The sequence below is a fragment of the Enhydra lutris genome, unplaced genomic scaffold (assembly GCF_002288905.1).
Source record: "Enhydra lutris kenyoni isolate GAN:26980312 unplaced genomic scaffold, ASM228890v2 scaffoldscaffold85, whole genome shotgun sequence".
NCBI classification, from domain to species: domain Eukaryota; kingdom Metazoa; phylum Chordata; class Mammalia; order Carnivora; family Mustelidae; genus Enhydra; species Enhydra lutris.
In genome coordinates, this window is record NW_019154169.1 from 7,614,214 (window position 1) to 7,751,472 (window position 137,259).

Below are 137,259 nucleotides of genomic sequence, written 5' to 3' on the forward strand. Positions count from 1 at the left end.
ATTATTATTTTTAAAAACTGGTTGAAAATTGAGTCTCTAATTTGTTCACTCTTTCATTTAACGAGTATTTATTGGGCACTACTCTGTGCCAGGCCCTGTTCTAGGCACTGGGAATTCAGCCGTGACCAAGGGTCGCAAAAATCCCATCAACGGGAGGCTGACTTTTTTTTTTTTAAAGATTTTTTATTTATTTATTTGTCAGAGAGAGAGAGGAGGCTGACTTTTGACTTCGATCCTCTCCCAGCACGGGTGATACGGTTCAGAGGCTGGGAGCACACAGGTGCTCAGGAGACGGATGGCCTGGGTCCAAATCCTGACTCCTCCCTTTCCGAGCTCTGTGGCCTTGGGCAAGGTCTCTTCGCTCTGAGACTGGCCCTGTGGATCATGCAATCTTGACTGTGTAAGGCTGTGTCATTGTTGGTTTGCGAACTGGCCTCCCTGTACACAGAGAACAAGAAGAGACCAAAAAAAGAGGCAGACCGCTGGTTTAATAAGCAAGGAACGCGCTCACAAGGCTTGTCTTGGGCACTGCAAGATGAGGTAGGTCTCCCCACCCACCCACCAGCATCTTAAAGATTATATAGAGCCAGATGGTCTCAACAACACCTTACTCGGGCAAGGCTCTGTCCTTGGGACAGCTCCCACTGTGGGCATGGTGGGCAGAAGGACATTCCACAGTCAGGGGAGGGAGGGAGGCCTCTGATTGCCTGAGTCCAGCTTGTGGGTCAGCCGGCGGTCATGTCTTCTGGATGACCTCCCCCAGTACTCCACCCCTCATGGCCAGCTCTTACGATTGGACACCCCCCCCCCCCTGCACAATGCACCCTGAGTGGCCAGCACGGAGTTCCACTAGCATGGAGGTGGCTCGTTGGGAAGCTTTTTGGAGGAAGGTGGATACGGGCATGTGGAAGAGAAAACCCGGATGAAGACGATGATTCCTAACATAACTAACAGTTTTTCCATCAAGAGTTCCATGATTCTGACCACTGGTTTGTTAAGTCCCCTCGGCTGGGGGGGAGGGGCGCATTGCTGAAAGTGTTCACTTGTGTCCCCATATGATTAAATAGAGACAATGCCTTAGCTGCCTCATCAGGCAGGAGCACACAACCTTGTGTTTGGATAATGACACATGTGTCTCCTTGCAAAGTAGTGATAATATCCAAAGCCATTCTATTTGGGGGGACCGCTCTCCTCATCTATTTTGTGGTGTAAAGACAGGCTTTGTTGCCTATCATTTAAGGCTTGCTGGGTGACCTGAGTAAGGGTTTTGGTATAGACCCTAATGTCCCCCCCGGCCAACAGGGGAACAAAGCTATAGCCAAACGATGGGGCCCATGGCAAGACTGTGTCCACTTGGCCTTGAGGAGAGGGAGGCTGGCAGTTTCAGGAACTTGACCTGGCTGAATGGACCCTCCATGCTGACCAGTGGAGGTGGCACTGTCGGGTGGGAGGAGATGGACTGGGGGCTGGGGGCTGGACATGCCGGACCAGGACTCCCGCCTTCTCCCCTCTCTCAGTGAACGTTGCGTGTTCCATTCCCGGTATGATGGATTTCGACAAGTCCAGCTTGCTGCAGGACAGCGGGACCCAGTGGAGATGGAGTAGTTGCCCCTCGTTCAGGGGTGCAAAGTAACGCCCCCATCACGGTGTGATGAGTCACCGCAGATGCCAACAGATAATGCCTATCTCAGGTGCGTTGGGGCTTAGGGTTCTCAGTAGCAAAGCACGTTGATCTGCAGTGAGAGTTGGGACATGACTTCCATGCCCTTCTGGTGTTGGGCGTCTCCGAGGGGGTGTTCAGACTGGCATATGGCACAACAAGTCCTCCCAGGTGATCATTCACAGGTAGGGGCTGCCTGGGTGGCTCAGTTGGTTACACATCCAACTCTTGATTCCACGTTCTTAGGGTCCTGGGATCAAGCCCTCCATCGGGCTCCGTGCTGGGCATGGAGCCTGCTTGAGATTCTTTCTCTCCCTCTTCCTCTGCCCTTCCCCCCAGCTCATGCTCTCTCTCTCTCTCTCTCTTTCAAATAAAAATAAATAAATCTTTTTAAAAAAGGCAAATGTATTAAAGCCTGGGAGAGTATTTTAGTCCACCCAGCCAGGGTGGTTTTATCTGTTAGTAATCTAATAGGCTGTTGGACTGCCCCATATTGAATTTTCTATGGGTTCCTCTCCCTTGCAGATGTTCTAGCAAATGCTATACAGAGTCCTGCTGCAGAGACAAGACTTCCTGTGCTACCATTCTGTTATCACAGGCCTATTTTCCTGATGTGGTGGAGGATGGGAACAGATCTCTGGCTATCATCCCATGACATATTTTGGGGCTATGCAGGGAGCTTTGGGGAGGTGCTAGAAAGGTCCAGTGTTGCCCCTCCCATTATGAAGACAAACTGAGCATAGTTACCAGAAACCTGCACTGGCTGGGACGCCTGGGTGGCTCTGGCAGACGAACATCTCAGCTCAAGTCTTGATCTCAGGGTTGTGAGTTCATGTTCTGTGTTCTGTGTGGAACCTACCTAATAAAACAAACAACAACAAAAAAAACCCTGTGCTTGGGCACCTGGGTGGCTCAGTCAGTTAAGTGTCTGCCTTCGGCTTGGGTCATGATCCCAGGGTCCTGGAAGGGGTCCCCGCATTGGGCTCCCTGCTCAGCAGGAAGCCTGCTTCTCCGTCTCCTACTCCCCCTACTTGAGTACCCACTCTAGCTGTCTCTCTGTCAAATAGATAAATAAAATCTTTTAAAAAAAAAACAACCAAACTGTACTTGGCAGAGTCTTTCCAAAGAATGTCCTCGAAAACAAGTATTTTTGCATGAACACTTCTGCAAAAGCATCAGAGCAGAACAGAAACTGTAAATGAGAAAAGACTTTAAACTAGCCATTGTTAAAGATCTGATCACAGTTATAATGCAATTGACAAGGAAATTTGGTTATTTCTATGACATATACATTTTATTTTATTATTATTTTTTTAAAGATTTTATTTATTTGACAGATCACAAGTAGGCAGAGAGGCAGGCAGAGAGAGAGGGGGAAGCAGGCTCCCTGCCGAGCAGAGAGCCCAATGTGGGGTTCAATCCCAGGACCCTGAGATCATGACCCGCGCTGAAGGCAGAGGCTTAACCCACTGAGTCACTCAGGCACCCCTATACATTTTATTTTATTTTTTAAAAGATTTTATTTATTAGAGAGAGAGAGAGAGCGCATAAGCAGAGGGGAGAGAGAAAGAATTAGACTCCCCGTTGAGCAGGGAGCCCAATGTGGGCTCGATCCCAGGACCCTGAGATCATGACCTGAGCTGAAGGCAGATGCATAACCGACCAAGCCACCGAGGCGCCCCTGTGACATACATTTTAAAATCGACTGACAACACCATACCAGAACATACCAGATTTTTAGAAATTCCATACAAATATAAAGAAAGTTTAACATCACTTCCTATCTTCACTGTTTCCCATGTAATTTATTTTTATTTTTTAAAAGATTTAAAAAATCTTTTGAGAGAGAAAGCATGCCAGAGAGGGGAGGGAGGGGTCTCTGCTGAGCACGGAGCCTGATGCAGGGCTCGATCCCAGGACCGAGATCATGACCTGAGCCAAAATCAAGAGTCAGACACTTAACTGACCGTACCACCCAGGTGCCCCTAAAGATTTTATTTTTAAGTGACCTCTACACCAAGTTCAACCCCAAGATCAAGAGTCACATGCTTGATGGACAGAGCCAGCCAGGTCCCTCTCCCATGTAATTTAGAACATAAAATAAACTCAATTAGTTTAATATCTTTCTTCTATAAGGACAGAGAACACATCTTTCGATATTTTCTCTGGAAAGTCCCATAGTTTGAGGTTAACAAGCCTTGATTTAGATATGACTTGGGGGAAGTTTGTCAAAAATAACAAACTTGATTAACTAGGATCATAGGTCACTGCGAAAGAATCCTTAATCATTTAACCGAAAGGAAAATGAAAGACTTCGCAGGCAAAAATAGTTGCGGAGTTGTCAAAATACTTAGCTCACTTAATAGAGAAGAATCAGTTTTCTTTTTTTTTTTTAAGATTTTATTTATTTATTTGACAGAGAGAGATCACAAGTAGGCAGAGAGGCAGGCAGAGAGAGGGGGAAGCAGGCTCCCCGCTGAGCAGAGAGCCCGATGCCTCCAAGATCATGACCTGAGCCGGAAGCAGAGGCTTAACCCACTGAGCCACCCAGGTGCCCCAGTTTGATTACTTTCTTAAGTAATTAAGAAAGTGATTACTTTCTTAAGTAATCAAATACCTGATAAAGACAACAGGGAGCACAGGAGTTTATTTTGATAAAACAGAATCTATTTTCTAGGCAGATTACCTACGTCAAGAAGAGCCTTTCATAATCTCATCAAGAGCAGACCAACAGTCCAGGAAAACTGTCCTTTTAGCAGATGAAAGAAAATGACACTTTACTTTTCCGTAAGTACAGTATTGATCCTAAAGCTTATTTTTCTTTAAGCCAATTAAATAGAACCCTTTTACAAATTAATTTTGGCAATACTCCCCAGAGGTGGGAAAATATCACATGTACATAACATCCGTCTGCAGATGTGCATAAACATACAGACAGATGCAGAAACCCCAAAGCTTTTATTCCAAAGCTTTAGCCCTTGACGAGTCATCTTCTTTTTTTTTTTTTTTTTTTAAGATTTTATTTATTTATTTGACAGAGAGAGATCACAAGTAGGCAGAGAGGCAGGCAGAGAGAGAGGGGGAAGCAGGCTCCCCGCTGAGCAGAGAGCCCGATGCGGGGCTCGATCCCAGGACCCTGAGATCATGACCCGAGCTGAAGGCAGAGGCTTAACCCACTGAGCCACCCAGGTGCCCCGACGAGTCATCTTCTGGAGGCTGTGGACTAGATTTTTGGCCAGGGAGCTTCTATAGCAGTCTCTGTTTTATTTTATTTTATTTTTTAAGATTTTTTTAAGGCTTTATTTATTTATTTGAGAGAGAGAGAGAGCACAAGCAGGGGTAGCAGCAGAGGGAGAGGGAGGAGGAGGCTGCCACTGAGCAAGGAGCCCGATGCAGGGCTGATCCCAGGACACTGGGATCCTGACCTGAGCTAAAGGCAGTTGCTTAACTGGCCGAGCCACCTAGGCGCCCCTAAGATTTTATTTTTGAGTAATCTCTATACCCAAGGTGGGGCCTGAACCTATAACCACAAGATCAAGAGTCCCATGCCCCACTGGGCAAACCAGCCAGGTGGCCCAGCAGTCTGTATTTTGAAAAGCCTCCTCCCGCCTCCTTTTGGCCCTCAGTCTCTGGGCAGTGTTCATATTTCAAAGGCATGTTCAGATTTACATCTTCAAGGGACAGAGAGATGCGAGTTTTCCCCTCAGAGTTTTGGGACATATTTCTCCATTATCAGCAGTCCAGAACGATCTCTATATAAATTTTTCCTTTGCAGTAAGGCTCTGATAGCATGGGGCACGTGGTCCATCTCATTGTCAGGCACCAGGAGATCCTTGTCACTTTCCCAGGGACCGTACCTCTTAGTGTCCTAATCAGGCTTTGTACATGTGCTCAGCTCTTCATCTGGGACACTTTGCACCCTCCTAGCTTTGCAAAACGGCCTGCTAAGGTCTGCAACTTATTATTTTGCTCTCCCACAGTGCTGTGAGCCCTGAAGCTAGCAGAGTATGGAGAGCCACATGTCCTTTTCCTGAATTCAGCTCTTCTTCCCAGTCTCTAGCGCAAGCTTCAGGCTCTGGGGGCCAAACTGCAGGCAGTAGAGGCCAGCCCCCCTCGGTAGGCTCGCGCTTCCCTGCCTGCCACAGTGTGCAATGGCCAGCATTTTGGGGGGCGTCCCCCGTTCTCGTGCAGTGGTCCACAAGCATCTAACACATGGGGCCACTCCTCCCCGCACAGACATCGATGGCCAACCGGAGAGTTTCCCTGCAGACATCCCTTTCCCAGGGCCCATTTCTTTAGGCTCCTGGCTTGATTTGGTAATTGTTGGTTTGCAAACTGGCCCCATAACACAGAGGACAAGGAAGACCAAAGAAAGAGGCAGATCGCTCCAGATGGGTGGGTGGTTGGTTTAACAAGCAAGGGAAGGTACTTCCGAGGGTTGTCTTAGGCGCCGCAAGATGAGTAGGTCTCCCATCCACCTACCAGAATCTTAAAGTTTATGTAAAGGCCAGATGGTCTCAACGACACCTTGCTCGGGCAAGGCTATGTGCCTGGGATAGCTCCCACTGTGGGGGCAGTGGGCAGAAGGATATTCCATGGTCAGGGGAAGGAGTGAGGCGCCTCTGATTGCCTGAGTCCCGCTTGTGGGTCAGCTGGTGGTCACATCCTTTTGATGACCTCCTAAAAACAGGCTAGGAAGCCACGAAGCATTAGCTATTAGGATGTTGGGAGAGCTGGATAATATGTAGGCAAAACATACAGTGTTCCTCAATGGGTGTGATGTGGTGGCTCATTATTGATGTGGGAAACAAGGCAAAAGAAAAAAAAATTAAATTTCCGTACTACACACAGCCCACTGACAAGTCCTTGAAACAGGCAGAGTGACCTTCCTCTAGGATCCCAGCTGCCTTGATGCTAATACTTAGTTAAGGGCAAAAGGCAATCTTGGTTTAACGTTATCCCAACCCCCCAGGATGCTATAAGTCTCCACCGCCCCCCGCCCCCACCAATCCCGGTCTCTTTTAATCTCCTTTAACATATACAAATTCCTTTGGAAACTTCCTTTATCTCTACCTCTCAAGATACATGTTCGCAATCACACAATCATCCTCCAAGCCTCTGACCCATTGATATACATCTGAAGAGTCTCATGACTGAGTTTTTATTAAACAGTAATAAAGAATCTTTTCCTAGCAATAGCCGGCCCCCTCAGGGTCCTGGAAACCTTGTTTCCAAACTATCTTGGAGGTTTGTGCTAACCCCAACCCCCTCCCAACTTGAAAATATATAGCGGGCCACTCCTCAGGACCCCAAGTGCAGCTCTTTCTGCCCACATGTCCTGTCCCCTTGCTTTTATAAAACCATCTTTTTGTACCAAAGACTTCTCAAGAATTCTTGCCTCCTCAATGTTCCTGGTACCTGCAGGGCACATGCCCACCGCAGGGCCTTTGCACGGCTTTTCTCTGCCTGGAACATCCTCCCCAGATGCGTGCCTCTGACTCTCGTGCCTGTGACTCTTGCTTCTGACAAGGTTTTGCTCAGGTGTCACCCTCACTGCGACTTCTCCAAAAGTATAACCTCTCTTCCTGTTTTATTTTTAATCTGATACTATATATATATATATATAGTATCATATCATATATATATATATCATATCATATATATATATGATATATATATATATCAGTGATTTTTAGCAGCAACTTGTTAAAAACACAAATTCTAAAAATAAACCCTTGCATATGAGGTCAAATGTTTTTTTTAAGTTCATTTATTTATTTGAGATAGAGAGAGAGAGGGAGGGAGCATTAGCGGGGGGGCAGAGGGAGAGGGAGAATGAATCCCAAGCAGACTCCACACTGAGTGGGGAGCTCCAAGTGGGGCTTGATCTCAAGATCCTGAGATCATGACCCAGGCCGACAACCAACAGTTGGTCCCTTCACGGATGGCGCCACCCAGGTCAAATGATTTTTGACAAGGGTGCCCAGCTCATTCAATGGGAAAAGACAGTCTTTTAAGCTGATGGTGCTGGGAAAACTGGGATGGATATCTGCATGCAAAAGAGTCAAGTAGGACCGTTACACAATACCATATACAGAAACGAACCTAAAATGAATCAAAGACCTAACTGTAAGAAGTCAAACTCTAAGACCCTTAGAAGAAAACAGAGGGGAGAAGCTGCATGACACAGGATTTGGCAGTGATTTCTTGGATATGATACCAAAAGGACAGGCAACAAAAGAAAAACTAAATTAGACTACATCAAAATGAAAAATGTGGGATGCCTGGCTGACTCAGTCAGAAGAGCGGGCGACTCTTGATCTCAGGGTTGTGAGTTTGAGCCCCATGTTGGCTATAGAGATTACTTAAAATCTTAAAAATAACATAACACTAGGACACCTGGGTGGCTCAGCCGGTGACGTGGCCGCCTTCTGCTCAGGTCATGATCCCAGGGTCCTGGGATCGAGTCCCACATCGGGCTCTCTGCTCAGCGGGGAGCCTGCTTTTCCTTCTGCCTGCCACTCCCCCTGCTTGTGCTCCTTCTCTCTCTGATTTAAAAATAAATAAATAACATATTTTTAAAATAACATAACATAAATAAATCAAATCAAATTAAATTAAATTTCCTTCTGGCCACCGTGTGGGCATGGACTGGAGGGCATCCCCTGGACTGGAAGCTGGGAGGCAGTGGAGGCCGGGCTGGACCAGGATAGGGCCATGGAATGGGAGGATGGTGGAGGGGCATGGGAGGGGCAAGGGAGGTGACCAGGATGGGACTCAGGGCTCTAGCCTAGGGACTGGGGAGGACCATGATGGCCCCCTGTAATGGGTACTAGGAGGAGGAGCAGGTGTGGGGGAGATGCTGTGGCCAGTTTGGGACACCATGGGAGTGGGACCGCAAGAGGAGGCATCCAGCACAAAGCTCCGAGCTCCCCCGAGCTCCAGAGGGAACAAAATACTGGGTGTGACCCCATAGTCCTCAACCAGCGATAGCCCAAATGCCCATCTTTGGCATTTCACTTTCCTATACCTTGCCACGTATCCATGCATCACCCATGTACTTAGCTACTGGATAGTTTTCTTGAAATCTACTCAGATTTTTTTTTTTAATTCAACACCTCTATTTAGACAGGAAATGTTAGGGGTGCCTGGGTGGCTCAGTAAGTGTCTGCCTTCGGCTCAGGTCATAGTCCCAGGGTCCTGGGATCAAGCCCCACATTGGGCTCCTTGCTCAATGGGGAGGCTGCTTCTCCCTCTGCCTGCTCTGCCCCCCTGCCACCCAGTTCATGTGCCTGCATGCTTGCTCTCTCTCTCTCTCTCTCAAATAAATAAATAAATAATCTTGAAAAAAAAACAGGAAATGTCATTCCACTCTAGGAGGTGGAAAAGCAGTATCACCAGCTATAAATAGAATATAGCAGTAGGAATAAATCCAATGACTCAGCAAGAACCAAGGAGAGGTGCTACAAGCATTGGGTGAAAGGCTATTGGGGACAGGTCCTTCGCAGGGTCCCAGGGTCCCACCCACAGATGACATAACTCAGAGAGGCAGAGATCTGGCAGTCACTTCCCACCACCAGCAGAATTGTGACCCTCCCTTCCAAATTCATATGTTGAAGTCCTAACCCAAAGTTCCCCAGAATGCAACTGTGTTTGGAGCAAGAGCCTTTAAAGAGGTGATTAATTTAGAGGCGCCTGGGGGGCTCAGTCAGTTAAGTGTCTGTCTTTGGGTTCAGGTCATGATCCCAGGGTCTTGGGATCGAGCCTAGAGTCTGGCTCCCTGCTTGATGGGGGGGTCTGCTTCTCTCCCCCCAACCCCCGCCACTTCTCTATGTGGCTCTCTCTCATTCACATAAATAAATAAAATCTTTTTGTAAAAGGTGATTAAGTTATTAATTTAAAATGAAGTCGTATGGGTAGCCCAGGGCGATATGAATGGCGTGCTTATAGGAAGAGATTGGGAACTAATGTAACCGGGCCAAAGGGAAGGCCAGGTGAAGACAAAAGGAGAAAATGGCCATCATCAAGCCAAGGAGAGAAGCATCAGAGGAGACCAAACCTGCCAAGGCCTTGATCTTGGACTTCCAGCCTCCAGCACTGTGAGAAACCGCATTTCTGCGCTTTAACCGCCCCATCTGTGCTTTTTTATTACGGCGCGTTGATCCGACCAATACAGTTCTTCACTCCACCAGTAGTTAGCCCTGCCCATCAGGGGGCCCCCTAGGGGATGTCCTGAGAAGGACGCAGCCTACTTCCAGGGTGTACTGGAAGCAGGGCTGGAATCTAATAATGAGGAAATCCAGAAACTGGGACTGCCCGCAAGACCTACCCAAGAAGAGAACAAAGCATGGTGAAGCCGCTTAGCCGACTGAGCCACCCAGGCGCCCCGAGGACATACTGCTTTAGTGAAATAAGCCAGTTAACTGAGAGACTGTACGATTCCACTTAAATGAGACATCTAAGAATCATGAAAACCATGCTAACAGAAGGGAGAATGGTGGTTACCAGGGGCGGGGGAAGGGGAAATGGGAGTTGTGATTGATGGGCATAGTTTCAGATTTACAAGACGAAGACTTTCAGAAATCTGTTACACAACCATGTGTATATATTAACACTATCATAGCAGTGTAAATACAGTTAACACTAATATAACACTAACACCAAAAAATAGTGAATACAGTTAACACTATTATAACTCTAATTAACACCTAAAAATAGTTAAGAGGGTAAATTTGGTATTATATGATTTTTACTACAATTATAAAAAATACATATCTACATAAATGCATAATAAATCAGGGCACCTGGGTGGCTCAGTCAGTTAAGCATTCACGTTTGGCTCAGGTCACAGTCCTGGCATTCTGGGATCAAACCCCTCATCGGGCTCCTTGATCAGTGGGGAGTCTGCTTCTCCCTCTGACTGCTTGGGCTCTGTCTGTCTGTCTAATAAGTAAATAAAATCTTTTAAAAAATACATAATAAGTAAACACAATGAAATTCTTGGTGCCCTGCTTGCTCTGAAGGTTCTTGAAAAGGGAGATGATGGTCCCCTCTGTCTCCTGGGATTCAGCTCCCTCACTTAGTTCTGTATGAACCTAAGACCAGAGGCCACATCCTGTCGTTCCCCCATCCCTGCTTGCTGACTCACTGCCCGCTGCAGCCATTTTGAGCTTTTTGGTTTTTAAAAACAATCGCCAAAAAACCCTTTCCTGGCACATTTTTTGGATGACGTCTAAAATTACAGAATTTTGGTCGTTATGAAATGCAAAATGTCAATTGTAATGGCAATCTGTCTCTCTCTCTGTGAAGTGGAGTGAGGGGATTTTTCTACTTTTCTAGTTAATTCCTGCATCAGTAGATGCATATCCCTTGTTGCGGGAGTGAGACTGGGCTGGGTATTAATTCTACTCCATTTTTCTCTTTTTCATATTAAGTGCTGAATAACTGTTGAATTTCCTGTGGTTGCTGTGACAAATGACTACGGACTCAGTGGCTTAAGATGACAGAAATGTCTTCTACTGTTCTGGAGGCTAGAAGTCTGAAATCAGTATCACTGGGGTGAAATCAAGGTGTGGATGCCCCCCACCCCTGCCTTCTGGAGGTGCTAGGAGAGCATCCTGTCTGGGCTTCTCCCAGCATCTGGTAGCTGACCACTCTTTCTTTCTTTCTTTCTTTCTTTCTTTCTTTCTTTCAAGATTTATTTACTTTTCCTTGAGTGAGAGAGGGCGAGAGCATGAGGACATGAGTGGGAGGGGCAGAGGGAGACAGAGCTAGAATCTTAAGCAGGCTCCCCACTGACCTCAGAGCCTGATGCAGGTCTCCATCTCACGTCCCTGAGATCACGACCTGAGCCAAAACCAAAACCCTGATGCTTAACTGACCGCTGCCCAGGTGCCACCCTGATGGCTTTCCTTGCCTTGTGATCACCAACTCTCCAACCTTCCAGGCCGGCATCTTCAAATCTCTATCTGCTTGTCTTTCCATCACCTTCTCCTGTTAGTGTCAAATCTCCCTCTGCTTTCCTTCTCTAGGGACACGTGTATTGCATTTAGAGCCCTCCCCCAGATCATCCAGAACAGTCTCCCCATTTTAAGATCCTTCATTTAAAAACCGGGCCAAAGACCCTTTTCCAAATAAGGTAATGTTCATGGATTCCAGAGATTAGGACAGGAATAGCTTTTGGGCAGCTATCTTCAGCCTTCCACAGAAACTCTGTCACTGAATCATTAAGCCAGTATTTACTGAACACCTGCTGGGTGCCAGGGATTTGTCTAGGCACTGAAAATAGAGCTGTGCCCAAGACAGAAGCCGCTACCTCCTGGAGCTGACATTCCAAGGCCACCCTCCAAAATGGTAGCTCCAAGCCCTGTGTGGTGGCTACTGAGAACTTGCAATGGGACTGGTCCCAGCTGAGATGTGCTGTAATATAAAACACACACTGGATTTTGAATATTGTGCACATACGCAAAAAAACGTTACACAGCACAATAATTTTTGGATTTTTTAAAGGATTTCTTCTTAATTTTTCCGTAATCTCTACACCCAATGTGGGGCTCAATTCACAACCCTGAGATTAAGAGTCACATGCTCCACCGACTGAGCTGGCCAGGTGCTCCTAATTTTCAGATGTTGATTACAGGTTGAAGTGATAATCTTTGGGACATATTGGGTTCAATCAGGTAGGCTGTTAAAATTAATTTCACTTGCTTCTTTTTAGTTTCTTGTAATGGAGTTATTGGAATACTTATAATTACGTATATAGCTTGCATTGTATCTTTTTTTTTAAGATTTTATTTATTTATTTGACAGACAGAGATCACAAGTAGGCAGAGAAGGGGGGGGGGAAGAAGGCTCCCTGCTGAGCAGAGAGCCCGATTCAGGGCTTGATCCTAGGACCCTGGGATCATGACCTGAGCCGAAGGCAGAGGCTTTAACCCACTGAGCCACCCAGGCACCCCTTGCATTGTATTTCTGTTGGGTGACCTAAGGGGAGGGAGCCTACGGACAGTTGCCACAATAAATAAGTACATATTATGGTATGTTAAGAAGTGATTATTTTATTTTATTTTTAGAAAAAATTTTTAGATGTTTTTGTTTATTTATTAGACAGAGATCACAAGTAGGCAGAGAGAGGCAGGCAGAGAGAGAGAGGAAGCAGGCTCCCCGCTGAGCAGAGAGCCCAATGTGGGGCTCGATCCCAGGACCCTGAGATCACCACCTCAGCCGAAAGCAGAGGCTTAACCCACTGAGTCACCCAGGCGCCCTGGAAGTGATAATTTCTATGGAAAATAAAGTTCAGGGTAAGAGAGTGTATTTGCTTCCTGTTGCTTCTGTTAACAAATTACCACAAACTTACCAGGTCAAAAAACCCACAAATTTATTATTTTGCAGTTCTAAAGGTCAGGAGTTCAAAATAGCTCTTCCCGCCTAAAATCAAAGGCCGAGTCTTCGGTAGGTTCCAGGGGAAAATCCACTTGTCTGTTTCAGCTTCTAGAGGGTGCCTGCTTTGGTTCCCAGCCATATCACTCCACCCTCTGCTTACAAAATCCCGTCTCTTTCTCCGACTCTGCCCCTCCAGCCTCCCTCTTGCAAGGACTCAGAGAGATTATACTGGGGCCCCAGAATGATCCAGAATAATCTCCCCATGTCAAGATCCTTGATTTAGTCACATGGGTAAAGTCGCTTTGACCATGTTTACAGATTCTGGGGATTAGGAAGGAGCCATCTTGGGCAGGGGGAAGGGGCAAACCAGAGGGGGTTCTGTTCCTGGGAACCCTTCCTTCTCCCTGCACCTAAGCCAACAGGGGTTAGAAGTTGGTGCCATCCTGGGGCCCCTGGAATCTTGCCTGAGGAGCAGGAGGGTTTGAGACCCCTCGCCATCATTGGTCTCTGGGCACAGGGTCTCTTGCCCAAGGTTCCTCAAAGGGCAGGCTGACCTGTGGGGAGGGGCAGGAGGCTAGGTGAGAAAGGCAATGGGTACAGCGCTCCTCTTCACCCGCAGTCGGGAGGGACGATCACCTGGGCTCTGGCGTGGTCTTGCCTGTCCTGTCTGTGCAGTGTCCGCCGGCTGTGCCACTGGCGCAGGGAGGCACGAGCCTCAGAGCTGAGCCCCTGGGGTGCGCGGCCCGCATCCGGCTGGTAGTGAGCGATGTGGTACAGCGCCCCAAACCACGTGGTCAGGTAGTACCCGGCTAGGGACAGGACGGGGCGGTCAGTGCAGCTCTCTGGCAACCCTGGTCCCCCCAGGTCTCCCTGCGGCTTGTCCACCTTGTCCGACGCCGCAGGACGAGGCTGTTGGGCCCCTAGGGCGCCCCCTGTTAGTTCCCGGCGTTTCTGGGGTGGGGACTCACCTTCTCCCCGTAGCTCCTCCGGATCCAGCAGCTCCATTAGAAACTCCACGTCCAGCTGCGTCTCCCCAATGTGCGGACTCCAGATCAGTTCTTCCGTCAGTGCGGGCAGGAAGGCGTCGGCCCCCAGGGGCTCTGGCGGAGCGGGAGGACAGGCTTTGAAGCGGATCCCCGGGACATGGGTGCTGGCTGCCCTTCCACCTTGTTAGGCATGCAAACGCCTCCTACCCGATCACCAGGCCTCTAACCAGATCACCAGACGTCTCCCGCTAGAGCGTGCCACCCTCTCCCCTCGACGTGCACACAGGCACCTCCCACCCGGCAAGCTACCGCACATCCAGGTGAACGCAGGTGAACCTCCTTTACCTTGGTTCTCGCCCTGAGCCAGGCCTGCGTAAACGTCAGTGCACACCGCCAGCAGCAGCGCCACCTTGCGGCGTGGAGCGCAGGCAGCGTGGAGGTGCTCCAGGCGCGCGTGGATGCGGCTGCGCAGGGCTGGGGCCGGGGGCCCCTCAAGCCCCGCCCCCTGGCATCCCGGAGGCCCCGCCCCCACCCGCAGGGCTATTTGTCGCTGCCTCAGTCGCCGCAGTTCCTGGGCTCGGAGTTTGCGGAGTCGCGCCCACAGGGCAGGCTTCAACGGCGCCAGCACCGCCCGGCACAAGGCCGCCTCCACCGCAGCGCCTGCGAGGGGTTGGGGTGGGTGAGCGAAGGGCTGAAGGGCTGACCCCCGCCCCGAGGCCTGAGTACCACCCCGCTCTGGCCTCTGACCCCCCACAAGTGTAGACACGGGTGAGAGAACACATGTGGAAGAGGGAGCCTGGGTGTGAACACGCTCATGGAAGAGGGAGTGCGGGTGTCACACATGCGAGAGACGGAGCAGTGGTGAATGGAACAGGAGTTACTCTATGTAGGAAAAGGCATGTGAGTGGCTAGGCAAACAGGTGCACGGAGATGGAGAGAAAGAAGTTGGGTGTGGACACACAGGTAGCGCCAAGGGATGGCACACGAGAACCCGAGTGGGGTCAGGGAATGGCCATAAATTCCCTTCCAGCCCTCCTTATTACCAAGATCATCGTCCTTCTGGGGGACCGCAGGCCCCCTGCTCCCAAAAACAGCCCTGACATCGGGGTCCTTTGATAAGTGGTCCTGGAGGTCAGTAAGGAGGTGGCGCACATCCTGAAGCAGCTCTGTGGCAGGGTCCCCAGGCCTGAGGGGGCCCCTGGCATTTGAGGTGAGGCGCGCCCGAAGGCTCTGGAACTGCCTGCCCACGTAGTTGCCCCGGGCCCTGGCCAGAGCTTGAATGTGATGGGTGAGCACATCCTCGGGGCCATTCTCTTCATCTTTGTAGTCATCCGCATTTTCATCCTTGTCCTCGTCCTCCTTCTCTTTCTCCTCCACCACGCTGGCCAGGGCTGGCCCAGGATGGTGTACTTCCGGGCTGAGTGGGCCTTCCACCCAGGAGACCCGGTGAGGAGCAGGGTTCCTGGGGGCTGGATGTGAGGAGAGAGTTGGGCCCCACAGAACAGCAGCAGCAGCTCCCTTGTCCCTCAGGGGCCCAGGGCCCTGTCCAGCCCAGCTCACCGGAACTGTGTCTTTCTGCAGTTTCTGGAGGTGTCTCTGGGGGGATCTGCTCCTTCCCCCACCCTCCGTGAGTCTCCAGGTAGAGCTTGTTCACCATGGAGAGCACCCTTTCCGGGACATTGAGGTGGACACTGCCAGTCTGTGGGGGACCTGGGGACCAGCATAACTGAGGTGTCCCAGATGTCCAAGAACCCAGCCCTGCTTCCTTCAGGGCACTGGGAGACTTAATTTCCAGGCTCATTACTGGCTTGGTCCCTGGCCCCTTGTCAGTCAGGCCCAGGAGTCAAATCTCCCATAGCTCCCTCACCTCCATTTTATTCTCCCACAAACCCAGTAGTCTGGTTCCTGAAGGGCCATCCTGCTGGACCAAGGAGCCTGGAAAGTGGCTTCCCCCTCCCTTAGGGAGCCATCCCTCACCTGTGTGTTGGTCTCCAGGCCTTAGAGTGGGAGGGGGCAAGAGCAGTGTTCTGGGCAAAACATCCCTGAGAAAAGGTAAGAGGGAGCTGCAGTGTGGATGGGATGTCTTAGGGATGGAACCCCCTTAGCCCTTCTTATGGGGAACCTGTACCTGCTGGCTGATAGGAAGGCCAGGAGATGGGGCAGGTCTGGCATGCAGAGGTTAGAATATTCCAGAGACACACCTGGGGGGAGGGGGCAACAAGGGGCAAGGAAGAAAAAAGTTAAGGATGGCAGCCTCATTTTCCCTGGGACTCTCTCTTCCTCAGTCCTGTAATCTCCCCCAAAATCTTCAAAACAGGGAAATTTCTACCCTTTGGAGTTCCCGTCTTTTCCTGTGACTTTATGTTTGCATCCCACTTATGGCACCAAATAGCATTTGGGAGATATTTTGGAAGCAAAGCTGATTAAATTTACTGTGGGCTGGAATCTAGGGGTAGGCTCCTCACCGCCAGGAAGCTTCTGGATCTGGTAGGTGTGGATTTCTCCTGGTGAAGCTCCTGTCCTCAACACCAGGACCTGACTGGGGTCATGTCCTGTGACCAGGAAGCTCTGGGGTGGGGTGGGGGGAATGGAGGCAAAGGTCATCTTTTTTTTTTTTTTAAGTTTCATTTAAGTAATCTCTACTCCCAGTGTGGGACTCGAACTCACAATCCTGAGATCAAGAGTTGCCCGTTCTTCCCACTGAGCCAACCAGCCCCCCCCCCCAGGCAAAGGTCATCTTGAAAGGGATTTGTGCAAATATCTGTTACTTTTGCCTACCCAGTGTCCATTTCCCTTATTTTAGATTCCATACCCCAAATTTCTTTCAAAGAAACCCTCTCCCTCCCTTCGTCCCTGTGGGTTGGACTAACTCCCTCCAAGCCCTAGGGATGGTCCTGTGACCTGACCTAGCCAATAGGATGACAGTACTTTCTCATCACTGTGATTGCTTCAGAGATGGGAATGTGAGTCAAGGCTAGTCAAGGGAAATCTTCCACAAGATTTTTGCTGAGCTCTTTGGAAGGGAACCTCTTTTTACACTGGGATGGCTAAACCTGTGGGATGTGGCCACGAGCTGGGGACAGTCATCTCTGGCACCACAAGGACAGAGCCTCCCTGTGAAGGAAGCTGTGTAGACCAGCTAGTTGCCTTATCCAAGTCCATCCCTATCCCTTGTAGAATTATAGCCTTGTTCTGGCATAATCTGCCCAGCCAGAGAAGGTGGATGATGATGTAGGCAGTGTTTCTCACTTCTGGGTTTATAACTCCCGTGTGAGTTTAAAAAAAATATTTCCACATGGGCCCCATCCATGTATTTTGAATCTATTGTAAAGACTTTTGGTTTTCCTGGTGCAATTGGTATTTCCTTTGTTTTCTTCCTCCTGCCTGGAGCGCATACATGTATTTGGACCTGGGGCGGGCAGCCACCTGGCAACAGTGAGGGGCATCCAAGAGAATGGCAGAGAATCTGGCCTTGATGTTTCTAGGGCTGCTGGACAGAGCCTGTGGCCGCCTTTCTGGATATGTCAGAAAGATAAAAGCCTATTTGCCTAAGCTACTGTAGAATAAGTGTTTGTTCTTTGGGCTTTCCCCACAGTTGAAGCAAAGCCCAGAAATGGGATGGGGAGAGATTTATAAGTTGTCTAATGCTCAGGTCCAGACATTCCTGAAATTCCCTTCACTTCTGGGTTTTTTGGTCCCTGGAATCAGTAAGTAGTCTTTTCAGTTTTTCTGGTTTGTGGTGTTTGTTGCCAGGAATCAGCAGAGTCCTGACTGGTTTGTGGTGACCCGGGGAGGGTCAGAGAAGGTCCCTGGCTGTGAGTACTCACCCCCAGAGGCCACAGCTCAAGAAGGGCTTCTGCATCCTGGATATCCAGCTCTGGGATCTGCCACACCCCCCACGTCCTCCAGAGGCGAAGGAGTGGCTCTGGGGTCCCAGGGACCCCTATGGGGGTCTCACCTGCTCCATTCACCTGTGATGGAACCCATCTGGGACATGCAGAGTCCAGGAGACAAAGGATTAGAGGTGGGCAGTGGGACACTGAGGTGGGGGTCAAAGGTGCAGGAAGGGGCAGCCAAGGGATGAGATGGCATTCAGGGTCTTCTGGGGGGTGGTGGGCATTGGATGGAAGGGGTTTCTGAAGCTAGGGCAGGAGTTGGAGACCCCAACCCCAGCAGCCCTCACCTCTCCCCGTTGATGGGGACTGCAGAGGCCTCGTCTTCCAGCTGGGCCATCCTCAGGATGCAGGAGGCCAGCAAGCCATGGCCTGGCCTCTGGCAGGGAGGAAGATAAGGCTCAAGGTGGCTCCAATCCAGGGGTAATCGTCAACAGACTTACAACCAATATGGCAGAAACCCTGACCAATCAGAATGGACCCAAGGCCCCTTGCTATGGCGGGTGTTAATTCTTTAGTCTCAGGAGGGTGGGCGAGATCTGGGGATCCCAGGAGGGAAGCCAGTGGGTCTTGGCAGGGAGGGGGGAAAGAAAAGGACCCAGATGGACAGCTATTTACCGAGAGATGCAGAAATATTTCAGCTTTTGACAACCAGTGCTGCCATAATACAGACGGGGACCAGTTGGATACCAGCCCTTGCCAGAACCCAGCACCGGAACGGATGCTCAGCCCACAGAAGGAGTTGTCAATGTGACCTATCTTATGCAACATCCTCTCTTCCTCCCTTCCCAGACCACAGGGGGGGACCTCAAATATTCCCTCCTCAACGTTTCACACGGGACATTTTCAAACATCCAGAAAACCAGAATTTGACGGGTAACATTGTATATCCGCTACCAAGATGTTACTGCTAGCATTTTCTTTTTTGCTTTATAACGCATCTGTCCCTCTGTCCGTTGGACCTCAACTCTTCAACTAGTACACAGTCCTAGCTAGCATGAGTTCTCTCTCAAGGTGGGCCTTTTTGAGTATTTTCCCTGCCAGCAATGCCAGGAGTAGGACCCCTGGGTCCATTCATCTGTGCACCAAACGACAGATTCTTAATAAGGAGAGGCCCTGACTGGGTGTCCTGTGGAAAGAACGGGCACCTGCCTTCGCGGGGTGATATAGGAGATGGGTAACCAACAGCTGAACAGATCAATCAGCCCGCTGCCTAGAAACCCAGGGTTTTAGGAAGGGTGGGGACGGTGAGCAGGTGCCCTGCCCAGAGCATGCAGGGGGGGGGGGGGCAGGGGGGGGGACGCTTGCCTGGGCGCCCGGTGGATGCGGGGGGGGGGGGGGGGGGGGCAGCAGCCTGGTACCAAAGGGAGGCAGTGGGGGTGACAATACCAGCCGCTAGGTCCCTGGGGACCCCTACCTGTTCTCTGAAGGGAGGCCGGGAGGAGCAGGAAGTGAAAGTGTTCCTCATAGAGAGAGGAAGCTGGGCGGGCCGGGGGGGGGGGGGGGGGGGGGGGGAGAGGCGGGGCTGGGGGGTATTTGAAATCGACCTTCCTCTCTTTCGGGGGGCTCAGGATTTAGGTGACTGGGCTTTGGAGGAAGGAACTCTGGCAGTCTGGGAGTCTGGGGGTAAGAGCTGTGGGGCTCTCCTGCAGCCCCCAGAGTCCCCTGTCAACACCCTTGGCTTTCTCTCCTAAGAGCTTGGTGTTCTGGTTTCCTGGACCCCCTCCCTCCAGCTGCTTCCCTGTGTGCCCACAGAAAGGAACAGGGAGGCTGGACAGTTGATTGTTAGTTGTTTTTGTTTTTAATTTGTCTCCAATGAGCAACATTGTCAGCCCCTCCCGGCAGGGGAAGAGGGTCCCAGAGGGAACGGGTCCAGCACCCACTTTGGGAGTGGGAGGCCCAGACTTGGGAGGCCTTCAGGCTCAGCTCCCCACAGAGGGTGTTAGGTTTGGAGGGTCCACACTCCACCAGGGTACGTTAGACTTGGCCAACCTGGGCACAGGCCCCTAGGAGCGGCAGAGGACATGGAGAGCCCTGGGGAGGCCTGGGGCCCCTGTCAGGAACAGTTAGAAGTTTAGAGGCAGTCCTGGCCCTGGGAGCAGTTAGAGATTAGCGGAGGTTGATCCCCGTCCCCGCAGGTGGTTAGAGACTCCGGGCTGTTACAGCCGGGCTGCCCAGGCCTCAGCTCCTGGGTGCTGTTAGAGGTTTGCCAGGGTCAGGGGGCGGGACCTCAGTTTTGAGAGGGGGTGGTTAAGAGACTAGGGCAATGTTCTGAGCTCCCCAGACAAGAGCTGCAAGTTAGAGGGGGCCAGGGCTGGAGGGGCTCTGCGAGAGTTCTGCCCAGGAGTTCTGCCCAGGAACCACAGCTGTCACTGGGGCCGCTCTCCCTCTGCGGTCCTGGCCTCCTCCTTGGCGGGAGGTGGAGACTTCCTGGGAGAAGCTGAAGTGTTGGGGTTGGGGCTGGGGCTCCCCGATCCTGCCTGGGAGTCAATGCTGGCATGCTCCTTCCGGACGAGGTCCTCCAGCTCCTTCTGCAGGGGGCAAAGTTCACAGAGGTCAGAGGTCACCATGCATCATGGAGTCAGAGGATCTGAGGGTCAGGGGTCTAGGGGTGGGGCTCCAGGTGGGATGGGGTGGCCCAGACTCCTTACCTTCCATCCGAGGAGGTCGGCAAGAGCCAGGCAGCCCTGGTCACAGTCACCCAGCCAGGCTACGTCTCTGTGGGTGGGAGAGTCAGAGCTCCTGGGCTTGTCCCCGGCCCCTGCCTGCCCTTCCCAGTCAGTGTGCCTTCCCGCCTTCCCTCCCACCTCGGCTGAGACCCTCGCAGGCCCAGGACTCACCTGTAGGCCTTCTTGGAGTCGAAGTCCATGCCTCCTCCGAGGCCCATCATCATCCCCAGGAAAGGGTCAGTCTGGGGGGGGGGGGGGGGGGGGCGGGGACAGCTCAGAACACAGACCCTGGACCAGGTGGCCTGGCTCTGTTCCCTGCTCTGTGACTTTACTCAAGTGACCTGGCCTCCCTGAACCTCAGTTTCCTTATCTGTAGAGTGGGGGGCTATCACCAAACTGTTCCTAACAGGGTACTATCAGTGGGTGAATACTTAGAAAGTGCTTTGGGGCGCCTGCCGTCTCAGTCAGTAGAGCACGTGACTCTTTAATCTCAGGGTTGCGAGTTCAAGCCCCATGCTGGGCGTGAAGCCTACTTAAAATAATAAAATAAATAAATAAAACAAAGTGCTTGGAACAGTGCCTGGCCCATGGCATGTTTGGCCTGTTCGAGGAACCATCCCTCCCCAGGGATGAGGGGGTGAGGCCACCTCAGGAAAAGAGCCGAAAGCAGGAGTGGGCGCCTCCCGATGCTGGACTGCGGGCCCTGGGTCCAGCTTGCCCCGACTCTTCCCTTGCGCGAGGCACAGCATTCCGATCCTGGCTTAAGTCGCTTCGAGTTGGGGTTCTGTCCCTTGCTCAGAAGGGTCCCAAGTGACCCAGATGTCTGTAGAACCAGAGTCCAGGTGACCTGGAATCTGGATTCTAGAACTCTTGGTTCTGAGCTGGGGGTCCCAGTGAAAGGCAATGTGGGACCCCTGTGAGGAGGAGGAGGAGGGAAAATCAGAGGGGGGATCAAATAAAAGCCAACTCACCTGCCCAGTCTTCTCCTTGTTGATGAGCAGGCGTGGGGTGGAGAGGGGTGCCCTGAGGGATGGCGAGCTCGACGGTGAGGACCTGTGCTGGCTCTCCCGGTCCCCAGCCCCCGCCCCCGCCCCGTCCCAACCTACTTGCTGATGAGGGACGCGAAGGGCTGCACTTGTAGGGACGTGCCCATGATGAGGAGGAGATCCACCTTCAGGAAGTCCTGTGAGGGGGGCGTGGCCAGTGAGGGCTCCAGGGGCTCGGTGGGGGCTGGGCTGCTTCCCCCCAACACCCCATCTGCAGCTAATTGGGGAGGCCATCTGCCCCCACGTGGGGGAGCCCGGGGCCACTTACTGACTGCATGCAGGAGAAGAACCTCGCTGGGAGGTTCTCGCCGAAGAACACGATGTCTGAGGCAGGGGGACAGACAGACACAGAGACAGAAAGAGAAGGTGAAATGGAGGTGGTAGAGGCAAGGTCAGAGAGAGAGAGAGAGACAGGGCAGGAGCAGAGGCAGGCCTGAGGGCTGGGAGCAGTGGAGCAGTGGGGACAGATTTGGGGCACTGGTCAGGGAGGGAGGGTAGCCTTCTTGGGAAGGGGCTCGTGGAGGGGTGGGAGTCCCAGCCCAAATCTCTCTGGGTTGGGCCCCTGGCCCCGAGGCTCACCAGGCTTCACCACGTTGTGACATTTCTCACACTTGGGAGTCACCTCGGAGAAGATCTTCTCTGGGCATGGGGAAGGGGAAGGGAGAGAAGAAGATAAGTGACTCTGGGCTGGGGCCTGGGGCTGCGGCCAGCCTTCGTTGTCCACAAACACGCCTCAGTCACCGGGGAGCCTCCTGGGGTGTTTGCCCTGCTCGCCCTTCTTGGAAAGCTGTCCTCCCTCTCCCCCCGACCTCCCCAGGATTCCAGGGGTGGCTTCGAGCACAAGGCTACGGCTATTGACTTAAAGAATAAACAAAAGAACAGGTGAATGAGTAAGCGTTTGCCCTTTGCAGGGATAACTGGATCTCGGCAACCCCTGACCTGGGCAGGAAAGTTCTCCCAGTGGGTCTTGCAGGATGACTCTATTTTATTGTGGGGGAGAGGCCTGGTAAGTCCCAGGCCGGGTGTTAGAGAGAGGGAAGACTCTGCAGATGATCCTGGGATACATTCGCAGGCCTAGCTGCTTCCCATTCTTGGGTTCTGGGACAGACACCTACACACACACACACACACACACACACACACACACACACACACCCCTGGCCTTATGACAATCACACTCCTTATTGCTTATTGATTAAGGAATCTTGAAAAGCATTCTGTTTCTGGCAACCAACCCACAGAATATGAGCTCATTTTTTCAACTCTTCATTCATTCCTTCAGCAGACACGTACAGAGCCCCGTTGTGCCATCTGTAATGTCCTTAAAAACCTGACGGCATTGACAGTGGTGGAGAGTGTATGGTGGCTGCACGCGCTGTCACTGGGAGGGGCACACAATGGGGTGGTGTTCGTGGTCCGTTCCCCCCAGCTGTGCGCCCTTGAGCTATTCTGGAAGCCTCTCCCAGCCGCGGTCAGCTGGCATCTGAGCAGAAAGGCCACCCCCCACCCCCCGGGGGCCCCACCGCAAACGCCGCAGCTGTCCCTGTCTCACACGGACACCGGACACCAGACACCGGACACCGGAGGCTTTGTGAGATCGGCACAAAGAATGTCAGGAATGGCCTGCCGGGGTGAAACACGGGGCTTCCGAGCAGCACAGTGGATGTCAGACAAGCCTCTCATTGGCCTCTGAGAAAAAACTGGCTGACTTTTCTTTTCCCCCCTTTTCTGGACTCTCTGCCCTTCCGTGAACCGAGACACTGACTCTAACAAGCCCTGTTGTCTGCACCCCTAGGGACGGCCCCCAGCCTTCGTCCCCGAACCAGGCCCGTGTCCAGTTTCACATTCCATGGACTCTGACTCATGGGCCTTTGGACTCCGTGGCTGTCACGCAGTCCTGTCCAATCTGGTGGTCCCAGCCATGTGTGGCTTTTAACATTGAAATTACTAAAAATGGTGTAAAATTACAAATTCGGGTCCTTGGTACCGTTGGGCACATCTGTCAGTGCCCGAGAGCCATACGCGGTCGTGGCCGCCATACTGGACAGCACACATCTGGATTCGAAGGTCGTTGGGTTTGCCCTTGCGGGCCCCCTTGTGTAAGGTAAGGTCAGAGCCCCTCACAGGATTAAGAGCTGGGGCCTTACGACCTCACAGAACAGACTGTGGGATGCTCTGGTGGCCTCTATGTCAACACACGTCTCTGTGTGTGGCTGGACGGGGTGTGGGACCTGGTTCCATTATACCCTGGCTGGGAGGTGGTGTCAGAGCAGTGAAACCTGCCCGCTGCCTCAGGTCTCCAGGGGGCTGCCGTCAGCAGCTAAAAAGAGCCGCAGAGTGGGACGGAACGGGTGCCCACCACCTGGAGGCCCCAGGGAGCAGACACGGGGCACCCACAAGGCCTGCCCTCGTGGATGACCATGGATGACCTCGGGCGCCTCACCCTTCATCCAGCTAAGCGAGTACTCCCGCCGGCAGAGGGGGCTGATGCAGTGCGAGGTGTAGAAGGTGCCGTGGGCCTCCACCAGGTCCTCGGGCTCCAGCCCCGCCACTCGCTCCAGGGTGTCTATGTTCTGGCGGGGAGACACAGAAGGCTCAGGAGTGAGGCAACCTCCCTCCCCCGGGACAGAAGGCAGAGCAGGGCCCTGCGAAGAGAAGCAAAGGGGAGAGAGGGACAAGGGAGGGAGGGAGAAGCAAGGGGGCCGGGTGTGCCTATAAACCCCTCCGCTCACTCTCAGGGGGGCCGACGAAGTGGAAAAGTCACAGATGGTTAAAGGTGGGGCCCAAAGTCATACGTCTGTGAGCCCAGGCCCACTGCCACTGTCAGCCCAGATGGAGTGTTTCTGCATAGTTGGGCCACTTTGTTTCCATTTCTCAGAAAATTTGTTTTTGTTAGGACCACATGACGTTAGAGCCACCTGCCAGAAATTTTGTTGGCACTGATGGGGAAGCCTATAATGTCTCTGTTGGAAATAAGAGCGCCCTCAGATGTGGCATCCTTGTGCAGTAACCAACCTGCACAGCTGTCTGTGGCACCCCTGGCTGAGCTGTAACAGAAATAAGTGAATCGGGAGGGTTTATTTGGTTTCAATCACTGTTTTCGTAATCAGCAGTTGGGTGTCTTACTGTGGTCTGTTTTCACAGACGGCACATTCACTGGCATTCTTTTAAGACACGGATAGATTCCTCATTAAACCAGCAGGACTATTCTTCCCTTCCACATTGACATATGTGCTCTCTCATTTTTCTTAAAGCACGCAGCCCCTTGGGAGCAGCTTTTGTTTGCCTGTGAGGCATGCTGCAGAGACAGGTGCTGATGGAGCTGACGGAGCCCGCAGCACACGGCCAGACGCCACCCCGAGATGGCGGGTCATGTGCAGCCCACAGCTGATCTGGCACAGCCTCCCTGAGACTCCATGCACAACCAAAAGGGTTCTCTTTCAGGGGCAGATGGCCCCAAGCACTTGTCTCCGCTCCCTGCCAGCAATCAGCTTGTTCCCCAAACATACAGACAAGAGCCACTGTTCCCAGACTCTCTCTGGAGCTCTTCCTCTCCCCCCAACCCCGCATTAGTTTTGCCTTTGTTACTTGACTCAGTCTATGGCCCCGCTCACATGTGAGGAAGCAGTGTGCATGCAAATAATTAAATAGAGTGTAAAAAAAAAAAACCTACTGAGCCGCCTCTGTTGTTCTGAGGCCACTTCTGATTTAAAAAACCTCGAATGGGAAAAGAATGAGGCTGTCCTGCATGTCCCGATATGGAAATGATCCCTTCAAGAGATTAAAAGGCACAGGAGAACAAAGGTGGTGGGAAAGCTATATATGAAGGTGTGTATTTGTTTGCCGGTGTATACACTATTTTGAAAGGCGATACACAGGATGCCTGAGTGGCTCATTGGTTAAGCGTCTGCCTTCGGCTCAGGTCATGATCCTGGGGTCCTGGGATCAAGCCCCACATCTGGCTCCCTGCTTCGTGGGTCTGCTTGTCCCTCTCCCTCTGCCCCTCCTCCCTGCTTGTGCTCTCTGTCTGTCAAAAAAAGAAATAAAATTTTTAAAACAAAAATAAAGGTGATAGGAGAAGCCAGCAATAGCATGGGCTTCTAGGGAGGGAAGCTGGGGGCTGGGGAGCATGGCCCCAGGATGTTCTCTCCTAGAGGACAGGCCGTGATGAATGCAGGGTGGTACAGGCTGAGTGACATGTTGCCTGGGTGTGTGGCAGCAAGTGGGGCAAGGTGAGGGTGGGCACTGGCCGGCTCCGGCCCAGTGCTCACTGCCCTCCTACCCCCCGACTGGGGTGGGGGGTAGGAGGGCAGGCAGTTCTTCTCAAGCTGCAGGAGGAGCCTGAAGCCCGATTGTAAACGGAAATCTCTTGCTTTTTAAACCTTGGCTCCCTTTTTGTTTCAAAACACAGTGTCTCCCTGATGGACACAAAGGCAACAGCAGCTTTGAAAAAGTATGAAGTTGGGGGTGCCTGGCTGGCTCACTCCCTAGAGCGTGCGATTCTTGATCTCGAGGTTGGGAGTTCGAGTCCCACTTTGGGTGGAGAGGTTACTTAAAATCAAGAAAAGAAAAGGAAAAAAAAAGAAGAAAGAGAGGAAGGAAGGCAGGCAGGCAAGAAGGGAAGGAGGGAGGTCAGGAAGCTGCTATGTGGGTGTGGATATGGAAGGGTCTTCCACACAGGGAGTTAAGTGGAAGAAAGTCAAGTACAAGCCCCACGTGTAGGCTAAATGCCATGAATATATTTAGAAGCCGCTTTGCTGTGGAGATCGCAGGGGCTTGAGCGAACAGGGCAATTATTCGCGTGTTTGGACAGAGACTTGCATCTGGGGATAAAAACAGTTCTTGACACGGCCCCAGAAGTGCAACACCATCAAAATCCAGAAAGAGGTGAAGACAGGGTGTTCCAGAAAACTGGGTCAGTGACTCAAAAAGTGACTGAGGTTGACAGAGAAGGTGACAAGTTTGGAGAAAACAAAACAAAATGGGCTCTTGAAACATGAGAGGGGAATGCTTCCCCCCCCCCCCGCCCCACGGTTGTCTGTTTTCTGTAATCAGCCGTTTTGCTGATGCGTGTGCAGTTAAAGCTGCACAGTCACTGTTGCCAGGAGGGGACACTCGCTTCCCAGAAGAGTGACCCGTCTGCTTCCACCGTCAGGGCAGTCTCCTCCTTGGTCTCTGTGCCCCCTCCTCACCACTCCCAGTAGGTCCCTGACATGCAGCCAGGGGGACCCCTGGGTCAGGTCACGTTCCACCCTGCTCAGAGCCCTCCTGTGGCTCCCTCTCACTCAGCCCTTCCTGCGGCCCCAAGATCCCACATGGTGAGTCCCTGTCCCCGCGCCCCCCTATTCTCTCCTGCTGTCCTCTCTGTTCACTCGAGCCAAATACAGTCTCACCTCAGGACCTCTGCCCTGGCTGTTCCTTTTGCCTGGAACACACTCTCCCCCTAGATGATACCGTGGCTCCCTCTGTCCTCTCTTGGAGGTCTTTGTCTAAACGCACACCTCTCATTGAGAACTTCCCTGATACCTGTTGACAACAGCACTCCCCCACAACACTTCTAATTCCCTCTCCTGCTTAATCATGACCCCCTAGCTCTGCTTCCTACCCATCATGTCCACTGTCTCTCTCTCCCCACAGCAGACTGTCAGCTCTAGGAGGGCAGGGATGTCGCCACCAGCAGGGCCTGGCACAGGGTCTACACTGGGTAAACACTTGTGACAGAAGATGACGGTAGCAGGGCTACGGTGTGGATTTCATGGAATCAAGCACAGGGGAGCCCTTGGCTTGGAGAAAGCTGTGTTTATCATGTCTGAGCCACGTCCTGTGGATAAAATGGCCTCTGGGAAGAAAGGTCAGGTTTATCCTCAGCAGGAGCTCCTCCTGGAAAGAAGAGGCTGTCCTTTCGCAGGCCACCACCGCCAGTCCTAGGCAGTGGACTCCTGCCCCCATTTGAGAAATCAGGACTTAGAAAGAAATTCATCCTCCCCCTGGTGGCGGCTTCCCAGGCTGGCAGGCTCCAAATTGCCAGGCGCAGGAAGAAAATGTTAGAACGCCCAGTTACAGTCAAGTATTCTCTCTTTTTTAATTTTGGGTTCTAAGGTATCATTTAAAAAACATTTATTTCTTTTAGAGAGAGAGAGAGAGAGAGCGAGTGCAAGCACACAGGGAGGAGAAGGGCGGAGGCAGAGGGAGAGAAAGAATTTCAAGCAGACTTCCCTCTGAGCATGGAGCCTGATGTGGGGCTCGATCTCACCACCCTGAGACCATGACCTGAGTAGAAATCAAGAGTCAGGCACTCAACTGACTGGGCCCCCCCAGGCGCGCCCTGAGGGATCATTAACAGCACGATGTCGCTGTTACTGACGCCTTGTAATTTCAATTTCATGTATTCACCCGCATTCAAAAAAAACACATTGCTAAAACAAAGGTAGGGGCACCGACTGCTTTTACAGTGAGGGGTATGAGATGCTGAAAACGTCTTGCCGGCTAGTCCAGAAACCCATGATGTGAGCTGTCCTTGCCAGAGAGCCCCAGGGCAAGGCCCTCGGCTCAGCTCCTGACATGTATGAGCCATGGCCCGTGGCACACGCGAGCCCTTTGCATAATATCAAAAAGATGCCCCTTCCTTGAGACTCTCCGTCTGCCTGCTGGGAAACGGGCGTGGTGTACTGATTTTGTCAGAGCCAGTTACCCCATGGCCATCTGCTAAAAGCCCTAACCAACCCGGAAATCTGCTGTGCGAGTGTAGCCCCTCAGACATGCGGCCCTAAAGGGCCAAACTGTTCTGGCCACTGCTTTACAGAAGGGGAAACTGAGGCTGAGGGGAGGTGCAGGGGCTCCCTGCAGGTCATGCAGCAAGAACACAGCAGCCCGGGCTCTCGGGCCCTGAGGTGCCAGGACGCACGAGGTCAGCCCCTCCCCCAACCCCCGGGGACCGCGGCCGCCTACCTGCGTGTAGCAGCGCAGCAGCAGCCCCTTCTCCTTCAGCAGGCGGATGAAGTAGTGGCAGACGGTCGGCTGGAGGGGGGGCAGGCGGAACAGCGCCCATCGTGACAGAGCCCATTTGCTGCACGTTGCCTCATGCCAGGAACTGTTCCAGACACTCTGGCTTTTTTACCTCATGGACTCATCACACTGGCCTCGGGAGCATCACTGGCCCCATTTCACAGATGGGAAAACTGAGGCTCAAGGTCACAAGAGCAGGAAATGAGCGACCAGGACATGGACCCACGTGGCCCGGAGCCCATGTCCTTTATGATCATGGGACATTTGTCTGAAGGGCCCCAGAAGAAGCCTTTCCCATGCCTGCTGCCCCCCAAGCTTTCCTGAGTGCCCGGCAAGAAAGAGCTCACCTTGAACTGCCCAGGATAGAGTTCCTTGGCAAGAGCAAAGAAAGGCTCTGGGTGTTTCTGTGGGAGAGAGAACCAGAGGGCAGGTGGGCACCCAGATGCCCCTGGTGAGTTGAGAGCTGGAGTCAGGCGATCCCACCCCCTCCCCATTACAGACCTTCCTGCCTGGGGAGCACATACCTTAAAGTAGCCAATCTCAAAGATGGCCTCCGGGTAAGGAAGATGGTACTTCTCCAGGTTGGCGTAGAGGCCGGTGGATGGGGAGCGGAAGTCAGGGATGCCGGCGGCTGTGGGCCGGGGGGTGGGGTGTAGAGCAATGGGTCAGGGACCTCCATCTATACCCTATCAATCCCTCCCCATCAAAGGCCCAGACACGGCTCCCTCCAGTCCCTGGAACGGGGTCCCCCAACATGGGAGTGGCTATGAGCGGGGAGGGGAGGCACTTACATGTGGAGATCCCAGCTCCTACCAAACAGATGACCCTGCGACCTGGAGGAGAGGAGTTTCTGCATCACGTGACAGTATGCTCGGCCCCAAAATAACAGCACCCATCACAGCCCCCGATGTCGTTTCCTCAGTGCCAGCATTTCAGATGCATGAATGGTCTTCCCAATCATCTCAGGGGGAAGGGGAAGTCAACACCCCCACTTTACAGATGAGAAAACCAAGGCTCAGACAGGGGAAGGATCATGCAGTCAACTGGTGGCTGAGCCAGCATGGGGACGAGGAATCGACAGTTTCAAATTATACCAACTTGGACAGATTTGAGAAAAGGCCACTTGGAGAGAAGTTTCCCCTCCTAGACCTATATAAAAACACATGAGCTCTTAGTGAGAAGGCTGGGCAGTGGTGGTGGGGGTCCCCTCCGGAAGAGCTACAGGTCATTGGGAAAAATCTCTGTCTTCGCCTCACCTTTTGGACACAATCTTGAATGACCATCTATTTCTAGCGTGTTCCTTCAGCATATTCCTTTCCTCTATAATCAAACACACACAAGCCACTGGAAGTCTGATCATTTTCTGGTGAAGACCAAAGATTTGCCCCTCTTGGCTCTCACCCAGTGAAAGCCGGTAGATAAGAGGGCTTCGGATCCTAGCTCTCCTGCTCACCAGCTGGGGCTGGCGGATGGGGGCGTGGGGGGTGTCTTAGTTCAGCTCTCCCCTCTGGGTTCCAGCTTCCTGCTCTGTTGAAGGGCATAATTACAGTACTGGCTTCATGGGGCTGTCGAGAGAATGAATTCATTCGTGTAAATCTTAGATCAGCGCCCGGCACAGAACAAACACTACGTATGTGTCTGCTATTATTTTCTGAGGCAATTGTACCTCTTGAGACCCAGGGTTTGTACGTGTATAAGCACTTTGTTCCTCTGCTTTTCTCCTGGCTTTCAGAAAAAAGGATGGGAAGGTGTGGCAGGAGTCGAATCACTTTGCAAACATTCGGGGCTGTGCAGAAATAGCTCTGTTGTCTTATCAGTGCCTGCTGGGCAGCTTGGCCACGCGGGACCCGGGCATCTGCCCATCAGCTGATGGTCAGCCACAGGTGTGAAGCCCCTGAACTGGGGACCTCTGGGGCATCCCGTGCGAAGGAGGACAGCAAGGGGGATGAAGCCCTCGGCTTTGTCTTGGGGTTGCCATTGGGCTAGGCCCAGCTGGAGCTAGCTGGGGCCACACAGGAGGCAGCGTGTGCTCTGGATTCGTGGGAGCCTGGGGTGGAGTCCTGACTGCCTCCTGCCAGCTGTGTGACCCTGCATGGAGTCCCAACCTCTCTGTGCCTCGGCTTCCTCCTCTGTCCACATCACTCCTGTGATAATCTCATAGGTACAGTGTGAAGGTTGAAGGAGAGGACATCTAGCCTAGCCCAGCACCTGGCAAATGGTGAGGGCTCAGTTAGCTGTCGTTCTTCGCTGTGCCCCTCACAGGCAGCCTCGTGAGCCAACTGTCCTAAAACCCAAGCGTGGGAGGACGGAAAGAACCAGAGCTTTGCGGCCATTGCCTGTGCTCTCTTTGGGGAGGAGATGTCTGCAGACAGCTGCCCGGCCTGGCCTGGGAGAGGGGGAGGCTCAGGGCAGCAAGCCTGGACGCCTGAGCAGGGAGCCGGCAGCAGCTGGAGGACAGGGAAACGGGAGAAGACGTCCTCAACAAAAGGCTGTTCAGGACCCTCAAAGGGTCGATTGTTCTACTTGAGGACTGCCGAGGGCCCGGTTTCTCAGACTCTGGTGACCTCAACTTTCAGCAAGAAATAGAAATAACATGGTGACCTAGTAGAGAGGCACCTACACAGCACCCCGAAACACACTTCCGGTAATAGTTGTCCCAGGGCACGTGGCTCTTGCTCTCCTCCCGGACCTCTCCAGACATTTCCCTCTCTGTTCCTGGGTTGCACCCGCTAGGCACGTTCTGGGGTAATTATTATTGGTAGCGTCTTTAGTCTGTCAAACAGGCCTGGCCAATCAGCAATGGAGGTGTGACCCACGTCTGGCCAATCAGGGACAGATAAGGTGATTGGTTTGCGGTAGAGTGTGACCCAACCTGGCCCAATTGGGGCGCGCGCGATCTCTGCCCCTTCGCTTGAACCCCTGGAAGGAGATACTAGGCTGGTGGAACTGACATGCGGTACGGCCAGGAGCCTCCTCCACCTCCACGCAGAAAACCCGCGCCAGAGGGGGTTAAGATCTTTGACAACACGGAAGCTTCTGAATCCAGCCATGCTTAATGCTGGATTTTAGTTACAGGGTCAATGCTCTCTTTTTGGCCTAAGCCAGTAGGAGTTGGGTTTCTTGTTACTTGGAAGCAAAAGTTGTGATGGTTCAAGTGGTGGCAGCTGAGAAGTCACGTGGGGCCAGGAGCAGGGCAGGTGGCGAAAGGCAGGGCGGGGACTTACAGCGCTCACTCTGCATGTAGCGGGTCACCCCTTCCAGGGTCAGGTCGTCCAGCAAACGCTCCTTTTGGGTGCCCAGGCCCAGTGTCTGGGAGAAGAAGTTCCGCAGGAAGTCCACTGGCCAAAAAGCAAAGAGAGAACAGCAGGGTGGGTGTTCAGCCCGGGAGCCCCGGGGCCCTCAGTGCCCCCGTCCGCCCTGGGATTCCCCCACCCTCCCACAGCCAGGGTCCTCTAGGTGCTGGCATTGCACCCAACAGACACACTTAGAAAGTCACCCTCAGTGGAGGTGAGGGGTAGCAAATACATCCCTGCCCTAAATTGCTCCCCCAGAACCCCACTCCCAGGGAAGATACTCACTCTCTGCTTCGCCGCCAGCAGCTCCTTCCTCAGAGTCTGAATCTGAGTCCTGGAAGGGGTTGGGGTGGGATGGCCAGGCCCCAGAAGTGGGGTTAGCGAGGGAAGAGAGGGGAGGATGGCACCCGGGTTTGGGGGGAAAGGCTCTGGCTGGAAGTGGGCCCAAGGAAGAGAGGGGTGGTCGGGGGACAGTGTGCAGGCTCTGGGATGGGCTGCATGGGTTGGACACCTGGTCCCACTGCTCCTGAGGCGCTCATATTCTTTGCTGTTTTGAGTTTGATGGCCCTCAACTTGGAAATGGAGCTCAGAGGACATGGCACTGCCTCAGAGGGCTCTCTGACATGAAGCATTAACCTATGGGAGGTGCTCCGAGGAGCACCCAGTGGGATAAGTGTCAGAAGTGCCTGGTGTCCCCGTGTCCTTGCCTTGCATCCCCACCTGTCCCCTGTAGTATGGGCCTGCCGCCCTCCTCATCAAAGTCACTTCTGTGAATAACGCCAGTGGAAATGCCTCAGTCCTCACCCTGGGGCCCTCAGCCCTCCTTCCTGAAGCCCCGGGCTCCACCTTTCCAACCCCTCCGTGTCATTATCTACTCTTCCCCTCGGCCAGGCTCCCAGATTGCAGATCTGAGACTCTGTGCTGCGCTCCCCCTCCCACTTCTTCTGTCCACTTTTCCTGGGCTAGCTGCCTCATCTGTGCCAATGGTCTTGGGCTAGGCATTGATAATGCCACCTCCTAGCCCCAGATCTGGGGTTCCTGCAGCCTCCTGGATACTCCGCTGAAGTGACCCCTGGCCTCCCTCTCCCACCACATCTCAATCTTGGTCGTAGCATCTCTCCTAAACCTGTCCTTCCTCGTAGGTCTTATCTCAGTGTGGCTTCTGTCCCCCAGTCTTTGTCTCCCTCACCTGACCTCCTGCCCTAATGTGTCTCCTCCACAGAGCTCTAACTGGTCCAGCCAGTCCTCCCTCTGGGGGCCCTGTCCTGGCCTCCTCCCTAAGCTCCCAGCCTCAGCCTCCACCCCAATGGATGTTACCACCCTCCGGGTGACTGCCTGGCTTTGTCAGCCCACCCTGCCCTCTGCTCCAAGCACCCTTCTCACTGGCTTCTCCAGTCTATAACCGTCGGATCACCACTGGGTATGGAGTCCGCCATGATGTCAGCTCCAAGATGGCGGAGAGTTTTCGTGTTTACCAGTGGACGCCCCATGCCGGAAACAGGGCCTGGCCCCGGCAGGAGCTCCAGAACCATCCACCACTGAATGAATGGATACTCGCTGTGCACTACACCAGGGCTGGGCCCTGCAGTGGACCTCACAAAAACACAATTCTGACCAATGCAGTCTACTGCTTAAGACTCCTCCCCCAAATTATTCTCTGCTCTGGTTTCAAGCCTTTTGGAATAGGAACCACCCTTCCAATCATATTTAAATATTTTTAATTGCTCTTCCATAGGCTTTGTAAAAACTTTGACCATGAGACCATGTGTGACTTGAGGCACTTGCCTCTAGTTCCCTCACCCACCCCAGTCACGATAACCACCATTCACAGTACAGTGGTAAGGACTCTAGAATTTTTCTCTGCATATAAAACTCATTCATTTTCCAGAAATGGGCCCGTGCCACAGTACAACGCTGCACCTTGCCTCTTCCGCAGAACAATATACTATAGATCTACCTCCTCCTTTAAAAAAGCTACATAGTGTTATATTGTAAGGCTGTAGTGTTACATTGTAAGGATGAGCCATAGTTCATTTAACCGGCCTACTGACAGCCACTTGGGCTGTTTCCAGTGTTGCCCTATCACAGACAATGCTGCAATTTACACCCTCAAATCTCTCTTTCTGGGACTGAGGATCCCTTTTAAACATTAAACCTTTCTCTGTGACAGTGGCTGACCTTCGGAGCCAGGCGAGGGAGAAACCCCAGCCCGAAAGGGAGCTTTCAGACCCTCAGGGTGGCCCTGCTGTGCACCTGTCAGGGGCCTTCCTCTCAGCTTCCACGCTGCCCTACATCTGAATGGCGATCTCGCGTCTCGGGGGGGGGTTGGCATCCTTTCAGATTGCAGACAGTGAGGCTCTGTGGAAGGACCTGAGGCCCCTGCCCAGCATGTGGGAGCAACTTGGCTATAGCGGGATCTGGTGGGGCCTTCAGGTCTCTGTGAGGCGGCCTGGCTGCCTCTTCCTGAAGTTTCTGGAAGGCAACCTGCAGAGTGCCCTGGGTTGCAAAGCAGTCCCTGCTCTTCTAGCAGGGGCACGGGAGGTGAGGAAGATAGAGGACAAGTTACCTAAAAGCTCTGCCTTAGATTCCTCATCTGTAAAATGGCCCCAGTAGACCTTGCCCCCTGCAAGGGATTCTGGGAAGATGAAATGAAATGTACACAGAGACCCGAGCAGAGGAGCTGGCTGGAATAAGTACTCAATAAATGCTAACCTCAGCTACAATTAGCTAACCACCCCCAGCCACCAGGCTACTGACCACACCATACCCTTTGTGCCCTCCAGTCTTCACACAACCTGTACACTCTGCATGGAACACCATTCGTCACACTGCGTAAGACAATTCTAAGTCATTCTTCACTTACTGTGAGTTGTCTGCACCACAGTCTGACTCCTAGGTCAGCCTGTGGATTTGCTCAGGGAACAGATTGGCGGGAGCGTCTGTGACCCCACAGAGTTTACTCTGCCTTGAGCTACTTTCGTAATCACCCTGGAGGGTCATTTCTAGTCACTTGTCCGTGAGATCTGCGCATTCAGGGACCAAATCGGATGCCCCTCTCTTCCATGCCCAGCATCAATGAGGTTCAGAAAGGATACGGGGAGGGAGCAAGGAAAGAGAAGAGTTTGGGAAGGCAGGCCTGAAGTTGAAGCTGCACACCCTTCCCCGACAGTCCCCAGAATCCACCATTCCCCAGGAGACCGAACCAGGAGTTGGGGCAAGGGACTGGGGCAGTGAGCTTAGGGCCCTGGGGTGACTGTCTCCCCTCTGCCACCCCCCCCACCCCGTGTGAGGTGTGGGAACAAGTCCATCTCTCTCCTTCCCTCCACCCTTCCCCAAATCTCACCTGAGCCTCCTGCACCTTCCCTGCCTGGGTCTCCAGAGGGTCAGAGGCTGGGGGAGGAGGGGGAGCAGATGTGGTTACAGTGGGGGGCATGGTTAAGTGGGAATGAAGGTCTTCAAAGCAGAGGGGCAGGGAGCAAGAAGGCCCATCAAGCTAATTACACTGGGTTGGGAGGGAGGGAAGGCATGGGGGAAAGCAGACCGCGTTAGAGTAAACAGTGCTGTCAGAAGTGGTCAGTGAGGGACAAGGAGGCTGGGACTGGAAGGTTTAAGAGAGGCAGGAGAAAGCAAAGCATACGGGACATGGAGAAAGACTTAGAAGTGAGGAAGGAAATAGTGTTTGTGTGTATGTGTGCAGGGAGGGTTAGGTTTACTAACAGAGGGAAAGTTTAAAAAGGAATAGAGGAGATAAGAAAATACTCTGAGTAGAGACAAGTTTGGGAGAGGAGGCGCAGTGGGGATGGCATGTTCAGGAGGGGCACAGGAACTAGAGGGAAGAGATAGGAGGGGGGCACCAAGGTTCCCTAGCATCATACAGTTCCCCCTAACAACCAGGTACCCTTAGCAACCGGGTCCAAGGCAATCTAAGTCCTTAGCAACGAGGGTCCTCAGCAACCAAGGTGCGAGAAACACGCGATCATTAGGAACTTGGGGGACGTGGCAAACGGACACTTAAAAGCTCGCGCCCAGAAACCCACCAACCAAGCAAGATGGATCACTTAGCAACGACACCCCCCCCCAACCTTGCCCCGAATCCCACTCCCCTCCATGCGGCCCCAGTCTTCAGCCCCACCATGCCCGTCCTCGGGCCCCGGGGCCTGCAGCCCTCAGCCAGGCCCCGGCGCGGCCCGGCCCTACCCTCCCACCGGGGCCCCCGACTCACGATCCGGCTCGGCCATGGGCGCGGGGCGGGGGCCCTCGGGGCTGTCACCGACTGCTCTGTCCCGTGACGGCACCGGAAACAGGAGGGGCAGAGACAGGGCAAAGAACTACAACTCCCAGAAATCATCGAGGAGGCGTACAGGCTTTCGAAGCGACTGGCGCAGGCCGCTCTTAGGTTAGGAAGACAAGCGAGGGCCGGACTACGAGTCCCAGAGTGCTCCGCGCAGGCAGCCATGTTGGTAAAGGGCGGCCGGAAAATGTGTGAATGGGTAGAGAGCTGCAGTCCATCTGAATACTCTGATTTGTCACAGTGTGGTAAGCGGGCGGGGCATGTACTCTTTGGCTCACTTTGATTGGGTGAGTCAAGGGGGAGTGTTGGGGGAATTCCCCGTAGGGCGGAAGCGCCGGGGCTCCAGGCAGAGCCTAGCTACAGGCCGGCGGCCGCTGGGGCCCCTGAGGCTTGGGGGGCCATGGCCGGGGTCGCGTGCTTGGGGAAAGCTCCGGAGGCCGACGAATGGTGCGACAGCGGCCTGGGCTCTCTGGGCCCGGACGCATCAGCACCCGGAGGTTCGGGGTTGGGCGCCGAGCTGGGCCCGGGTCTGTCGTGGGCGCCCCTCGTCTTCGGCTACGTCACTGAGGATGGGGACACGTGAGTGAAACTTGGGCTGCCAAACCGGGCTCTAGGATCCGACGTCTGATTCCCTATTAGTCTCTGATCCCAGCTTCCTAACCTTTCACTTCTAAATCTAACTTCTTATGCTCGGCTTTCTGATCTCTAACCCCCAATCCTAACCTTTAGTAAAACCAATTTCCTATCCAACTTTGCCCCTAAACCTTTAATTTCTCTGACCTTCCTTTCTTGAACTGTTTCGGAGAGCTCCCTATCCGTTGATCCCAAAACTCGATTTGATCTCCTTGGCCCTAGTCCTGAGACTTTTGTTAGAGCTGTGGTTCAGACAGGCCCCTCTTGACCTCCTACCTCCCAATAGGATCTTTGATCCTTAGCTCCTGGTTTATGCACCTTGAACTTAGATTTCCAAAATTAATACTTGGCCTTGACTCTAAGATTCTACCCTCTGAGCACTGATCGTCAGATCTTACATTCAAAGAGAAAATGTAAGCTCCAGGATAGCAGGGACTAATAGCTGTTTGATACTTATTGAACACTACCACCTGTCTTAGGTGCTGTGATAAAGCAGTGAAGAAAACAGACAAAAACTTACACCCTTGTAGAGTTTACATTCTAGAGTGGGTATAAAGACAGAAGGACAGAGAGACTGCCAGACGGGAAGGAATGGAGGGTAGGAAAAAAAGAAGAGACAAGGAATGCGAGAAAGGGGCAGAGAAGGAAAGAAAGAAGACACAGACACAAAGTGAGAGGGTAGATAAAGGAAAAGAAGAAACAAAGAAAAATGAAAAACATCATATAAGAAAGGCAGAAAAATGGTGTGTCTGAAGGTAGTAAGTTCTTTGGGGGAAGGAATAAAGCACCAAAACGGGACCCGCAGATTAGCTGGGGGGAGTGGATTAGCTCTCTGGGTAGAAGGAACAAGACATGTAAAGGCCGATGAGGGATTGCACTGGGGTTTTTTGTGTATTACGTTTACTGTTCTATCCACAGTGACTAAACAGTGTTTGACCTATAAGATGCACTCAGGAAATATTGATCTTTTCAAAGACCCCATTTAGGTTTCATTAATTTTCTTTAATTTTTTTTGCTTTCTATTTCATTGATCTCTGTTCGGATTTTCATTATTGCCCTCGTCTGCTTACTTTGGGTTTAATTTATTCTTTTTTTTAGTTTCCTAAGGTGGCAGCTGAGATCATTTTGAGACTTTCTTTTCTAATATAGATGTTTCATGCTATAAATTTCTCATAGTAGTGCTTTAGCCAGTCTCTCACAAATTCTGATGTGCTGTGTTTTCATGTTCATTTAATTCAAGATCCTTTGTAATTTCTCTTTTGATTTCTTCTTTGGCCAGTGGATTATTTAGAAATATGTTATTTAGGGGCACCTGGGTGGCGCAGTTGACTGAGTGTCAGACTCTTAGTTTTGGCTCAGGTTGTGATCTCGGGGTCCTGGGATGAGCCCCCCACCCGCCCGCCACTGGGCTCTGTGCTCAGTGTGGAGTCTGCCTGGGATTCTCTCTCCCTCTGCTTTTACCCCTCCTGTTTGTGCTCTCTTTCTCTACAAAATAAATAATCTTTTTTTTTAAGATTTATTTATTTATTTGGAGGGCTATAGGGGCAGAGAAGAGGGAGCGAGAAGCACCCAAGCAGGCTCTGCATGGAGCATGACATGGGACTCGATCCCATGACCCTGAGATCATGACCCAAGCTGAAACCAAGAGTTGGTTGCCTGACCAGCTGTGCCACCCAGATGCCCCTAAATCAATCTTAAAACAAAACAAGACAAAAAAAAAAAAAAAAAAAGAGGGGCATCTTGGTGGCTCAGTGGGTCAAGTCTCTGCCTTCAGCTCAGGTCATGATCTCAGGGTCCTGGAATCGAGCCCCACATCGGGCTCTGCTCAGCGGGGAGCCTGCTTCTCCCTCTCTCTGCCTGCCTCTCTGCCTACTTGTGATCTCTGTCTGTCAAATACATAAATAAAATCTTTAAAAAAAAGAGAGAGAGAAATATGTTATTTAGCTTCCAGATACTTAGAAAGTCCTCCAAATGTCTTTCTTTTATTGATTTTTAATTTAATTCCATTGTAGACCGAGAACATACTTGGTATGACTTGAATCCTCTTAAATTTATTGTGAATTGTTCTACAGTGCGAACATTATGTGTGCACTTGAAAAGAATGGATATTCCGCTGTTGTGGGCTGTAGTGTTCTCAAATGTCCATTAGAGGTCCTATTGGTGTATAGCTTTGCTGTGGTTTTATATATCCTTGCCGATGATTTCTGTCTTCTTGTTCTATTAGTTATTGAAGGGGGGCATTGAAATCTCCAGCAGTCATTGTGGATTTGTCTGTTTCGCTGTTGTTCCATCAGGTTTTGCTTTGTGTAATTTGATGCTCTGTTATTAGGGCATATGTGTTCTCTTGCTTAATTGACCTTTCTATCATTATGATAGAGATACCAGGCATCTCTATACCTGGTAATATTCCTTGCTTTAAAATCTAGTCTGATATTAAAATACTCCTGCCTTCTTTTGACTGACTGGTATTAGCATGGTATATCTTTTCCCGCCCTTTAATTTATTTGTTTATTTTAGTTTTTTAAAAAGATTTTATTTGTTTATTTGACAGAGAGAGATCACAAGTAGAGAGAGAGGCAGGTGGGGGGCGGGTGGGAAGCAGGCTCCGCACCTAGCAGAGAGCCCGATGCGGGGCTCGATCCCAGGACCCGAGATCATGACCTGAGCTGAAGGTAGAGGCCCAACCCACTGAGCCACCCAGGCGCCCCCCTACCCTTTTATTTTTAACCCGTCTGTTAATACTTATATTTAAAGGGTGTTACTTATAGGGAGCATATATAGTTGGGTTTTGCTTTTTTATTCAGTCTAACAATTTCTGCCTTTTTTTAAAAAAAGATTTTATTTATTTATTTGACACAGATCACAAGTAGGCAGAGGCAGGCAGAGAGAGAGGGGAAGGGAAGCAGGCTCCCTGCTGAGCAGAGAGTCTGATGTGGGGCTCAATCCCAGTACCCTGGGATCATGACCTGAGCTGAAGGCAGAGGCTTTAATCCACAAAACCACCCAGGCGCCCCCAATTTCTGCCTTTTAATTGGAATGTTTAGACCACTTACATTTAATTTAATTATTGATACAGTTATGCCTAAGTTTATCATCTTACTGCTAATTTTCTACTTAATACCTCTTCTTTGTTTACCTTTTCTTCTTTTTCTGCCTTCTTTTGGAACCTGTAAGTTTTGTCACGTTGTATTCTTTCATTAGCTCATTTTCGCTTTATTTATTTAAAGATTTTGTTTATTTTTATTTTATTTATTTTAGCGGGGTAGGGAAAGGAGGGAGAGAATCTCAAGCAGACTCCCCACTGAGGGTAGGGTCCCATGCAGGGTGTGATCTTACAACCCTGAGATGATGACTTGAGCCAAAATCAAGAGTCTGACACTTAACTGACTGAGCCACCCAGGCGCCCCTTACAATACTGTTTTTACATTAATCTCTGCACCCATCATGGGGCTCTAACTCACAACCCCGAGCTCAAGAGTCACACGACAGAGCCAGCCAGGAGTCCCTGGCTTTATTAGCTTTAACTCTTTGTTCTGTTGTTTAAATGGTTGGCAAACTGGCTTCCAGGCAAAAATCTAGCCAGCCATCTGCTTTTGTATGGCTGTAAGCTATGGACGGTTTTTACATTTTTAAATGGCTGGGAATAAAGCAAAGAATATTTGCAGCAGCTGAAAGTGACATGAAATTCACCTTTCAGACTCCACAAATGGTTTTGCATACAGCCCTGCTCATTCATGTACACACTGCCAGTGGCTGCTTTTGCATCACAGTGGCAGAGCTGAGTAGGTAAAAGAGACTGTAGGATCCACAAAGCCTAACATCTTTATCTGGTGCTTTACAGAAAAAGTTTGCTGACCTCTGCTTTGTGGCATATACTGTACGGCTTCAACTTATTATGTTCTGCCTAGAAGTGACACTGTGTCACCTCGCATAGGGTAAAAGCTAAAAGAAACTTAGAAGAGTGTATTTCCATTTGTCCTGCCCTGGCCTTTATGTTATTGTCCTACATTTTACTTACGTGTGTGTGATAAACTCCACTGTACATTGTTAGTAGTTTTGTTTAAACACTCAAGTATTTTTTTCAAATTACCTTCTAAAGTCACTTACATTAAAAAAAAAAAAAGAGACTTACATAATGAGGAAAAAACCTTCCATATTTACCCAAAAAGTTACTATTTTCATGTTCATTTTTCTTTTGTGTAGGCCCTTATTGCTGTGTCATGTCATTTTCCTTTTGCTCGCAGATTTCCTTTGACCTTTCTTTGGTGATGTGGGTCTGCTGGCAATAAGTTCCTTCGGCTTTTGTATACCTGAAAACACCATTATTTATCTTTTTAAAAGATATTTTTGCTGGGTTAAAGAATTCTAGGTCGGGGCGCCTGGGTGGCTCAGTCAGGTAAGCATCTGCCTTTGGCTCAGGTCACGATCCCCAGGGTCCTGGGATCAAGCCCCGTGTTAGGCTCCCTGCTCAGCAAGGAGTCTGCTTCTCCCTCTCCTTCTATCCCTATCCCTACTCCTGTTCTCTCTCTCACTCAACTCTCTTTCTCTCAAGTAAATAAAATCTTAAAAAAAAAAAAAATCTAGGTTGAGGAGCGCCTGCATGGCTTAGTCAGTGAAACACCCAACTGTGGATCTCAGCTCAGGTCCTGATCTCAGGGTCATGAGTTCAAGCCCCAAGTTGGGGTCCACACGGGGTATGGAGTCTACTTAAAAAAATCAGAATCCGGGGCGCCTGGATGGCTCAGTGGGTTAAAGCCTCTGCCTTTGGCTCGGGTCATGATCTCAGGGTCCTGGGATTGAGCCCCGCATGGGGATCTCTGCTCAGCAGGGACCCTGCTTCCCTTCCTCTCTCTCTGCCTACTTGTGATCTCTGTCAAATAAATAAATAAAATCTTAAAAAAAAATCAGAATCCTAGGTTGACTGCGTTTGAATACTTGAAAGAGGTTGCTCCAGTGTGTTCCCTTGCCTCATTTCTTATAGGACATCTGCTATCATCCTTATTTTTATTTTTCTGATTTGAAGTATCTCTTTCTCTGGCTGCTTTTGAGATTTTTGTCTTTTTTTTTTTTTTTTTTAGATTTTATTTTAGAAAGAGAGTGAACGAGCAAGTGCTGGGTGGGGAGGGGTGCAGAGGGAGAGGGAGAGACAGGGAGTCTCAAGCAGACTCCATGCTGAGTGAGGAGCCTGATGAGGGACTCAATTTTACGATCCTGAGATTGTGACCTGAGCTGAAACCAAGAGTTGGGCGCTTAACCAACTGAGCCGCCCAGGTGCCCCTGAGATTTTTGTCTTCATCATTGGTTTTGAACAGGATTTTTATGTTGGGCCTTGGCATAGTTTTGTTTTTTTTTAAGATTTTATTTTTTAATTTATTTGTCAGAGAGGGAGAGAACAAGCAGGCAGAGCTGCAGGCAGAGGCAGAGGGAGAAGCAGGTTCCCTGCTGAACAAGGAGCCCGATGTGGGACTCGATCCCAGTACCCTGGGATCATGACCTGAGCTGAAGGCAGACGCTTAACAGACTGAGCCACTCAGGTGTCCCATTGGCGTAGTTTTTTTTAAATATTTCTCATTCTTGGATATATGAGTTTATAGTTTTCATCAAATTTGGCAAATTTCCCAGACGTTATTTCTTCAAATGTTTTTTTCTATCCCCCACCTCCATTTAAGGACTTAAGTTTCAAATATTATCAGGCTGCTTGAAGTTGTCCCATAGCTCACTGATGTTCTTTTCATTTTAAAATTGTCCTTTCGGGGGCGCCTGGCTGGCTTAGCCGGTGGAGCAAAGGAGCACAAGTAGGGGGGCAGAAGGAGAGGCAGAGAGGATCTCAAGCAGACGCTGCACTGAGTGTGGAGCCCGACGTGGGGCTTGATCTCAACGACCCCTGAGATCATGACCTGAGCCGAAACCAATCAAGCCGAAACCATGATGCTTGACCAACTGTGCCATCCAGGTGCCCCAGGGTACTTCACCTCTGTCCTCTGCTCCCCGTCTTTGTCTTCAGGGCACTGCACTTGGCGGTGATTCATCAGCACGAGCCCTTCCTGGATTTCCTCCTAGGCTTCGCAGCTGGCACCGAGTACCTAGACCTGCAGAATGACCTGGGCCAGGTGAGCCACCCAGGGCCAGTACAGGGCTTGGGGCTGGGCTCTCAGTGCAACCCCTAACCCCTGCCCTCTGCCCCTGCAGACAGCCCTTCACCTGGCAGCCATCCTGGGGGAGGCGTCCACAGTGGAGAAGTTGTACGCGGCGGGTGCCGGGTTGCACGTGGCAGAGCGTGGGGGACACACAGCACTGCACCTGGCCTGCCGCATGAGGGCACATGCCTGTGCTCGCGTGCTTCTCCAGCCCCGTCCCCGGTGCGCCAGGGGAGCCCCCAACACCTACCTCGCTCATGGCCCTGACCGCACCTCTGATGCCAACCGCCCACCTGTCACCTTGTACCCCGAACCCGACTCGGAGAAGGAAGATGAAGAGAGTGAGGAGGATTGGAAGCTGCAGTTGGAGGCTGAGAACTATGAGGGTGAGGGTTCCCAGTCACTGGGCAGGGCCTGGGCTCCTGAGCAGAGTGAGAGTGCTGGGCACTGGGCTTGGTTCTCCTGACTCAAGACCCAGCCCCTTGGGAAATAATACTGAGGCTTCAGGGACCCAGGCAGGGGGAAAGGCTCCCCCTGAGGCTCCAGATTACTGACAGTCAGTCTTATGGGATTCAGGATCTGGACCACGTGGAGGCCCAAGACCACTTAGGATTCAGACCCATCACCCATAGGCCTAGAACTACTAAGATCCTATTGTTGGGCCCAGGTTCCCCAGCTGGAAGGCACAGCTCACTCCAGACCTCTCCCCCTGCCACCAAAACCATAGGTCCTAGTCTATGCAGGATGAGGGAACTCAAGGCCCAGGTTCCCAGAGATTTATACTGGGTTCCGGGACAGCCCTCAGCCAGGCCTCCTGGGAAAAAAGAGCCCATCTTCCTGGGGTCCAGGTCCTTTGTAAAATAAAGACCAGAGACTCAGTGTCCCAGTCCCAAGATCCAGGCTAACTGTCCAAAGCCCCCAGGCTCTTCACCTATAAGTCCCAGACATTCCAAAGCCAGGCACTGGCGTCGCCAGCAAGTTCTAGACCACCAAGACTTAGGCAGTGGGGGGTGCCCTTGCCTCTTTGACTTACCCAGGAATTCAGGAGCTGGACCCCAAACTCAGGCCAAGAAGCCCTCCCCTAGGACCTTGGCATTTGGGGCCCGGGCCCACCCCCATTGTCTGACACCTGTCACTCTGTCCCCAGGCCGTACCCCGCTTCACGTGGCTGTCATCCACAAAGATGCCGAGATGGTTCGGCTGCTCCGGGAGGCTGGAGCAGACCTCAACAAACCGGTGAGCTGCCCTAGGGAGAAGGAGTGGCAGGGCAGATTGTCCCCCAGAGCAGGCCAGGGCCCCTCTGACCTCTCTGCTGCTCCTCACAGGAGCCCACTTGTGGCCGGAGCCCCCTACACTTGGCAGTGGAGGCCCAAGCCGCCGATGTGCTGGAGCTCCTCCTGAGCGCAGGTGCCGACCCCGCTACCCGCATGTACGGCGGCCGTACCCCACTGGGCAGCGCCATGCTCCGGCCCAACCCCATCCTCGCCCGCCTTCTCCGTGCACATGGAGCCCCTGAGCCCGAGGATGAGGACGACAGGCCTGGCCCCTGCAGCAGCAGTAGCGACAGTGACAGCGGGGACGAGGGCGTGAGTCAGGAGGAAAGACTGGGTGGCCCAGCTGGGAGGTCAGGGTAAACGGGCAGGTGGGAAGCAGGGAGAAGGCAGCATAGTGAGACTGACCTCAGGCCGCTGCGGTCAGAGAACTCAGGCAGCGGTACCAGGGCTGTCAGCAGTCCGGGGAGCCCTGGACAGGGCTGGCGGGGAGCAGGCGGGGAGTGGTGCTTGAGAAACCTAAGGCAAAGCCAGAATGAGAACTCAGGCAGAGTTAGAGAAAAGACGTCGGTCGGAGTGACCCGTAATGGCAGTGGTTGGCAGCAGTGGCTGACAGCATAGGGAGTGACTGTGCGGAGGAAGAGTTGGAGAACTCAGGCGGCGGGAACCTGACCTCAGGCAGCAGTGATCCCAACACTGGTGACAGAGGGGAAAGACCTGAGCCAGCAGTGAGGAGGTTGTTTTGGGGAATCCAGGCAGCAGAGACACTACCCCGGTGGGGGGAGGGAAGGGCGGGGGACAAGCCTGGGGCTGGGGGGCGAGGAGTCTGGGTAGAGGCAGAGGGAGGGGCCCGAGGAGGGGCAGCCCCAGGGGCTGCGGCTGCCGAAGGTCCAGCAAAGCAGCAGAGCTGGAGCCTGAGCAGCGGGCAGGCTGTGGGAGAACATGGGTGACCTTGAACATGGTGGGTGGCAAACCAGGAGCAGGGGATTTGAATGGGGGGGAACTTGGGCTTTTCCAGGCAAGACCCAGTTGCCAGGGTGGGTGGGAGAAACGGACAGTTGGCAGGGTGATAGCCGCCTGAGCCCGTGCCTGCCCCCCCTCTGCCCCCAGGATGAATACGACGACATCGTGGTCCACAGTGGCCAGAGCCCAAACCGGCTACCTCCCACCCCAGCCTCAAAACCTCTCCCTGATGACCCTGTCTGACCTCATTGTTTATAGAGTTTCCAGTTTAATAAACTTCTCCCTGATGACCCCATCTGACCTCATTGTTAATAGAGTTTCCAGTTTAATAAAATCCCGCTTCTGATAACTAGAGACTAGACTGACGGTCGCCTTCCCAGTCTTTCAGTTTATTCCTTGGTCCCTGTCTGTCCTGGTCCCTGTCTGTCCTGGGTCCCTATCTGTCCAAAATCAAGCACCACACAAACCTCAGTGGTTTTCTTTGTGCTTTATTCACACGGAGGGGTCGGAGGGGGTGACACGGGGGGCCGGGTGTGTCCTGAGTCAGTGAGCCCAGCTCCTCTGCCCAGCTCAGGTTCAGGCCCTGGGCCCGGTCGCACAGCCCACCCTTCCCCCATGCCTGCAGGCCGGGGGACGGAGTGGGCTGTGAGGTGAGCTTTGGGGGTCCATGGTCCTAGGCCATAGGGGGTGTCAGGAGTCATCCCTCCCTCCTGATCTCCTCCCCCAGAATCTCGGTTGCCTTCTTCAGCTCCTTTCTCACGTGCTCCAGCCGCTCCATGTCATGCTCCTGGGGGGGTGGTCAGAAAGGGGTTGATCAGCAGCCACCTTCAAGGGCGGGCCACCCCAAGAGTCACCGGTGAATGTGGCCTGTGCCAGTTTGCACAACAGCAGCCAGCAGGGGTCACCCTAGTCCCCATGGACCTCGATGGGGGCCAGAGGGGGATGGCTGACGTGACCGGCTGCGCGGTCCATGTTGACTGCCTCGCCCACGGTAGCAGAGAGGACCAGGAAAGGTGCCAGGCTTGGAGGCCAGGACCCCTTTTTGAGGTGCCGGCCGTTGTGGCTACTGCCACCAGTCGTGGGGACAGCCTACTTTCCGTGACTCAGCAGTGGCATCCATTCCCGGTCCACTGGACCAAGCATGACAGCCTCTTTCCACGCGGCCACACTGCTCACCACAGACCACAGTGCTGACCGACTCAGTTCGCCGTACGTGGCCATCTCAGTCACTGTCATCTCAGCCCTCTTGACCACCTTGGTCCGACCTTGATCTTGCCTGGCTGTTACTGCCTTTCCTGCTCTCAGTCGCCATCACTAGGCTCCATTTGTGGTGGATATTGGCTATTTATGGCTCAATGCTGGTACATGTTTGGTCAGAATCCCACCCCACTGGCCCATCGCCTTCTCCACTCACCTCCCTCTCCGAAGCCTCTTCCTTCTCCTCCTGCGTGGGCTCAGCTTCTGGCTGGTGGGGGTGGTGGCGGTGCGGCGAGTCCTCGTGTCCCTCTCCTCCACCCCCCTCGGCTCCCCGCCACAGGCCGCCGCCCTCGCCTAGCACCTGCAGGCCCTTCTCCTCCGCCTCGAACTGTGCTGTCTCCTCGTCACTGGCCTGCTCTGCCACTCGCTTCTGGGGGCCCCCTCTGCCCTCTAGGTGATGCCTCCACAGGCCTTCACCTTCGAAGGATTCCATGGGCCCCCTCTTCTTCCTTTTCTCCTCCTCCTCTGCCTCCTCCTCCTCCTCCTCCTCCTCCTCCTCGTTCTCCTCGTCCTGGCGGAGTCGGCTGTGGAGCTGCTCGTGGATGGTCTGTTCCCGCACCTTAGACTTGTGGTCCCTCTCTGCCTCCTCTTCCTCTTCCCTCACTTCCTGGCTGGACCTCGTCTTCCCAGCCTCTTGCTTCTTGAAATCCCCAAGCAGTAGGTCTTTCTCTTTGGCAGACACACAGCCATAAGGCTCTGTCTGACACATTTCTGGCAGAAAGAGAGAGGACGCTCTCTGTGCTGCAAATCGGGAAACTGAGACCTGGAGTTCTGGGGTGAACCCAAGGTCCCACAGGGGGGCTGCCCAAAACTGGGAGAGGAGGGTCAAGTCCGGGGTACATTCTGTGCCGCCATCCCACACCTCTGCAGGGAACCCCACGGGTGGAGCCGGAGGCCAGGTGGACACTGCGCAGTGGTATGCCAACCTGGGCAAGGGGGCCTGGAGGAGACACCCCGTCCTCCAGGAAGCCCTGACCAAAACCCAGGGTGGGGTGGGGGCTCCCAGGAGGAACTGGGGCCTGCTTACCTTTGTGGAGGAGAGCTGTGCAGGGGCTTCTCTGGGCCTGGCCCAGCGCCAGCACTTCCGTGACCACCTCAGCCAGACAGCGAGTCAGCTGGTGAAGGGACAGAGGGGAGATTGAGGGCAGGGCGGATGGGGGAATGAGAACAGTTGGGGGTGTGGAGAGGAGATGATCATGCAGGCTGGTCAGAGGGCCAGGGTGTGGGGAAGATGAGGCAGGGCAAGGGGTCCACACTCCTCACCTCTTCCTTGGAGGATCTTGGCGCCAAGGGAGCAGCGGTGGCTGTAGAGGAAGGAGATGGGTGCTGGGCTCGGACAGCCCCCACCCCATGCTGTCCTTGGTGCTGATTCCAGGTTCAAGTGCATCCTGTTACTCACTCGTCCCCTCCCCCAGCCTACCTACCCGGTGCACCATCCCCACCTGGATAGCTCAGCCAGCAAAGTCTCTAGTCCAACCCCATTGGGTGCACCATTCCGGCCCCTGGTCCCTCAAGTCCCTGGTCCCTGAGCTGGCCGAGAAAGTCCCGTCTAGTTTCTGGCACTCACCTGCCCCCAGCAGCAGCGCCAACAGCAGGGGCAACGGCAGCAACAGCAGCACAGAGGTGGGCCCGCGGTGCTGCATGCTGGGGCGTCCTGACCAGAGTGCTCAGCGGCTGCACTGGACGGTGCGGCAGCTGCTTATAACCCGTGTCCCTGGCCCCGCAGGGGAGGAAGTGACATCACCACTGCCCCTTCCCTGCCTGCGGCCAGGTGACAGCTGTGGGGCGGCCACCTGCCCGAGATCCTCAATTATTCATGGAGACCCACGTCCTGCACCTGGTCCCCTCCAGCTAATGGCCCCTGAGCACCTGCACGGAGGGAGGGTGCGTCCCCCAGACAAACAGTCTGTTGAGCTTAACACTGTTCTGGGAGGCCCATCAGGGTTCGAATCCAGTGGCAGCCACTTGCAGATAGACCTCAGGCAACAACTTTTCCTTGGGCATTTCCTGCATCTCGAAATTTGGGTCTCCTAAACCTATTTCCCCAAAGATTGTGGCTGGGCTCTGCCTGAATCCCAGCTCCACCACTACCGGCTGTGCAGACCCAGGGAAAACTGCTGAGGGTTTTGCCGACTCTAGTGTCGGTTCCATCCTTTGTGAAATGGGGCCAGTGACTCCACAGGGAAGGCATGGCGGTAGGTGAGGAGTGCACATGGTCATTTAGACAGTGCCAGGCACTGGGAGCGACACAGGTCCCAGCCCTTTCCATCCGGGAATTTTTACTGAGCACCTACTCTATGCCCAGCCATCTTATAGAGCCTGGGGCTCCAGTAGGGGACACGCTGGCAAACTTCCCTGTGCTCTTGGCGCAGACCTTTGAGAAGGGACACACGCAACACTCACATAGGCATCAGAAAGGAGGAAATGACCGCAGACTCCCGCATCACAAGAGTGCTAGGGGCTTTTACTCTGGCTGGTCAGAGAGATCCTCTTGGAAAAGGATTATTTGGGTGAAGGCCGGAGTGATAAAATGGAGGCAGCCATGCCAGCTGGAGGGAAAGGGTAGCCAGGGAAGGGACCGGCGAGGGCAAAGGTCTGAGTCAAGACTGAGTCTGCAGAGTTCGAACAGGCAGACCTAGAGCATGACAAGAGGTCGGTTGAGGAGGAAGGCAGAGGGCAGATAATCACTTTGTGGATCCCGGGGACCGCTCTATCCTTTCCCTAAGTGAGAGGGAGTGACAGGAGGGTTCCAAGCAAGGGAGGGATGTGACCGGATAAGGGGGTCCACAGCGTCACTCTGGCTTCGTGTGGGGCCCAGGCAGCAGCAGGCAGTGAAGAGGCTGGTCAGTCACGGTGGACAGGACAGGGACGGAGCAGGAAGGAGAAAGTAAGGGCCTCTGGAGGCTTCTGGAGATATTCTGAAGGAGTGGCTGGGGTCTGCTGAAGGAAGGACTGACGGCGTGAGAGTTGAGGGTCACTGGACGGGCTGTGGCTAGAGGAGCTGGGAAGATGGTACCGTGTACTGCGAAGGGCAGAGTGAGTTCTGCCTTCGCTGAGGCTGTGCCGTCTCCTGGACCCCTCCCTGCTGCGAGAGGTGGAGATGAGGGCCAGGTGTCCCTTGTCCTAGAGCAAGGGGAGAGGACTCAGCATCCTCTTGGTTCCGGCAGTGGCCGCAGGTTGCCCTCCATGTGCTCGGGAGGTTGCTGGCCATTCCCGGCCATGGTCCCTCCAGCCACAACCCCGTGAAGGGTTCGCACCTCTGCCCAGCTGCCCGGCACCCCCGGTAAGGCGACCAGGGTCTAAACCCTTGCTCACAGATCCACAAAGGCCTTGGTTCTGACCATTTATTGGGGACTTCTGCTAAGTACTGACAGAGGGAAGGAAAAAAGGTTGGAGGCTTCTTCTCCTCCCCCCCATCCCTACAACCTTCAAGTCCCCAGATGCCCTGCTTTCTGGTGCAGGTTGGGACCATCAGTGGCGACGGGGTCACTGGCTGATTCTGGGGAAGTAGGGGAGTAAGGAAGGGGCCCAGGCACAGAGCTGACACAGAGAATGCAGATGTCAGGATGTGCTCAGGAAAATAGGTCCCAGGCTTTCAGAGTCCCCTGAGCTCCAGGAAGCAGCCACAGCCCTGCGGATGGATGAGGGTGACTCCTCAGCTCGAAACAGGCCGGCTCAGGCGCCTGGGCTTCTGGGGCTGGTTGGGGCCGATGTACTGGAGAGGCACATGGGTGGGGGCCGTGATCCGCTCGGTGCCAAGGTAGGGCTGGAGGGCAGGGGGCACAAGGACCGAGCCATCCTGGGGACAGAGCGGGCCACAGGTTGCTGCCATGGCCCCAGGCCTCCACCCTCTGCCTCCCCCAGCGCGATCCTTCCAGCCCTCACCTCCTGCTGATTGCTCTCCAGGAGGGCGATGAGGAGGCGGGGGACCGCACAGGCCGTGGCGTTCACCTGGGAGAGAGGCATGCCCGCGTCCACCTGACGGCCTCTGCTGGCCCGGGAGAGGCTGAGGTGGCACGTCCCTAGGAGGGCGGAGGCTCTGGGGAGGGCGGGGGGGGGTGCGGGTGCTCACCGTGTGGGCGAACTGCAGCTCCCCGGCCTCCTCCTGGAACATGATGTGAAGCCGGCGGCTCTGGAAGTCCGTGCAGTTGGACGCACTGGAGACCTGGGCGAGGGCGCAGGGTGGGCTGAGGGGACCAGCTGGAAGTGGAGGGGTCCTGTCCCCCCCCATCCCCACTGCACTGGAGGCTCACCTCACCAAAGCGGCCGCGGCCTGGCATCCAGGCCTCGATATCGAACTTGCGGTAGGCGGGAAGGCCCAATTCCTGGGTGGGCATGTCTAGGACGCTGCGGTAGAAGAGAAAGAAGGTCATGGTGAAGGTCAGCAGGTGAGAGGTAGAGGCACAAGGAGGTGGCAGCAGCTGTGGCAGTGGGCGTGGCGGAAGAGAAGTGGATGGAGAGGAGGGCGGGGAGGAGAAAGCAAGGGCTACTGGGATTGTAGTGGGTCCCCAGGCCAAAAGGCCACATCCCCGGGCCTCTCTGGAAGCCTGTGATGGCCGGGGTGGGGGTGGTGTGGGGCTGCCTGTAGGTCCTGCCTGAAAGGGAAGGGCTGTGCCCCCATCTCCACTCTGCCTGGGGTGCTGAGGAGCCGCATGGAGGGGCTGCAGGTGGGGCAGCACCCAGGATGGGAGCCACAAGAGAGAAGGGGTCTGGGCCCCCACACTGGGGTGCCCCATGCTGCTCAGGCCGCTGGCCCTGTCCCGTGGTCCTACACAGGATTTTACAGATGGACAGACCCTGTACATATTCCAGACATGGGGAAAAGGGGCAAGGGGAGGGGTGAGGTGAGGCTGTTCATGATTAGGGAGCACCTAGCCAGCCCGTCCCTCCTCCCGTGCCCCCACCCCACCCCGCACCGGAAGTGCAGGCCCAGCTCCATCAGGATCTCCATCTGCAGGGACAGGAACTCCTCCAGCAGCCGCGAGCTCTGCTCCAGCCCAGGGCCTGTCACCCCAAACATCTCCACCTGGGGCAGTGCAGCAGGCACAGGAGTCAGGAGGCCCGGGGTCCCTGGAGTGGCCCTCCTCCCTGGTCCTGGCCACACTGACCTTGGTGAAGTGGTGTACTCGATACAGTCCCCGTGGCTCCTTCCCTGTGTCTGTCTCGGCCCGGTAGCAGGTACTAGAACAAACCATCCTGGGGGGGAGCAGGGGAGGTGGAGTCAGGGAGGGGAGAGGGAATGTCACAGGTGGGGACAAGATCTAAAGGAACTGAGTATCACCTGATGGGCAGGTCCCTGAAGGCCACGGAGTGGTCCATGAAGTAGCCTGGGAGGAAAGGGGAACATGATGGGTCAGCCAGGGGCAACTGCTCATCCACAGGAAACCTCTGTGAGACTGAGAAAAGGGGTCCCCTCTGGTGGACACAACCTCATGGCGGGGCACATGGCTGGATCCTCACTGCACTGTTGTACAGTCAACAACCTACACAACTGTACATGTTGAGCCTGGGGTCACTGAGACATCCTCAGCAGAGAGCCGTCACCCCTAGGGTGCTCCTTGGTGTCTCCCTACAATCCCTGTTGCTCTGAGGATGCTGCATGTAACCTCACCCCTGTTGTTGCCTCCCAGCAGGTGCTTACCAGCCAGTCCCACCTCTGCTGTCCCAGCCAGGTTGAGGTCTTCAAAGCGGGAGGGGTCAATGTTGTAAATCTGGGATGGGTTGGCATTTGGTGTCATCCCACAGCCTTCCTGGGGAAGAGGCCAAGCCACAGAGGTCAGAGGACAGAGGACCTCCAGCTCCATTTTGTAGTCACAACCGCTGCTCCTCCCCAGGAAGCTTCTGGAATTGCCCTGGTCTCCCTGTTCTGGCCTGACATCCTCAACCCAGTCCCAGGGCGGCCTCTGTGGGGGAGATGGGCCCAGAACAGGGCACACAGCTGAGCATGGGGAGCACTCACAAACACAGCTCCTCGGAGAAGGTCTGGCACCGTCATGGGAGTGAAGCCCTGTGAAGAGGAAAGGGGTGGGGTGAGGGGCACAGCCAGGACCCCCACCCGGGCCCAAGCTCAGACTAGAAGAAGTGGCACTGCAGAGTGGGCCAATGGCTCCCGCCTGTCCTTCCAAAGCCCAGCCCACCTCCAAGGAAACTGAGGAAGGTCTGAGCGGTGGGCTTGGCGCTGGCTCCGGAACCCTGGTGTCCCTGTCACTGGGCCCTCTCTGCTGGGGCTTCACAGTTTCCTCGCTCAGTTCAGCCCACACAGGGTAGCGGGAGGTGTAGTGACAGCTTTCTGTGGCTCTCCAGTGCCCCTGGGAAATGTCCAAGTCCCTCACCGCCGCCCACACCCCATGCCTCCAGCCCCTGCCAACCCCTCCCAGTTCAGCAACACCACATTTCCCCGACACTCCCTTTATGCTACAGGCAGGCGGTGAGGTGGTGGACACAGGCTCTAGGGCCAGCCCCAGGCAGCAGCCCCGAGATCCTGGGCTAGTTACGCCCTCTCCAAGCCTTAATTTCTCCATCTCTGAAGTGGGGATAACAATGGCATCTACCTCCTACCCCTGCTCTAAGAACTAAATGTGTTAATTTTATGTAAAGCTCTGTAAACAGCAGCTAGAGCAAAGGTGACCCCCCCTGCCCCACCTCCCCACCTTGAGCCTCTCCGTCAGCGTCCACATCACCCCCTCCAGGCAGCCCTCCCATCCCAGCCCATACCCGCTGGATAAGCTTGTTGAGTGTGAAGTTGACCAGGCTGTGCTGCAGGAGGGCTCCAGCCCCTCGGAGGTAGTAGGAGCGGTGGCCGGATACGTGGGACAGGCGCCTGAGACAGATGGGCAGACAGGCGGGTGCATGTGGGCTGGGGCTGGTGGGGGACGAGGGCAGTTCTTCTGCACCCCCAGGGCAGAGGCCAGCTGCCAGGCGGGGGAATGGGCATCAAACATTCATGCGAAGTGAGGCCCCGGACACAGTGTTAAGCAGCTGCTGGGGCGTGGAGGGTGGGCTGGAGGGGCCGGCGGGCGGGACTCACTTCTGACGGATGATGTCGAGTTTCTCTGCGATTTCCAGGTGGCCCCGGGGTTGGAAGGAGAAAGCTGGATCAGGATGAAAAGCAGGGGGGTAAGGGTTGTGGGGAGAGACATGGAACAGGGACAGAGAGAGGATTAGAGAGACGCAGGAATGAGCAGCAGAAAGACAGGCAGGGAGAGAAAGGGAACCGGGTGGCGGCAGAGACAGGACTAGCAAAGGGCGAGAGAGATGGAGAAACACAGGAAGCAGAGGTGGAAAAGGAGAGAGAGGGCAAAGGGAAGAAAACATTAGGAAGAAGCAAGGAAGAGGGAGGGGGGCAGAGAGCCAGAGCCAGACGGGAGTTGGGGAGGAAAACCCAAGGGAATCAGGGGCCAATGCGGGGCAGGGACAGACTGCCATGGACACAGAGACAGGATGGGAGGCCGGAGGAGGGGCACACAGGACCTCTACAGGCCCCAGCTGCATCCCAGACCCTGCAGGCCCCACCCTAGACTGGGGTTCCCAGAGCCGGTGGGGTGCCCCACCTGGCTTGTCTCCGACCACGTGGAGCACTCGGGCCTGGCTCTCGTCCCCGACGGGCTGCAGAGACACAGCAGGAGTCACAGGGGAGGTGGTCTCAAGGGCCCCCGGGCCCCCTGAGCACCCAGCACAGTGCTCACCACGTCTGGGTGGGTCCGGTTGGGCAGCCTCAGTGCCCGCAGGAAGAAATCCTCCTCAAGCTGGGTCTCCTTGGGGTATAGGACCATGAGCAGCTTGCGGATCTCCCGGCCACGTGCCCGCAGGCTCTGATACTGGGGGTCCTGGGGACAGGGGCAGGTGGGGTTGGCCCAGAAAAGGGCAGGGGTCCCTCGAACCAGTCTGACCTTGAGCCTTGCTGGCAGAACCTCTGTGGAGGATACTCACTGTCCCTTTGGCCCGACATCCTGAATTTCCTTTTGGGAAATTCCCTCCCTTCACCTCACCACCATGTGGCCTGTCCAGAGGGTCATGACTCAGGCCTGGCCTTCCAGAACATTCCACGGCCTTGGCCACAGTGACTGGCTCAAAGACAGGCACATGACCCAAACCCCAGGACTATGGGTGTAGCTCTCAGGGAAGTGGTCCTCTTTGTGCCCCACCCTGGCTCCCCTTTCTCTAAGGGGAAAAGGTTGGTCTGGGAATGAGAGGGAAGCAGAGCCAAATATGGAGCCAGGACCCGGAGCCGGTCTTTCGTCTTGTGAATCAGCACATTCACTTGGATCAATAGTCCTGTGTGTTGTCTCCGGTCACATGGCAGTAATCAGGACTCACGCAGCCCCTGCCCACTCCCACCAGGGACGGACATCACTCCCGTGTACTACCTGCTGCACTTGACCATTGTCCTGGTTTACCTGGTAGAAGAGAGATGGAGAGGGTGATTTAGGTTCCTTAAGTTGGGGCTGGGAAAGGGAAAAATGGAGGGGCGAAAGGTCAAACAGGGCTGGGGGTGTGGGGTGGGGGTGGGGAAGGGGTTCTGAATTCCTTGCTTTGCGGGTGCCTGGCCGGACAGACCTTCCTCCACTCTGTGCCTCAATTTCTCTCTCAGTAAAGCCAGGAGGAAGCAAGATAACGGACAGTAATCACACCTGCACCTTCCACTGAGAGCTACCTCAGGCCTGTCTCCGCAGAGGGCTCTCACACCGTCCTGTTTCTCCATAACCTACTCCGTGATGTGGGCCTCACTGTGCTCCCCATTTCGTAAATGACAAAACTGTGACTTGGACAGGTAAAGTCTGTGGACTTGTGACCTTCTATGATCCGGAGCAGCGGAGGGGAAGCAGGCAGACCCGGGTCTGAACGTGGGGTGCCTCCCAGCTGCGTGTCCTTGGGCATATCCCGTCCCTTCTCCAAGCCTCAGTATTCCCATCTGGGAAATGGGCTCACAGGAGCTCCCCAGCAGGGCTGGCGCATGGCTTCCCTGAAAAGATGGGTTAGCACTCGCTGAATATTAACTGTGATCACTTCTGTCATCTGCACTGGCTGCCCGCCTGGGACACACGTAGCCTGGGGCCTAGCACTTCCGTACTGGGGTCATGGAGAAATGCAGCTAGTCTTGTGACTGGCCTTCGACTGGAGGGGTGGAAAGCAGCCTGCGGGCCTGGGTGTGAATCCTGCCTCCCCCACTTTCTGGCTATGACGCTGAGGTACATTTTTAACCTCCTGGGGCCCCGGTAAGTTGGGTTTGGACTGTTCCTGTCTCATGTGTTGTGAGGGCTGCACCCAGAAGGGTGTCTGGCCCACACTGGCAGCTACGTAAATGTCTGCTGTTGACTTCGTGGTCACCTTCCCGCCCCCTGCGGCAGGTGCTATCAGCTGTCTAACCCACGACTGTTTGCTCTCCCTCCTCCCTTCCCGCAGACACCTGACTCAGTTCCCCCTCCCTGGGCGGCCTGTGGTTGCGGGAATGCGGGCTGAGCCCGGGGGCTCCTTTTCCGGGAGCCCTACTCCCACTGCAGTAATTCCGTCCCTCCTGCTGATGACAGGTGTGGGTGTGGGGGTGTCTGGGCTCAGAAGGCATGAGGGGACTCTGCTGGGGGCTTCAGGAAAGGTCTCTCTGCTCTGGAGAAAGGGCAGGCGAGCCCCAGAAGTCCTGTTTTCTGCCTCGGACAGAGTTATGCAAAGAGATGCGGGTGGTACACCAGCCGTTGGGGACTGTGAGAGTGCGAACAGGTCGGATCAAGACGGTGAAGCTCCACCCACACAGGACCCGATGCTCACCAGAAGGGCCCGGACTGCCTCAGCCACAGCCCCCTTCTCCTCCTCCAGACTCCGGATCTGCTCCCGAAGCTGCCTCAGCTCCTGCCAGGTGGCGATCTGGGGGTGGACACAGGAGGGGACGGCATGAAGTAGCCACCGTCTCCTGCCCCCTCTCGCTGGAGCCTCGGCCTCTGGCCACCTGGACCCCAGCAGCCAGTGTCCCCTCTATCCCTCCCGCACTAGACCTCCCTGACGTGAAGTCCATGGCTGCCCAGAATGAAGAGGCATCTCCCAGCCTCCCTCACAGCTCCGTGTGCTCCTGTGTCCAAGTTCAACCAGTGGACAGGAGGAGAAGTGGCAGTGGGACTCTGGGTCGTCTCCTTAGAGATAAGCCCCCATGTCGGACTTTCTGTCTCTCACTCCCCTTGGCCTGGATGACGGACTCTGAGGAGAGTCAAACTGGACAACATCCTCAGGGATGCGGAGCGAGAAGGTGAGGGGACCCAGGTGCCAAGGGGCAGGGACCCTGCCAGTGCTCACCTCGGAGTCTTGCAGAAGAGAGAGACAGCCACTGTCCTATGGGGCTGCTGCGCCAAGCCTGTCCCCCAAAACGGCAGGCTCAGCTCTCCTTCATGGGGACCCCTACTGCTGTGCGGTCCCTCTGTGAGCCCACGTTCCCGGGCAAACCCCCTCACCTCCCAGGCTGCAGTTCTCCCTTTGGCTAAATGGCACAAAGGACACCATCCTCCCTCTCGGGGGCTGAAAGCAGGAAGCGGAGGGCAAGCCACAAGGTGGCTCCCCCTGGATGTCTCCTGGACACTTCATGCTCACTCTGTGCAAGAGTGACTCGAGGACAAGCATCTCTCCCCCCAGATCTGCTCTTCCTCCTCAGGCACAGCCCCACAAACTCCCATCCCGCAACCCAGAGCCCTGAGCCCCCTACTGGATGCTACCCGGACCCTTCTGCCCCAGGAACATCCGTCAGGTCTGTCCTCCTCCCATTCCCCAACTCCTGCCCCCATCCAGAGCCTGTCCTCTCCTGCAAGGACCCCTGTGCCAGCCTCCCAGCCTGCAGGCTATCCTCCTCCAGCCAGAGTTCTGACACAAACCCTCTCCCACCCGAGAGCACCCACAGCTCCCCAGGGCTCCTAGGAACAATTCACATGCCTTGTTACTGCCCAGAAAGCCACATGCCATATTCCTCTTCACACTTCATGCCCTAAAGACGTGTTTTTCAAGCTTTGGGATGTGATCCATTAGCAGCTTATAAATAATTTAGGATCTTTAAACAAGCTCTTTAAAAGATAGGGATGGGGACACCTGTGTGGCTCAGTCCATTAAATGTCTGACTTTGAATCAGGTCATGTTCTCGGGGTCCTGGGATCCAGCCCTGTTCAGGCTCTGTGCTCACTGAGGAGTCTGCTTCTCCCTCCCCCTCTGCCCCTCCCGCAGTTTGTGCTCTCTCTCTCTCTAATGAAGAAATAAAATATTTATATAAAAGGCTATGGTAAACTATGCATAAAATTTGCCATTTTAACTATTTTAAAGTGTACAGTTCAGTGGCATTAAGTACCTTCACATGGTCGTGCAGCCTTCCCCACCATCCATCGCCAGAATTTTATCTTTCCAAATGGAAACTGTACACCCATTAAACAGTCTCTTCCCATTCCCAGCTCCTGGCAACCACCCTTCTATTTTCTGTCTTTATGAATCTAACTACTCTAGGCACCTTGTATGAATGGAATCATACAGTTCTTTTTTTTTTTTTTTAAATATTTTATTTATTTATTTGACAGAGAGAGATCACAAGTAGGCAGAGAGAGAGAGGCAGAGAGAAAGAGAGGGGGAAGCAGGCTCCCTGCTGAGCAGAGAGCCCGACACGGGACTTGATCCCAGGACCCTAAGACCATGACCTGAGCCAAAGGCAAAGGCTTAACCCACTGAGCCAGGTGCCCCCAGTTCTGTCTTTTTGTGATAGCCTCATGTCACTTGGCATAAGGTCCTCAAGGTTCATTCAGGTTGTAGGCTGCATCACAATTTCCTTCCCTTTTCAAGGCTGAATTGTATCCCACTGTCCATATATACCACATTTTGTTTATCTATTCACCCATCCACGGGCACTCAGGTTCCTTCCATCTTTTGGCTACTGTAAGTAATGCTGCTATGGCCTGATCATATGGTAATTCCATGTTTAATTTTTTTGAGGAACCACTACCCTTCTTTTTTTTTTTTCCTTTTAAAGATTTTATTTATTTATTTATTTGACAGAGAGAGAGAGAGAGAGAGAGAGTGAGAGAGGGAACAGAAGCAGGGGAAGTTGGAGAGGGAGAAACAGGCCTCCCACTGAGCAGGGAGCCTGATGTGGGGCTCAATCCCACAACGCTGGGATCACGAACTGAACCAAAGGCAAAGGCTTAAGGCCTGAGCCACCCAGTTGCCCCACAGCAAGAGAGGGAACAGAAGCAGGGGGAGAGGGAGAGGAAGAAGCAGGCTTCCCAGCCAGCAGGGAGCCTGATGCAGGGCTCGATCCCAGGACCCTGAGATCATGACCTGAGCCGAAGGCAGATGCTTAAGGACTGAGCCACCCAGGCACCCAACCACCACCCTTCTTAATTTTCCTGAGCCTTAGTTTTTCCTCTGATGAAATGGGGACACCCACCTCACACCGCGGTTGTGAAACTGAAACGAGGCATGTATGCACACAGCACTTAGAACAGACCATCCTCAGCATCCAACAAGGTCTAGCAATATGGTGACTCTGGTTCTCGGTCCCTAGCATGTAGTAGTATATTATTTATCAACTTATTCTCAACACCTGCGACATAGTAGATGCTCCTTAAATAACCGTTCAATAGAACCATTCATTCATTCGAGAACCCTATTTAACTGCCTGCTACTTGTCGGGCAGCGGCAGGACTCGATCTCTTACTCTCCAAAGCCAAACCCCTCCACCCTCGTCTGACTCACCTCCCTGTCCCCTAGTTTCTTCCCCCTCCCCCCATTTTCTTTTGTCATCTTAAGCCTGGCATGAGGTTGGAGTAAGTTCCTAAGCGCAGAGGAGGTACTCACCACGCTTTATGGAACGCATAATGGGTGTGTAGATAGCAGGGCCCTAGCACTCCGTGGATAACTGGCACACGTATGCCTGCCAAGCACACGTCGGCTAATAACTGGGGAAGGAACTAAAATTCCCGTAATAGGTCGCCCCCTGCTGGAGGTATCTTGCAAGCCCAGTTGGGCTCCGCAGCCAATGGCCCACGCAAGCGCACTCACGATCGCCGGCAGGTCTTCTGGCCGTAGCTCCCCCTTGCGGAGCTGCAGGGCGCGCGCAGCCTCTTCCGGGCATGCGCACAGCGACTCCATGTCCAGCTGAGGGAGTGCACTGTAACCCTCGCGCGCGTGCTCGTACAGAAGATTCCGGTCTCGTCTCTCCGTGGCAAAAGTTCTCCTAGGGTTATGGCTGCAGACGCAGCCTCTCCGGGGCCGAAGACCCCAACCAGCCACCAAAGACCCCAAACGCCGCACCATGGACACAGCCATCTTGGACCGGGGACAAGGAGTTACGCACCCTTCGTCCCGCCCACTCCGCGTTTAGACCAATTGCAAAGCAGCCGCGCCTCTCGTGCCTCAAACACAGTCCGACTAGAAAAATTGACCGAGATTGACTGTGTCTTTGACCAATCGTTGTTTGTGTCCCGCCCCTTCAGTGCAAGAGAGGCAGATCCAGCCAATCCCTGCCGGGATGACCTCCGGAAGTGGCTTGAAGCCGGTTCAGCGTGTCTGCGGACCCTGCTAGGGTCGGTGAAGTTGATATGAAATCCTCGGGTTCCCGAAATCTCCCTGGCCCTGTCCTCAGTTTCTTTTCTCCTCCTGTATGTCGGGGGTGGGGGAGGGAGGTTGCTAGGTGCCCGAGAGCCTACTCAGAGCGAAACTAAATTTACGGGGAGAATTTCTGTCCGCAGCATGGATTGTAGTCAAACTATCAGAGGAAATTCCTTGGACTTAATCCGCAGGCTCTGAGGACGGGATGGGGAGAATTGGGGCCCTTCCCCGACTCCGGCCATTTTCCCCTTTTCCTTCCTGATTCTCTCATCCCCTAACACAGGGACCCTTCAGGCGGCGGGATGTTCTGGTCCGGCCTTCTCCGTGGCCTCAGCACGTCCCTAAATTATGGTAAGTTGGGGACTTGAGCTGCAGAGACGCCGCTGTACGAGGGTTATTCCCTATGGGACTTGTGTTCCTCTGCCGCAGCCCTGGGGGGAATCGGGGTTTTAAGTTTGGGAGGCACGGATGCACGGTGGGTTTTAGCGGAGCTCGGGCTGCAAGGGCAAGAGGTGGGAAGTCGTTGCCTTGGGGGCGACTATGCATCGTCAGGTGGGTACCGGGAGTTTGGTTCAGTTTCTGATTTCTTCAGCAAATACTTAATAATCTCCCGTGGGTGAGACATCCAAGCAAAGGGTTGGTCTTAGTGTGCGCCAGACAAGGAGAGGGATGCTTTATTTGTTCTTATGGGCTCTGCAGACATAGGCTTCTCATGGCCAGATCCTTTGCGAAGTATCTCAGTCACTCACTCTGCAGATTTTATTAAGCACTTTCTGGTTGCCACTCACTAAGGATCCCGTGACAGGCTTGCGCTCTGCCAGGGAATTCTGGGCTAGCTTGACACGCATCTCTCACTGTAACCTCTCGTACACCATACTCAAGGCGGAGGTGTGACTCTGGTGCCTGTGATGTGGTGAGGACCCTGAGGCACTGAGGCAGAGTCTTGCTCAAGGGCATACCACTAGGAAGAGGCTTCTAGCAACATCTCACCCCTTTGAGGATTCTGTGTAACTTGACATGTAAGGTAACACGAAAATGGATAATAGAGCCAGGCCCCCCCGGATAGGGAGGGAGTGTAAAGTTTGGGTGTAAAAGGGCATCTGTGCTAGTGACAGGAAAGGGATGAACCTAGAGTCTTGAATTGGAAGCTCCAAGAGGGTATGTCCAGGGCCATCTCTGTCACCGTCGTGCCTCCATTATTGGGGCCAAGATGGTAGGTATTCGGTAAATGTTTGCTCAAGAGAAGCTGGTTATGGTGGCATCTTCTTAACATCCTATCCGTGAGCAAATCTGTCAGTCTGCCTTGGAAATATATTCCCTCCCTGAACTGTCCTTCTTACTCCACTGCAGCCACACTGGTCCCCTTTCTGTTGGGTGTGTCTGGGGACACCAGCTGGAGCATGATGAGCAAGGGGGCAAGTAGGGAGAGGAGGTCAGGGAAGTGATGGGGCAGAGCACCTGGGGCCTCCTGGGCCACGGAAAGGACTTTGGCTTTTCCGAGTCAGATGGCACCGTAGGAGAGAGGGCTCTGAGCAGGGAAGGGGGGTACTGATCTGACCCCCGTGTCCACAGGGTCCCTCTGGCTGGATGTGGGGACCAGACTATAGGAGGGAGAAGGAGGGCTCAGTAGACGAGGCTGGACAGGACCAAAGGGATGCAGTGGAGCAGGGAGGAGAGGGTCCGTAACAGTTTGGGGGACGTCATCTGCTCATGGGGGTTAGAGGAGGGACACCTCCCCCGAACACCCCATTGGGTTGCTGTAGGGATGACGCGAGTTCACATAGGTACAGGGCATAGACCAGTCCATGACGTGGTGTGAATCTGTTCGCTTTTATTGTTTGCAAACAGCCCTAAAGTCAGTGCCTTCCTTGCAGAATAAAAGGAGCTAATTCACATTAAATGTTTAAAACAGAACCTGACACGTAGGTGTTATTACTCTTATTTGTGACTACCCCCAGACGGAAACAAGTACATCCTGGGAAAGTGCTTGGAACTGTGCCTAGAACTCTTACCCATTTGCTGGGGTAACAGCCTCCCCTCCCGGTTGTGTGTCTCCAGGCCTAGCCCTGGCCACCCGGCCCATGGCCACCCTGAACCAGATGCACCGCCGAGGGCTTCCCAAGAGGCCGCCTCCACCTCTAGGCCCCACAGCCGGCCGGCCGCAGCTGAAGGGAGTGGTGTTGCGCACGTTCATCCGAAAGCCCAAGAAACCCAACTCAGCCAACCGCAAGTGCTGCCGCGTGCGGCTCAGCAGCGGCCGAGAGGCCGTGTGCTTCATCCCCGGGGAGGGCCACAGCCTGCAGGAGCACCACGTCGTGCTGGTACAGGGTGGCCGCACCCAGGACCTGCCCGGCGTGAAGCTGACTGTTGTGCGTGGCAAGTACGACTGTGGCCATGTGCAGAAGAAGAAGTGACTGGCAGGGCCGCGGCAGGCTGGGGTTCCCCCGGAACCAGAACCTTCCTCTCTGGGTGCCTGCGGTATCCTTGGGAAGCTCTTCCAGCTCTGGAAGTACCTGGTCCTGGGTGCAAATCCTGCCTTTGCCTCTTCCATCCAGAACACCGCTTGCCCGCAGGGCTTCTGGGTGGAGTTAGTAAAAGCCCCCCTCTGTCCACACCCTTGCCTTCTGTGTGTAGAGCGTGGGCTCGGAGGACCTCTTCTGCTGGGACAGGGCCCTGTATTCCCATCTGCTGGGAAGGGGTGGCAATAAACACACAGACCGCCTCCCACTCCCCTGGTTGTGGTGTGACCCTTCCTGTATTTGTCCTCTGCGTGGTATTAGCCACGGACATCCCCGATGGGCCTGTTTGCTCCAGAAAATAGCCCTCCTCACAATATCCCCCTTGTTGGGTTTGGTGAAGATGAAATCCGAGGCCCTAAGTACAGAACACCTGCCAATGGCTACTCTGTGGGGGAGCTCTGGAGTCTGCTAGGCGGCTCTGAGGCCCTTTTCCCTTTCCCACAGGCCCAGGATCTGGGCAAGGACAGCCCGGCTGTCCGGCTTCTTCATCTGTGCTGGGGGTGTTGGGAGGCTCAGAGGGGGTGCGCTGCTGGCCACCTGGGAGCTGCTCCTCTCAGTTATTTTCAGACCCACACACACCTGGGTCTGAATCCCGACTCTCCCTCTTTGTTCTGCAACTTTGGATATATTTATTGAGCTAGTTGGTTGGCCGTGCCCAGCCAGGGAGAGAGCAGGAGACACTAGGGAGGCAGGCCCGAGTGCTTTCCCCTGTGGCACGCCTTGCTCTTGGAGCCTGAATGCAAGGGCGTGGAGAAAAGGAATCTGTTGGCCAGCAGGAGGGGAGCTTCCCATGAGGTAGGGACAGGAGGTGGGATAGGGACGTGGTTTGCAGATCAGCAGGGACTTGGGAATTCTGATAGAAACGGCATCAACCAGGCCCAAAAAGCAGGCCTGATGGGTGGTGCTGGAGCAGGTCACACAGGCCCCACAGCTGAGTCCCAGAGACTCCGAAGACTAAGGAAACGGTTCCCCTTTGACGCCCCTGTTGGTGACCTCAGGGAGCAGACCTTAGGCGGGACAGTCTGTCCTCAAGGACAGCTCTGCTCCCTGCCAGCTTACCCCACAAACATGTGGTCAGGAGTCACCGTCCTGGGTGGTCAGTGACTTTCCCCCACGGTTACAAATCCTGGTTTGGCCTTTGTCTTGTGACTCGGTCCGCCAATTGACATCCACATGTGTAAGAAAACAATTTGCAAGCAAAGTAAACATCTCTGAGTTACTCTGGGAGTAACTTCTCCCACCCTGGGAAGCTGGGGAAGTGGTGAGCAGCCTGGTTGGATCCATGGTTTCTTGCACAGCACGTGGGCACCATGCCGAAAGAGCAGTGAGAGCAGTTCTCTGGAGGGCCGCCGGGAAGGGGCCACATGGGACCCCAACTTGTCCATGGGCACCCGGCTCCCGGCCAGGCTCCCAACCTCAAAACTGCCCTTGACTGATGATGCCCAGCAGACAGCAGTACTTTCTGGAAGGCTGGATCAGTTGGCTAGGACAGGCGGATCCTGACCCTGACACTAGAGTGGGTCACCAGGGCGCCATAGTGCCCTACCCAGGAACGTGTGTCCCTCCCATACTGCTCAAAAGACACGTAGCGGATGCCCTTGCCAAAGTTGGTGAAGACATGCGACACCTGCATGGGAAGAGAGAGTGGGAGGGTGAGGGCCTGTGGGCTCTTCCCTTCCTCCACCCCCTCAACAGGCACTCCCCAAGGACCAGTGAGGTACCAGGCCTTGCTCTAGGCACTGGGAATACAGCAGTGAGGAAAGCAGAAAGGCCCTGGCCAGGGGAAGCTGCTGCTCTAGCAGGGGATTCAGACACTGAAGACAGTTTGGGGGGGTAAGGGGTAAGGGGGTGGGGTTGTACAGTAAGTGAACAAGGGCACCACTGAGGCAACATTTGAGCACAGACCTGAGTGCGGGGAGGAAGCCATGTGGGGATCGGGATGAAGAGTGTTCCAAACAGAGGAAGTCTTAGGACCTCTGGGGGGCTCAGCTGGTAAAGCATCTGCCTTCAGCTTAGGTCATGATCCCGGGGTCCTGGGATGGAGCCCCATGTCAGGCTCTCTGCTTGGCAGGGAGCCTCCTTCTCCCTCAACCCCTCCCCCTGCTTGTGCTTGCTCTCTCTCTCTGACAAATAAATAAAATCTTTAAAAAACAAACAAAAACTTTCTCTCTTTAAAAAAAAAAAACAAAAAAAACAAAAAAACAGAACAGAGAAGCGGCCAGTGCAAAGGCCCTGAGGTAGAAGTGTGCCTGGAGCAGAGATGAGAACAGAAGGCAGTGTCTAGGAGGTAAAAGGCAGATGATGTGGGGCCTTGTGGGCCATGGAAGGACTTTGGCTTCTGGCTTTTCTTATCCTTTGCAACATTTTTTTTTAAATTGAGATAATATTCACCTAAAAAATGCACCATTTAAAACTGTACAACTTCATGGTTTTTAGTATTTTCACAATGTCATGCAACTATGACCGACTCTCTAATTCTGGAACATTTCCATCACCCCAGAAAAAAGCCTCATATCCATTAGCTGTCACTTCCAATTCTTCCCTCCCCCTAGCCTTAACAACCACCCCTCTATCTGCTTTTTCTCTCTCTGTCTTTGCTGCTTCTGGACATTTCCCATAAATGCAGTCCTACAGTGTGTAGCCTTTTGTGCCTAGCCTCTTTTCACTTAGCATCCCATTGTCAGAGTTCATCCATGTTGGAACATGGATTCGCATTTCATCCCTTTTTATAGCTGCCTGGTAAAACTTTGGCTTTTCCTCTGAGATGTAGCCCTAGGAGGGTTCCAAGCAAGGGAGTCTTGTGATCTGACTCACTTTTCAATGGGATCTTTCTGGATGTGTGTTGGGTGGGGAGGGAGGGATAGAGAGAAGGAGATCAGGAGAAGAAACAAGGAAGCCACCTCAAAGGTTTGATTTTTTTTTTTTTTTTTTTTAAAGAGATCACTCCCAAGCGGGAGGCAGGGAGGGCGGAGAGAGAGAGAATCATAAGCAGGCTCCAACAGCAGACTCCATCAGGAGCCTGACATCATGACCCAAGCTCAAATCAAGTCAGACACTTAACTGACGGAGCCCCACAAGTGCCCCACAAAGGTGACTTTGATAACAGGGGTGATGACTCACAGCACAGGCCCCCGTGTGCTTTAGTGGGACTTGAGGCCAGCACTTAAGTTTGTATGCCTCAGTTTCCTCGACTCTAGAATGGGGACAGAGGCAAGGACTTTGACTTACCACTGCATCCCAAGCCCTTAGGGCAGTGCCCAGCACATGGTAGGTGCTCCGCTAATGAAATGAATTAGCTGGTGAAATCTCTCGGAAGAGCACCCTGAGTGAAGTAAGGGCTCCGTGATTGTTAGTGGTTATTGTTAGAGACCTCCAGCCGTGAGGAGGGCTAAGAAGGGAATCCGAGCTGGTGGAAGGTGGGGTGTGTCTTTGCGCGGGTTGGGGCTGGTCTGGAAGACAGGCTGGATGGACCCACCTGTCGGCAGCCTCTCTCCGTCCACTGAAGAACCGGGTTGGGTGAGGCCGAGAACTTGACCACTTCGTTTTCATACACATCCAGGAGGCGGACCCGGAGACGGTAGATGCAGCCACAGTTTTCTCGGGCACCCCACCTGCCAGGTAGTGGTGAGCCCTGATGCCCTCGCCACCCACCCGGTCATGGGGGTGGGAGGAGGAAGGCTGAGGGCCAAGCCTCCCTTACTTTGATGCGGGTCACACACCCCACACTGTGTATGGAGAAGTCAGGGCCTGGGAATTTGTGGGGAGGAGACTGGGTGCTCCTGGGGTGGCTTCTAGGGGCTTGGGCTTGGATGTGTGTGTATGGAGGGGGAGGAGGATGGTGTCTGGGGAGGAACCACAAACTGGAAGAGGAGGAGGCTGGGTATCTTGGTGGAGGAGCCAGAGCCCCCAGGAAGAAACTGGACTTTTTGTGGAGCAGTAAGAGCTTGAAGGAGGAGGCTGAGCGCTTTGTGAAGGAACCAGGTGCTCTGGAACCAGTGCCTGGTGCCAACTCTGCCCCTCTGAGTCCCAGTTCTCAGGGCACAGTGCTCCAACCCTTCCTGAGGACTTGGGTGTCCACAGGCCCTTAGGCTCCATGCTGAGTGTGGGTGATGAGGGTGGCGTGGGTGAGATGGGGTGCCTTGTTTCAGACCAAGCCAGTCAGTGGCCTCCATGTCAGCAGCCCTGGGGTCTGCTAAAGGGAGAGAGGGAAGAGTGCAGAGCGGGGGCCTCTGGGTTCATCAAGGCTCTGCCCTCCCAGCTTCTACAACTGAGAGCATCCCCTCCCCCGTCAGCCTCACCACACAGTAGCTGTGGCCAGGCCAGGGGGTTGATGAGGGCACGGAGGAACCCCTTGTGCAGCACGGCTGCCGGCCCTTGACGGTGCTGGGGGCGGGCTGCCATTATTGACTCACCAGTCGGCCACACAGATCTCGATCTGGGCGCTGTCCAGCAGCTCCTGCCACACCCCCTCCATCACCAAGTCTACAAGCTGCCTCTTGAAGCACCATCTGGGAAGGGGAAGATGGTATAGGGATAAGGCAGAAAGCCACAGCCCAGAAATCACATCCTCCAAGAAGCCCCCCTCCCTCCACAACCCTGTCTGAAGCAGCAGCCCCTCAGGGTTTGCTCTACTGGACAAGATGTAGGATGGGCCGGGCATGCCCACTGGCCTCTTCCATCCCTCCCCCATTCTCCACCAGGCTCTGGGCTCCAGAAGGCTGACTTGTATGTCTCTAGTATTTGTGGGGACTGGAACATGAGTACAAATGGAGGCCCACACTGAGCAGGGAGTTCTGGAGCCTCCTAATAAAGTGCAGAGGCCCAAAGGCTAAGGTTGAACTGCCTGTAGTTTCCCCTACCCTCCCCTTCCTGCTGGGTCAGCCAATGGGAGCGCTAACAGGAGAGCGAAGGGCGAGAGGAGAGTAAAACCGGGTTATTTAGCCTCCCAGCTCCCTCCAAGGGATCAGTGTAGGACTGCTGTGTCTCCCCACGAAAGGGCACAGGTCCGTGTGCCCTTCTCCTCACAGCCTTCCCTGTCTATGGTTCAGGAACTGCTTCCACCCCTTATCCTTGTCAGGTCTCCAGCCAGTAATGACCCTTTCCCTCTCCGTTGCTAGCCTGGGGTTCATGGAGTATCCCTTATGGTCTGCCCTCACTTTTGTAAACAGTGGATTCAAATCCCCTGATTTGAATATGCCATCTAAAGATCTAAATGTGAAGGATAAAACTGTGAAGTTACTGGAAGAGATTATGAGAGAATACTGTTAGGATCTAAGGGTAGGGAAGGATTTTTTCATGCAGAATTTCAAAAACAGTCTTTAAAGCAAAGAAGAATTTGATCATAGGAAAATGACGAAGAACACCATGGACACAGTTAATACAGATGGTAGAGGCAGAGATTCCAGGATGGACAAGGGGCTAACATCTAAGATACACAAGGGGTTCTTGTATATCAGCAAGAATGAGACATCAACCCTAATTTGAAAATATGAATGGGCGATTTCCAAAAGAGGGAATGCAAAAAGCTAACAAGCACGCGAAGAGATGCTTTATTATTAGTAAATCGAAACATGCAAATTAAAACATCAGTGAGACATCACTTCCACTCCTAATATACTGCAACTACTAGAAAGTTGGATAATGCCACAGGGGAATGGTTGAACACGGGGGGGGGGGGGGGAGCGAGGACAATGGGTATAGGTTGAACAGGGAGGGAGGGAGGACGATGGGTATGGAGTGTGAGAATAAAGAGAATAAATCAATCCGTCAGCTGTTCTGATGTCTTCGTGGAATTTGTCGCAGTCAGTAGCTCTGGAGCCAGATTACCTGGGTTCAAATCCCAGCGCCACCATTTATTGGTGTTGGCTACCCTTTGTGCCTGTTTCCTATTAACAAATGGAGATAAGGCTGTCCATGTCACAGGGCTGTTGCCAGGATTCAAAGAGTTATACGTAAAGCAGTTATATGTAAGTCCTCTAAAGGTTTGTTGTTTTGTTGTCATCATTATTTTACTGTTTATGTGTTTAATGTCTCGCCCCGCCCCTTTCGGAATTCCCCATTTCTGAATTTTCCCTGTATCTCTGGCATATAAAACAGTGCCTGCTAGCTGGCAGGCCCTCAACAGATATTTGACAACTATCTGACTCACTGAATAAATGAATGAGGGAAGGAGAGGATGAAAGTGAGTGAGGGTGAGGATGAGGACGGAGGGTAGGGTCCCTCTCCCTCCTCCCGGCCCTTGCCCCAGGGCTCAAGGGCAACTCACTGGAAAGAAGTCACAAAGCAGGTCTGGGAAGGAGCCCCCGGCACCAGCGTTAGGTTCTTCTCCACGGCCCAGCCGTTCCCGCCGTGCTCCACCTCCCAGCCTCTGAAACCCTCTGGGATAACAACACGTCGGAAAACGAGGCATTCACCTGCAGCTCGCCCAGCGGACAGACCGCCACCATCCAGCTTGCCCCGCCCACAAACTCCTCCCACTCGCGCTCCACCCCCGGTTTCTCCACCCCCCCCCAGGCCCCGCCTCCCGGCCGCCGGCACTCCTCGTCCCACCCCACACCCACGTCACTCAGCCCTGCTCATCCACTCAGCTTCTCCTCAGCTCCACTCGACCCCGCCCCCAGCTCTCTCTTCAGCTCCCTCCATCTGCTCGGCTTCTCCTTGGCCCCGCCCCGGGCTTGTGACATCATGGCCCCACCCCCTCCTACCAAAGCCCTCTGTCTCCCGCCCTGGGCCCGCTCAATCGCTCGGTTTCTCCCTCCTCACCGGCCCTCAGGGCAACTTTATAGTTCTATGCAAGCTCCGCCCCCGCCAGCGCCTGCTCAGCTTTTCCTCAACCTTTCCTGACTCCTCCCTCCTTAGCCCGGCTCACTGAGTCTACAGTCCCAGTCTGAGTCATTCCTGCCAGGGCCCTTGGCTCGTCCAGCTCTGGGTCGCCCATCCACGTCGTCGTCCTCCACAGCCCACAGCACCTGGCCCCGCCCACCCACTCCATCTCTTTCCCAGACCCGCGGGCAAGTTTCACAGGAGCCTCTTCCCTCGGCCACGCCCCCTTGGTTCCTGCCCTGGCCCCGCCCCGTCTCGTGCATCCAGACCACGCCCACTCTGCCTGGCCCGACGCCCCATCCCACACAACACTTCGGTCTACCCGGCCCCGCCCCCGTACGCACGCTCTCCGCAGGAGTTGAAGATGAGGTTGCGGCCGAGGGGCGAGCGCAGGCAGTAGCGCGCCAGGGCGCAGAGCGGGAGCTCCTCGTCCTCGCCTTTGGGCGGGCAGCGCTGGGCCACCGCGTAGAGTGCGCGGCCCTCGGCGCTGCGGTCGCGGGCCAGCTGCAGCAGCCACACGGTGGGCCCGTCCACCACGTCACGCCAGGCGCGGCACACTGCGCGGCAGCGCGTCACCAGGGCGCGCGGCGGCACGTGGCTTAGCACCTGCACCAGCAGCTCCGGGGGCAGCGCGTCCAGGGCTAGGGGCGGGTCCGCGGGCAGCCGCCGCCGCGAGGGCCGGGCGCCCATCTCGGGCCGCCAGAGACCTGCGGGTTGAGAGGGGTCACCAGATCAGGGCAGTTAGGCCTCCCTCACCTCTCCCAGGACACAAGGTCCCTGGGACTTGACCATGGCCCCACCAGCTCCAGTGGGGACCGCGGGACTACCACGGCCCGTGAAAACTGGGCACCGAGTTACTGCCAGTTGGCTCTGAAGGCGACTGGCTTCTCACCTTACCCCCTCGAGCAGAGGGGCCCTGGTCCAACCACGACTCCCCGGGGACTGCTAACCCCTGGCTTCCATATCAGGCCGGTACACTTGTGTCAGGCTAAGCACTCTACACATATGACCGTGAGCACAGAAAAAAACCGCTCCATACCCCAGCCTGTCCCAACCTCTCAGGCCTTGGAATTCATGAACTGTCTTCAGTTCATGAAATCTCTTCACTGAACATTCTTGTCACTTTAACCAAAACCCAGTCCTGTTCCACGCCCTCCTCCCCCCCTCCCCGCCCTTCCAAGTGGTTAAATCTTTGCTCCTTGGTACTGCCTCCAGACCATTCTTCCCTCCTCCCCCAAACTCCCCCAGCTGTGATCGCTGTGTCCTCAGAGTAGATGGGTTACTGCCCTGCCTTGTGCATCACGGGCTGATTCAGCTCACTACTCACTTCATGATTTTAGTTCTAGGCCTCCAGCCACTCAGGCTGCTCTTCTCAACATTCCACATCCAGACAGATGATCCTTCCTTCTGCCACCTGCTTCTCTGCTCCCTGACCTGCTCTCCTCTCAGCCTTTCCCTTCCATGGTCACACCTAGACTTTTTCTTGGTGACCACAGACTCTTCGAGAAACTCAGTCTCAGGCAACTAGCTCACTCTCCACTCCTCACCCCTTTTCTCTCCAGCTCCTTTCTTCTAGTGCCCCAGACTGGCTTCCTCCCACACATGACCCTGGTTCAATCCAGCCCAGTACCCAGTTTGAGGTGACTGAAGAACACACAATTCCATTGGCTGGTCTCCCTATCAGATTGTGAACTTGACCCTCAAGCTGGGAATGCTCTGTGGCAATCAGGTAACATGTGTTATCCACGGGCTCCTCCTCTCTCTAGATAACTCCTTCACACCTTCTCCCCCAACCCCTAGCTCATCACACCTCCTTCCACCTCTTCATTCTCCTTTTGCTTCTTATTTTGCAGAAAAAAAAAAAATTAGAAGCGATGAGAAGTGAACTTTCACAGGTGCCCACTCTGTCTACCACCCACCTGCCTTGGGGCCTTGTGCTTTCCCACGATGACTGCGCTGAAAACGTCAGCCCTCTGTGTGACCTGCTCGCACCCCTTCCGCCCACTCCAGGTCACAGTCTCACGGTTCTCGCTGTCTCCTGCGCCTTGGATTCCACCTCCGAACTCGATCATTCTCAGCCGCCCACACAGTATCATCCCCCTCCTGTGAAAACAAACTCTCTCTTGACTTCACCTCCCCTTCCGGCTATGGCCCCATTTTCTTTGCTCCTCTTTACGGTAAAACTTCTCAAAAAAGTTGTCACCAGTCTCTGCCTCCAAATTTTCTCCTTCTGTTCTCTCTTAAACCTTCTCTAATCAGGCTCTGCCCCCTGCCCTGAAATGTCAAGGTCACCAATGACCCTTTAGGTGCTAAGTCAAAGTCAGGGTTCAGTCCTCACTTTGACACTGACACACTGAGTTTACTCCCACTTCACTTAGCTCCAAGCCACGATACACTCTGGACCCCTTCCATTCGCCTGGTGGCTCCTAGTGAGTTTCTGGCTGTTCACCCTCCGTCTGATCTGGCAATGTGAGAGACTGGTGTTTAAACTTCCTGTATTCTCCACCACTACTCACTCCCTTGGGGATCTCACCCATTCATACACCTCCCTCCTGGCCCATCACTGTCTTTCTGCTTCTTTCCCCAGTCGTCTGTAACTCACTAGCAGCCACTAGTAACTCACTAGTAACTCACTAGTATGAGCACCTGAGTCAGGTCTTGTCCCTGTGTTGCTCGGAAACCCCCCACCCCGGGGGGGCTGCCATCCCACTCTGGATAAAGGCAGAGTCCTCACTGTGGCCCACAAGGCCCCACACAGTCTGTCCCCATCACCTGCTTGCCCTAATCTCCCCATCACCCGCTCTGTCCAGCCATACGAGCCTGCACACCTCAGGCCCTTTGTACAGGCTCTTCCCTCCACTTGGATTCAGAGGATTTCTATGCTCGCCTCCACACTTCAAGTCTTTGTTCAGATGTCAGCTTCTCCATGAGACCATCTTTAACCACCCTATTTCAGGGCCTCATGACCACCCCCTACTCCCCCTTCCCTTTTCCTTATTGTATATTTCCCTAAAGCTCTCATCACCTCTTAATACATCACACACATAAGTATATGTAATTTACTTAATACCTTTTTAAAAAATATATTTTATTAAAGATTTTATTTATTTATTGGACAGAGAGAGAGATCACAAGTAGGCAGAGGCAGGCAGAGAGAGGGGGGCAGCAGGCTCCCCACTGAGCAGAGATCCTGATGTGGGGCTCGATCCCAGGACCCTGAGATCATGACCTGAGCCGAAGGCAGAGGCTTAACCCACTGAGCCACCCAGGCGCCCCTAAAAAATATTTTATTTTAAAGTAATCTCTACACCCAACATGGGGTTCAAACTCACGACCCCAAGAATCAAGAGTCAAACGCTCTACTGACTGAGCCAGCAGGGTGCTTACTTTATACCTTGCTCACCATGAGGGCACGTCTGTTGCTTGCTTTGCATACTGGGTACCAGTGTCCACACCAGTGTCTGACACATAATAAGTGTGCAATGAAGAGATGTTAAGTGAATGAACCAACAAATCATCACTTCAGAAACCCATTCCACAGATGAGAAAACTGAGGCACAGGAAGGTGAAACATCTTTATTTAAGGAGAACTGAGTGACTAGGCTCAGACCTAGTGAGAAACTCATTTCATCTTCCCCACTGGGGTGGAACAGCCTGGCAATGAATGCCTCATGGCTGGATGCTGCCGGCTTGGGTTCGAGTTCCCGCCCTGCCTCTAGCTAGTTCTTTGACCAAGGGCGTGTCCCTTAATCTCTCCGTGTTCTGAGAACGAGGATATTAACAGTACCTACTGCACGGGGTTGTTTTAAGGACAAAATGGGTTAATATTTGTAAAGCACTTAAAAATCGCTGGTGCCTCAGAAATAAGAGGGATATTAATATTGAACACTAAATTATGTTAGTTGCTATTATTATTACACATCATAAAAGAATGATGAACAGCATTTAGCTACAGTGTTTTCATCTGGTGACATTTATTGGGCCTTTATGAAGCCACTGGGCTAACCATTAGAGCTGGGGCATCTCGTGGAATCCCATCATCTTGTTTAATGGGCAAAACCATCACAGGAGGCTGCCCTGGGTTAAGAGACTTCAATGATCTAATGCTTGTTATGCTGTCTAATGTCTGTAAATGCTCAACTCATGACAGTTGTTATTATTTTTAAATAAGCTGAATAAGGTTTTGTTAAGGGGCGCCTGGGTGGCGCAGTCAGTTAAGCATCTGTCCCTTGGTTTTGGCTCAGGTCATGATCTCAGGGTCGTGAGATCGAGCCCTGTGTCGGGGATCTGCTCTCAGAATGGAGTCTACTTGAGATTCTTTCTCCCTCCGCCCCTCCTGCTTTTGCTCTCTCTCTCTCAAATAAATAAATAAATCTAAGAAAGAAAAAGAAAGAAAGAAAAAGAAAGAAAGAAAGAAAGGAAGGAAGGAAGGAAGGAAGGAAGGAAGGAAGGAAGAAAGAAAGAAAGAAAGAAAGAAAGAAAGAAAGAAAGAAAGAAAGAAAGAAAGGAAGGAAGGAAGGAAGGAAGGAAGAAAGAAACTTGTATCAGGCTAGTGATCCACGGACATGGCAAAACGTCAGAACACCCCCTTTACCCTGATGCAGAGTGACTGGTTATAAGACAGGCTTTAAGAAACAGGGTGTAATTTTTTCCCCCCAAGTGGTTCTTAATTGCCTTAGGAATTAGCTGCCATTTAATAGTAAGTCCACCAGTTTGCCTGTCATGGACATGAAACTCACCAGAGTGTGGTTCCCTTGCTTGGCTTGCCTTAAGACTGTGCTGGTTTCTGGCAAACAAGGGATCTCTGGAGCTGGGGTGGCCCCCTTACAAAATGAGAGCAGACAGGCTTCACCAAGGAACAAGGACCTTATGAGCCGTGAATATACAAAATCCTTGTTTGAGATGCTCCGCTGAGGGCCATAAGAAGCCTCATGGCCACCACGTCCACATGGCTTAATGCCGACCACTGGCTGGGTCAGTATGGGACAGGTAAGGCATGACATGCCCTGCTGTCCGAGTGTCTGGGACTGTGTGTGTTTGGGGGGCAGCTATGTTGGTGGCTGGCACAGTGACTGGGTGTGCTAATGATATACAGTTTCTAGGACCCACAATGCTATGCCGACCAAAGCAGCCATAATAAGATAGCTTATCTGACATGGTCTGCTAGGACTTGACCACTCTCCACTGCCCACACCCTTCTCCTTGACGCCGGCAGACCTCTGTGACCGCTTCAACTTTCAGAGTGCCATAGATGTGACATGGCTAAGGGATTTCCAAGGCTGGGTCATAGAAGAAGATACAGCCAACAGCCACCACCTGACTCTCTCGGGACGTGTGCCATGGGAGCCCTGAGTCCAGTGGAGTGCTGCTCAACATTTAACAGCTCGCTCTCCAGGAGAAAAAAAGATTCTGGGTTCGTAGCATTGGCTGACATCTAGGTAAATACACCTACTGTGACTGATCACAAGCTACCAACGTCAAGTCCCTGAACCGAGGAGCTGGAGAGCTGCCCACAGTCTGCTCTCAGAAGCCCAAGCAAACCGCACACCACATACACCCCAGCCCCAGTCACCGCTGAAGTCTGGCTGAGTCTGAAGTCTGAAGAGACCCAGGGAAGGCAGAGAAGTGCCTGGGGAGCCCCAGCTGTTCGAGTCCCATTCTAGGGGCTAGACACAGTGGGGGATAAGCCTTCTGATGACCCAGCCCCAGCCACAGTCAGACGGCGCTGCACACAAGCCCCTAAGAACTGCAAAGCTGAGCCCAGCCATTCCCCAGAGGCATGAAATAATAAAATAAAGGTTATAGTTTTAGGTTGCTGTGTTTTGAGTAGTCTGTGAGGCAGCACTAGCTAAAAGGGACAGGCTCTGCGACCTGCATGTCGTGGGATGGGTACCTTCCACAGGGCACGCTCCTGCCCCAAATCCCAAAAGAGCCCCCGAGGAGAAACAGTGGGTGTCCTGACTGCAGGTGCAGACCAATCTGGGTTCAAATCCTGACTACCCACATCCTGCCTAGGAAATGTATTTATCTCCTTTGAACGTAGGAAATGTAATTCAGGAATAGCGTTTCTTTGGTTTCTTTGATTGTTTGTTTTAAAACCATGCCACTTTTAAGTACTGACTACTGGTTTATTATTACTTTTAAATTCCAAAATCGACTTTATTTTTATTTGTTGCCTGTTCCATAAGGCTAATTCTTTATCTCCATTTTTTTTTTTTTTTTTTTGGGTGGTAAAATTCACATAACATAAGATTTTTATTATCCTAAGGGGCCCCTGGGTGGCTCAGTTGGTTAAGCATCTGCCTTCGGCTCAGGCTCCTCGGATGAAGCCCTGGGGTGGGCTCCCTGCTCCCTACCCCTCCCCCTGCTTGTGTGTGCTCTCTCTCTCTCTCTCTCAAGTAAATAAATAAAATCTTTTTTAAAAATTTACCATCGTTGGGACGCCTGGGTGGCTCCGTTGGTTGAGCAGCTGCCTTCGGCTCAGGTCATGATCCCAGCGTCCTGGGATCGAGTCCCACATCGGGCTCCTTGCTCGTCAGGGAGCCTGCTTCTCCCTCTGCCTCTGCCTGCCATTCTGTCTGCCTGTGCTCGCTCTCTCTCCCTCTCTCTCTCTGACAAATAAATAAATAAAATCTTAAAAAAAAAAAACCATAAAAAAAAATTTACCATCGTAAGCATTCTAAGTGTACTGTTCAGTGGTTTTAAATATATTCATCTGCGGGGCACCTGGGTGGCTCCGTGGGTTAAGCCTCTGCCTTCGGCTCAGGTTCATGATCTCGGAATCCTGGGATCAAGCCCTGCATTGGGCTCTCTGCTCAGCAGGGAGCCTGCTCCCGCCCCCCCTGCCGCTGCCTGCCTCTCTGCCTACTTGTGATCTCTGTCAAATAAATAAAATCTTTAAAAATATATATATATTCATCTGCACCATCAGCACCATCCATCCCCAAAACTCTTTTCAACCTAGTAAATCAGTCATTCCCCACGCCCCTCCCCACCTGCCCCCAATAACCACGCTTCTCCTTTCTGTCTGTAGGAGTTGGGCTACTCTAAGTAACTCACAGAATAGGAATAATCATACGGCATTTGTCTTTTTTTGATTGGCCTATTCGCTTAGCGTAATGTCCTCAAGGTTCATCCCTGCTGTAACCCGTGTCGGAATTCCCTTCCTTTTTGAGGCTGAATAATATTCCATTTTGCTTATTCATTTATCTGCTGATGGACATGGATGTCTTCCATGTTACAGATATTCCGACTATAGGTATTTTTGTTGGTGTAATACATTTCTTTGGTATTATTTAAATCTCTGGCATCTTTTGCATCTTGAGATTGTGGTCGATGACTTGATGACTTATTTCATGGTGACCACGTGGCTCAGTTGGAGCGTGTGACTTTTGATCTCAGGGTTGTGAGCTCAAGCCTCGCATTGGGTGTAGAGATAACTTAAAAATAAAATCTTAAAAAAAATTCTCTGCCAAGAGAATTTCAGGCAGCATTAAAAATTCTAACCAAGCACAGGGTACCTGCGTGGCTCAGTCGGTTAAGCATTTGCCTTTGGTTCAGGTCATGATCCCGGGGTCCTGGGATAAGCCCCGAGTTGGGGCTCAGTGGGGAGTTTTCGTCTCCCTCTCCCTCTGTCCCTCCCCTCTCCCATGCTCGCTCTCAAATAAATAAATGAAATCTTAAGGGAAAAAAATCTATTAAAAAATTCTAGGGATGCTCAGTCTATTTATCTATTATTTATTTAAAAAAATTCCTGGGTGGCTCAGTCGGTTAAGCATCTGCCTTCTGCTCAGGTCATGACCACAGGGTCATGGGATTGAGTCCCATATCGGGCTCTTTGCTCCACAGGGAGCCTGCTTCTCCCTCTCCCTGCCTCTCCCCCTGCTTGTGCTCTCTCTCTCTGTCAAATAAATAATAAACAAAATCTTTTAAAAAATCTAACCAGGCAGAGGTATACTCATGTAGAAAGCACTTTTGTTTCTCTTTCCTGACCTGAGGGCTGACTATATGTGTGTATTTACTTGTTAATATTCATCAGGCTGTACAGCTTAGGTACTCTCTGTAAAAGGTTTAGTCAAAAACAGTAACAATAAAAAGAGATGGGAATCCATGGAAAGGAACAAAAAGATGTCCAGAAAGCCCTCCCCAGAGTTCTCAAACAAAATTCGGCTCTATTCAAAATAAAGGCACCCCTGGAAACGAGTAAGCTAGCTTATCTCTCTCTCCAGCAGTTCCTCAAATTGTGTAGGACCAGAGACCTTTCCATAGTGACTGGAAAACTTTGCCCCAAAATATTTCCATGACTCAGTGATGATACCATTGACACGGTGTTTTGCTGGAGTACACTCACAATAACCATTATTTTATGATTTTTTTTTTCTTCTGGCTCTGGGAATTGCCGGGCACACGGGTCAGCATTCTCTGGGGCTTGCGTGCACTTGGCCTCAAGCAGTGGTGGGGTGGGGTCGGCCCCCAGCTCTTGGGTCCGGAAGACTCAGCCGGGGGCCTGCACAGCTGGGGCTCGGTCCGCAGGCTCTTCTCTCTATCCAAACGGTCTCTCCAGCTACAGCACACTTCTGACACAGACGAAATAGTAGAATGTCATCTTCAAGGTTCCTGATTCATTACATGGTCTTCATTGTATACGGTGTTTGGGCTTCATTGATTTTATGACTTAATTTGTATGGGTTTTCATCTTTATTAATTTTAGCAGTTTTTAGTTGATGGGAAAAAAACAATTTTATTGATTTTATCAGCTCATAGTCTATTAGACTAACTTACGGGTAACCCGTATATATTTATCAACGTATGTTTTCACTTGCTGTGATACGGATACATTTTTGTACTTGACTTGTCATTTCACTAACTTCTTTTATGAAGATGGAAGACTGAACACGGAAGACTTACTATGAGGAGTGATACTTCAGAATCAGGCAAACAATATACCCAGGAAGGAGCAGAATCAGCATTTGAACCCAGATCATCTGCCTTTAGTGGGAGCGCCTGATCACCACCTGTCCTGCTGGGGGCAGCAGACCCACGTCCTGAAAACCCTCAGAGGTTCCTTGCCCTCCACAAATGGGTTCTGATAGGCTTTACAGACACGGAATCTTCCACAGGTGGGTCTTTTATCTCCCTGGGACTGTATAATGAAAATTTTCAAAGTTGAAATAATTACACAGAGACCCTAACTCCTAAGAGGGGCAGTGACAATACCCACACATATTTTTTTTAGCCTGATACACCTTCCCTGTCCCTCCTACCCACCGATTTCCACCCCAGTGCCACCGCTAATCTGCTCTCTGTCACTGTAATCATTCTTTTCTGGGATAGATGGAATATGGAATAAGTGGAATTCTATAATGTGCCAATCGTCAATAGTCTGCCTGACAGCTCCAAGTTGCCAAACTGCGGAGTTTGGCCTTTTAAATCTTTTTCCTGTGCCGGCTGACATGTTGAGTTTTTCCAGTAGAGGGAGCCAGAGGAACATTACAAGAAGATATTTTTGTTTGTTTGTTTCAGCTTCCAAATTTGGTTCCTTGGTTCCCCCAGGGCAGAAAGCTTCTCAGGCCCCCCTCCTGCAGTGTGCAGGCCTCTCCAGTGCCCCGCAGTCAGAGGCACCCCGCAGCCAGCCCCTTGCTGCATCCAGCTCAGGCGATTTCCTAGAGCCTGGAGAGAGACCCTTCCTTATGTACTAGCTTCCCCAGCATCCCAGAGGATGGACTTCTGGCAAGTTCCAGCGGGTGCATTTCCATCAAGTTCAAGGTGCAGCACCAGAGGGCCTCCTTTGCCCTTTGTGAGCCTCCTCCAAGAGTGCTCAAACGAGGTCAGGGTCTGGGACTGTCATCTTCCTCAAGCTCTGTTGCTCCTTATGTTTCCTATTTCCATATTCTTTAGCATTCTCTATTTCTTAGTGGCTGTTTCCCTGCTATAATTAACAATTCTGTATATTTGGGGCACGTTGGTGGCTCAGTGGGTTAAAGCCCCTGCCTTTGGCTCAGGTCGTGATCTTAAGGTCCTGGGATAGAGCCCCACATCAGGCTGTCTGCTCAGTGGGGAGCCTGCTTCCCCCTCTCTCTCTGCCTGCCTCTCTGCCTCCTTGTGATCTTTGTCTGTCAAATAAATAAATAAAATCTTTAAGAAAAATAATTCTGTATATTAAATATTCTCCCTCCAAATTACTACGTGGTTCTGGTCTCCTGATTGGATTCTGATACATATAGTCGAGGCTCCTGTGTCTTCTCTCCTTCTGGGTAACGTCTGTGTGATCCCCCGCACTGTTGCACTTATCAATCAGGAGTTTGATCCTTTTTAAATTTTTTATTATTTTTTAAAAAATATGGGGCGCCTGGGTGGCACGGTGGGTTAAGCCTCTGCCTTCGGATCGGGTCATGATCTCAGGGTCCTGGGATTGAGCCCCGCATCGGGCTCTCTGCTCGGCAGGGAGCCTGCTTCCTCCTCTCTCTCTCTCTGCCTGCCTCTCTGCCTACTTGTGATCTCTCTCTGTCAAATAAATAAATAAAATCTTTTAAAAAATATTTTTATTTATTTGACACAGAGAGAGAGAGATCACAAGTATGAAGAGAGAGAAGGGAAGCAGACTCCCTGCTGAGCAGAGATCCCGACATGGGACTCGATCCCATGACCCTGAGATCATGACCCAAGCCAAAGGCAGAGGCTTAACCCACTGAGCCACCCAGATGCCCAGGAGTTTGATCCTTTTTATTGCTGAGTACTCTTCCATTGAACAGGTAAACCACAAGCTGTTTATCCATTCACCATGATGGACACTGGGTTGTTTCCCGCTTGGGGCTACTATGAATAAAGCTGTTGGGACGCCTGGGTGGCTCAGTCAGTTAAATGTCTGCCTTCAGCTCAGGTCATGATCTCAGGGTCCTGGGATCGGGGCTCCGTGCCGGGGTTGGGGGGGGAGCCTGCTTCTCCCTCTCCCTCTGCTTATATTCTTGCTGTGTCAAATAAATAAACAAAATCTAAAAAATATATATAAAACTGCAATGAACATTCATGTACAAGCTTTTGTGTGGACATATGTTTTCATTTTTCGTGAGTAACTACCTAGGACTGAAATTGTTGGACCATAGAGTAAGTGTATATTTCACTTTACAAGAAAACACGCAGTAGTTTTTTTCAGCACAGTTGTGCCATTTGCCTTCCCATCAACAATGGAGGAGACATGCCGTTGCCAGCACCTGCTATGTCAACTGTCTTTTTAATTTTTGACAGAATGGCTTGTTTATAATGCCTTCGGGAGAGTTTCCTCTACCTGACATTTTCCCTTATTAATTTTAAGCCTCTGCTCTTGAATTGTGCTGCTGCTGTGGTTTCTAACCTGCAACATATGGGTTACATAAGAATCAGCAGTCAGACAAGATCAAAATTCTTTGCTCTTTAGAATTATTTGCATGTTCAAAGATTGAGTGTGGCTTCCCCTTCAAGCAGGCAGACCGAGCTATTGATAACCAGGGCCTGTATTAGCTTTTATTAGTCTCTGTAGAATTTTTTTTCTTTTTTAAAGATTTTATTTATTTGACAGACAGAGATCACAAGTAGGCAGAGAGGCAGGCCGGGGTGTGGGGGGCAGGGTGCGAGATGGGGGAAGCAGACTCTCTGCTGAGCAGAGAGCCAGATTCGGGCTGGATCCCAGCACCCTAGGATCATGACCTGAGCTGAACGAAGGCAGAAGCTTAACCCACTGAGCCACCCAGGCACCCCTTAGGTAGATTTTTTAAAATTTTTAATTTATTTCAGAGCGAGAACTCAGGCAGGCAAGCATGAGCAGCGGGAGGGGCACTGGGAGAGGAAGAAGCAGACTCCCCGCTGGGCTGAACTGGGGCTCGATCTCACAACCCCTGAGCTGAGACCAAGAGTCTGGCACTCAATGGACTGAGCCACCCAGGTGACCCAGTTTGGGGTAGATTTTTCTTTTTTTTTTTTTAAACCATCCCTGCTGGATGAATGTGGCTCTGGGGTAGCTTAGCCTGGCAATCAGAACAAGGGCTGGGTTTGAGCCCCCACTCACACCACTAGCCCTGGCTGGCCTCATAGTAACAGTCATATTGTGCCTGGTCCTGTGCTAGAGGCTCTGTCAATAGCATCCCAGGAATACCAAGTTCAAATGCTACGACAATCCTAAATGAGGCCACTGGGTGGAAGAAAACAGGGAGTGGTGGAAGCCGGCGAATCAGAGGGTGCAGCGAGCCTGAAGGCTGTGCTCTGGCGAATTTACCACCAAGTAGGAAGATGGGCCCACTTTGGCCACATCTTGCAGTTTTTCAATAGAAACTGGAAATCCCGGTTTTTATGTGATTCACCCAGTTTTTCAATGTTAGCAATGCATAAAAGAAGAAAAATGAAAGCACAGTATGGCCCAGAGAAGACTGATCTGCATACTCAGGAATTGAATGAGTGTGGCCTTTTTGTGACTTCTGTCTTATCCCAGCTGATCTTCATACCATGAGGAAACTGAGGCCCAGGGAGGCAAAATGACTCACATAAGGCCACATAGAAGTCAGAAGTGGAGTGGGGATTGGAATCTGGGCAGTCTGATCTCCCTCTCAAAGGGTATCCTCTCTAGGGACAGCAAAGGCATGAAAAAACAAAGTGAACGGAAGGGAGCCCATCAACCAGAAAGAAATGTCACTACATTTCAGAAAGACAGAAAGCATACAGAAGTGTCAGGCCTAGGACTGAACTCAAAGTGGGGAAAAGGAAGCCTCAAGGACCTCCAGAGGCTTTGGACCCACAGTCAGGGGTCCCAAGGCAGGGGGTGGGCAGGCTAGGGTAGGCATTCAGGTCAGGAGTGAGAGGGCAGAGTGAGGACAGAGGTTAGTCCATCTTTGAAAAAAACTGTGCCTTGGGGCTCCCTGCTCCCTCTCTTCCCACCTTCATGTTTTGCCACACAGATCTCAGGCTGCCCAACATTCACACCCAAGAAAAACAAAACCATACGGGATGACAGTTCTCTAAAGGAACTGGATGAAGCCTCTGAGATGTGCCCAGGCTGCTGGTGTCCCCGAGTGTAGCCCTTCCCATCCTGGCACCTGGGACTGAGCTCCCAGCAGAGACTGGCTTCCTCCATGCTAACACTAATAAGAGCTGTCTCAAAACATAGAGTTCTCGGTCATCTGGACAAAGAGGCCAGTGGGAAATCAGGACTATATTTATAACAGCCCCAAATTTCATACCAGTTACTTAAAAAAAAATTTTTTTTTGTTTTGTTAAGTAATCTCTACATCCAATGCGGAGCTTGAACTCACAACCCCAAGATCAAGAGTCACATGCTTTGGGGCACCTGGGTGGCTCAGTGGGTTAAAGCCTCTGCCTTCGGCTCAGGTCATGATCCCAGAGTCCTGGGATCAAGCCCCGCATCGGGCTCTCTGCTCGGCAGGGAGCCTGCTTAAAAAAAAAAAAAAAAAAGAGTCACATGCTTTACCACCTGAACCAGCCGGGTGCCCCATCATACCAGTGACTTTGAAAAAGCCCCTTGTTTGTCTGAAAATGTGATTGGACAAGCAAGGATCACCAGATGCTTGAAGAAAAATAGCAGCCTGAGAGAGAAGTATTACGGTAAACAGGCAGAACTATAGTGAACCCCAGAGGAAAGACAGCAGTTCAGAGGGCCAAAGGAAGACATAAAGAAATTAGTACACAAGGCTGGCTTTAGGCTTCACAGGGATGTGACCTACACAGTCAACCATGGCCTTGCACTGCAGGGGTTCCATGCTTGCTGTAATGCTCTGCTGTTGTCAATGAGATATTTTCAATTGTTTTTAAACAAGGGGCCCACATATGCACTTTGCACTGGGCCCTGCAAATTATGTAGCTGGCCCTGAATACACTTAGATTAGAGAAGATATTCAAAACACAGTAAGAATAGGATATTATAAAAGGAAGAATGTCTTCTAGAAGAAAAAAATTTCCCAAAAATAGATTGGATAAGTTAGAAACAGGAAAATACTTCTCTCTTTTTTTTTTTTTTGAAAATACTTTTCTCAAAAGGGAAAAACTAAAGGGTTGCCTGGCTGGTTCAGTGAGTAGAGCATGAGACTCTCAATCTTAGGTGGTGAGTTCGAGCACCACATTTGGTATAGAGATTACTTTAAAAAAAAAATCTTAAAAAAAAAAGAAAAGAAAAGAAAAAATTAAAGCTATGACAAACTTCAGGAAAAACAAAAAACTGCTTAAGGAAGTCATGGTCCGGGGCACCTGGGTGGCTCAGTGGGTTAAAGCCTCTGCCTTTGGCTCAGGTCATGATCTCAGGGTCCTGGGATCGAGCCCCGCATCGGGCTCTCTGCTCAGCGGGGAGCCTGCTTCCTCCTCTCTCTGCCTGCTCTCTGCCTACTTGTGATCTCTGTCTCTCAAATAAATAAAATCTTAAAAAAAAGAAAAAAAGAAAGTCATGGTCCAAATATGCTATACATTAATTGTATCCATGTTATGTTCGTTTGATAAAGGGCAAGAAAAAAAGAATCTATTTGACCTGGAGGCTAGGGGTGTTCACCTTAGATAGAACTGTTTATTGGTTTTTCAGGAGAAAAAGATTGTATCTATGTATATAAATACACCAGACATATAACATTGCGTAAATTTAAGGTGTATGTGTTGATTTGATACATTTATATACTGCAGTGTGATTACCACTTCAGCAGTAGCTAACACCTCTAATCATGTCACTTAATTATCATTTCTTTTTTGTGGTAAGAACATTTAAGATCCGGTCTCTTAGCATAAAGATTGTCTTCTCAACATTGGTGATAGGAAATCTGCATGGAAAAAGATGAGCTTAGGCCTCTACCTCATACCATATACAAATAACTCAAAATAAGCCATACACCTGAATGTAAGAGTTAAAACCATAACATTTTTAGAAGAAAATAAGAGAAAAATCTCATGATCTTGGGTTAAGCAAAGACTTCTTAGCTATGAGCCCAAAAGTGTGATCCATGTAAGGAAAAAACTGATTAATAAAACATCTCCAAAGTTGAAAACTTTTACACTTCAAAAGGCACCATTGAGAAAATGGAAAGAGAAGCTATAGATTGGCAGACTATGCCTTCAAGTCATATACCTGATAAAGGACTCATATCCACAATATATAAAGAACACTTAAAATTCAACAGTAAGACAAACAAACCAATTTAAAAATAGACAAAAAATCCGAAGAAACATTTTGCCAAAGATAAACGTATGACTAGATGCTCAACGTCATTAGTCATCAAGGAAATGCAAATTAAAATCACAATGAGACACCATCTCATGCCCACCAGAATGGCTATTGTTCAAAAGATTGGCAAGTACCTGGAGAAACCGGGACCGCCACATGTTGTTGGCTGGAATGTAAAATGGTACAACCACTTTGGAAAACAGTGGGGGCAGATTCTTTAAAACACGAAAATAAAAAAAAAAAAAAAAAGGTTAAACATAAGCTTCCCATGAAACCCAGCAATTCTACCATTATACTGTCATATACATATACATGTCATAAAGAATATGCTTTAAAAAAAAAAAAAAAACAACCAGGGGAAGCAAAAACACACGTCCACGCAAAGACTTGTGCATACGTTCATAGCAGCATTATCTACTGGAAACAATCTAAAGGTCCATCAACTGATGAATGGATAAACAAAATGTGGTCCATCCATACAATGGAACATTGGTCAGCAAGAAGAAGAATGGAGTTCTGGTACACACGACAATATGAATGAACCCCCAGACAGCATGCTAAGTGAAAAAAGCCCGACCCAAAGAGCCAATACATACTGTATGATGTATTTATATGAACTGCCCAAAAATGACATATCTAAAGTTACAGAAAGATTAGTAGTCGCCTGGGGCTGGGCTTGGAACAGGGAAATGACCACAAATAGACACAGGGGATATTTTGGAGGTGAGAGAAACGCTTTAAAACTGGTGATGGCTGCACAGCCCTGTAAATTCACTAAAAATCACCGAATTGTACACTTTAAAGGGCTGACTTTCATGGTATGTAAATTACATCTCACTAAAGCTGTCACAAAAACCCTGGAAACTCGACAGTGAAAGCCTCTAAGACTTAAATATGGTAACAGAACAGACTGTAGACGTTATCAACCTTGACACTGTGAAAATAAATGTACAAGTAACAAAAGATGGGAAACGAAGGTGGGGGGCGGGGGAGACCGAGAGGCTTGGCTCACCTCCTTCCCATCCTGGGAATCAAAAGTTGCCAGAATAAAAAAGTTAGAAGTGAAGCATAAAATTTGAAGTTACAAAGGTCAATCGCAAATAATCTTTAAAATGTAGAATTGTTAAAAATTGGTGGAGGGGTGAAGGCTAGGTACAGTCTCTCATGGCTCACGCTAACAGCTGATTCTGGATCCTTCTCTCTACTTCTCTGCCCCTATTTCTTTCTTTCTTTCTTTCTTTTTTTTTTTTTTTTTAAGATCTTATTTATTTACTTGACAGACAGAGATCACAAGTAGGCAGAGAGGCAGGCAGAGAGAGAGAGGAGGAAGCAGGCTCTCTACGGAACAGAGAGCCTGATGTGGGGCTTGATCCCAGAACCCTGGGATCATGACCTGAGCTGAAGGCAGAGGCTTTAACCCACTGAGCCACCCAGGTGCCCTCTGCCCCCATTTCATTATTACCCCTTCCATGACCCAAGTGCCGTCTGGGTCAAGGCCATGCATAAAGCGGGAGGTAAATTTCCTTTGGCTTTTTGGTATATTTTAACTTAAATGCAATGAACGTCACATGTCATAAAGCATATGCTTTAAAAAAAAAAAAAAAAAAAACCAACCGACTAGTGCAGACTGTCACCATAGTTTACTTAAAATGCGATCAGTGAGAACTCGCCTATGGTCCTGATGGGAGGATACACTGGTCTAGTCACGGTGGAAACTAGATGGGCATTTTTTTACCTAAGTTGAAAATGCGCCTGTCCCATGACCCAGCAATTCGACCCCAGAGGCAGCAAACACCACTAGAATATTCATGACACGACTGTTTCTAATACCTCCAGTCTGGAAAGGACCCAGATGCCCATCCACTGTAGGATGGAGAGGTAAATTAAGGGAGTCACAGAACGGTACGTGACGTAGCAATAAACAGGAGTTAACGACAAACACTCGCAACGATACGGATGAGCTTCCAAAGGTTCATTTGGGGTGAGAGACACCAGACGCGACCAGGCACCTAAGGTGTGAGTTCTAGCACAACCAGACAGCCTGAGTTGCCTGGGGCAGTCCCCATCTACCGCAAATATTGTCCCAGGGTCATTAGGGTAATTAGTGACCCCTATTGCTTCCAAAATTTCCTGGCTTGAATGGTAAATTGCTCAACACTAATGGCACTACCTTTAGAAAGTTCACAAACAGGCTAATCGAATCAAATATTGTTTATAGACGTACACACAAGTGCTAAAACCATAGAAAGAAGAGCAAAATAGCAAAATGAGTATTATAGAAGTCAGGGTAGTGGTCCCCTCCCACGGGACGGAGAAGGCTATTAACCAGAGGCACCCGGGGAAGCTTCCGGGGGCTAACAATGTCCTTGCGGTTGACCTGGGCCCCGGTTACATATTTCACAATGTGCAGATGTACACAGATGTATGCCTCTGTTTTATATACTTTCCTGTTCGGATGGATGTTCTATTTCATAATTTAAAAAATATTAATGCTGTCGATAAACACCACCGATGTTACTGAACCCAAGAAGGAAATGGTCTCATCGCATCTCCGCACAAATACAATTCACGTTTGCCAAGGGCTTTCTTTGTGCAAGGCACTCTGGAAAATTCTTTCTGTGCATCATCTCATTCATTCCCAGGAGGCAGCAGTGATATTTCTGGGAGAGAAGGCATCACAAGGCGAGCAAGGGACATTGCTTTTGGGAATTGCTGGTGACAGGCCATGAGGGGGGGTGGAGGACTGGGGAGAGGTGAACGTTGCAGCTTCTCTATGGTCAGTCAGCCCTGGCTCAGCCCCACTGCAAACTCCTGTTCATGACCTTGGGGAAATGGCCTTCCCTCTCTGAGTGGAATTTCCTCTCCATAAAATGAGAAATGGGCAGGTACCCATCCCCTCTCTCCAGGGCCAAAAAGTCTGAAAACCAGAAGTCGTTCCCAGACCCATTCGGTGGCAGAAAGGAGTCAAACTGATGTGAGATTTGATTATCTCACTGAGTGTGAACATGCATTTCAACTGAAGAAAATACCAGTGTGTTTGATTACGGCGCTCCCCAGTCCCACCACGGGTCTTCTGTAACATTCAGAATCGGTTCCCCAGGGCTTGCCTCCCATTCAGAAAGTCTAACATCCAGGCCCCAAAGTTTTAGGTCAGATACTGTGGACTTCCAATAATTCCCACCTCTTTGTGGTTACGGGTAAATTAAGCACAATCAAGGCCTGGCCCCAGACATCATTACTATGTTTGTAGATCATGCCCAGCTGTGGGACTGGAGCGTGCACCTCACCTCCCTATCAGAATCATGATGTCACCGAAACCCAGCTATAGGAATGGGGGCTCAGGGGACCCGTGCCTAGGAAGTCAGGACCAAACACAGCAGGGCAAAAAATGACCAATGTCAAGATCAGAGCCATTGGGTGAATTTTAAAAAGGAAAAAGAAATGCCAAGTTCAAAATCTATCTCAGGGCACCTGGCTGGTTCGGTCAGCAGAGTGCTGACTTTTGATCTCAGGGCTCGATCCCAGGGTTCTGAGTTCAAGTCCTGCGTTAGGCACGGAGACTACTTAAAAAAAAAAAAAAATCTATCTCTAGATTAAAAGAATAGAAGGAAGGGCCCAGCTGTAGTTATGATGTTAGCATAGCACACTATGATAGTTGAGAAAAATCCTTCACTAATAGATGTGGTTAACTGCCCATGACTGCTCTACACACAAGCGAGGGCTTTACAAAATCTCACAGAAATATCATGAACAGGGGCACCTGGGTGGCTCAGTGGGTTAAAACCTCTGCCTTCGGCTCAGGTCATGATCCCAGGGTCCTGGGATGGAGCCCCACATCGGGCTCTCTGCTCAGCAGGGAGCCTGCTTCCTCCTCTCTCTCTGCCTGCCTCTCTGCCTACTTGTGATCTCTGTCAAATAAATAAATAAAATCTTAAAAAAAAAAAAAAAAAGAAATATCACGAACAGTTCCAAGAGGGAGCTGCCATTTTTCAGCTGGAGAAACTGAGGCTTGGGGAGGCAGAGCCACGGACCCAAGGTCATGTGATACGCGAGCAGCAGAGCTGGGATGTGAACCTGGGTGTGCAGGACTCCAGAGTTCCTGCTGTATTTATGTCTTGATCCCCTTCTTAGTTTCTCTTTTTTTTTTAAGATTTTATTCACTTATTTTACAGAATTCACAAGCAAGCAGAGAGGCAGGCAGAGAGAGAGGGGGGAAGCAGGCTCCCTGCTGAGCAGAGATGATGCGGGGGGGCTCCATCCCAGGACCCTGGGATCATGACTGAGCTGAGGACAGAGGCTCTAACCCACTGAGCCACCCAGGCGCCCCCCTTTCTTAGTTTCTACCTTGTCTTATTTTCCCCAGATTTTACCATAAAAGTTTCATCACATGTTAAAGTTGAAAGAATGGTAAAATGAATATCTCCGTATGTTCCACGTTTTGCCATATTTGCTTTCTGTCCTTTGATGAATTCTTAAATACTTCAAGGTGCATCTTCTAAGAGAGAGAGAGTAAGGGGTAGGGGCGCCTGGGTGGCTCAGTCGGTTAAGTGCCTGCCTTTGGCTCAGGTCATGATCTCAGGGTCCGGGGATCGAGCCCTGCATTGGGCTCCCTCCTCAGCAGGGAGCCTGCTTCTCCCTCTCCCTCTGTCTGCTTGTGCTCTCTCTCTCTGTCAAATACACAAATAAAAAATCTTAAAAAAAAAAAAAAAAGGAGTAGTGAGCACTGGGTGTTATAAGCAAATGACAAATCACTAAATTCTAGCCCTGAAACTAATAATACACTGTATGTTAACTAAATTGAATTTAAATAAAAAATTTATAAAAACAGAAAGAATAGGGGGCACTACAGGTCTACATTACCACTTAACACCATTTCTTTTCCTTCTTTTTTTAAAAAAGATTTTATTTATTTATTTGACAGAGATTACAAGTAAGCAAAGAGGCAGGCTCCCCGCCAAGCAGAGAGCCTGATGTGGGGCTCCTGGGGCTAGATCCCAGGACCCTGGGATTATGGCCTGAGCTGAAGGCAGAGGCTTTAACCCACTGAGCCACCCAGGCACCCCAGTACAAAGAAATCCATTCTGCTATCTAATATTCAGTCCATGAACAACTTCCCCCATTGTCTCAAAAAGGTCTTTTGTAGCTTTTTCTGACAAAATTGGGGACTCACACACTGCAGAGGGTAGTCATGTCTCCCTAACCCTTCTATGTCTAAAACACTGACCTTTCCATTTTCTTAAAGAGACAGTACTTCTATAATAGAAAAAAAAAAAGGTAGACTCATTTCTATTTGTGAACCACATATATGACTCCATTGGGTGAAAAAATTAGTATTTAAATAAATATAAAAACATTATTAAAGCGGATTCCTCAGCTAGGCCTCACAAAATGGGGAGTCAAAAGATCCTATAAATATTTAATGCAACAACAACAAAAATTTAATGGAATAAGGAACATGTTTAAAAAGGTGGGTTTTGTTTGTTTGTTTGTTTGTTTGATGTTACAAAAGCAGCCAACAGAGAAACAACAAGGAATGTGTGATTATCCAGGGAGGAGGGAAACTTGGGCACTAGGAAAGCTGTCTCCATCTATTTTTAGTAAGGGATTACTGGACATTGTCTAAAAGTTGACAAAGTAAGAAATCAGCCCAGAATTTGCTTTAAAGATGTAAGGAACTACCAGAGGAATAACAAGGAGCAAAGGTTTAAAAAAACGCACCACAGATCACAATTACTTTGGCCATTTCTGAAAAGTCATTTAATCCCATAACATTTTAACTGACTGTGGGTCGCGGGGGTGGGGTGCTGTTTTCAGGGCTTTGCTTGATGCGGAGCTTTGTCTGCCTTATTCGTCTTTTGTTCTTATGTCATACCGGGGCACTTAAAAAAATTATTTATTTTAAAAGTAGGTTTCTAATACCGCTGTCTTTCCAGATTGTTAGTTACTAGACGCTAAGCTGAAGGATCCAGACATAAAGAACAGGACACAGAGCGTCACAAGATACTGCTCAACACTTGGAAAAGTTAACTTAGTAGAACAAAACTTAAATTGGGAAGAGCGGCCGCAGCTAAAAACAAACTTGCTAAATCAAGACACGGTGTTCGGAGACTTCTGATTCACGGATTCTGCGAAGGGGCCGCCAGCCAGAAGAGACAGAAACCAGAATTGGTAAAAAGTGGTCTGGCCTTTTCACTGGCTGCTGTGTACACGTGTTGATCGGGGACGGTTTTTTTTTTGGGGGGGGGGTTATCCCAGGGTGGCCTCCGCCGAGGAGCAACGGGGTGCAAGGCGTGGGCGTCAGAGGACCCGTTCTAAAAGCAAAGCCCTTTCCCTACCACCTGGGGCTTTTCAAACGTGTGCGTGACTCTGGGCTTAAAGGGGCGCAGCTGGCTGGCGGAGCCTGGGACCCGGGGAGGGCCCGGGGAGGGGGTCTGGGGCACGGGACTCCCGGGGACCCGCCCCTCCCGACAGGGTCTGGGGCGGAAGTGAGTGGGGACCGGACACGGGTCCCGACCTGCGTCCCTACCTGTCCCGGCGCTCACCTGGCGGCCAGCTCGGAGGCGGCGGCGGGCTAAGCTCCCTTTCCCCACCCAGCTCTGGGAGGCAGTCAGGGGGCTCCCTGGGATCGGCCCCGCCCAGGGAGCCCCGAGACACGCGGTCTGGGCAGTCGGTCCTCTGCGGGGGCGGGGGGTTGACGACCCGAGGCGGACGCGGGGGCCGGCTGCTGGGAGATCGGCCGGCAGGCGGCTGCGGCGGGCGGGAGGTAGGCAGGGGCGGGATCCGTGAGGCTGCGGGCGCCGGGGGAGGGCCCAGCTGCCGCGAGGCCGGCGGGGAGGAGACGCAGCCCCCGCGCTCTGCTCCCCGCCCCTGGGAGAGCCTACACTTGGCCCACGTGGGCACCTGCTGCCGGGCGCCCTGTGATCTGGCACCCTATCCTCGTGCCCTCCCCAGCCACCTCCGCGGGGTGAGGTCCACCTCCCCGAGAGCTTCAGCCGTGGGCCTCGTCCCAGCCGCCTCCTCCCCGCAAATCTTGTTTCCTTCTCGTGCCGGCCTCCTGCCTGCAGCCGCCTCCGCCATTGGAAACGTCTCTCCCGCCATCTGGCCAGTGCTGTAAATGGCATAGCTGTGACTCCGACCTTGGGCCCGATTTGCAACTCTGGATCAAGTGCCTATCCACAGAGATGCTCTCGCATTGCGCTGTGTCCTCAGCAGAAAGAGTCTCAGAAGCCCAGGTCTGCTCTTAAGGGGACCCTCTCTCCCACACAGACTTGTCTGCGGCAGCGGCAGCGACAACCCGTGTGTCCCTACTTTGGAAACCCGCCCGCTCCCTTAAACAGTAGACAAACCAATTAATCCTAAGTTTAGCATCAGTAAGAATGCCCCCCCCCATTTCTATCACGACCTCTTGGGCCGCCCCAGTTCCGATTGACCTAGATCGCCCAAGGGACCTCAATCAAGAGATTGACCTGGGTTGTCCCAGAGCGAGACTTCTTCTTTTTTTTTCTTTTTTTTTTAAGATTTTTATTTATTTGACAGAGAGAGATCACAAGTAGGCAGAGAGGCAGGCAGAGAGAGAGGAGGAAGCAGGCTCCCCGCTGAGCAGAGAGCCCGATGCGGGGCTCGATCCCAGGATCCTGGAATCATGACCTGAGCCGAAGGCAGAGGCTTTAACCCACTGAGCCACCCAGGCGCCCCCAGAGCGAGACTTCTGAACGCCAGGCCTTGTTGCCTGGCCCAGTTACCCCAGGCGCTCGCTCCTAGCAGGCGCTGCGCTAAATGCTTTCTGTGCGCGACCCCAAGGACGCCTCTCACGAGAAACTGAGGCCCAGAGTTACGTGGTCTTTGCACGGGTTGCAAGTCTCGTGTTTGGGGGTCACACAACTGGCAAGGCTTGGAGCATGGGTTCCCCAGGTGTCCTCTGCTAGGAGCCTCAGCGAGGTACCACAGCGCCATCGTGAGGAGGGTGCGAGGTCCTGCGCTTACGGCCCCAAAGAAAGGTGACCTCTCACTTGTACCAACTCCTTAGGAAGCATTTTCTACTGTGGGTTGTAAAATTATTTTATTATTGCTGGTATTTTTAATACAGAGCCACACACAGTCCCTTATTTGAAAGGCTTAGGGCTATATGGTTTGGGGTCCGGATTTTTTTTTTTTTTTCCAATTCTAGAAGGCTATAGAATGATTATACCCTATCCAGGGTACTGCGAGAGTCCCAGCAAGGTCAGGATGGTACAACACGATCACGTGATATTTCTGCTTCGCAGCGTCTACGGAGAGGAATATATACTTAGTGGAACAGAAGTTATAAATGACCTGATGTCAGTTTAGTCAGGCCTGATTGCTTGAAGAGTTTGGGGGCCTGATTTATGAAGCAGGTTTGTTTGTGCATAACGAATTGTAGCGATGATTTTTTAAATCGATAGCAGTATTAAACACCTTCTGTGGGCCAGGTGCAGCCTGTATAGTTTATGCAAGTTTAGAAGCACTAAACAGTTTATGTCAACAAATAATACAGCTTATTGTAGATAAATCAGAAAAACAAAACAAACAAAACCATCGAGGGTCCCCAGTAAAATAATTGGATCATCAAAGGATGCTAAAACCATTGGTAAAATGTTGGAGAACAGTCCAGAATTATTACCCAACAGATGATTTATTCATTACAAATGGGAAAAATGTACCTACCTAGTGGGGGGCAGTTTCTGGCTGACACCCTCTTAACCAAAGGATCAAACGGTATCCCCAAGAGTGGGACACTAGGACATCAAGTGTCTCTTGATGTGACACTCTAGAAAATACACAAAATTACCCATGCAGAATTCTTATGGGGGGGAGATGTTACCCCTACATTTAATAACCAGCAAAAATTCAGACATTGAAAATGGGGTATCTATACCAGGGAACTGGTCAGTACTTTTCAAAAAAGTCCACGTGATTACGGTGTGCACACCTCGACTGGGTCCTGTCTGGTGATCCTTGCTTGTTCCTTGCCAATCTCAGATGAGGGACTGTGTCTGTAGGCGATGGGGCTGTGCTTCCTGCTATAAATGCTGGACTGTTTGCCTCCAGGGCTCTGCCCTGAGCTGGGGCATGAATGGCAGCTTTGTGTCTGGGTGTGGGGCTTGCCTTCAGTCTGGCCTCACATGTGGTTGGGGAGGGGGGGCAATGAGAGGCCAGGAGCACCGCTGTGGGCTGCCCCTTCCGTCCTCCGCAAGCACCGGAGTAGGACTGGCTCTTTCTGGAAGCCAGCATGCCTCCTAGTTAGCATCTCAGACTCTCGGAGAGCTGGATCTCTTTAGGGAACTGGTTCTTATTTTCCTGCACATGAATGTTGGATGGCCTGGGCCCTGGGGAAGGAAGGGAGGCCAGGGTCCAGAGGGCATAGACAGATTATCATCTGAGCTCACCTTGGCTGTCTTTTCTCACTCTTGTCTACCCTAGAACCCTGGTCGTGCTGGCTGCCTCTTCCCTGCAGTTCTTTCCTGAATGCAATGAGTGACCTCACTCTGGTTCATGTCCACAAGCCTCCACCTGATCTGTCGACCAGAAATGTGTTAAACTGTCTGTCGACCAGAAATGCGTTAAACTGTCTGGTGTGAGGGTCCCGGCGCTGGCTGGGTAATGACCCCCTGAAGACATATCCATGCCCTCACCCTTGAGTGGCAAAAGGGATTGTGAAGATGTGATTGAGTTGAGGACCTTGAGCTGGGGAGATTATCCTGGATTGTCTGGCTGGGAATAAAGCCCAGGAGGAAAGGTGGGCACTAGAAGCTCAGAAAAGCCATGAAGTCTATGAATTGGTTGCAGTAGCAACGGGAAGTGAACACAGCTTCCTTCCTGAGCCCTTGGCCATGGTTGGTTGATTTCCTGTTTTTAGTCACTTACTTTATACAAACAAGGGTACAGAAGTATCTCCCGGTGCCACCACTGATTCCTGAGGGACCCAAGGAAGTCCCTTAGTTGTCTCACTGTGCTGTCAGTTCCCTTAGGGAAGAGGGTTGAAATGGACAAGGCAGACTGCCTCCCAGTTACATCAGGCCTACACGGAGGTTCTGTTTAGCTTCCAGTGTTTTGTTTTTTAAAGATTTTATTTATTTGAGAGAGAGAGAGAGAAAGAACAGGAGCCGGGGTGGGGGAAGGGCAGGAAGCCCGATGTGGGGCTCGAACCCAGGACCCCGACATCATGACCTGAGGTGAAGGGAGATGCTTAACCGACTGAGCCACCCGGGTACCCCTAGTTTCCAGTGTTTTAAAGCTTTCATTTTAACCAGGGTCATATATTTGCATTGTATACAATTTGGAAGGTATGAAAGAGGTTTCCCAATGCTCATCTCTCTTCTACCAGTGCCCTCAGCTTCCCTCAGTTTTCCCTGGATTCTGATCTGTTCTTGCAGAGCTTTTCTGTATGTATATGATTGTTCACATACCCACACTCTCAACAAACAATCACATTCTCCCTGCTCGACACTCTGCGTTTATCATTTAGTATAGTTTCATGCTCTTTCCATATCGTTACATAGATTTGTTTGTTTGTTTAACAGCCACGTAGATCTCCATTGTATGGATGTACCCAATATTTTTCTCTTGTCCCTTATTGACAGAAATATAGGATATTTCCAGAATTTTCGATTACAGACATTGCTGCCAAATACGATGTGTGTCATCTAATGTATTTACTATTTTAAAAAAATTTTTTTAGGAGTGCCTGAGTGGCTCTGTCATTAAGCATCTGCCTTTGGTTCAGGTCATGATCTCAGGGTTCTGGGATCCAATCCTGCATCGGGCTCTCTGCTTGGCAGGGAGCCTGCTTCCTCCTCTCTCTCTCTCTGCCTGCCTCTCTGCCTACTTGTGATCTCTCTCTGTTAAATAAATTTTTAAAAAAATTATTGTTTAAAAAAAAATTTTTTAGGGGCGCCTGGGTGGCTTAGTTGTTAAGCATCTGCCTTCGGCTCAGGTCATGGTCCCAGGGTCTTGGGATTGAGCCTCGTGTTGGGCTCCCTGCTCTGCGGGGAGTCTGCTTCTCCCTCTCCCACTCTCCTTGCTTGTGTTCCCTTTCTTGCTGTATCTCTCTCTGTCAAATAAATAAATGAAATCCTTACCTAAAATAAAATAAAATAAAATAAAATTTTAAAGGAAGGGGGCCCTTTTTTAAAAATTAATTTATTTTAGAGAGAGAGAGAGAGCAAGAGCGAGGAGGGGAAGGGGCCGAGAGAGACAATATCCAAGCAGACGCCCCCTGAGCGGGGAGCCAGACACAGGGCCCCACCTCACAACTTAGGAGATGAAACCGAGAGTCTGACACTTAACCGTTTGAGCCACCCAGCTACCCCTAGTGTATTTATTACCGACGTGTACTACATCACATAGTATGTATTTCTAGAAATAGAACCACCAGGTCAAGAGGTATGTGCAGGGCTATAATTTTTAAAGGCACAATAACAGTGTTGCTGAGGTCGTGGAAAAAAACGAAAGCCTCATACACTAATGCTGGAGGGAACATAAAATGGGGCAGCTGCTTTGGAAAACAGTCTGCTAGTTCCTCAAAAAGTTGAGCATTAGAATTACCACGTGACCCGCAATTCCACTCCGAGGTATACACTGAAGAGAAACGCAGACATAAGTCTACACAAAAACACGCACATAAATGTTCATAACGAGATCATCCCTAATAGCCCAAGGATGGAAACGAAATGTCCATAAACTAATGAATAATAATAATAATGAATAATACAGTGGAATTATCGGAATGGCTTACTTGGCCATAAAAAGGAGGCAGTAGTGATCCATACTACAACACAGATGAAAGTTTGTTGTTGTTTTTTTAAAGATTTTATTTATTTACTTGACAGACAGAGAGGTCACAAGTAGGCAGAGAGGCAGGCAGAGACAGAGAGGGAAAGCAGGCTCCCTGCTGAGCAGAGAGCCCGATGCGGGCCTCAATCCCAGGACCCTGAGATCATGACCTGAGCCAGAGGCAGAGGCTTAACCCACTGAGCCACCCAGGTGCCCGAAAGTTTTTTTTTTCTTAAGATTTAATGTATTTATTTGAGAGAAAGAGAGAAAAAAACACAAGCAGGGGGAGGGACAGGCAGAGGGAAAAGCTAGGTTCCCTGCTGAGCAGGGAGCCTAATGTGGGACTCAATCCCAGGAACCCTGGGATCATGACCCAAGCTGGAGGCAGATGCTCAACGGAGTGAGCCATCCAGGTGTCCCCAACATGAATGAACCTTGAAAGCATATGACAAAGTAAAGAGCCAGACACAAAGACCCTATGTAGTACTGATTCTTTTTATATGGAATGACCAGAATAGGCAAATTCATAGAAACAGAAAGTAGCTTAATGATTGCCAGGGGCTGCTGGGATCGCCGGGAATGAGGTGATAGAATGTTCTGGAATTAGTGATGGTAACTACACAGCATTGTCAGTAGGCTAGAAACCACGAGTCATACACTTTTAAATGATGAGTTTTTTTGTTGTATGAATTCTAGCTCATTAAAAAAAGTGATACTTAAAATAAGGTATGTGCATAAAATTGTGTTAGCTACTGCAAAATTACCCATAACTCACCAGTAAGGCATGAGAGCAGCCATCTTGCCATGCTTCTTTCTGGATTCCCTACCATCCATGGGGCATGTGTACAGATGGGAATACTAACTAATCTTTGTTCCTTTTTTCTTTTTCTTTTTTTTAAGATTTTATTTATTTATTTGGCAGAGAGAGAGAGAGAGGCACAAACAGGGGGAGCCACAGAGGGAGAGGGAGAAGCAGGCTCCCCACTGAGCAAGGAACCTGATGCAGGACCTGATCCCAGGACCCTGGGATCATGACCTAAGCCAAAGGCAGACACTTAGCCGACTGAGCCACCCGGGTGCCCCAATCTTTCTTTCTTCTTTGACAAAAAAAAAAAAAAAAATTGTTCAACAGTTCTTCCTCTCAGCTAGATTTCCATAACTGCTTAAACACTCCTGCCAAATTCAATCACCCTGGACTCTTCACCATTCTAACATCAGTGTCTGCAAATGATGTTGTAAAGAACCCAACAAGCAGACAAAAAGCCATCGTGTGACCTTATAATGATGATCAAACTAATTACTTGCACTGACACGTGTCACAACTGTGCTGACACCATGGGTTGAAATTTGTTTCTTTATTATGGCGAGTCCAATTTGCATTCTTGTTTCCTGTGGGAGTTGGAGCGTACTCAGCCACCCGGAAGAGTCAGGGTGAGTAGCGCTGCTGAGGTCTGGGGTATAGGTGGAACGGGTCTCAGGATGGCAAATGATTCAAGATCAGTGATGAGACCGGGGAGCGCCCGCCCCAGCAGCCCTCCTCTGACGCGCTCATTGCTCAGGGTCAGGCCACGGGTTCAGCTCTGAACAAACACATGGGTTTGGGTCGGGGCCCGGGTCAGGCTTTCCCCTCAGAGTCTCCTGTATCCTGAGCACCTTTCTCCCCATAGCGCAAGCTGGCAGGTGGTCTTGGGAGCTCGTGGTTCTGAGCACCACCTATTTCTTTTTTTTTTTTTTAAGATTTTATTTATTTATTTGACAGAGAGAGATCACAAGTAGACAGAGAGGCAGGCAGAGAGAGAGAGAGAGAGAGGAGGAAGCAGGCTCTCTGCCAAGCAGAGAGCCCGATGCGGGACTCGATCCCAGGACCCTGAGACCATGACCTGAGCCGAAGGCAAAGACCCAAACCACTGAGCCACCCAGGCGCCCGCACCACCTATTTCTATCCAGTTACACCCAAAGCCTCTCATTGGTGCAGCTTAAGAAAACCCCACTGGTTTTATTGTGGTAAAAATATATGTATATATAGCACAAGATTTGCCAATTTAGCCCTTTGCATTAGCTGAGTGTATGATGCTTGGCAACCATCACTATTCGCTCTTTCCCCAATTTGCCATCACTTCAAACCATAACTCTGCACCCATCAAGCAATAATTCCCCACTCCCTCCTCCCCACAGCCCCTGGCAACCTCGAAGCTACTTCTTTATCTCTGTGAATTTGTCTCTTCTAGATATTTTGTGGAAGTGGAGTCCTGTGATAGTTGGTCTCTTGTGTCTGGCTTCTTGCACTTAGCGTTTTCCAGGTTCACCCATGCGGCAGCGTGTATCAGTCCTTTGTTGCTTCCTATGGATTGGTCATATTCCATTGTATTTTGTTAACCCATTCACCCGTTGATAGGTGTCTGATTTCTGTCCACCTTTTGGCTACTAGGCATAAAGCTGTTACAGACATTGACTTGCAAGTCCCTGCTTCAGCCCTGTTTTCAGTTCTTCGGGGGTAGATTCCCAGAAGCAGATGGCTGGGTCATATGGTAACTCTGTGTTTAACTTCTTGGGGACCAAAGTGTTTTCCACAGCGGCTGCACTATTTTACGTCTTCACCAGCAACGTATGAGGGCTCTGATTTCTCCACATCCACGCCAACACTAGTTTCCTCTTTTTATTCTCATTATTATTTCTTTTTAAAGATTTTATTTATTTATTTGAGAGAGAGAGAGAGAACCCACAAGCGGGGGATGGGGAGGGGCAGACAGAGAAGGAGAGGCAGACTTCCTGCTGAGCAGAGAGCCCTATGGGGGCTCCATCCTGCCACCCTGAGATCATGACCTGAGCCAAAGGCAGATGCTTAACCCCCAGAGCCACCCAGACATCCCGGCTCCGAAATCTTAAATGCCAGGTGCTGGGCTAGGAGCCCTAGGTATGTTGTCCCATGTAAGGCTCCCAGCAACCCTCTGAGGTTCTGGAAGGTTCCACCGTTATCCCGAATGTACAGGCCAAGACAACTGCAGAAGGGGAGCAGCCGGGAGCTGACGTGGGAGCCTGCGGCCGCTATCCCAAGCTGACCTGTCTACAAGCATAAAAACCACGATTACCCTCAGCGGCCCCCGCTTCCCAGGGCAGAAGTTTTCCCTAGGCTTTGCGTGCACTGAATCTTTTAAATGGATTCGTTGCGGTGTTGGCCCTCCGCTTGCTCCTCCTGCCCTCACTTTGTGAAGTTGGCCACCCCAGCAGGAGCGGTCCCGCTGCATCAGAGAGCTGAGCCCTCGGGGTTACCGCTTGGGGCCCCGCACACGGCGGGGACTCTCTGAACATCGTGGGTTCACGTCCCGCTGACGCAAAGCACACTTCCGGGGGCAACACTGCGCAGAGCTTTCTCCGAGGCACTGTTTGCCAGATATCAAGGGTCTGAAACCTGGATCTCCTTTGAAGAGTCAGGCTTAGAAAGAAACGCAGCCAGGAGCTTTTATCAGGCTGGCTAGCGGAGGCACGGGGAACCGTGGGTTGCTAGAGGTTCTGCCGGCCTGTGAGAAGAGAACTTGGAAAGAAATGTATGACTCTTCAAATTCTCTTGCCTTGGGATCAGGTCATGATCCTGGGGTCCTGGAATCGAGCCCTGCCTGGGGCTCCCTGCTCAGAAGGGAGCCTGCTTCTCCCTCTCCCTCTGCCTGCTGCTCCCAGTGCTTGTGCGCTCTCTCTCTCTGCCAATAAATAAATAAATAAATAAATAAATAAAATCTTTTTAAAAATTTAAAAAAGAAATGTATGGATCCAGCCTGCGGAAACAATACTTCCCCCGAGGCAAAGAAAGAAGAGCAGCATGAATGCTTGACTGATGGCACGTGTGCTAAGCAGTGGGGTGTCCCATCATATATATGAGCGAATATCTATTTATGAACAATTATAATATGTCGGGGAGCAGAACCAAGAGCATGTGCTAAGTACACCAAAACTATAAGATCTGGGTTATCATTTTATGGATCAGAATGAGGCCAATTTTCTTAAAAATGGGGTATCAATGAAAAGATTATACATAATCTTTTCGGGTTTGGGTTTGGGAAAAGCTGAGATTTAGGTTTTTTTTTTTTTTAAGATTTTATTTATTTATTTCACAGAGAGAGAGCAGAGTGGGGCAGGGGAAAGGCAGAGGGAGAGGGAGAAGCAGGCTTTCCGCTGAACAGGGAGCCCCATGCAGGACTCGATCTCAGGACCCCAGGATCACGACCTGAGCCAAAAGCAGATGCTTAACCAACTGAGCCACCCAGGCTCCCCTAGATTCAGCTGTTCTAACAGAGATCCAAGTCAGAAGTTTATTTTGCTCTCCCTATTTCTTTCCAGGCTGATAAAATAGCTCTGCTCCATGAAATCAGTCAGGGATCTTGGTTCCTTCAGGGTGTTGGTCTTGTCTAGGTTGTTGGACCAGCTTGTCACCACTACCACACTCCACATGACCAGGCCTGGCTGCAAGGGAGTGTGGGAAATGTAGGTTTTCTTTCTGGGGGTGTCTTACACCTACTAAGAGTCTATCACTATTGTGTTCATCAGCTACTTCTGTGTAACAAACAACACCCACCCACCCTGGCTGGCTCAGTTGGTAGAACATGTGACCAATCTCAGGGTCGTGAGTTCAAGCCCCATGTTGGACATGGAGCCTACTTAAAAAACGAAACCAAACCAAAAGAACTACCAATAAAAAACATTGTCTTCCTTAAGTTTCAAAGTTCTATTTCCAAATATTATTCTATTTATAAATCTGGTCAATTTTACCACTTTTGGGGGGAGGTCTTTGATGAATGGTCAACCCATCCCAGTTTCAACAGCTTCATATCCCATTTAGAATCTTTATTAATTAATTTCCCTTTAATGTTTTGCTTTCACATTTTAAACTGTTCGATTTTCTTTGGAAGCTCAACAGAAGTGCCTAAGAAGTGAAACCTTCCCAGGTACTTCACTCTCATAATACATTATAAGAGTATCAAGATCTTTTAAACATCCCAGGACTCACCTAGAAAAATTCTCTTGCACGTTCCAGTGAAAAATTACAAGTCTAAAATAATGGATTACTCAATTATGCACTTTACGTTGGAAGACTTACATCTACGGGATAAATCTGTCATATTTTTGCTGATGCCAAATTCTCTTAAGCAATTACAAATACTTTAAATACCGAATATCCCGGATGATTCTCCCCCACCCCGCCAAATATCCCAGATGACTCTTGAACATAACACAGGAGGGCTCAGTTGGTTAAGCGTCTGCCTTTGGCTCAGATCCTGATCCCAGGGTCCCAAGCCCCGTATTGGGCTCCCTGCTCAGCGGGAAACCTGCTTCTCACTCTTCCTCTCTCTCTCTCTGTCTCAAATAAACAAAATAAAAAAAAATTTTTTTTAAAGATTTTATCTATTTATTTGACAGACAGAGACCACAAGTAGACAGAGAAGCAGGCAGAGAGGGGGAAGCAGGCTCCCCGCTGAGCAGACAGCCTGATGCGGTGTTCGATCCCAGAACCCTGGGATCATGACCCAAGCCGAAGGCAGTGGCTTAACCCACTAAGCCACCCAGGCGCCCCCAAAATAAAATCTTTAAAAAAATATAACACAGGAGTACTAATTCTGTCGGTTCAATTGACTTCCTTCTTTTATATATTTTTTTAACTGGCCTCCATACCCAGCTAGGGCTTGAACTCACAACCTTTGAGGTCAAGAGTTATTCACTCTACTGACTGAGCCAGTGAGGTGTCTTTCTTTTTTTTTAATTATAAGCCTTGCTTACAGCTGGGCATTAAAACACACTTGTAAGTAAGGAAAATTTTACTGGCAAGGTGAGGTTAATTCTTGGCCAGAGGTTTGGAACTGGAACAGAGCTCTCTAACTTTCTAGTTAAGGGGGGGAAAAAAAGAAAAAATTAACAAAAATTCCCCAGAAGAACACTCCAGAATGCTGGACCCTTTTTAAATAGTTACAATAACAAAGGGGCTCATGGGCCGTGAAGATTTGGTCCTTGGGCCCCCATCCCAGGTCAGGCTGTACCATGACCTCATATGTGTGCAATTTCACACTCAGTGAAATCAGAGGAAATCTGCGCCCGCTACCGGCTTGCTCACAGCTGGATTGGCGTCAGCTGGTCTGTCTACCGCCCAACTCCGGGTGGCATTCTTTCCCCCTCCACAAGCTTTGAGTCCTGCTGTCTGGCCCGGCCGCAACCCCTGGAGGCTAGTTCAGTGACCGCCAGTGTGTTGAAGGCATCACTCATCAGCCCTTTGCCTGGCTCTGCCCCGGCCAGGGAGCAGAAGGCTAAAGGGAGGGTCGTGACCCCAGAAACGAACAGGGAGGTCCCGGAGGGTCCCCTGGGGACTGGAGATCAGGGATCTGGAGATTGGGATGAATCAGCTCTCACAACGGAGTCCATGGAATGTGGGGAGGGTTCAACCAGCCTTGGTGTGTGTGTGTTTGTGTGTGTATTGAGTGGGGGTTGGGGAGCTGGGAGGGTGTGGAGCTGCTGGGTTCCACTTCTCAAAAACTCCAGAGGCCCTGTCTCCAGGAGGAGCGGAAGCAAGGGGCCCAGATGGTGGGAGATCAGATAACAGGCTGGGGTGGGGGAGGGTGCTGGAGGAGGACAGTGGAAGGAGGCTGCCCATGTGACTTCAGAGCCCAGCCCTGCCCCTTCCACCCTCACCGAGAGGGGACTGAGGAGGAAGTGAATAGCGCAGAGATGAGCACCTGCCATATGCAGCCCCTACTAGGGGCGGGGGTGCTTTGCCTGGGTCCTGCGGGGAGGAGCTGGCTGGATGAGTCCTAATCAAGGTGAGAGGTGATCCTGCCTGACCCCGAGCCCAGTGGCCCCAGAGGTAAGGCAGATTCTGTGTATGTCTTGAGGGAAAGAAGCGGGATTTGCTGTTGGGTTGGTGTGGATGTGGTGTGGGAGAAGGGGAGAGAGAGAGAAATCCAGGACCAGGCAAAGGGCTTGGAATGGAGCAGCTGGTTGAACACTGGGGCCTCTTCCTGAAGGCGGCCTGAGGCGCAGGTGGGGAGGTGGGGGAGAGTGAGGGCCCAGCAACAGTTTGTTCCGGGCACTTGCTAGGAACTTGAGGGCGCTATGTCTTCCTAAATGTGGTAGCCGTAATCTCAGAAAGAAATACGTTCTCCAGGGGCGCCTGGGTGGCTCAGTCAGTTAAGCGTCTGCCTTCGGCTCAGATCATAATCCCAGATCCCTTGGATGGAGCGCCACAATGTGCTGGCTTCTCCCTCTGCCTCAGCTTGTTCTCTCAAAAATAAATAAATAAAATCTTAAAAAGAACACATTTTCCATAACAATCAGTATACATATAAGTAAACAGAATTTCTTACAGCACTGTTTACCCTTCCTATATGTGATGTACTCTGACAAATCAATTTTTTATTGTATTTCATTTATTTATTTATTTGACAGAGATCACAGGTGGGCAGAGAGGCAGGCAGAGAGAGAGGAAGGGAAGCAGCCTCCCTGCTGAGCAGAGAGCCTGACTTGGGGCTCTATCCCAGGACCCTGAGATCATGACCTAAGCTGAAGGCAGAGGCTTAACCCACTGAGCCACCCAGGCGCCCCTACTGTATTTCATTTTTAAAAAAGATTTTATTTATTTGAGAGAGAGAGAGAATGAGAGAGACAGAGAGAGAGAAAGCACAGGGCGGGCAGGGAGGGGCAGGCGGAGGGAGAAGCAGACTCTTTGCTGATCAGGGAGCCAATGGGGGACTTGATCGGGACTCCAGGATCATGACCTGAGCTGAGGGCAGTCACTTAACCAACTGAGCCACCCAGCCGCTGGAAATACATAAAAAATGTATTTCCATTTTTTAAAAATCCTGAGGATCCCTGCAGGCATGATGATGTCCTCAGAGAAGATGTCAAGGGCAGGGCTGCTGAGCCAGTGGCTGGAAAGTGGCAGGGACAGGCCCTGCTGGGCAGCAACGCTGTGCAAGCGTAGGGCAGGAGTGAGTAGGCTGCGGGGTTGCAGGGGGTAGGCCCCTCTTACCCATCCCCCTGCAGAGGTGGGCCTGGATCTGCGGCAGGGTGGAAATGACATGTGGGTACTGCCGCCTCCCATCTGGGATCTGCACTGGGACTGCCTGTGAGTGAGTGCCCACCTCCCCACCCCATCCCCACCAGCCAGCTCCAGGGTGGGGGTCTGTGGCTGCTGCGGTTGATAGTGGAGGAGCCTGGCTCTTTCTCTTTCCCCTCCATCATCTTCAGCATTTGGCTTTTATCCTCCAGGATGACAGCCTCCGCTGCATGTACTGTAACCTCACAGAGACAGGAAGAAGTGGGGAGGGCAAGGCCACCCGGCAGAGCTCCCTTGCCCAGACCTGATCACATGGCCACTTTTCCTGCACAGGAGTATGTGAGCGCAAGCATCCAGCAAAGGAGAACAGGTGAGCCGTGGCTGGCGGTCTCTACTTCACCTCCTATGTCTGGCGCATTGCTGCCCCAACCAGAAAGATAGGGGTTCCGTTAGCCAGGAAGGGGGAATGGTCGGCAAGTAACAGATCTGCTGTGTTAGGACCCGGGCGACAGCAGCATTCTTTACTAATGCCACAGTCTGGCATCACTCTGTCATTACTGACTTTGGCTGGCCACTGGAGGAGGCTTCAGGAGCACCCCGTGAGCCCGTTGGATGGATGATGGGGAGACAAGGCAGACCTGAGGAAGAGTAGGAAAGGATCGGAGGATGCTTGGCAGTGGGAGATTGGAGAGCGAGAGGGAGACGCCCCACTGAGCAGGGAGCCCCACTCGGACTCGAACCCAGGACCCTGGGATCATGACCTGAGCCCAAGCAGACGCTTAATGGACTCAGCCACCCAGATGCCCCTTATGTTTGTTTAGAAGTAAACACACATACATATATGCAGTCATTGACTGGTAGGGTTTCCCGGGAGACAGACTCCGAGCTGGGATCTGCAGCCAGAGAGGATGGTTAGCGGGAGTGCTCTGGGACACGTGTGTGAGGAAGAGAGGGGGCAGGGCGGGTGCTGGGAAAAGCTGATACGGTTGCAACAAGGGTCTCAGTCCATCTGATGGGGAACCTGGAACTGGAATGGCCCTTCTGGGTTGCTCCTCGCTGAGGCATGGAGCCAGGCTTTTGTCCCTCTTACTGCCCAGACGCAGAACGTGGGCTGCCCCTCGGAAAGAAGCATGAGCTTGAGCAAGATGGTTCTCTACCGCTGACGGTCTTGCCCAGACAGAGACTCAGCTGGAAGCCATGTGCCATGAGCCACTAGCAGCCGTGGAAAGAATGCCTCCACCCTGAAGAGGAGATCTGGGCTGTATATTAGAGGGTCCGCTCCACTTTTCTACCTAATATCAACAGGTGCGGGCAATTCCACAATAAACTTTTTTTTAAAAAAGATTTTATTTATTTATTTGTCAGAGAAAGAGAGCACAAGCAGGGGTAACAGCAGGCAGAGGGAGAGGCAGGCTCCCTGCCGAGCAAGGAGTCCGATGCGGGACTTGATCCCAGGACCCTGGAATCACGACCTGAGCTGAAGGCAGACGCTTAACTGACTTGAGGCACCCAGGCTCCCCTCCACGATAAAAAATTTTAAAGGGCTTCTTTTTTTTTAAATGTAATCTCTACACCCAGCATGGGGCTTGAACTTAAAACCCCAAGATCAAGAATCACATGCTCTACTGACTGAGCCAGACAGGCTCTGCTCCACAATAAAAAAAAAAAAAAATTTTTTTTAAAGAATAAGCTTTTTAAAAAATTTTTATTTTTATTTATTTATTTGACAAAGCGAGAGAGATCACAAGTAGGAGGAGAGGCAGGGAGAGAGAGAGAGACGGGGGAGGAAGCAGGCTCCCCACTGAGCAGAGAGCCCAATGAGGGGCTCGATTCCAGGACCCTGAGATTGTAACCTGAGTCAAAGGCAGATGCTTAACCCACTGAGCCACCCAGGTGCCCCTCCACAATAAAAATTTAAAAGAAAATCTATTAATGTAGTCATAACTAAATAAAAATCTTGAAAAAAAGAAAATCTATTAATGTAATATGCCATATTAACAAATTACAGGAGGAGAAACATTGGATAAAATTCAACTCTCATTTATGGGGCGCCTGGCTGGCTCAGTGGGTTAAGCCGCTGCCTTCGGCTCAGGTCATGATCTCAGGGTCCTGGGATCGAGCCCCGCATCGGGCTCTCTTCTCAGCAGGGAGCCTCCTTCCTCTCCTCTCTCTCTGCCTGCTTGTGATCTCTGTCAAATAAATAAATAAAATCTTAAAAAAAAAAAATTCAACTCTCATTTAAAATAAAACTTTTGTGACCCAACTAGAGAGAAAGGAGAATCATCAACCTGATATAAGGACACTGCCTGTAACAAATACCAAAGTTAATTAGAAAAATTCCCTGCAAAGATCCAAGAGGAAATTTTAGCAAGTCAGCTAGATGTAAGACCAACCTGCAAAAAAAAAAAAAAAGCACTCTGATAATAAAGGCAACGACCAATTAGAAAGTATAATTCGTAAGAAAAGAGTCCATTCTCTTATACACAAAAAAGTAAGATGCATCAAATGCCAGGAAAATATGTCTGAGCTCATTTTGGAATAAATGATGAGACCTAATTAAAGGATGACGAGGTGACCTAAACAAGGAGACAGATACTAAGTCACACAGTAGTTAAGGTGAATGATTTAGACCAGACACAAAAAGATAGCTATTGCCAGATTCTACTTATATGAGGAGCCCAGAATAGGCAAATTTATAGAGAGAGAAGGTAGAGAGGCTGTTGGGGAGGAGGTAGGGGAAGCTACTGTTTAATGGGTACATTAAATTAATTACTTACTTAAATGTAAATGTTTGGGATGATGAAAAAGTGCTGGAAAGGATAGCGGTACTTCTCCAACATTGTGAATGTACTTAATGCCACCGAATTGTACACTCAAAAACGGTTAAAGGGCGACTCAGTCGTAGAGCGCACGACTCTTGATCTCAGGGTTGTTAAGTTTGAGCCCATGTTGGGTGTACAGATTACTAAGGAAAAAAAAAAAAAGAGTTAAAATGGAAATTTTATGTTCTGTTTATTTTGCCACAATAAAATAAAAAGTTTCAGGGGAATGACTTCTGAAGGAACTGTGCAAAAAGAAAAAAAATCAAATATACTTAAACCAATAGGGATATGTGTACAAAATGTAATGCTGAGTGAAAAAAAAAAAGTAAGTTGCAAAAGGTCCAGGAATTATGGCACTCTCTATGAAAATTAGGCTGTGAAGATTTGTGAAGTTTTGGCTGGCTGTTATAGATACTCAAAATCATGGTAATTTAAATGAGATACAAGTTTATTTCTCTCTTGGGTAAAATTCTGTTGTGGGCTGTTCAGTTGGGCATAGTGGCTCCACCATTATCTAAGGTCTAGGCTACTCCTGGCTTCTCATTCTACCAACCTTAGGATGTGGCTCTCGTCCTCATTGGCCCCCTGTAGCTCCAGCTGTCACATCTACCTTCCCAGAAGCAGGAATGTTGAAGAGGAGATGGAAAGGGCATGCTTCCCCCACCTTAAAGTCACATGTCAGAAGTTGCACACATCACTTTCCCTCACATTGCATTAGCTGGAACTTTGTCACACGGCCGCACTTGGCTACAAGGGAAGTTGGGAAATGTGGTTTTTATACCAGGAAAACTTGTAACCAGAGAAATGGAGGGAAGGGACACTGGAGGACATCGAGTAGTTAATCCCACACTGTCCATGAGAGAGACTGCTAAATTCATCATGTCTCTCAAAATCCATTTTCCCTTTTAGAAATAAAAACCCTTGAGTCTGAGTTGGCCACTCAGCCACAGACTACATTTTCCAGCCTCCTCTGTATCTAGATGTGACCACGTGATTAAGTTCAGGCCAATGGGATGTAAAGAGACATACCGTGTGCAATTTCTAATTCACCTCCTTAACAGCAAAGCCAATCTCCTATACTTCCCCTCTTCTACCTCCCCAATGGATGGAAAGTAGCAGTTCCAAGATTTATTTATTTATCTTTTTTTTAGAGAGAGACAGAGGGAGGGGTTGGGGAGGGCAAAAGGAGAGGAAGAGAGAGACTCTCGGGTAGACACCCCGTTGAGTGTGAAGCCCCATGCAGGGCTTGATCTCACCACCCTGAGATCATGACCTGAGTCAAAAACAAGAATCCTCTGCTTAACTGACTGAGCCACCCAGGTGCCCCTAGGAAATAGGGCATATGCTCAAGGTGGTAGAATGGACAGATCAAGGATCGGAGCCATCTCCTTTTCCTGGACTGCCCACCAGCCTATAAAATATTAGATGGGGGATGAGCTTCCATGTCACTCGGAGTGCTGTGTTTTAGAGGCTGTTACAGCAGGCTGGTCTGCATCTGACTTAATCTAGAAATTGATACCAGAAGTGGGGTGCTGTTGTGAAAAATAAAAGTCTAAGAGGTGCTGCCGGTGGCAGAGACCAGCTACAGCGGGATGAGAAGCCAGTGACTTTTATTCTATCAGGAGGAAAAAAAAAATTGTAGAGCTCTCTTGTTTGATAATGAGGTTAGCAGGTGACTGTTCACCTGAGCCTATAGCTCAGCATTAGTGTGGAGTCTGCCCCTTTCTGCTTTTTTGCAGAACACCCTGTACTCCTGCCATTCAGATCTGTTCTCTAAAGCTTTGGTACAATGTCTCCAGGAGACAGCGGAAGGCTATCCTGCTGCAAACTTCATATGGAAGATGCTGGCCTCACACCCAGATTACTGATACCGATGGCTTCGAGGTCGCAGCCTTTCAGTGGGGGAGAGAGGGTTGGACTGTGGAGTCAGAGAGATAAAAAAGGAGGTTCCGTGTATTTTAGAAGGGTAACTCAAAGAGGTTCGGGGGCTTGGCTACAAAGAACTGAATGGGGAACTCTGAAGAAAAGACCATAGCAGGTCTGGGGTTTCAGTCTTTATTTTATTTATTTAATTTTTTTTTTAAAGATTTTTTTTATTTATTCATTTGACAGATAGAGTATTTGTTTAATTTTAAAGATTTAATAAATATTTTTTATTTCTTTGAGAGAGTGACTGAGAGAGCAAGGGAGTGCAAGCATAAGCAGGGGGAGGGGCAGAGGCGGAGGGAGAGGGAGGGGAAAGGATCTCAAGCAGACTCCGTGTTGATTGAGCATGGAGTCTGATGTGGGGCTCGATCTCACAACAGTGAGATCATGACCCTGAGATCATGATGCAAGCTGAAACCAAGAGTCAAACGCCTAACCCACTGAGCCACCCAGGCACCCCAAGGCTTCTGTCTTTAGAAGGGTCTCTTGCAAGGTTGACCCTTGATTGGCATCTAGGAATTTGGCTTCTGGAGGTGTCCCCACTGTTCCCTAACAATGTGTCTTGTGCTGAATGTAGCATGTACCTAATTCCTAGCATGAAACAAAATTCCAGAAGGAAAGGAACATAAACCAGTGGGCATCCCTCTGGTGTTTTCAGCTGGGGAGGCCAGCAACGCTTCCGATGCTGGGAGCAGTTCTGAAAAATGCAGACCACCTATGTCTCTCCCCCAACTCTGGTACCTCCTCAGGGGCCAAGCTTGTGTTTTTCCTTTCTTGTTACAACATCAGTGTGGCTCATTCGGTTATCATCACTTTACATTTTTTCCCCCAAACTTTTTTTTTAATGGAGGTAAAATTCATGTAATACTTTGTACTCTATGTTAGCCATTTAAAAATGTTCAATTCTAGGGAACCTGGGTGGCTCAGTTGGTTAAGCAGCTGCCTTCGGCTCAGGTCATGATCCTGGAGTCCCGGGATCAAGTCGCACATCAGGCCCTCTGCTCATTAGGGAGCTGGCTTCTCCCTCAGCCCCTCGCCCCTTTCATGCGCTCTCTCTCAAATAAATAAAATCTTCTTTAAAAAAAAAAAAAAGTTCAATTCTAGGGCGCCTGGGTGGCTCAGTGGGTTAAAGCCTCTGCCTTCGGCTCAGGTCATGATCTCAGGGTCCTGGGATCGAGCCCCACATCGGGCTCTCTGCTTGGCGGGGAGCCTGCTTTCCCCCCTCTCTCTCTGCCTGCCTTTCTGCCTACTTGTGATCTCTCTCTCTCTGTCAAATAAATAAAATAAAAAAATCTTTAAAAATGTTCAATTCAGTGGCGCCTGGGTGGCTCAGTGGGTTATGTGACTGCCTTCGGCTCAGGTGGTGATACTGGGGTCCTGGGATGGAGTCCTGTACCAGGCTCCCTGCTCAGCCAGGAGTCTGCTTGTCCCTCTCCCTCTGCCCTGCTCCTGCTCTCTCCCTCTCTCTCTCAGCCTCTCTCTCTTTCAAATAGATAAAATCTTTAAAAATGTACAGTTCAGTGGCTTTGGGTACTCACAGCATTGTATAAGCATCTTCACCATATTGTTCCAGAACATTTCATCCCTCCATAAAGAAACTACCAATAAGCACTCTCCCTGCCGCCGCCCCCCCCCCCCCATCCCCTGGCAACCACTAGTCTATTTTCTCTCCCTATGGATTTTACTATTCCGGGCATTTTATGGAAATGGAATCATATCATATGTTGCTTTCTTTCATTGAGCATAAGGTTTTCAAGGTGGGTTCATGTTATAGAGTGGCTCTGTATCTCATTCCTCCCCACCTCCAATCCTTTTTCTGGCTGAATAATATTCCATTTTATGGATCTATTTCATTTGGTTTATCTGTTCATCATTTGATACACATTTGGGTTGCTTCCACTTCTTAGCTATTATAAATAAGGCTGCTCTGAACATTCACGTACAAGTTTTTGGGTAAACACATTTTCAAGGCTCCTAGGTATACATGTAAGAATGAAATCGCCAGGTCATACGGTAATTCTATGTTTAACTTTTGGAAGAACTCTTTCCAAAGCAGTTGCACCATTTCACATGCCTACAGACCCACAGTGCCTGAAGTTCCAGTTTTTCACATCACCACCAACATTTGTTATTTCCCATGCTTTTGCTCATAGTCATCTTAGTGGGTGTAAATTGGTGTCTCATTGTGGTTTTGATTTGCATTCCCTAATGACTAATTATGTTGAACATATTTCCGTATATTTATCAACCACTTGTATATCTTCTTTGCAGAAAGGAGTATCTATTCGTATCCTTTGCCCATTTAAAAACTGGGCTATTTTTTCCTGGTTGAGTGTGAGAGTTCTTTCTATATTCTGGATACTAGGCTTTTATCAGATAATGATTTGCAAATATTCTTTTCCATTCTGTAGGTTGTCTTTTCACATTCTTGATGGTGTCTTTTTTTTTTTTTTTTAAAGATTTTATTTATTTATTTGACAGACAGAGATCACAAGTAGGCAGAGAGGCAGGCAGAGAGAGACAGAGAGGCAGGAAGAGAGAGACCGAGAAGCAGGCTCCCTGCTGAGCAGAGGGCCCGATTCGGGACTTGATCCCAGGACCCTGGGATCATGACCTGAGCCGAAGGCAGAGGCTTTAACCCACTGAGCCACCCAGGCACCCTTGATGGTGTCCTTTGATGCACATCAGTTTTTAACTTGGAGGAAGTCCAATTTATCTAGATTTTCCCTTCTGTGGCTTGTGCTTTTGGTGCCATATCTAAGAATCAATCGCCAAATCCAAGGTGAAAAAGATTCTCTCCTATATTTTCTTCTAAGAACTTTATAGTTTTGGCTCTTAGATTTAAGTCCTTGATCCACTGCGAGTTGATTTTTGTATATGGTGTGAGGTAAGGATTCGATTTCATTCTTTTACACAGTCATCCAGTTGTCCCACACCATTTGCTGAAAAAGCAATTCTCTTCCCATTGGATGGTATTGATACCCTTGTAGGAAATCAACTGACTGAAGATGAGGTTTTTTTGGACTCTCAATTTTATTCCATTGATCTATATGTCTATCCTTATGCCAGTATCACCCTGTTTCGATTACTATAGCTTTGTACTAAGTCTTGAAACTTGAAAGTGTGAATCCTATAATTTTATTCTTTTTAAAGATTACTTTTGCAATTGGGGCCCCTTGCAATTCCATATGAATTCTAGGATAACCTTGTCCATTTCTGCAAAAAAGGTAGCTGGAATTTTGATAGGGATTATATTGAATCTGTAGATCAATTTGGAGAGTATTGTAATCTTGACAATATTGTCTTCCAATCAGTGAACCTGGGGTATATTTCCATTTATTTATGTCTTCTTTAATTTCTGTCTGGAATGTTTGGTAGTTTTCAGTGTACAAGTCTTTCATTTCCTTGGTTAAATTTATTCCTATGTATTTTATTCATTTTGATGCTATGGTAAATAGAATTATTTTCTTAATTTCATTTTCAGATGATCATTGGTAACATATAAAAATTCAAGTGAAGGGACGCCTGGGTGACTCAGTCAGTTAAGCTGCTGCCTTCAGCTCAGGTCATGATCCCAGGGTCCTGGGACCGAGTCCCACATCGGGCTCCTTGCTCAGTGGGGAGCCTGCTTCTCTCTCTGCCTCTGCCTGCCACTCTGCCTGCTTGTGCACTTGCTCACTCTCTCTCTTTCTGACAAATAATAACATCTTTTAAAAAAAGAATAAAAGCCATCTGTGGCAAAAAAAAAAAAAAAAATTTCAAGTGGAATTTCTATATTGATCTTGTACCCTGTAACTTTCCTGAATTCAGTTATTAAGTCATTAGGTCTAATAGTTTGTGTGTATAAGCGTGTGTGGTGTGTGTGCTTTCAAATTCCGAATTATTTTAAAATTCTCCACACTTGATCTTAGCCAAAAAGCCAAAAAGTGACTATTTTTAAATTCTCATTCAAACTTTTCATCCAGAAGGGTTAGATGCAATAAGGGACAAAAGCATTTTCACAGAAAAGGGTTTGTATGGCATCTGTCTGGGTTTGCATCTCGGTTGTAGCATTTTTAATTTGGACCTGACAAGATTTTAGTTCTTTTATCACTGCAGTAAGGGATTCTCTAGTGTTTCCTATGCTTTTTTTCAAGAGAAAAATATTTTTATAGAAGTTAATGAGAAAGACACACCATGGGGCGCTCAGCTGGTTAAGCGTCTGCCTTCAGCTCAGGTCATGATCTCAGGGTCCTGGGATCGAGCCCCGCGTCAGGCTCCCTGCTCAGCAAGGGGTCTGCTTTTCTCTCTCCGTCTGCCTCCTTCTTCCTGCAGCTCTCTTTGCTTGCACTCTGTCAAATTAATAAATAAGATCTTAAAAAAGAGAGTGACAGAGAGAAAGACACACCATATCCAGGAATTGGTCAGGATGAAAACCTGAATATTCAACAATTTTCAGAATCATTTAATATAACCCCTACCCCTTTTGTCCTGATCATTTATCCAGTAAGCAGCCTGGAGTAGATCACCCCTGTTCTAAGAACCGGCGGCATTTAGTCATCAAGCAGCCTTCCCGAGGTGCAGGTATCAGGGGAAAGACCACGGAAGTAGAGTCAGACTATGAGTCCTTGTTGCAGACTGCCACTAATTGGGAAAACAGAATACAATGCCACAGCTGTGCGACATCCCCCCAGAGTGATCCAGAGTCCAACGTGTTAGGAGAGCCCAAAGGGGGTCACAGTCCCTGTGATGAGCCCTCCCCCAGCTTGCGGCGCTTAGCGGCAGTCACAAGATAGAACTGCATTAGATGTTAGGATCTACATCAGAAATAGAGACCTGAGCAGTAGCTTGATTTTAGAGGTTCCATCCGAAAGCAGCCTTTTCCTGTGGGCATTCTTATGTGACCCAGGTGGTCCAGCCAGCGTCCGTACCGCACGCAGTTTAGGGTCCCACAGAGGGCTGTTTTACACCTGCCAACGTCCCAGAGTGAAGCTTTGTTCACTGAGCACAGTTCGTGCTGAGAACGAAACATTCCTCTGTGGACCATATCAGGTTTTGGCTTAGAGTCAGGTCTGGGCAATTCGGAGCTGCAAATGCCCCAAATCCAGGAAAGCCAGAGGCTTCTCTTCGGCAGCAGCAAAGCTCTGTGGGAGAACCGGAAGATCTGGTTCCAAGTCCAGAGGATGAGAAATGCTTTCCTAAGTCCTTTTTTCCTTATCAGTCTTAGAGCTTAGATGGCCCTGCTCGAAGGGAAGGTACATACTCCTTCAGGAGAGTGAGAGGCCAAGCCACGGACTGGGAAAAAAATATTTGTGAAAGACGTTTCTGATCAACAACTGCCATCCAAAATATATACAGAATTCTTTAGTCTCCATGAGAAAATGAACAATCTGATTTGAAAATGAACAAGAGAAGATAGACAGATGGCAGATAAGTATCTAAGATGCTTGACATCGTATGTCATTGGGGAAATGCAAATTCAAGCAACAATGGGCTACTAATTCACACCTACTATTATTATTGGTGCAGAAAAGGTAGTTTGATTAAAGCATGGGGACAGGACCCATGAGCAAAAAGGGCTTCCAACTACACACCTATTAGAACAGCCCAAATCCAAGGGCACCTGGGTGGCTCAGTAGGTTGAGGCCTCTGCCTTTGGCTCAGGTCATGATCTCAGGGTCCTGGGATCGAGCCCCGCATCGGGCTCTCTGCTCAGTGGGGAGCCTGCTTCCTCTTCTCTCTCTCTCTCTGCCTGCCTCTCTGCCTACTTGTGATCTCTCTCTGTCAAATAAATGAATAAAATCTTAAAAAAAAAAAAAAAAAAAAAAAAAGAACAGCCCAAATCCAGAACACTGACAACGCCACGTGCTGACAAGGGTGTGGAGGAACAGGAACTCCCATTCGTTGCTGGTGGGAATGCACATTGGGGTCCAGCCACGTTGGAAGGTAGTCTCTGACAAAATTAAACATGCTCTTACCCTATGATCCTGTCATCAAGCCTCTTGGCATTTACCCCAAAGAGTTGAAAACTTCTGTCCACACACAAAAACTTGCACACGGATGTTTATAGTAGCCTTACTCATAACTCCTTAAACTTGGAAGCAATCAAGGGGTCCTTCAGGAGGTGAATGGTTAAGTAAACTGTGGTCCATCCAGACAATGAAATATTATGTAGGGCTAAAAAGAAATGAGCTATCAGGCCAAGAAAAGACATGGGTGAACCAAAAGCACATTTTTTTTTTAAAGATTTTACTTATTTGTTTGACAGAGTGAGAGATCACAAGTAGGCAGAGAGGCAGGCAGAGAGGGAAAGGGGGAAGCAGACTCCCTGCTGAGCAGAGAATCCGATGCAGGGCTCGATCCCAGGACCCGGAGATGATGACCTGAGCTGAAGGCAGAGGCCCAACCCACTGAGCCACCCAGGTACCCTCCAAAACAACCTAAAAGTGAAAGAAAACAACCTAAAAAAGGCACAGTGCCTCTCTGGCCAAAAGGTTTTTTTTTTTTTGTTTGTTTAAAGATTTTTTTAAAGATTTTTATTTATTTCTTTGAGAGAGAAAGAGAGTTATCACGAGTGGGGGGTAAGGGTAGAGGGAGAAGCAGACTCCCCAATGCACAGGACTCCATGGTAAGTCCCTGGTATCATGACCTAAGCCTAAGCCAGATGCTTAACTGATTGAGCTACCCAGGTGCCCCAAAAAGGTCTTTTAAGGTCTCAACATGTGGTAATATACAGAAAACAAACCAACACACACACACACACACAAGTATATGTGTGTGTGTGTGTGTGTGTGTGTGCGCGTGTGTGTGTGTGTATTACATGTATACATATACATTGATCACTGGTTTTTTTAATCCTACTTCTTGATGAAATGGCCATCAAATACAAAGCCATTTTTCAAACTTCCCTTTTCTTTGAGATATAATTGCTGGATAATGTTGTATTATGAATTTCTCCCCTTTTTCCCCCCTGCCCCTTTCATTACAAGTTTACTCAGATCCCTAGAAGTAAATTCAGCACGGGGGCACTGGGCTGGCTCAGTCGGTACAGCACATGACTCTCGATCTTGGGGTGGTGAGTTCAAGTCCCATGTTGGATAGCCTACTTAAAAGGAAAAAAAAAAGGTAAATTCGGCATCAACAGGGTTAACATGCTGGCTGCTCAGAGATCCCAGCTAGACTAGGTGGGGGTTCTGTGGCCTCCTTGCTGTAGAGATGTTCCCGCCCCCCATCTTTCGCACTCAGGTTTATCTAAAGCTTTGATCCCCTCCGGGAATGGATTTAACCAGCTGTCTTCTCCCTTGGAGGGGAGAGCAAGGCAAAACTTTAAACTTTTCAGTTTAACTAAAGCCCATCTTTGGGGGATGCGGCCCCTTTCTGGAGTAAGGTGGGAGGAGAAACTCCACTACAAACTCAGGTTTATTGTCTTTGACCCCTAACTTTTGAGGGAATGTTTGTGCCTTTCCCTCTCCTGCCTGGAGGAAAGTGGAAAACACCAAAGGCATCACCATGCTTAAGGGTTTTCCTCACTATAGCCGGCACCTGCCCAAGTCAGCCAGGTCCCCAAGGGTTGGACCTATTGTTTTAATTCCCTAGCTAACTTTTCCCTCTTGCAAAAGACAGCACCTGGGCTGTTTCAGACCATGGGTAACGGAACTCCGTGGCCACCAGGCACCAGGGTCTCGTCATCCCTCACCGTTCTCCCTTTACCCCAAATCATGTTGTGGCCATATTTGAGTCAGGATCCTTCTAGAAGTCCCACCACTGCCACCTCTGTGTGGGTTTGTGTGTGTATAATCCTAGGAGTACCTCATGCTCAGATATTTGCTGGAAGGACTCATGAAACTCAGTACACAGTTGTACTCGCCCCTGAGATTTTCTACAGGGGTGCGGTTGTACGCACAACTGGGTCATAAGGGACAAAGATACAGACACTGGAGGGTTATGTACAGGTTCCTTGGGTCCTCCCCCTCCTCGGAGGGGTCCTGCCAAGTGCACTCTTGACCCAGCAACAAAAGTGGAGCCACAGGTGTGTGATGCCCAGGGAAGCTCATCAGAAACTCAGGCAGTTAGTCCTAGAGACACCTTCTTTCTGCCTGGCTAGTACCCAAACTCCAGACCCCCAGAAGACAGCAAGTGTTCAGCACAAACCATACTGTTCACACAAATAGTCTAAGAGCCACATATCAGTTAGGAAATGGTGGGAACACTTCCACCATTCCACAATTCGAGTTCCCAGATGCCATCTAAGGGCCAACCTTGCAAATAGGCTTTTTTTTTTAAAGATTTTATTTATTTATTTGACAGACAGAGAAAGACAGTGAGAGAGGGAACACAAGGCAGGGGAGTAGGAGAGGGAGAAGCAGACTTCCCACTGAGCAGGGAGCCCAATATGGGGCTCGATCCCAGGACCCTGGGATCATGACCCAAGGTGAAGGCAGACACTTAATGACTGAGCCACCCCTAAACAGGCCTTTTTTGTAGATTTTTAAAATTTACTTGTTAGAGGGAAAGAGAGAGCACAAGCAGGGGGAGTGGCAGGCAGAGGGAGAGGGAGAAGCAGATTCCCTGCTGAACAGGGAGCATGACACAGGGCTCAATCCCAGACCCTGGGATCATGACCTGAGCCGAAGGCAGATGCTTAACCAGCTGAGCCACTCAGGTGCCCCAACAAACAGGCCTTTCTTTCTCTCTCTCCTTCTTCCCTCCCTCCCTCCCTTCCTTCTTTGTTTCCTCCCTCCCTCTTTCCCTTTCCTTTCCTTTCTCCCTTCCTTCCTTCCTCCCTTCCTTTTTTCTTTTCCTTTCTTTCTGAGAGAGAGGTGGGAAGGGGTGGGGGGAGAGAGAGACTCTTCAGCAGGCTCCACACCCAGCGTGGTGCTCGATCTCATGACCCTGAGGTCATGACCTGAGCCGAAATCAAGAGTCAGATGCTTAGTCGACTGAGCCAACCCAGGGCCTTTTCAAGAGGCCTTTGTAAGCAGGGCCACCTAGCTTAGCCCTTTGGGGGCAGTTATTGAATTGACGTGACCATCGTGATTTGGATGGTTATATTGTAGTTATACAGGAAAATGTCCTCAGATGTAGAAAATACCCATGAAAGAATTTTGCAGTGATGCTGGAAACGTACTACATGTTTCAGGGGGGAAGAGCTTTGTGCCATACCCACACAGTCTCTGCTACATTTGAGACTGTTTCAAAATAAAAACATATTAAAAAAAAACAGTATGGGAGAGGGGAGAATCAATGGGGATGTGGGCTTAGGATGGGCCATAAGTTGATAAGACTGGTGCTGGAGAATAGAAACATGGTTAGAACACTCGTCTCTCTGCTTCTCTATGTATTTCGAATTCTCCATAACCAAATAAAACAAGCGAAAACCCGTCACCAAAGATGCCTTTGAAATGTGGCTCTTTCTGGAAGAGGAGGGAAATTGCATTGGAGGATACTATGTATTTGTCCTCTATCTCTTCTATACACCAATACACACCAGAAAATGAGATAAGCAAAATAAATACAAAATCACCACAAGCAGAGATCATTGCACTAACCCTGTAACACTGTAGCTAATATATATATATTTTTTAATTATTTTACGTAAGCTCCACGCCCAACCTGGGGCTTGAACTCATGACCCTGACATCAAGAGTCACGTGCTCTATGGACTGAGCCAGCCAGGTGCCCCTACAGGTTAATATTCTTTTTCTTCTGAATATAAATACATACATATCTATATACACACGCATATCCAGAAGGTCACCCAGGATATAAGTAATTGTATATACACGTTTGTGTATAAAGTGGTATCATTAACTTTGGCGTGCGTGCGCACGCACCCAGACACACAGACACACAGACACACACACTATAACATATGCCAAAACTGAGGGGCGCCTGGGTGGCTCAGTGGGTTGAGGCCTCTGCCTTCAGCTCAGGTCGATCCCGGGGTCCTGGGATCGAGCCCTGCATCGGGCTCTCTGCTCTGTGGGGAGCCTGCTTCCTCTTCTCTCTCTGCCTGCCTCTCTGCCTACTTGTGATCTCTGTCTGTCAAATAAATTAATTTAAAAAACCTTTAAAAAATATGCCAAAATTGAATTACATGGCTGCATTTTTTTAAGGCAGTGGTCTGCACCTTTCTCTTCCTAGATGCTTCCCATATTCCTCATATCCAAATTCCCCCAGTTGACCCAAAAATGCCATCTAGAGCTGAACTGTCCAAACCAGTACCCACAAGAGCCCCGCATACTCCATCTGGTCATGACTCTTCTGTTTCAACCTGTCACAACTCCTTTTTTAAGAACCTGGGCAAAACATGCCACCTCTGGGTGTGTCTGGCTGCTTTACTGCCTGTGTTTCCCTTCTACTGCAAGAAAGAGGCCAAAGGCCTGACCCCTCCAATGAGCAGTTCATCCTGGAATACAGCAAAGGCAATGGTACATTTCAGGGGCATTCGGCTGGTTCCATCGGTAGAGCGTGCGACTCTTGGTCTCAGGGTTGTGAGTTCAAGCCCCACACAGGGAGTAAAGATTACTTTAAAAATCTTTAAAAAAAGAAAAGAAAAGATGACCTAGAACATTTCACTGACCCACCAGCCGTGAGTTAGCCATGACCCTGGACTGGTGTGAGGACAGCCTGATACTGGCTCCCATCTAGAAAGCCACAAATGATGGGGCACCTGGGTGGCTCACTCAGTTAAGCACCTGCCTTCAGCTCAGGTCATGATCCCAGGGTCCTGGGATCGAGCCCCATGTCAGGCTCCCTGCTAGGTAAGGAGTCTGTTTCTCTCTCTGCCCCCTTCCCTCCGTTCATGCTGTGTCTCTTATTTCTCTAATAAACAATAAAATCTTAAAAAAAAAAAAAGTCACTAATGTGGTGTACACACACCCACTGTCTGATAATCTTTGTCTGAACCGATGGTTTCCTTAGGGCTTGGGAAAAGATACTGTTCGCACTCTTCATTCTTTCTACTAAAACCCCTTCTATTGGGAGTTTCTTCTGTAGTTTCCCCTCCTCTACTGGGACAATTTGTTGCTTTCAAACCAAGTAGTAAACAAGACAATAAGGTTATATTTCCTATTTCAAAGATCTGAGGCACTTTTGGCAAAATAATAAATTTATTACATATGATCGGCAGATAGTTGTTGTGGATATATTATTCTCTTGATGTTTACGGAAAATTTCAAAATAAAATAAAATATTATACAACATACAATCACAGGGGTCCTTGAGGATCTCCACACATTTTCTGAGCTGGCTGACTTTCAGCTGCGAGACCTGGTCCCAGCCTTGAAGCTGAGGGAGGTTAAGTTTGCCACCCAAGGTGGCTGGAATTTTCCCAGCCATAAGGAGGAGAGTCTACTTGAGCTCAGTGGCCTTCTCTAAAGGGTCAGATAAAGCCCCCTGACAGCAGAAAGGGGAGGAGACAGGGCAGAGGGGACTGGGGCTGAATCAGAGCGCCTCCGGGGAGAGGACTGCCCTGTAACAGCAGCAGGAAGCTCTGAAGAAAGAACTTCCTTCTAGTAGTTTCTAGAACCTGAAGAGGGGTCCTGGCAGAACCCTCCGGGAGTACCCAGGATGCCAGGGAGGTACACGTCCTTGGTTAATGAGAAGTCCTGGCCAATGGTCCCCAGTTCTGGAAGGCACCACTCAGGTTGTTGTGCAAGGACTGCCCTCCACTAAGACAGCTGGGCTCGGACGACCACACTGGAGTTGGTCACACGGGCTCCATAGTGACCAGCCCAGAACTGTGTGTCCTGGCCCCAGTGTTCGAAAGACACAAAGCGGACACCCATCTTGATGTTGGAGAACACGTGGGTGACCTGTAGGTAGAAAAGAGATCAGGCGTGTCGTGCCACAGCCGCCTTCTCGAAATCTGAGCCTGGGGCCTTCTGGCTCAGTGGAATCGCATGGTTCCTCATCCTAATTCCTGTCCCCTGGAGTCTGGGTGGGCCAGTTTTGTTCATAACTGCCAAGTGACTTGAAAACTAAGTCAGAAAAGGCAATGCAGCTTCTGTTGGTTTCTCTGGAACCTTCCTGGCGGAATCCTGAGCCACTAGTAAGTGGAGTCTGGCTGCCCTGAGGTGGCCATGCCGTGAGGAAATCCAGGCCAGCCCTCACAGAGAGACCCCACATGGGAGCTCTGGGACTAAATGAAGCCACCAGCTGCTGGATGTACACGTACACACACACACACACACACACACACACACACACCCCACCAGGCCTTTGGCTCCAGCCATTGTCCAGAAGCAACTACCCGAGAGCCGGGAACCAGAAGCAACCCCAGCAGCGTCCTCCTTACAGAAACCCCAAGAAGTAACAGATAACCTCCCCAGGCCGATCACTTCCCCCCGGTCCCTGCCAGAGACTCACCTGAAGGCGGAGACTCACCTGAAAGCAGACATTGTTGTTCCACTGTTGGATGGGAACGGGCATAGCGGAGAATTTATCCAGCACAGTCTGGTTGGCATCTAGAAGTTGGACAAGGAGTCGGTACATACAGCCACTGTCGTGTCGGGCTCCCCACCTGTGGAGGAGGGAGGCCTTGAAGGCTGGACATGCCCACCTCATCTCTTTGGGTGTCTGCCTACCTCTCCCCCAGAATGGCCTCCCCATGTATGCAAATCCAAAACGAAGTCCTCCACTTAGCACGACTCGTGTCACCTGGGAGCTCGGCCCCACTGTGGACCCAGTGACTCAGAACCTGCATTAAACGAGGTCCCCAGCTGGTCCACAAGCACATGAAGCAGTGACCCAGAGCAGCACCCTTCAAGGCGCCTCCTTCTGTTACCATTAAGGTGACAATGGAAATTGCTCATTGTTCAAACAGTGGCAAAGATGTGATTTCCAGTGGGTACGCTGACATTTTAAAATACAACTTTCAGGGGCGCCTGGGTGGCTCAGTGGGTTAAGCCTCTGCCTTTGGCTCAGGTCATGAACCCAGGGTCCTGGGATCAAGTCCTGCATCAGGCTCTCTGCTTAGAAGGGAGCCTGCTTCCCCCTCTCTCTCTGCCTGCCTCTCTGCCTACTTGTGATTTCTCTCTGTGTGTGTCAAATAAATAAAATCTTAAAAAAATAAAATAAAATAAAACTTTCATAGCAGTCATTGAAAAGGACCACGGGGGGGGCACCTGGCCAGCTTAGTTTGTGGAACAGGTGACTCAATCTCGGGATTGTGAGTTTGAGCCCCGTGTGGGGTGGAGAGATTATTTAAAAATAAAATCTCTAAAAAATAAAAAAAATAAAATAAAGGATCATTGGACTCTAAATATATTTAGTCATGATGGGATACCCAGCAACATAAAAACAATAGCAACGTAACAACTTCCAATGTCCATCGATGGTAAATGGATAAATTACAGTAGATTCATGTAATAGAATAGTGTACAGCAAAGAAAGCAAACTTATTGTAGTTATGCACAATTAGGAATCAGTTTACAAACATGCAGTTGAAAGAAGCCAGAAACAAACAAACATATACTGTGGGACCCTCTCTCTCTCTCAAGTACAAAAACGGATGGAACTTATCTATGGTAACAGAATTCAGGACAGTGGACCCCTGGGTGGGTAGTGATGGGAAAGCAGCTGGTAACACGGATGCGCTCACTCTGCAATAATTCAGAGCTGCGTACCTAAAATACGTACACTTTAAATAAATAATTAAATATGTAAACTTTAAAAATGTGTAATTCTGATGTATAAAACTTTAACTTTTAAACTTTTAAGGAGTTAAAAGTTTAACTCAAGGATAATGTGTTATAAAAATACACAAATTCAGGGGCACCTGGGTGGCTCAGTGGGTTAAAGCCTCTGCCTTCGGCTCAGGTCATGATCCCAGGGTTCTGGGATTGAGCCCTGCATTGGGCTCTCTGCTCAGCAGGGAGCCTGCTTCCTCCTCTCTGCCTGCCTCTCTACTTGTGATCTCTGTCAAATAAATAAATAAAATCTTAAAAAAACCCCGAAAAACAAAAAAAATACACAAATTCAGTTTCTTCCTTCAGAGACGTCACATCATTCTACTTCTTAGAATTAGATGCCTGCTCTACCTCTCCCACACAATTCTGTCCTCATGGAATAGCAACACTTTCTTAATTTCTTCTGACTACTGACCCCTCCATACTGCGCTCTGCCAACCACATACCAAAATATTCCTATATGAATAGAAATTAAATTTTTTTCCTGTGATCATAAAGATCTAAGTGTTAACATTTTCTCATTGGGATTGAGTTATTACTCAGTAATGGCTCCCAGACTTGGCTGCAGGTTAGAATCATCTGGAATGTTGAAAAGATATTGTATAGCAAAGAATTTATGGTGCCTGGGTGGCTCAGTTGGTTAAGCAACTGCCTTCGGCTCAGGTCATGTTCCTGGAGTCCCAGGATCGAGTCCCACATCAGGCTCCCTGCTAGGCAGGGAGTCTGCTTCTCCCACTGACCTCTCTCCTCATGCTCTCTCTCTCTCTCTCTCTCTCACTCACTCTCTCAAATGAATAAATAAAAACTTAAAAAAAAAAGATTGAGATATTCTCTATCTTAAAAAAAAAAAAAGAAAGAAAGAATTTAGCCTTGTCCAGAGGTTATGGAAGGTTCTCTCTGGACCCTGGGAATGTTATGGCTGCTGGAAGTTTTCTCTGTTCTCCTGGGGAGCTTGCATCATGCTGGATAGCCTACCAACGGGATTCCAGTGGGGACTGGCCATATCCACCCAGATAGTCTCACCGTGGGGGCTGGCCACTCCAGAAAGCCCCACAATGTGCTTAGGCTATGTCAGGTGGTATCAACTGACCAGGAGTCTGAGATTAATCAGGTGATGAAGCCCCAGCAGAAATTCTGGGCAATGAAGCTCAGGTGCACTTCCCAGGTCAGCGATATTCCGTGTATATTGTCACACGGTTGCTGGGGCAGGATTGCACCTTGACCCCAAGGCAAGTGAACCACAGAAGTTCTGTGCTTCCATGCTGCCCTAGCTCTTCTTCCCTGGGCTCATTTTTGATCTGTTACGTTTTCCTTTTAATAAACCGTATTCATGGGGCACCTGGGTGGCTCAGTGGGTTAAGCCTCTGCCTTTAGCTTAGGTCATGATCTCAGGGTCCTGGGATCGAGCCCCACATTGGGCTCTCTGCTCGGTGGGGAGCCTGCTTCCCTTCCTCTCTCTCTGCCTGCCTCTCTGCCTACTTGTGATCTCTGTCTGTCAAATAAGTAAATAAAATCTTAAAAAAAAAATCCCATATTATAAAACCAAACCAAACCAAACCGTATTCATGTGACAGTCCAGTAAGTTCTAGGAGTCTTTCCAGTGAATTACAGAAGGTGAGGGTGGTTTTTCTGAATTCCCCAAACTTGCAGCTGGGGTCAAAGGGAGGATGGTCTTGGGGACTGTGCCCTCTCACTTTGCAGTCAGCTCTAAACTTCTCAGATACTGAGACCTGGCTCTCTCCCGCAGGTGCTCTGATTTAACTGGGATGGGGCGTGACCTGGGCATTGGGAGTTTTAAATGATCCTGTATAAAGTGCAGCCACATTTGGGAACCACTGATTGTTACGATCAAAGGGCACACCGCTGGCCAAATCAGCACAAATATGTTACAGTAGTTTGATAACTGACGATTAAATTAAAAACAATTTTATTATAAAACACATGGTCTAATGAGACGGATTTGCAGAGGGTGGGTAAGTTAGGGTGTCTTTAGTTAAAAGTGAATCTGGGGACACCTGGGTAGTTCAGTTGGGTAAGCATCCAACTCCTGATTTCGGCCAGGACATGATCCCAGGGTTGTGGGATTAAGTCCTACGTCCCGCTCTGTGCTCAGCTGGGAGTCTGCTTGGGATTCTCTCTCCCCTCCTCTATCTGTCCCTCCTCCCTGCCCCCAGCCTCTCTCGAAGAAATAAATAAATCTTAAAAAAAAAAAACAAAACAAACAAACAAAAAAAAACGAACTTGGGGGCATCTGCCTGGCTCAGTCAGTAGAACATGCGACTCTTAATCTCAGGGTCATGAGTTCAGGCCCCACGTCGGGCACGGACCCTACTAAAAAACAAAACAAAAGGGCGCCTGGGTGGCTCAGAGGGTTAAAGCCTCTGCCTTTGGCTCAGGTCATGATTCCAGGGTCCTGGGATGGAGCCCCACATCGGGATCTCTGCTCAGCAGGGAGCCTGCTTCCTCCTCTCTCTGCCTGCCTCTCTGCCTACTTGTGATCTCAATCTGTCAAATAAATAAATAAAATCTTTAAAAAAACAAAAAAACAAAAAACGAAAGTGTAAGTGAATTTGGTAAGGCTGCAATTTCAAGCAGTTAACTTTGCCTAACTCTCCAGTAGTCTTTACGTCGGGGGGTGGGGGACACACACCATAGTGAGGGGCTTGTCTTTTCTGTAAGACTGGGGACTCTGAGACAGGGACTGGACAAGGACAAATCATATACATCTCACCAGAGATGTGATGTGTAGCTGGTAATTTTAGAACCAGGGAACACAGCTGCAGAAGATACGACATTGCCTCCCTTGAAATGATCTGGGTCATGTATCCCATGGAAAGTCTTCGCGTACATATAACCCTCGTTTCAAGACCATCACTACAGAGGATATGCTCCGCAGAGGAGTCTGAGCCTAATTTCAGGTCTCACCAATTCCTTGCTGTGCCATCAGAGCTAATCTCCTCCCCTTTCTGAACCTCTCCACTGCTGGAAATCTGACACCTTGAAATATACATTCTCAGAGGATGGAGGCTCAAAAAACAAGACAAAAAAACAAAAACCTGAAAAAACCCAACTAAAAGAGTTCACCCTTATGAAGCGCTGGCTATGTGCTTGACATGTAAACCTATCTCATAAAGATAGGGAAACTGAGGCACACTGAGACTTGCCCAAAGCCACAAAGCTGTAGAGCCAGGGACTTGGCAAGTCTGGCTCCAGAATGTCGATTTAGCTAACGACCCTACTCTGCGTCCTCCTAAAGCAAGGAGCATGTCATTCGCAGACAAGACTGAGCTGGGCCAAGTCCTGTGTAACGGGATCCAATCAGGCATCTTGCAATCCAGCTCCATTTAGGGGTGAAAAGAGGGGTTCAGTGGTTAAGTCATTCACATCCCTGAGCTTCATCTCTTTATCTGTAAGGGGTTGTTAGTGGCGGTCCCGGTGAAGTCACCCATGCAACGGTCACAGCGCCTGTGGTCAGGGCTGAGCAAAGGGCTGTTTCTGTCATCATACTCACCAATCAGAGACACAAATCTCAATCTTGCCACTATCTAGCAGCTCTGGCCACAAACCCTCCTCCTCCAGGTCCAACACCTGCTTTTTGCGACACCAGCTAGGAAAGAGGGAGTAAGGTCAATGAGAACAGGCAGGTCTTCCTCACAACGGGCCTGGCCCTTGCGGGGTAGGGGCATTCACCTGAAGGAAGACACGAAGCAGGTCTGCGAGGGGGCCCCGGGCACCGTAGACCTGTTAACCTCCACCACCCAGCCGTCCCCACCGTGCTGCACCATCCATTTCCGGAGGCCTTCTGTTAAATACAAGAGGCTTGAGCCCAAGTTCCTCGCCCGCCCACCAGCCGGCGGCCACCTCCCCCCGGCCCCGCCCCTCCCTGGCCAGCCAGACCGCCAGACCTCCAGCCCCGCGCTTCCCCACCCTGGCCGCAGGGGTTGCGGATGAGGTTGCGTCCGATCGGGCGGCGCTCGCAGAAGCGGCCCAGGAGGCAGGGCCTGCCGTCGCGGGCAGGGGGCAGGCAGCTGCGGGCGAGCGGCAGCAGGGCGCCGTGGTCCCGGGCCAGGATGAGCAGCCACAGGGCCTGGCCGTCCACCAGGGCGCGCCAGCCCCGGCACACTCGGCGGCAGCACCCCAGCAGCGTGCGCGGAGGCACGTGGCTCAGCACCACCAGGAGCAGCTCCGGTGGCAGTTGGCTCAGGTCCAGCGCCTCCTCGGGTTCGGACTCCGGCGCGGGGACCCGGGCGGGCCGGCCCCGGGAGGCCGAGACGCCCATGGTCCCCCGCCCAGCCCGCGCTAGGCCGGGCGGTGACTGCGGGAGAGTAAGGTCAAGGAGGCAAGGACCAGCAGCGTCCGCGGCGCGCGCGCAGCTGCCGCCGGCCCCGCCCCGCCCCGCCCCGCCCCGCCCCGGCTCCGGCCCCGCCCCGCCCCGGCTCCGGCCCCCGGGCTCAAATCCCCAGCCTCCCAACCGGTCCTTCCCAGCAGCGGATCCAGCCAGCCGGGTGCACCCGGTGCTGCGCGCTCCCGCCGGAGCGGCCCAGCCCCGCAGTCCTACCTTGGATCAGAGCCAGGGCTCCTCGCCCGCAGACGCTCTCCTGTCCCCCGGCGTCCCCCTCCCCTCCTCCATCCTTTTACTCGCCAGCCCCTCCCTTTTTAACAGCCCGCATTCCCACCCCCCACCCCATCCTCTGGTCCGCGGGTGTCCGCGCTCTCATCACTCTGGTCGCCCAGCGGCCCCGCCCCCAGCCAGCCGTCCGGCGCCATCCTTGTATTCGCCAGACCCCTTCCTTCCCCGGTAGTCCCGGGGGAGGGGGGAGGACTATCAAACCAGGCCTGACTGCGCAGACCGGGGATGGGCGGGGGCGCCGGGATCCAGGGTCGGTCTACACCCGCCCGCGAGACGCCCGGCGAGGAGCGACTGCCGTTATTTTGGTCAGGCATCTGGGCGGGAGGCCCCGTATCGCTTCGACTGCAGTTATTTTGGTCAGGCATCCGGGCGGGAGGCTTCAGACCCGTCCAGTCCTTCAAAAAATCCCCATCACCTTTATGATGGGGCAACATTAACCCCATTTCACAGGAGAAAACAGTTGGGGTAGGGGCCAAATGCGTATCTATTTGACTCCAAAAACAAGTGCTCTAACCAGAAATAACACTGATCTCCGTTTACAGAGCTTCTTCCTACCGGTCAGGACGGCAAACCCATTGAGGCGGGTACCGCTATGTGCCCCCTTCACAGATGAGAAAACTGAGGCCTGCAGAGGCCAAGTGACTGCCCAGGGTCACACAGCTAGTAGGTGACAGAGCTGGGATTTGAACCCAGCCTGGCTGCCTCTATACTAACTGTATCCAGTGAAAACAAAATGTAAGCCACACATGTAATTATAAATATCAGCAAATAAAACCAGACGTGGATCCTTGTCCGTGCGGAATTTAGATGATGAACAGAAGACATAATAAGCAAATTACAGCGTGTTGGGGAAATAATTAAAAATAAAAATCTCCTGCCAGCCCCAGGAAGACCTCTCCATAAACAGGAAAGAAGGGAACAGTTTTATTATTAAAGCGTTAAACCGGAGGACAATGGGTATGGGCCTGATGAACACGAGACATGACATGTAAATTACATAGTGTTAGAAGGTAATTAAGCTGTGGAGGAAGAGACTAAGAAGGGGAATAGGGCACAAGCAGTCTGGGTGGGAGACCTTAATTTTGAAAGAGTGACTATTACAGTGGCCTATTTCTTTTCAACACTTAGGTTTTCAATATACTCTGGACGTTTTCAAACCTGTCCAAAAGTGGAACGGTGTAAGGAGTACCCAGCTCCGCGATTACCTCCTGGCCAGTCGGTTTTCATCCCCGCTCCTACCCACTTGATCCCCGCGGAAAACTGGAAGCAGATCTTAGACATTACACCCTTCCCTCTATAATGAAAATTACTTTTTCACGTAAGAGGTCAGCTGTAGAAATCTTTTTGATGATGAGGTTATGAAAGTTGGTTATGACCCGAGTATATGAGTTCAAAAAAGTTTTTTAAACCTATTTTTTAATTAATTAATTAATTAACTTGATGGAGATCACAAGGAGGCAGAGAGGCAGGCAGAGAGGGGGAAGCAGGCTCCCCACCAAGCAGAGAGCCCGATGCGGGGCTTGATCCCAGGACCCTGAGATCATGACCTGAGCCAAAGGCAGAGGCTTAACCCACTGAGCCACACAGGTGCCCCCAAAAAGTTTTTTTTTTTTAAAGGTTAAAAAAATAGCTTAAGAACTATAAGAGAAGAAGGCAACACTGACAAGTCAGATTGCTTCCCATTTCTCAATTCTTCTCAGAGGCGATCTCTGTGAACTCTTGGAATGAGGGCCCAAGCTGCACCTGAGAAAAAGAAAAACAGACGGGGTGCCTGGCTGGCTGGGTTGGTGAAGCACGAGACTCTTGACCTCGGGTTTGTGAGTTTGAGTCCCACCTTGCGTGTAGAGATTACATAAAAATAAAATCTTAAAAAAACAAACAGGGGGGGGGCGGCTGGGTGGCTCAGTTGATTAAGCATCTATTTGCCTTAGGCTTGGGTCGTGATCAAAGGGTCCTGTGATCTTGATCATGAGTGTGACCGAGCCCCTGAGGGGAGTCTGCCTCTCTCTCTGCCCCTCCCTCCTGCTCTGCTCTCTCTGGCTAGCTCTCTCTCTCTCTCAAATAAATAAATAAAATCGTTAAAACAAACAAACAAATATAAGCGGGTTCAAGAAGTGCCTGTTCACTGATGAACAGAATAATGGCTCCAAGGAGTGGGGTGGTGAACCCAGCCCCCCAGGGTCCCTTTGGGAAAGTTATGGGGGTATTTTGCTGCCATGGGAATGCGGGGAGCCAGCACAAGACAATGCCACTCAGCAGAGAACTGTCCTGGATTCCTTCCTTCTCGTAATTGGTGTCCCGTGAATTCTGATGTAGGAGGAGGAAAGCCTGTTGATCTGAGCCTGGAACACAGTTCCATTCTGCATATCAATGTAAAGTGGGTTAACACGGAATTGTCCAGGGGATGCCGATACTGGGTCAATCAGAAGACTGCGCTTGGCTTGGTGGGAACTTGAATGGTTATTCTCCAATTCACAAAACCAGAAAATCTCTTCATCTAGGCAGGGCCAGCTGTGGGTTTGATGGGGCGCTCCAGGGACCCCACAGGGAGAGAGGAATATCCTGGGGCTACATCAAACTCCCCAGGGAGATTTTTTAAAAATGCAGATACTGAATCATCAGGTCTGTCGGTATAACAAGTTATCAGGGGATTTTGAAAATTAAGTCTCTCCTTTTATCTCACCTTTATGTGATAGTTATTTTATGAACATTTTAAGAATTATCTGTGGAGGTAGGTTTCATTAGCTAAGTATTTCATTTCAAAAACATAAAGGCAGCTTGAGAAATTATTTGCCATAAATCAGGGAGTTGGCAGGGCGCCTGGATGGCACAGTGTAAGGTTAAGCCTCTGCCTTAGGCTCTGGTCATGATCTCAGGATCCTGGGCTCACTGCTCAGTGGGGAGCCTGCTTCCCCCTCTCTCCCTGCCTGCTGCTCTGCCTACTTGTGATCTCTCTCTCTGTCGAATAAATAAATACAATCTTTAGAAAAAAGAAAAGCAACTCGCTTTAAAAAAAATCAGTGAGTTGGCTCTGATGGAGATAGGGTGGGAAGGGCTCCCCTGTGTGTGTGTGCCGGGGGGGGGGGGGGGGGGGATACTGGTGCTTCTCTCCACTGGAGGTGTGTTTGGGAGGCTGGGGGGACAACTGCCCAGCCAGTTTACAGAGGTAGAAACTCTGGAACATTGAGGTCTTGGGAGGTAGGCTGTGCGATTAATTCCAAGGGCATCTAAAGGTCACCAGCTTGGTTTCCATGCCCCCCGCCTCTCCTGTCCAGAGGCTACTGGGTGTATTTTGATCCCAGGAAAAGAAACTTGACGGCAAATAGGCCCTTTGTATGGAGGGAAGGTCGGAGGGAGCAGGTAACTAGTAAACCTTGCTCTCAGATGGTTGGGGAGGTATCTAGACAGAGGCCAACTCCCAGAGGCGGTTGGGAATAAATTCCAGTCCTTTCTTGAAGTATGATTCAGCCCTCCCTGGAATGTCTATTTTCCCTAGGACAGGGGAGAAGCCGGGGTGTCAGTGTAAAACCCTCCAGGCTCTCCCCACAACCCAGCATTCTTGGGGGTCAACCGCTCATCTACTAGTGAACAGAAGAGCCACACAACCCACAAACCTTCTCTGCCCGCAAGAAGTAATTCCCCCAACTGAAGCCACACTTGGATATAATCAAGACCTTAAGAAAAGTTGGACCAGGGCTAGTTTTTAAGGTTAAACACACCAACAAAATGAGAGGCTTTAAAGAATCAAAAGACACACCTAGCAGCCTTTGACAAAAATAGGGTCAGGCAAGCCAGGGGTGCGGGGTGTGTGTGTGTGTGTGTGTGTGTGTGTGTGTGTGTGTGTGGTCTGAAGGGGGTGGGGAGGGCGAGGAATCCACCCCTTTCCCTGTTTGCAGCCCAGGGTATTGTGGTTTTGCTAAAAAGGGGAGAGAGGGGAAGAGAACCTTATCTTTTAGAGATACACCCTGCAAGTATTTTTGGAGGTAATGCTAGGATGTCCCAAGTGCTTTAAATAATCCAGTGGGGTCGCCTGGCTGACTCAGTCCGTAGTGTTTGTGACCCTTGGTCTCGGGGTTGTGAATTTGAGCCCCACGTTGGGTGTAGAGATTACTGGAAAAAAAAAAATCTCAAAAAAACCGAAATAAGATAATTCAGTTGGAAGGGGGGCTGGGTGGAAGTATAGATTTAAAAAAAGATGGACCACAAATTGCACTAACCTCAATCATCAGGGAAAAACAAGTTAAAACCAGTAACACCCACTAGAATGATGAAAACACAAAAAACTCAAGATGGAAAACCAGTGTGGGAATGTGGAGCGATGGACTAGAACCCTGTCCACGGCCTATGGAGACAGGGGGCTACCATGTCGGAAAATTGTTTGATAGTACCTACTAGAACAGAATGTGTACCAGTCACAGAAAGACAAAAACTGTAGGATTCTGCTCTTATGAGGTACCTAGTACCTAGTAGAATGGTGAGCGCTGGCGGTCAGGAGCTGGGGGGAATGGGGAGTTATTAATGGGTACAGAGGGTTTTTTGTTTTTTGTTTTTAAGATTTTATTTATTTATTTGACAGAGATCAGAAGTAGGCAGAGAGGCAGGCAGAGAGAGAGGAGGAATCAGGTTCCCCGCTGAGCAGAGAGCCTGATGTGGGGCTTGATCTCAGGACCCTGGGATCATGACCTGAGCTGAAGGCAGAGGCTTTAACCCACTGAGCCACCCAGGCACCCTTAATGGGTACAGAGTTTCAGCCTTACAAGAGGGAAAGAGTTCTGGAGGTTAGTTGCACAACAATGTAAATGCACTTGACATCATGGAACTGTATGCTGGAAACGGAATAGATGGTAAATTTCACGGGCACCCGGGTGGCTCAGTCCGTTAAGCACCTGACTTCAGCTTAGGTCATCATCTTGGGGTCCTGGGATCAAGCCCCGCATCAGGCTCCCTGTTCAGTGGGGAGCCTGCTTCTCCCTCTGTTCCCTGCTCCTGCTCTCTCTCTCGCTTTTTAAGTTCTCTTTCTCAAATAAAATAAATAAAATTTTTAAAAAGATGGCAAATTTGACATTTTACAGAGTTTTTAGAGTTTTAGAGTTTTTTACATTTAAAAATATTTTTTAGGGGCGCCTGGGTGGCTAGTGGGTTAAAGCCTCTGCCTTCAGCTCGGGTCATGATCTCAGGGTCCTGGGATGGAGCCCCGCATGGGGTTCTCTGCTCAGTGGGGAGCCTGCTTCTCCTCTCTCTCTCTCTCTCTGCCTACTTGTGATCTGTGTCTGTCAAATAAATAAATAATTTTTAAAAATCTTTAAAAAAATAAAAATATTTTTACATTTAAAAATATTAAGATTCCATTTACAAAAGCAATGAAAACCTTGAGGTGGCTCCAAATGAATCCAACAAAAGAAACACAATGCTTTGTGCAGACGTATATAAAACTTTATTAAAGGGCGTTAAGTACAAGTTACCTAACGACACACAAAAGAACAAAGATTCTACACATTGCCTCATGGACAAATCCAAAAGCACGTCCTCGGGGTACACATGACCTTGGAGGCTGGTGAGCACAATCTACCATACACAGAACTTAAAATTACATAAAACGATGCTATATGTATAATCCTTGTGACAGACATGTAGAAGGAGATGTGATCGGGAGAGGCGGGTTGGGATTGGAGAAGGGGGAAGGCACACAGAGGAGTATTTAGGTTGTCAAAGCCAGCACTTGAAACCCACCAGTCTTGGCTTCAGAATCCCTCTAGGCTCTATGCCAAGTTCACGGATTCATGGCACCTGCCTCCACCTGAGCCCGGAGCACCAGACCCTTGCTGAGCCTGACTCCTTCATCCAGTATCCACCCTGACCAGATGGCCCCCGCACAGCAGGTAGGATGTTGGCTCAGGCAAGTTCAAACGTCATCCCAGGGTAATCCTGGCAGCCCCTGACCTCCCCATTCATACACCAGAGTTAGAATCCCCACAAGAAAACCACCTCTCCAGACCCATGGCGTCCACACTAACACCAATTCCCTCCACCAGATCTGGAAGCAGACAGACCCAGCACTGCTTCTCCTGAGCTAGGCAAGTCATCTGTCTTCTGTCAGAAGTAAAAGCAATAGTCCACATTTAATTCAGGAAGAGACCAAGCTTCCATCTCTGACATATACTCCTCTGTCCCATGCAGAACTAGTTAAAATGAACTGTGAACCGGTGAGGAAATGCCACAGTTAATTCACAAATTCTACAAGCATTTATTGAGCACTGACTGTTTTCCTGGCTAGGTGCTGGGGAACACAGGAGCAAATGCAACAGGCAGAGCATTTACCCTCTTGGAGCTGAAAGCAAATAAGTAAAGATGAAAATAAATGAAGTATATAGGAGGTGGTAAGTACTATGGGAAAAGAAAAAAAAAGAGGAGGGGTATAGAAAGGACAGGGAATGAGGTTGAAGTTTCAGGCAGGGCTCTCACAGAGAAGTTGACCCTTGAACTGAGATGTGAAGGGGATAAGGGATTAGATCATATCCATATCTGGGGGAAGGATTACATTACTCCTGGAAGGGAGAACAGCAAGTGCAAAGGCCCTGTGGCAGGACCAAGGAATAATAAGAAGGCCTATGTGGCTGGAGTCCAGGCAGGAAAGGGGAGAGTGGTTGAAAAACGCCCCCAGAGAGGTGATGGGGCAGGCTTTGGGCATTTTGTCTTTTCCCCTGGTAAGATGGAGACACAGAGAGCTCTGAGCAGGGGAGATGTGACCTGACTTAGGTGTTCACAGGTGCCCTCTGATGCTTGTGGGAACAAGAGGCTATAGGTGGCATGGGAGGCAGGATGGTGCCATGATAAAAGTGTCAGGAGAGGCAATTAGACTGGACTGGGGCCAAGGCATGGGAGCAGGGAGAAGTGGATGCTTCTGGATAGCTCTGGAAATGGAACGGACAAGATTTGCCTGAGAATGGGTGTGGGGCACGAGGGCCACACAGAGGATGCATTGGTTCCCCAGGCAAGCATGTATTTGTGGAGTCCCTGTCTACAGAAATGATCAGAAATGTGGTCACCAAATTCACGGCCCCAGGTGAGGTGTGGTGAGGTACCACCCAAGACTTAGAATAATGGGGGCACCTGGGTAGCTCAGTGGGTTGAAGCCTCTGCCTTTGGCTCAGGTTGTGATCCCAGGGTCCTGGGATTGAGCTCCGCATCGGGCTCTCTGCTCAGCAGGGAGCCCGCTTCCTCCTCTCTCTCTGCCTGCTTCTCTGCCTACTTGTGATCTCTGTCAAATAAATAAATAAAATCTTAAAAAAAAAAAGACTTAGAATAATGGGCACAGAAGTACTTGTGCATCTTCTTACTGCTCAGCCCGTGCCCATGAGGGTCCAAGTTCTGTCCCTTGATGCTCTTCAAGGCCAGGTGTGTCATTGCTGGCTAATCTAATAGCCTTCATCACGCAAGAGAGGGAGCAATCTTCTATTACTCACTCTTCTTGTCTCTGCTCATCTCTAATGCCATTTGCTTAACTCCGGTGACACTCTGGCTCATGACATTGCTTCACCCTTTGTGCTGCCGTGAACACCTGCTTCTGGTCCCTCCCGCAAAGGTTTTACTGGTTGATGCAGACCCCAAAGGCAATACCTACCCGGCCAATGCAGGGAAATGTGAGTGAGAGTTTTTCTGGCCCTATTGAACGATCCTGATTGGAATTTCATAGCAGGAATGTAGAACACACCTTCGCACCTGGTCTTCCTTAGGCCTTTTAGGCCATAATGCCTGTTAACTTTGACCATGTCTTCCGCATACCACGACCAGTGAGGATAAGCAAAACACAAAGGGGGAACTCAGGTCCTCGGCACACCGCTTAACACGGTGGGGGAGCATCTCGTTGCCCATCGCCTGGAAGGGCCCAGGCTGTGGCGGGCTTGGGATCTGGATAGCCCTGCCAACTATGGAGCAGACCGTGGCCTTTGAAAGCCTCATGTCTTTTTGGGGGGCAAGCAGGAGGTACAGGCCATGAAAAACAGTTTCTGTGGTAGAGTAAAAAGATCTTCACAGATAACAGGGAAAGGAGAGAAGTCCTCTCTGAAGGGACAGAGCCTTATTGTAAAACCAAATTTACTAAATAAATCCTTCCACAAGATACAATTTACTCAATATTTACTAAACATAATTCCCAGACAATAGCCTGCTGTCCAGGAGCAAGAATTCCTGGCCCCTTAAAGGTCATTTTCTGGCTGGACAAAGAAGCAAACTGACATGAGAGAGCCTCGCAGGACAAAATCAAATTTGATAGGCGCGCAAACAGGGAATCCACATAGACGTGGAAATTCCAAAGACACTCGGGCAAAATGAGGTCCCTGTGTCCTTCTGAAGTAAGGAGCAGAGTGTAGGGTCTGCGCTTCAGAGGAAAACAATGTACTCCATGGGTTTGATAATTAGAAGTATGCCTGACCCTACAGATGGGTCCCTCAGATGAAATTTGTCTCTGTTAATAACCATTATTCTGGGAAAGTCCCCTGATTGGGATTCTTCTGTGTGGTTAAAGCAGGGACCAAAGTTTCTCTTGAGCTCACAGGGTCGCAAGTGCCTTCAACTCAAAATAATCCACAGGTCAAAAGGGGACCACGTTCTGGGGGACCTGTCCTGAACCCCTTCACTGTTTAGGCCAGAATACAACCCGAGTATTAAATAATCTGTATCATCTGTTAATATGCTAGAGCAGCATCTAGAACCCAGCGAAACACTTAGACCTCCTGGTTACTTAAAGGAGACGATAAAGGATATGGATGAAGAACCAGATGGAGACACATAGGGGAGTGGGTGTTTCAGAGGTTCCCGAGCACAAACACCTCTATCCCCGTGGAACTGGGTTGCACTCCGTAGCACTTTCCCCCAAATCCTCTAAGCTAGGACAGCAGTGCTGTCTGAGTGGGTACCCTGACTTCAGGCCGGGACCCACTGAAGGCCCATGGGGACAATCCAGGACAATCTCCCCATCTCAAGACCCATCACATCTGCAGAAGACACCCTTTCCACATGTAGGGGAGGAAAGATTTTCCCTTTATCCTCCTGATTCCTTGGCTTAGACTATGTAATAAAAGACAGATTAATAAGAGGAAAACAAGTTTACTTGAGATAGGGAAACTGAAGGGATTCCATGAAAATTTGCTATTTGCCCCTTTTCCTGGTTCTGTTCTTTCTGACCTGCGCAACCCCCCCATGCCTTTTAAAGAGGTTTTTTTTTTTTTTTTTTAATTTATTTGACAGAGATCACAAGTAGGCAGAGAGGCAGGCAGAGAGAGAGGAGGAATCAGGTTCCCTGATGAGCAGAGAGCCCGATGCGGGGCTTGATCCCAGGACCCTGGGACCATGACCTGAGCCGAAGGCAGAGGCTTTAACCCACTGAGCCACCCAGGCGCCCCACCCCCATGCCTTTTAGTACAAATAATGTATGTCCCCCTTGCAAGCATCAAGGAGTTAATGGTATCTTTGGAGGCTTCTGGCACAATAGATAATATCTAAGGAATGACCTGGTGACAATGACCAGGCGAGGCCATCATGCACACATTCCAGACAACTGGCACTAGACATGTCAATGCCAGAGTGACTTGCAGAGGACCCCTGGACCCTTGTAACGTTCGGACTTCTGGCTGATTCCTAGATGCCCGAGAGGCCATCTGGTCTCCTCTTCCTTCCTGAGCATCTGAGATGCCCCATCTGTATCTGCTCTCTCTCTAGATCTTCAGTAAACTCTGCCCTCACGTCCTCTGGGCTCGCGTTTGGTTTCTATCCTGTGCAAAGTCAAGGACCTTCTTGGCTGGTCCTGCGAGAAA

General features: G+C 50.6%; 8 protein-coding genes and 1 long non-coding RNA gene across 17 annotated transcripts; 3 read left to right on the plus strand and 6 right to left on the minus strand.

Annotated features, from left to right (window-relative positions):
- Positions 1–12,940: 12,940 nt before the first annotated feature.
- Positions 12,941–18,414, minus strand: LOC111161483 (Ras and Rab interactor like). Of its 2 annotated transcripts, XM_022525178.1 has the most exons (11): positions 18,212–18,414; positions 17,856–18,015; positions 16,494–16,596; positions 16,157–16,229; positions 16,006–16,070; positions 15,589–15,738; positions 15,072–15,497; positions 14,374–14,688; positions 14,011–14,142; positions 13,679–13,851; positions 12,941–13,596 (listed from the first exon to the last, which is right to left on the minus strand). In XM_022525178.1, the coding sequence occupies exons 1-11, from the start codon at positions 18,259–18,261 to the stop codon at positions 13,540–13,542; spliced, it is 1,704 nt and encodes a 567-aa protein (XP_022380886.1). In that variant the 5' UTR covers positions 18,262–18,414; the 3' UTR covers positions 12,941–13,539. The 2 variants fall into 2 exon arrangements, with proteins under 2 accessions (XP_022380886.1, XP_022380887.1); XM_022525179.1 differs by lacking the exon at positions 15,589–15,738.
- Positions 18,415–19,697: 1,283 nt separating this feature from the next.
- On the minus strand, positions 19,698–36,282 carry LOC111161432 (sirtuin 2). Of its 3 annotated transcripts, XM_022525070.1 has the most exons (16): positions 36,157–36,187; positions 35,278–35,324; positions 32,220–32,268; positions 31,866–31,979; positions 29,433–29,474; positions 29,166–29,272; positions 28,989–29,045; positions 28,585–28,653; positions 24,080–24,209; positions 22,216–22,275; positions 21,905–21,960; positions 21,697–21,773; positions 21,562–21,613; positions 20,762–20,832; positions 20,573–20,639; positions 19,698–20,452 (listed from the first exon to the last, which is right to left on the minus strand). In XM_022525070.1, the coding sequence occupies exons 1-16, from the start codon at positions 36,170–36,172 to the stop codon at positions 20,291–20,293; spliced, it is 1,176 nt and encodes a 391-aa protein (XP_022380778.1). In that variant the 5' UTR covers positions 36,173–36,187; the 3' UTR covers positions 19,698–20,290. The 3 variants fall into 3 exon arrangements, with proteins under 3 accessions (XP_022380778.1, XP_022380776.1, XP_022380777.1); XM_022525068.1 differs by lacking the exon at positions 35,278–35,324 and having other exon boundaries at positions 36,157–36,282; XM_022525069.1 differs by lacking the exon at positions 36,157–36,187 and having other exon boundaries at positions 35,278–36,017.
- Positions 36,283–36,567: 285 nt separating this feature from the next.
- Positions 36,568–45,517, plus strand: LOC111161594 (NFKB inhibitor beta). Its single transcript, XM_022525349.1, has 6 exons — positions 36,568–36,804; positions 42,863–42,968; positions 43,048–43,381; positions 44,143–44,231; positions 44,321–44,581; positions 45,377–45,517. The coding sequence occupies exons 1-6, from the start codon at positions 36,626–36,628 to the stop codon at positions 45,470–45,472; spliced, it is 1,065 nt and encodes a 354-aa protein (XP_022381057.1). The 5' UTR covers positions 36,568–36,625; the 3' UTR covers positions 45,473–45,517.
- Positions 45,518–45,707: 190 nt separating this feature from the next.
- LOC111161446 (coiled-coil glutamate rich protein 2) lies at positions 45,708–49,749 on the minus strand. The gene is made up of 5 exons (XM_022525100.1): positions 48,054–49,749; positions 47,750–47,790; positions 47,514–47,601; positions 46,644–47,197; positions 45,708–46,016 (listed from the first exon to the last, which is right to left on the minus strand). The coding sequence occupies exons 1-5, from the start codon at positions 48,127–48,129 to the stop codon at positions 45,927–45,929; spliced, it is 849 nt and encodes a 282-aa protein (XP_022380808.1). The 5' UTR covers positions 48,130–49,749; the 3' UTR covers positions 45,708–45,926.
- Positions 49,750–49,816: 67 nt separating this feature from the next.
- On the minus strand, positions 49,817–59,814 carry LOC111161445 (seryl-tRNA synthetase 2, mitochondrial). Of its 2 annotated transcripts, none has more exons than XM_022525098.1 (16): positions 59,501–59,814; positions 56,249–56,344; positions 54,853–54,882; positions 54,172–54,312; positions 54,037–54,091; positions 53,514–53,577; positions 53,201–53,306; positions 52,446–52,493; positions 52,128–52,236; positions 51,768–51,813; positions 51,595–51,682; positions 51,403–51,512; positions 50,740–50,833; positions 50,559–50,651; positions 50,372–50,437; positions 49,817–50,285 (listed from the first exon to the last, which is right to left on the minus strand). In XM_022525098.1, exons 1-16 carry the CDS (start codon positions 59,765–59,767, stop codon positions 50,142–50,144), a joined length of 1,557 nt encoding a protein of 518 aa, XP_022380806.1. In that variant the 5' UTR covers positions 59,768–59,814; the 3' UTR covers positions 49,817–50,141. The 2 variants fall into 2 exon arrangements, with proteins under 2 accessions (XP_022380806.1, XP_022380805.1); XM_022525097.1 differs by having other exon boundaries at positions 50,559–50,673; positions 59,501–59,773.
- Positions 59,815–59,974: 160 nt separating this feature from the next.
- Positions 59,975–62,776, plus strand: LOC111161428 (mitochondrial ribosomal protein S12). Of its 2 annotated transcripts, none has more exons than XM_022525062.1 (3): positions 59,975–60,024; positions 60,333–60,400; positions 62,108–62,776. In XM_022525062.1, exons 2-3 carry the CDS (start codon positions 60,352–60,354, stop codon positions 62,461–62,463), a joined length of 405 nt encoding a protein of 134 aa, XP_022380770.1. In that variant the 5' UTR covers positions 59,975–60,024; positions 60,333–60,351; the 3' UTR covers positions 62,464–62,776. The 2 variants fall into 2 exon arrangements, with proteins under 2 accessions (XP_022380770.1, XP_022380771.1); XM_022525063.1 differs by lacking the exon at positions 59,975–60,024 and adding an exon at positions 60,062–60,099.
- Positions 62,777–62,848: 72 nt separating this feature from the next.
- On the minus strand, positions 62,849–91,302 carry LOC111161427 (F-box protein 17). 3 transcript variants are annotated; one of them, XR_002641530.1, is made up of 7 exons: positions 91,117–91,166; positions 69,735–70,097; positions 68,834–68,945; positions 66,981–67,076; positions 66,044–66,179; positions 64,474–64,601; positions 64,130–64,195 (listed from the first exon to the last, which is right to left on the minus strand). XR_002641530.1 is itself a non-coding variant. In XM_022525060.1 (6 exons), exons 2-6 carry the CDS (start codon positions 70,078–70,080, stop codon positions 64,052–64,054), a joined length of 834 nt encoding a protein of 277 aa, XP_022380768.1. In that variant the 5' UTR covers positions 70,081–70,097; positions 91,101–91,302; the 3' UTR covers positions 62,849–64,051. The 3 variants fall into 3 exon arrangements, 2 of the variants coding, with proteins under 2 accessions (XP_022380768.1, XP_022380769.1); XM_022525060.1 differs by lacking the exon at positions 64,474–64,601 and having other exon boundaries at positions 62,849–64,195; positions 91,101–91,302; XM_022525061.1 differs by lacking the exon at positions 64,474–64,601 and having other exon boundaries at positions 62,849–64,195; positions 91,117–91,301.
- An 11,730-nt stretch (positions 91,303–103,032) lies between these two features.
- LOC111161409 lies at positions 103,033–105,737 on the plus strand. Its single transcript, XR_002641529.1, has 3 exons — positions 103,033–103,208; positions 104,612–104,769; positions 105,497–105,737. It is a non-coding gene; the product is annotated as an uncharacterized LOC111161409 (long non-coding RNA).
- Positions 105,738–116,210: 10,473 nt separating this feature from the next.
- Positions 116,211–127,163, minus strand: LOC111161408 (F-box protein 27). 2 transcript variants are annotated; one of them, XM_022525026.1, is made up of 5 exons: positions 126,745–127,163; positions 126,508–126,619; positions 126,329–126,424; positions 121,514–121,649; positions 116,211–116,231 (listed from the first exon to the last, which is right to left on the minus strand). In XM_022525026.1, the coding sequence occupies exons 1-5, from the start codon at positions 127,094–127,096 to the stop codon at positions 116,229–116,231; spliced, it is 699 nt and encodes a 232-aa protein (XP_022380734.1). In that variant the 5' UTR covers positions 127,097–127,163; the 3' UTR covers positions 116,211–116,228. The 2 variants fall into 2 exon arrangements, with proteins under 2 accessions (XP_022380734.1, XP_022380732.1); XM_022525024.1 differs by lacking the exon at positions 116,211–116,231 and adding an exon at positions 119,876–120,942.
- Between the last annotated feature and the right edge of the window lie 10,096 nt (positions 127,164–137,259).

Coding starts and splice junctions, on each gene's coding strand:
- LOC111161483 (XM_022525178.1), bottom strand. CDS start 18,261: ATGGCCCAGCTGGAAGACGAGGCCTCTGCAGTCCCCATCAACGGGGAG. Junction 16,071..16,156: donor GCCTTCCTATCAGCCAGCAG/GTACAGGTTCCC, acceptor ACCTTTTCTCAG/GGATGTTTTGCCCAGAACAC. Junction 14,689..15,071: donor CCAGAAGGACGATGATCTTG/GTAATAAGGAGG, acceptor AACCCCTCGCAG/GCGCTGCGGTGGAGGCGGCC.
- LOC111161432 (XM_022525068.1), bottom strand. CDS start 36,282: ATGATTTCTGGGAGTTGTAGTTCTTTGCCCTGTCTCTGCCCCTCCTGT. Junction 32,269..36,156: donor GCCCATGGCCGAGCCGGATC/GTGAGTCGGGGG, acceptor AACCCCTTCCAG/GACTCAGATTCAGACTCTGA. Junction 24,210..28,584: donor TGCTGCGCTGCTACACGCAG/GTAGGCGGCCGC, acceptor TCTCCCCGCCAG/AACATAGACACCCTGGAGCG.
- LOC111161594 (XM_022525349.1), top strand. CDS start 36,626: ATGGCCGGGGTCGCGTGCTTGGGGAAAGCTCCGGAGGCCGACGAATGG. Junction 36,805..42,862: donor GTCACTGAGGATGGGGACAC/GTGAGTGAAACT, acceptor CTTTGTCTTCAG/GGCACTGCACTTGGCGGTGA. Junction 43,382..44,142: donor GGAGGCTGAGAACTATGAGG/GTGAGGGTTCCC, acceptor CTCTGTCCCCAG/GCCGTACCCCGCTTCACGTG.
- LOC111161446 (XM_022525100.1), bottom strand. CDS start 48,129: ATGCAGCACCGCGGGCCCACCTCTGTGCTGCTGTTGCTGCCGTTGCCC. Junction 47,198..47,513: donor CACAGCTCTCCTCCACAAAG/GTAAGCAGGCCC, acceptor TCTTTCTGCCAG/AAATGTGTCAGACAGAGCCT. Junction 46,017..46,643: donor AAGAGGCTTCGGAGAGGGAG/GTGAGTGGAGAA, acceptor CCACCCCCCCAG/GAGCATGACATGGAGCGGCT.
- LOC111161445 (XM_022525097.1), bottom strand. CDS start 59,767: ATGGCTGTGTCCATGGTGCGGCGTTTGGGGTCTTTGGTGGCTGGTTGG. Junction 51,513..51,594: donor GAGTACACCACTTCACCAAG/GTCAGTGTGGCC, acceptor GCACTGCCCCAG/GTGGAGATGTTTGGGGTGAC. Junction 50,438..50,558: donor AGCTGCAGTTCGCCCACACG/GTGAGCACCCGC, acceptor CCTCTCTCCCAG/GTGAACGCCACGGCCTGTGC.
- LOC111161428 (XM_022525062.1), top strand. CDS start 60,352: ATGTTCTGGTCCGGCCTTCTCCGTGGCCTCAGCACGTCCCTAAATTAT. Junction 60,401..62,107: donor CAGCACGTCCCTAAATTATG/GTAAGTTGGGGA, acceptor GTGTGTCTCCAG/GCCTAGCCCTGGCCACCCGG.
- LOC111161427 (XM_022525060.1), bottom strand. CDS start 70,080: ATGGGCGCCCGGCCCTCGCGGCGGCGGCTGCCCGCGGACCCGCCCCTA. Junction 67,077..68,833: donor TGCTTTGTGACTTCTTTCCA/GTGAGTTGCCCT, acceptor TCCCCTTCCCAG/ATGGTGCTTCAAGAGGCAGC. Junction 66,180..66,980: donor GAGATCTGTGTGGCCGACTG/GTGAGTCAATAA, acceptor ACTACCTGGCAG/GTGGGGTGCCCGAGAAAACT.
- LOC111161408 (XM_022525024.1), bottom strand. CDS start 127,096: ATGGGCGTCTCGGCCTCCCGGGGCCGGCCCGCCCGGGTCCCCGCGCCG. Junction 126,620..126,744: donor CCGCAACCCCTGCGGCCAGG/GTGGGGAAGCGC, acceptor TGTATTTAACAG/AAGGCCTCCGGAAATGGATG. Junction 120,943..121,513: donor ACAACAATGTCTGCTTTCAG/GTGAGTCTCCGC, acceptor TTCTACCTACAG/GTCACCCACGTGTTCTCCAA.